This window comes from Cetorhinus maximus, chromosome 38, assembly GCF_964194155.1.
Source record: "Cetorhinus maximus chromosome 38, sCetMax3.hap1.1, whole genome shotgun sequence".
NCBI lineage: Eukaryota > Metazoa > Chordata > Chondrichthyes > Lamniformes > Cetorhinidae > Cetorhinus > Cetorhinus maximus.
In genome coordinates this window covers 4,102,114-4,217,717 of record NC_135916.1, presented here as the reverse complement: position 1 = coordinate 4,217,717, position 115,604 = coordinate 4,102,114, and the positions used below count along the sequence as shown (strand labels likewise).

At 47.4% G+C, this 115,604-nt stretch overlaps 2 protein-coding genes and 1 non-coding gene across 3 annotated transcripts in view; 2 read left to right on the top strand and 1 right to left on the bottom strand.

Moving 5' to 3' along the window:
* Positions 1-38,744: 38,744 nt before the first annotated feature.
* Positions 38,745-50,190, top strand: LOC144672532 (alpha-1B-glycoprotein-like). The gene is made up of 6 exons (XM_078534369.1): positions 38,745-39,141; positions 40,070-40,093; positions 40,625-40,924; positions 41,965-42,264; positions 44,691-44,990; positions 50,034-50,190. The coding sequence occupies exons 1-6, from the start codon at positions 39,078-39,080 to the stop codon at positions 50,123-50,125; spliced, it is 1,080 nt and encodes a 359-aa protein (XP_078390495.1). The 5' UTR covers positions 38,745-39,077; the 3' UTR covers positions 50,126-50,190.
* A 12,808-nt stretch (positions 50,191-62,998) lies between these two features.
* Positions 62,999-74,864, top strand: LOC144672408 (immunoglobulin superfamily member 1-like). Its single transcript, XM_078534253.1, has 6 exons — positions 62,999-63,115; positions 64,188-64,211; positions 65,657-65,956; positions 67,022-67,321; positions 69,709-70,008; positions 74,773-74,864. Exons 1-6 carry the CDS (start codon positions 63,052-63,054, stop codon positions 74,862-74,864), a joined length of 1,080 nt encoding a protein of 359 aa, XP_078390379.1. The 5' UTR covers positions 62,999-63,051.
* A 40,718-nt stretch (positions 74,865-115,582) lies between these two features.
* trnaa-cgc (transfer RNA alanine (anticodon CGC)) overlaps positions 115,583-115,604 on the bottom strand; it is a 72-nt gene continuing 50 nt past the window's right edge. Inside the window, exon 1 of the tRNA in view lies at positions 115,583-115,604. This exon is cut by the window's right edge and continues 50 nt beyond it. This is a non-coding gene — a tRNA (tRNA-Ala).

Below are 115,604 nucleotides of genomic sequence, written 5' to 3'. Positions count from 1 at the left end.
ACCAATAGGCCAGGCACGCTGGCATAGAAAGACAGAACAGATATAAAGGATACAATGGCCTCCTCTGTCCTTACAGCAAATGTGGGGACTCTGAATGGGGCATTCAAATACATTTTGAAATCATTATAACATTCATTGGAACATTGGTCTGTGACCATCTGGAAAACTGGATTGCTGCCTCGCCATCCTCGGCACAGAAATGAAATGGGATAAGGTGTCAAAAAGCACATTTTTCATTGCGTTATCGCTCTGGCAACTGCTAGAATGCATGCCTGCATTGCAGCTATCAATGCTTTAACACGATGGGTTACAGCAATCAAACTCATTTCCATTAAATCAATTGAACAGTATGGGCATTATTTATTCAATGTCAGGATTTCAGAGAGAAATGTCAATACTTACAGTTAGACACGCTCGGCTGAACTGCAAACTCCACTGAAATGAGAGAATATGAATTTATTAAATGAAGACCTATACCTTCCCTTTACCCTGGAATCAGAGAATAATACAATGCAGTACAGAGAAGGCCCTTCCTCCCATTGTACACTTTGCAGCTTGTTTGTAGAGCTTTGCAACTAATCCCACTTCCTGCTATTCCTAATATACATGTATTCTGCCCTCCGCACAGGCAATTGTCCAATCATCTTTCAAAGGTTCATAATTCCATTGGAAACAATTTCTCCTTATCCAATCCGTCAAAAACAATCATAATTTTGAACATCATCAAATCTCGCCTCATACTTTTTTCTGCTCTCAGTAGAACAAGCCTAGCATTTCTACTCTACCCACGCAACTGCAGCGTGGGACTGGAATGGACAGACAGGCAATAGGTCCAGAGCCTTCAGGAGTGAATCTTGGAACATAGGGCGGTATAAAGTTGGAACTATCTTCTGTCATATGCGAGGACAATGCTTTAATTATTTACAAATTTAAATATGATTTGATATGGATCAGAGGCTACATGTGGGACTTATTTTTTTAACGTTCGTTCATGGAATGAGGACATCATTGGCTGGAAAATTATTTAGGATCTAATTATGCTTGAAAACTTTTAAGAAATAAACACATTGTTGGGTGCCTGGGCTCAGGTCAGATTTTCTTCCCGATTTGACAACAACTGCATGGTCATTGCAAATTATTTATTAAATAGCAGCACCACTGCCAGCAGGGTGATTTGAACCCTTGTTTCCGAACACAACAACCAGAATCACGGATCAAGTAATTACACCAACGCTTCCACCTGACTTTTGCTATGATCTAATTAAATTATGTCACAAGCTTTAAGTGCTGAATGGCCTAATCATTTTCCTATATCCTGTTCAGTTTCCTTTGCCTGTATTTTCGATGCCGAACATGTCACCTTCTGGCACAGCTGAAATTGTAGTGACGTTGAAATTTTAGTTAACAGTGAAGGCCACAGAAGGAAATTTGAAGAGACATGGCGGCCTGGTGAAATGCAGGTGAGATTTCATTAAGAGAAGTGTGAGTTGCTGCATTACAGACGACACAGGAGAAAAGACAAGCTGAATAAAATTGTGAAAGTATTCCAAAGTGTGCAGGAATGGAGTTCACATACTCCAATGTTCTAAGATAGCGGAAACAGGTTGGAAGCAGTTCAGAGAAGGATTACCAGACTGATACCAGGAAAGGTTGGGCAATCCATGCATTTAACCGATGGATTTCAGAAGAGTTAGAAAGACTTGATTGAAACATATAAGATTCTGAGGACTCTCGAAAGCATGGATGTGGAGAGGATGATTCCCCTTGTGAGAGAATGAAGGACTAGGGGTCACAGTTTAAAAATAAGAGTTCGCCCATTTAAAACGGAGGTTAGGCGATTTTTTTTCTTCTGAGTGGATCGAGAGTCTTTGGAACTCTCTCAGCAAAAAAAAAACTTGCAGGAATTGTAGTTCGAAACATAAGCGCAAAAATAACAAAAGGAGGAAGTGATTCTCAAAAAATACATAAATCATCGGCTAGGTCTCATCTGGGATATTTTCTCCAATCCTGGCATAAACTTTAGGGAGGATGTCAAAGAAGTGTGGAAAGTACATTGGACACATTGATTCCAGGAATGAACGGGCATCAGTTATGTGGAGAGATAGGAAAAGATGGGATCGCTCTGCTAATTGCGTGAAATTCAATAACGGAACACATAGACTCAGGCACACGGACTGAGGCAGACACACAGACTGGTACAGAACAGAGAAGGCTATGAGGACACATCACAGAATGATAGAATCACACAGTGCAGAAGCGGCCCTTCGGCCCATCGACTCTGCACCGACACGTGAGAAACACATGCTGGATGTTTCAAAATCGTCAGCGGGTTTGATCGGTTAAATAAGGAGAAATTGTATCCACTGGCGAGAGGGTCGGTATCAGATGCCCCAGATTTCGAACGATTTGAAAATAAAGCAAAGGGGGATCTGGGGGAACATGGTGCTGTCTGCGTATGTTGACAAGCGGCATTGGAGGGTTGAGGGGTGTGCTATGAGGTTCTGATTCCTCTGGCATTCCGATCCCACTCAGGTTGGCTTTGGAGAAGGACGCAAGATCAAGGAGAACAATGTCTTCAGATTCAGTTCTTTCTCTATCTCTCAATTCTCATTATTTGCCATTTACATTCAAGATTCAGCTGTCACACGGAGCAGCTGAGCTCACAGTGAAGAGACAGTGCGCCAGGGCCTCGAGAATCTTAAAATTTTCTCTGCGGTTAATTGAACTTTGTATAACCTTCTCTGCCTGTGTATCAGACACGCTGTGTCTGTGTGCCTGTCTCACTTTGTGCGTATGCGTCTCTCTCTATGTCTGTTTCTGTGTGTCTTTCTCTGCCTGTGAGAGTTTATCTCTCCGTATGTCTGTTGTTGAATGTCTCTCTATGTTTATTTGTCTCTGTCTATGTGAAAGGCTCTAACTGCGTGTCTGTCTCTACACGTGCCTCTATACCTGTTTGTATGCCTGTATGTTTATCGTTGTATCTGAATCTGTGTGACTAAATTTGTGTATGTGCCTGACTCTGTGTATGTACCTATCCCTGTCCACGTGTTGTCTCCGTCTGAACCTCTGTCCCTGTCTGCCAGCACCGGTATGGAATGAATTAATGCATTACCAGTAGCCTCTGAAATTTAAAAAAAAAACTTGGGAAGGTACATGATAAAATTTGAGCAGAAATAGCAGCTGCTGCAATGTGTTTTTTTCTGGACGTTATTCTCCGCCGCTATACAGATCTCTATCTCAATGATGTGACCAACTCCAGCCGACTAAAGAAGAAGGTACCGTCTGAATAAGAGGAGCCGAGTAATGTTTCAATTCACGTTAACAAGAGTAGTTTACTGACTGTCACAGGCATCGCATTTTGCATATCAACGAAATGGATAGTGAAAGAAAATTATATATCATTAGATTAAACATTTGGAAATGTAACTGTCTGAATTTTACGCAAATTATGAGTTTTTATAACAGAAACATGTGGTTTTACAGCAGAAACACATCATCTCAGACACAAAGCAATTTAACCCTTGACAGTAGAAACAATGGATCACGGACGAACACGTCTTGAAACACATTGAATGAAAATAAATTGTAAGAAAGTTTACTAAATTCTTTGAGCAGATTAAATAATTTATTCTGTGATAAAACAACACCAGTGTTGCAGATAAACAGATTGGATCATCCTGCACTCACTTATTGAAACAATTTAATGCAAGGTACTTCAAATACATATCAGTTATTAAACATTCCGCAAAGCAGCTCAGACAAATTACATTATGCCAACGAGTTGAGGATTCGAGCGCCATATCATAGTCTATTCACAGGCAGAATAAAAAACTTCATTAAGTATGTGAAAAGGAAGATAACAGCCAAAGTGAGAATTCGTCCCTGAGAGAGGGAGACTGGCGATTTAATGAAGGGAATCAAGTGTCTGACTGACTTTTGAATAAGCTTTGCTTAAATCTGTATTTACTGTGGATGACACAGAAATATCTAAACAATGATAGAACATCAAGGAAGTCTAAATTAAATCAAACCCGATCATTGGAGAAAAAGCTGGTGCAGCAAAAGACTGACAAGGCTTCGGCAATCTTGTGGCTTGCATCCTTGGGTCTTCAAACAAGGAGCAGCTGCAATATATATATTTTTAATTGGTTCATGGTATGCGGAAGTCGCGGGTTCGTCCAGAATTCGTTTTTTTTTGTAAAAATATACTTTATTCATAAAAATCTTCAATCACATTCAAAACCATTTCAAAAACAACATTACAAGGGTACAATCCAGGTTAAACTTTTACAAAATGTATCACCAGGTGCATCAGTACAAACAATATTACAGTCATTTACAGCCTTTCATTTTGATCTGTACAGCCCGAGGGGCTCTAAACAGTTCCCAGTCTCTCGGTGCGCTGTGGTAGAAAGGTCTTAGACAGCGACCCTTCCCCATTGCGCCTTTGCGGCAGCTGCCCCAAGCTTTAGTGCGTCCCTCAGCACGTAGTCCTGGACTTTGGATTGTGCCAGTCCGCAACAATCGGTCGGGGACAACTCTTTGTGCTGGAAGACCAACAAGTTTCGGGCAGACCAAAGCGCGTCTTTCACCGAGTTGATGATCCTCCAGCTGCAGTTGATGTTTGTCTCGGTGTGTGTCCCTGGGAACAGCCCGTAGAGCACAGAGTCCTGTGTCACAGAACTGCTCGGGATGAACCTCGACAGCAACCACTGCATCTCTCTCCAGACTTTCCTTGCAAAGGCACAATCCACAAGGAGGTGAACAACGGTCTCTTCCCCACCACAGCCACCTCGAGGGCATCGTGCAGAGGGGGTGAGACTCCTGGCGTGTAGGAAGGATCTGACGGGGAGGGCCTTTCTCACCACCAGTCAAGCTACGTCTTGGTGCTTGTTGGAAAGTTCTGGCGATGAGGCATTCTGCCAAATGACTTTGACAGTCTGCTCGGGGAACCATCCCACAGGGTCCACCCTCTCCTTATCCCTCAGGGCCTCTAGGACGCTACGCGCTGACCACTGCCTGATGGACTTGCGGTCAAAGGTGTTTTTCTGCATAAATTTTTCCACCAGGGACAGGTGGTACGGCACGGTCCAACTACTTGGAGCGTTCCGCGGCAGCGTGGCCAGACCCATCCTTCGCAACACCGGGGACAGGTAGAACCTCAGCACGTAGTGACACTTGGTGTTTGCGTACTGAGGGTCTACGCACCGCTTGATGCAGCCACACACAAAGGTGGCCATCAGTATGAGGGCGATGTTGGGCACGTTTTTTCCCCCTTTATCTAGAGGCTTGTACATCGCGTCCCTGCAGACACGATCCATTTTCGACCTCCAGATAAAGCGGAAGATGGCTCGAGTGATCGCCATCGCGCAGGAGTGTGGAATGGGCCAGACCTGCGCCACGTACAGCAACAGCGAGAGTACCTCACACCTGATGACCAGGTTCTTACCCGCAATGGAGAGGGAGCGTCGCTCCCACATGCCCAGTTTCCTTTTCACCATAGCCACTCGCTCCTTCCAGTTTCTAACGCATGCCCCGGTCCCTCCGAACCATATCCCCAGCACCTTCAGGCCGTCAGCCCTGACAGTGAAGGGGACAAAGGATCGGTCAGCCCAGTTCCCAAAGAACATGGCCTCGCTCTTCCCACGATTTACCTTGGCTCCCGAGGCCAGTTCGAACTGGTCGCAGACGTGCATCAGTCTGCGCACCGACAGCGGATCCGAGCAGAAGACGGCGACGTCGTCCATGTACAGGGAGGCTTTTACCTGAGTGCCTCCACTGCCTGGGATCGTCACTCCTCTTATGCCCGGATCCTTCCTGATGGACTCGGCAAAGGGTTCTATGCAGCACACAAAAAGGACAGGCGAGAGAGGGCAGCCCTGCCTGACTCCAGATTTAATCGGAAAGCTATCTGTTTCCCACCCATTGATTGAGACTGCGCTACTGATGTTAGTGTAGAGCAGTTGGATCCAATTTCGAATTCCCTCCCCAAAGCCCATTTTGGAGAGCACATCCCCCATGTAGGTGTGCGATATTCTGTCAAAGGCCTTCTCCTGATCCAAGCTGATGAGGCAGGTATCCACACCCCTGTCCTGTACATAGGCAATCGTATCCCTGAGCAGCGCCAGGCTGTCAGAGATCTTCCTGCCTGGCACAGAGCAGGTCTGGTCAGGGTGAATCACCAATTCCAGAGCGGATTTGACCCGGTTGGCGATGACCTTGGACAGAATCTTATAGTCCATATTCAACAGTGAAATGGGTCGCCAATTTCTAATTTCCTCCCTTTCCCCCTTGTGCTTGTAGATGAGGGTGATGATGCCTTTCCTCATGGATTCTGACATGCTGCCGGCCAGGAGCATACTCTCGTACACTTCTAGCAGGTCTGGGCCGATCAAGTCCCACAGAGCCGAATACAACTCCGCCGGCAGGCCGTCGCTTCCGGGGGTTTTACTCTTCTCGAAGGACTCGAGGGCCTTAGTCAGTTCGTCAGGAGTTAGCGGTTTGTCTAGGCTCTCCCGCGTACTGTGGTCTAGGACCTCCGTGATAGAGGACAGGAAGGACTGGGAGGCCGTGCTGTCCGTGGGCTTCACGTCATACAGTCCGGCATAAAAGGATTTGCTGATCCTCAGAATGTCGGACCGTGATGACTTTACTGAGCCGTCTTCTTCCTTCAGGCTGCTGATCACAGAGCGCTCTCTGTGTACCTTTTGGAAGAAGAAACGTGAGCACGTCTCATCCTGCTCCACGGAGCGGACTCTGGAACGGAAGATGATCTTGGAGGCCTCCGAGGCAAAGTGCGAGGCTTGCTGGCCCTTCACCTCTTGGAGCTCCTCCTTGACATCCGTTGCCCATCCCCAATTGCACTTGAGCAGATGGTAGTGAGCTGCCCCCTTGAACCGCTGTAATTCATGTGGCAGCGGTCCACCCACAGTACTGTAAGGAGGGAGTTCCAGGATTTTGACCCCATGACAGTGAAGGATGCACTGCTTGGAATCTTGCAAAATTCCCTAGATTCTGACATGTAACAGCTGCTTGGATAATTGGGAATGTATTTTCTAGAAAGGAGGAAGACAGTAAGCAGGGAACTGCAGACCAGTTACCTAACATCTGACACTGAGAAGTGAGTTCACAAAAACGAAGCATTCAAGGGGCAGGAGAATTTGAAGAATCAGTGAAAGAATTTAAAAAAAACTGAATGGTTATGTAGTTGTTAAAAAAAAAATCAAAGAGAAGAAACGAAATAGAAGATTTTCAAGAACATAATTGAATCAGCGGTTAGGCCGCAGCTGAGTTATGGTAGCCATATTCAAGCAAACCACTTTAGAAAGGATTTCCGGGCCATTTAAAAGTTTATAAAGGAGCTTTATTACAAAATTGTAATAAAGATGAGGGTCTTCGGTTTTACAATCCCAATCCGGAGGTTTGGAGTGTGGGTCGTCCGCAGGGAGTGTGTGACGGATGTTTTAACATGGAGAGTTCTCTCTATCTCTCCATGATCGATTAACGGCCGTTTACCTTCAGGCCACATCGTTCCCGTGGATACCCCACAGTATAAAGACCGGCAAGTGTGAGGGAAATGAAACAATGAGTGAGGGCCTGGTCAAAAATGTTTCTCTGTGGATAAGCGTGTGCAATTGTCTCAGTGTCTGTTACTGTTTCTGACTGGGTGCTTGTCTCGCTCTGTGCATCTGACTCAGTCTGTGTGTCTGTCTTTCTCAGTGTCCCTGTCTGTGTGTCTGCCTCTGCCTGTGTATCTGCATCAGTCCGTGTGTGTCTCTCACTCTGGTCATCTCCATTTCTCTGTCTCTTTATCTGTGTGTCTGCCTCAAATCGTGTATCTTTCTCTTTTTCTCTGGCTATCTCCGTCTGTTTCACAGTCTCTATCTTTGTGTCTGTCTCTGTCTGTGTATCTGTCTCTGTCTGTGTAGTGGCTTCGGTCTGTATGCCTATTTCTGTATGTGTGAATGTCTCCGTGTACGTCTGTGTCTGTTCATTTGTGCCACTGTCTGTGTGTCTGTCTCTGTCTGTGTGCCTGTTCCTGTCTGTGTCTCTGTGCCTCTGTCTGTGTGCCTGTATATCTCCGTGTGTCTGTCAGTGCGTTTGTCGGTGTTTGTCTTTGTGTCTTTGTCTGCGTCTGTCTGCCCCAGTCATTGTTCCTATGTGCCTGCCTGTGTTGTTGTCTCTGTCTGTGTGCCTGCCTGTGTGGTTGTCTCTGCCTGTGTGCCTGCCTGTGTTGTTGTCTCTGTCTGGGTGCCTGGCTGAGTGCATACCTCTTTCAGTGTGCCTTTCACGGTTCGTGCGGCTCTCGCTGACTATTACTCTGTCTCTGCCTATGTTCCTGTTACTTTTTGTGTGTCTGCGACTGGGTTCGTTTGGAACTGTTTGTGTTTCTGTCACTACTTGTTTGCCTGTCACTATGTGTGTTCCTGTTACTGACTATGTGCGTGTCTCTGTCTGTGTAATCAAGGTCTGAACCTCTGTCTCCGTCAGTGTGCCTGAAACTGTCGATGCATCTTTTTTGACTGTGTGCCAGTCACTGTCTTTGCCTCTGTTATTGCCTCTGTTTCTGATTCTGTCTCTGTCTATGCTTGTGTGTCACTGACTGTCTATGCTTGTGTGTCACTGACTGTGTGCCTCTCTCTGGCTTTGTGCTGTCTCTGTCTGTGTGCCAGTCTTTGATTGCGTGTCTGTCACTATCTGTGTGTCTGTCCATGTCTGTCTGCCTGAGTCTTTGTGAAACATTATGGAATATCTTGCTGCACTGACAGCGGACTTTTATATTGGAAGAAATGAACGTAACACAATAAATGTTTAGCATAAACGGCAACTGTTGCAATATGTGAACTGAAGTACATTAGACACCGCTCTCTTTGCAGGTCTATATCTCAGCCTCAAGGATGTGACCAAGTCAAGACACTGAAGGATAACAAGAGCAGGTTACTAACCGTCACATACATGAAACTTGCTGCGTGAACGTAATAGAGAGTGGAAGGAAATCAAATTTCAATAGGCAGTGTTTGATAATGTACGTGGCTGAGCCTCAGAGTGACAGCAAGTGTTTGCAACGGAAAACATGGTTTCAGATCAGAAACACATCATCTCAGACAAATAGCAATTTAACACTTGACTGGAAATGCAGTGGATCAGAGATAGACGTGCTCAAACACATTGAAGGAAAATACATTGTGAAAATCGATATTAAATACTTTGATTTATTCTTTGATAAAAGGCCACCAAATTTAGTGCAGTTACATACTGAATCTCCGTCCACTCATTTATTCATGTAATTACACTAAAGCCACTTCCAATACCAATAAGTTACCACCCAATCCACACAATGTCTTTGAATCTCATAATACAGAGACACATCACATCATTCCAACGGACTGAGGATTAACGTCCCCTTAAGCTGTATAAAACAGACAGAAAAAAGGGCTTCAAATGTATTTTTAAAAAGAGAAATTTTAAATATACAAAGGGAGAATTGGTCACTTAGATGGGTAGGCTGTAAAATTACTAATTGAAAATAAGGAAATGGCAAATATTTTGAACACATATTTTAAAATCTGTATTCGCAGTAGAAGGCAAAAAAAATGGCATGGAAGAAAATCAAGAGGGAGGAAGCTAGAACAAACACGATTACTGGAGAATAAGTACAGGTGGCACCGATGGAACTAAAGACCGACAAGGCTCCTGGAATTGATGGCCTGCACCCTGGGCTCTTAAAAGCGGGGACAGCTGTGATAATGGATACATTGGTTGCAATCCTCTAATCTTCCCTTGATTCTGGAAAGTTCCCATCTGCTTGGAAAATGGCAAATGTAATGTCCGTATTCTAGAAAGTGTAAAACAAGAAATATCAGGGAACCTTGGAGAAAAATATCTGAATTAATTATTAAGAAAGTGGTAGCAGGGCGTTTAGAAAATGTTACGATAATCAGGAGGAGTCAGCATGATGTTTTTTAAGGGGAATGGTGTTTTGCAAATGTAGATGCTCTTTGAGGAAGAAACAAGCAGACTGGACAAATGGGAAACTGTAGACCCTGTGTATTTGGATTTGTAAACCAAATTCGCTACATAAACAAAAGTGGCACAAAATAAGAGCTCGTGGTCTCCTGAGTGAGATATGGCCAAGGGTAGAGGATTGGCATTTACCAACCATAGGAATGCTTGACTATCGGACCGGAGCTGCACTGTAACCCAGTCTGTAAGAATGCAAAGGTAGGCAGGAAAGCACGCTGTGAGGATGATGCAGTGAGCCTGCAAAGCATAAAAGCAGCTGAGTGACTGGTCATCAATTATATCATTTGGAGAAGACCTGGGAAAATGTGAACTTTTCCTCCTAGAGGACAAAAAATGGAAAAACACAGAATAATGATTACAATGGGGAAAGACTGCAAATGACCTGGCAGAGAGGGATCTGTGTGTTCTAGTACATCAATCACAGAGGATTATAATGAATGTACAAAACGACCGATGAAAGAATTTGAAATATGGTCAGTTTTGGGCAAAAGAGATTGACTTGAAATGTAGCGAATCTCGCTGCAATTGTACAGAGCATTCGTGAGGCCACAACAAGAGTATTGTCTACAATCTGGTTCTCCGAACGTAAGGAAGCGTCTACTTGCATAGGAGCAGCTCACACAACTTCCCTTGATAGCTGGGCCGAGGAGAATTCCTTCAGCAAAAGCTGAGTAGATTGGGCCTATTATCAATCGCGCTTAGAAACATGGGGGATGATCACATGGAAGCATACAAGGCACTGCGTGTTTTACAGCTGAGGTACTAGCAAAATGTTCATCTATATGGGGACTGAGAGCTAGGGGGCACAGTTTACAAAGAAAGATTCTCCCAGTTAAACGTAGTCGACGAGGAATTTGTTTCCCCTGGATTTATCTTCATCAGGGAGCAGTAGAGGCTTGGGCAATTAATATATTCAAGCCTGTGATCTCCAAGGACGTCAAGGTGTATGGGAGAAGGCAAAGAAAAGGACTGAAGACCATAATTTGATCAGCTATTTTCTCACTGAATGGTGGAGGAAGCTCGAGGCTGAATGCACTATTCCTGCTCCTATTTATATTGAGCTATTGATCTATTGGCCTTACATTCGGGTTTAAAAATGCATGGAATGGTTAACGTTGTGAGAGGGACAAAGGAATTGTGCCGCAAAATATTTCCAGATGAACTTTACAAAGATGCATATGTACTTCGATAGTACTAATTTGTATCTTTGCAACAATAAAATTGGAGTATTGGACTGTACTTGACAGCACTTAAATATCCAGAAACGAAAAGATGGGCCTCATGCCCTTCTCTAGTATAGAGTTTACATGATTGAAATCATATTTGGTTTTTTGGGTCTCCATTTGAAAATACGATCAACAACCAATGGCAATCACCAATGTATCACCTTTGGCCCAATGACAGAGCTCAATTGAAATAAGTTTAACAATCCACAAAAGATCCATTTACTAACCAAATCAAAGTTTCAGTGAAAGTAAAAGGGGAGCAGCTGGGTGGTGTGTGTGAGCAAACACTGAGCATCTTTGCAGATCGCCACATGCATCCAGACCAAGAAACACCATGTGAATTCCAGCGGCAGAGCTCCAATATTGAAGAGATTGAGGCGTTGACAGTGGAATTGAAACAATGGAATATGGTGATTGAGAGGGGAATTCTGAACACAAAAATAGACTGAAGCACTATTGGTCATGAGCCTCCACCCATCCTGCAGATCTCTGTCTCAGTGATGTGCTCAGCCCCAGCAGACTGAATGAGGAAGCAGAGTTAATTCAAGTTTCCAAATGGAAACGCTGTCTGAGTTATTCACTGGAAGCCTTTAGTTGTACAGGCAGTAAAAACACCGGCTCATTATTCATCCAGAGTATATTCAAACAAGCTGAAAACTGGGAACATGACTGAAAAATTATCAAACATTCTGAAAGTGCTCAGTATTCAAGATGATAGTAATAACACTGAGGCGTTAGAGCGGAAGGGAGCGGTTTCAACTTGGAGGTGCTTCAGTTCAAAGAATCAGGAACTTAGTCACTGTCGGTGACGACACTGAGTTTAAAGTAACAGAATAGCTCAAAATAAATTTATCAGAATATTCCCTACTTGTGATCAATTGTTTTCCTCGAATTTAACTTTCCAAACAATCCGATGATGCTCATTGCTGAATGAACCCCGCCCACGCTGAATTACCCACCACGTTATCTGAACCAGATTGAAAGCAGAAATTGTTTTGATCACTTGGCCAGGGGACAATAGTGGTGGCACAGGCCTACAGGCCTTTCGAACGTTTTCTAACTCTTTGATCCTCACGCTCCTTCCGCGCATTCCCACTTTACATCACGGAGCAAATATCACAGAATAATCAGCAGCTGTGTCATAACACCTGTCCGATGTTCCGTTTCTGTGGCTTTGGAGCACTGAGCTGATTGGTAGTCACATAAGACATCCAGGGCTAACCAGGCTAACGACTGACTCCCTTTTCCAAAGGATAAATTCACTATTCTCCAAGTCATGTCACAGAGCCGCCAGCATCTCGCTATAAATCTGAAAGATCAGAATGTACTTCAACATGTGCAATGTGAAATTGAGGGGATATCTCTTGAACCAGGGAGTGGACAGAATAGGGAACATGGCACATCATGGAGCAGTTCAGGCCAACAGAATTGATCCCATTTAAGGGAAACTTGTTTGGAAACATGTGGGAGAAAAACATTACGAGGAAGTGTGAGAAAGTTGGAAAACCAGGGTGGGAGGAGGATTAAAGCAAAATACTGCGGATGCTGGAAATCTGAAACAAAAACAGGAAATTCTGGAAAAACTCAGCAGGCCTGTGGAGTGAAAAACAGAGTTAAAGTTTCACGTCCGTATGAATCTTCTTCAGAGCAGATGGGTGAGTGGAAGAGGATGGTGTGGAGTATCATGAACAACATACCGCTGTCGAGCTGAATGGTTTGTTTATCTGCTGTAAATGCAAATTATTTCAATGGATGTTAGGGGTGAAGCGACAGAAAACTGGAAACCTCTGTGTTCGGCATTGGAGTCCTTCACATCTGCTCAAGTGAAATTTAACCCTCACAGCAAGAACAGTACATCAGAGTGAGGTGCCTGTTTGAACACACTGAATAGAAACATATGGTGAACATATTTTGAGATGAATTCAGACTTAAATATAATTAATCCGTTCTAAGAGTGCCACCTTTCTGAGGTCAACAGCAGCAGCTGCTGATTCTCAGGCATTCATTATCATCAAAACTGATTTCAAGTCTGTTAAATACAGACACGTATTCAATATTTTACAAGCATCTTCCAGCATCCCAATGTCTGGATGCATTTGGGGACATCGCACTAATACAATTGGTTAAATTGAAGGGTAATGTCAGGCACAATGCAGTTCTGTGAAGGCATGAACGTACCAGAGTCGACTGGAAAGGCATTATTTCAGCTGGTTTAACCTCCGAGAGGCAGTGGAGATTGCCAGCTGTTCACTGAGAATTAAGGCATGGAAGGGTGTCACTGCCAAACTAACCCCACGATGGACATGTGTTTGAGGACAGGGGAGTCATATTCTCGGGCCTGAGCATCAGGTTTAAGGTAGGAGAGAACCCCCAGGAGGCTAAAAGTGGGGACCAAGGGAACAGTGGAATGCCGCAGGTGCGACTGAACGGATGGCATTAACGCATGAAGTGGAAACGCATTGTTATAATCTTTTGCTGTGTGTTAATCATTTTAATTAATTAATTTCTCTAACACCACCACAGATAGGGTCGTAAAATTAGAGACCTCTCTGCAGACCTCCAATGTTGTGCGGAGCCAAGGTGGATTTATGAAAGAGAAATCATGTTTGACAAAATTGCTAGAGATTATTAAGTGGTGTAAATTGAAGGATTGATAAAGGGTGTGGGTGTGTTGCATCTGAATTTTCACACGGCTTTTGACAAGGCCCAAAACAAGATATTCCGGACAAAAAGCAGTGCGAATGGCATGGATTGAGAAACGTTTTCAGATAGAAAATAGAAAGTAGAAATGAACGGGTCATTCCAGCTACTCACGCAGTGGTTTGTGGGGGAGTGGGGGCGGTGTATTGTCACTGGACTAGTAACCCACAAACCCAGGATAATGATCTGTGGACTCTGGTTCCATTCCCACCATGGCAAATTGTGAAATTTGAATTCAATGTAAATCTGGAGTTAGAAGTCTAATGATGACAATGAAACCATGTCGTAAAAATACACCTGGTACACTAATGTCATTCAGGGACGGAAATCTGTCGTCCTCACCTGGTCCAGCCTACATGAGACTCCAGAGCCGTAATGGTGTAATTGACTCTTAAATGCCCTCTGAACAAGGCCAAATGAGGATCAGCCATAAATGCTGGCCGAGCAGGAAACGAATATTAAAATGGCTTGCCACAGGTTTCATTGCCTGCGCCCCTCCCCCCTAAGCTGGGGTGGGTGGCTGGCTCTTTTGGACATGGATAAGGAGGAATTTATTCACCTAGAAGAGGGTGACTCTTTGTAATTCTCTACCCCAGACGGCTGAGGAGGTTCATTCATTGAGCATCTTTAAACAGACATCGATAGTTTGACTGGTTCAGAAGATGCAACATTTACGTAGATAGTGCACGAAAATGGCGGTGGGGTAGAGGATCAGCCATAAACTAATTGAAAGGCAGGGCAGCTTACTGGCCTCTTCCTGCTTCCATTATCCTTTGAAATTCAGATAAGCCATTCATGAGTGGGTCTTTGAAAGACCAATCAAATTATTCACTCTTAGACGTTATTTCCAGAAGATACGTAGTTTACAAAACGAATTTTAAAAAATCACATACATTTTGGGACTGAGTGAACCCTTGATGGAAGGACGCTTGAAAACAGCTGGGTGGAATATATGCTCATATATGGAGCTTCTTTTGAAATCACCAAACAGAATTCCCACTGCACGTGCTGGAGTTCCATTCTGGAATGGATGAGCTGTTGATGGTGGCATTTTGGGTTTTTAAAGATGGAGATTGAGAGATAGATTCTAAGGAGAGGAGAAAGCTGAAGTCCAGTTTTCTTTGAGCGACACTAGTCTCCGCTCATTCTGCAGATCCATATCTCAGTGTTATGCTCCTACGTAGCTGGGTGAAAGAGGAAGTGGAGTTAATCGAAAGACTCAGACCTGAAGGCTGACTGAATAATCAACTAGAGATACCAACAACATGCACACGCTGCAGAATATCACAAAACACCCAGAATTCGATGACAAGAAGGGAACGAGATAGAAAAATCAGCAAACATGCTGAAAATGATCAGAGTTACAGGGGATAGTAACAGCACTTAGCATCATAGAGGAAGTCAATGGTTTCAACTCGAGGGAGCTTCAGTACAAAGAAAGAGGAAATGAGCTACTGGCAGTAAGGTCAGTGACTCAGAAGCAAACGGATCTCTCAAAATAAATGTATTACAATGCTTCCAGCTGATGGAAAATATTCTCCCCCTCAGTTTGTTCTCATCGTCCCGAGGACGCTGATTCACAAATGCAAACCCGCGCCTACTCAAACTACTCCTCCAGCCTTCTGTGTATTGTTGTCTCCAGACACAGAGTGGGTTGTTTGACCTGAAGTCAGTGGTGACACTGGCGGAACTTCACATTCCTACAGCGCATGCTCGCTCCCCTGCTTGGAGGTTAAGTGGTTGTGTCACGACATTTGGCTTCCATCAGTTGCCTCGGAGCTCTGGGTTGATTGGTCGCGCCAGCATCTCCTCTCGATGGAAATCGGGCAACTGAGCAGAACAGTGCATGAGAACCATGGACGTGCATAACCAAATTGAATTAAAATATACTGCAAGAGTCCTCCAGCTATGACACCAATCGACGCTCATAACAGTTAATTACTATTAGGCCACAACATTGAAGCAGAATCAATAGAATTTCATCTCGTTCACTAGACATGTGCCATCAGTTGAAATATTTAATTATCCCCCTCATGGCCTCCTAAGCTATAAAGAAGGATGAACAATTCGGGTAAAAAATGAATAGAGAATGGAGTTTCCAAGCACACCACCCTTCAGTTTTGCAAACGGAAGGTTGGACATGAGGAGATTCAGAGATTAACTCTGAGCATCAAGGGAGCTGGAACACAGTTTGAGGACATTAACGTCCATTCACAGTGCAGATCTAGATTTCATTGAAATGTTGAACCGCAGCAGACTGAAAGGGGAAGTGGAGTGAACAGAAGTTCTGAAAATCCCACTCAGCCTGAATCATGCTTCTGCTTTAGGTGCGCTAACATCACAGAGTAATGGAAAAGTTCCGGAGTCCACCAACATTTATACAGATAGAAGTAGCAAAAGAAGGCATTTCTTTCCGAAATGGTAAAACTGATAAAGAAAACTTTACATTGAAAATTTAATAAAAATAGATCTTGAAGTTTTCAAGTGGCGGAGCTGTGACTATTTCTTTTGACAGTTTATTCCATTGTGGGATTGCCCCTGGGATGAAAGATGTCTGAAACACCGCCTTTGAAATACATCCCCTTTGCTGTTTAATTTTAAGATGTGTGTTCTGCAGCAATGTAGAGGTGTCCGGGCTTTAGTCTCAAAGTCAACCACAAATATCACAAAGCGCCTCAAATTCAGTTTCAGTGTTGAAAAGGAATCAGAAAAGTGGAAAATGCTCAGCGATGCAGCAACAGTACCATCAACAAAGGCTGTATAGCCGAAGAAGGTATTTTTAACTTGGAGAAGTGCAGGTTCAAAGAAAGCGGGACATGCTGTCCCCTTGGGCGCGGTTAGGATGGGGAGCGGCGGGGTGTGCTCACTGACTTTAACGACATCCCTTCCCCCATTTGACTCTCTATGTCTCCTGAAGGTGATCACTCCCAACAGGCGATATACGTGGGCCGCCCTGCAGGAACCCACAGCATTAGGTGCTCATGTTTCAGTGCAGACACAGAATGGGTCTGAGGCAGAGCTTCACCGTCGAACTGCGCATGCGCGCATCCAAGCAGAACAGCAGGAGGAAGGATAATGGAGTGAATATTGACCGAGATCCTGTAAGTGAATCCGGGGAAATTGTGCCCAATGGTAGGGTCAGTATGTCCCCTTGTTGGAGATGTCTAACACAGCGAAAAGTGAATGTTGAACCTTGGATATTGCTTTAACGTGTAGAAGAGGATTTTGACATATTACATGACAGAAGGAGGCCATTCCCCCATCCTACTTATTCTGGCTTTCTTAAACAGTTGTCCAAATTCCCCCACATATCCGAACTTCATGTCCGTAATTAATCACTTCTGTTTAAATACTTTCTCAATGCTCTGGTCGAATCTGCTTTCCCCATTCCTACAGTTAGACCATTCCAGATCAATCTAACCCTAAAAGTGAGAATGTCTCTGCTAATTTCCCCTCACCCAGAAGTTTTAACTCATTCATTGATAATTACAGACCTGTTTGCGAAAGGATATAGTTTCTCCCTGTGCTCTCTATCAAATGTCAATAGATTTATGAATACACCTGTCAGTTTCCTCCCTAAACTTCAGTGTCCTAAAACGAGGGGAGAACAGAAAAAAAAACACATTTCTCTAGTCTCCCAAATTCACTGAAGCATTTCATTTCTGGTAACAATCACCGTTTCTCCAATACGGATAGGATTATATTCAATTTAATTCAAGGCCATTGGGGATCATTCAAGTTAACCGGCTGAAGTAGTGACCGGACACAATCCGACACAAACAGCAGTGTTAGTGTTTGGTTTCTTCATCATGTCCCCTCCCTTAACCGAAAGAGGAAACTTTGCCTTCAACACAGTTCTAGGGCAAGTGCCTCTCTGCCTTGACTTTCGGTGGTATGGAATTGTTTGGTGTGTGAGCTCGGCCGCTAGTTTCCAGTCAAACAGGCTGATTACAGAAATTATAAAACAGGACGCTGACAGTATCCTCAGCGGACATCCACTTATCGACGCTTGGAAACGGGGCCAGGAGGTCATCCTCAGCAGCAGACACGCTCCCTGCTCTCTGCTCTGATCTAAATCGCTCACATCTCCCGAAAAGTAAAAACAAATTCACGCCTACAACGTTCCTCACGGTGAATTCAACACAGTCAATTTCTGCTCCGGTAATCAAACCTGATACAATGCACACCAATCCAGTTGTTGCTTTAATTATCTCAGCTACGAGAGATCGGACACCTCAGGTCTCAGTCCCACTCTCCCTGCGCTAGTTACCTACTCAGCCACCATACAGACCAGAAACCCAGTACAGCCAATGCAAGACTGCTTGAAGACTCACCAAAGAGCATTAACGAAATGCCTATCTCCATGTTCCAGTCCGAGCCGCTTCGAGAGATGAGGGTTGGAAAGAACGGCGGCTGCCTCCCTTCACCCAAGGCTCAGAAGTTCAAACCAGGAAGCGTTGCATGAAAGAGGAAGCAGAGGCTGGGAGGTAGTGAAGTGGTCACCACAGTTAAAGCAACAGCTATGAGTTTTGTACAACATGTAGTGAGATATGGATGCGATCGCTCCATAATAGAAAATGTTAACCTTTGTAAGTTAAACAATGATCACTTGTTTAATAGCCCACAATAGCCTATAAAGCACGAAGAACAACCTGAAATATTTTTGTCGTTGGGAGTTTTTGTCATTCATCATGGTCAGGTAATCTAATTCTGGGGGTGGGGGATGGGGGTGTGTTGGGGGGTGCGGGGCGGGGGGGGGTGGGGGCGCGCGGGTGTGGGGTTGGATCGTTCTTCACTTCCATCTCCCGGCGTCTATTTAAAACACTCCAGAGTCAACCTCATGACTTCCACAATAAAAACATAACAAATAAAAACAAAACAGAGCGCCTCAGCAGGAACTTCAAATGAGCAGCCCCTGTCGTTTTGTGCAGCAAGTGAACACGGTGGTGTTTTTTGTGACGGAGAATTGGAGCTGTATTACAGTTGGTAATCATTAACTTGAGGTCTCCCCCATCTTGCTCCAAGACTCTCTCATCCATCAGCAGAAATGGAGGCGACAGCAATATTCCTGACGTTAAGCTGCGGCGTCCTTGCTCTCCTCAGCAGAACAGCACTGAACTGAATCCTTCCCGCCTGAAAGACTTCTTTTCGCTTCTCTCAGGTTTTAGGATTCCGACCCGAAATTTACAAAAAAGAATGTGATTATACTAAAAAGGGCCAGTTACCAATTTAAACCCTCCCCTCCTCTTTTCTAATTTTCCTACACAGCGCCCTGCTATTTGAGCTTTAGGACGCATAATAATAGGACAGAGTGGGTGCACAACACCAACATATGATCAGTTTGAGATGAATGCAGGTTTCACTGATTGACCAGATCACCTTTCTCTCTCTCTCTATCTCTCTCTCTCTCTCTCTCTCCTCCTCTCTCTGTCTTTCTCTCTCTCCCTTACTCACTCTTTCTCTCTGTTTAGAGCAGTTTTCAGGAAATCGAATATTTCTGTATCTTACATACTCTATGATTCTGCCGCACTTGTTTTGTTGAAAGCAAATCCTCACAATCCGAAGTTCGTCGGAAACGCACTGTTGTCATTTTATTTTTTTCGAATCTGAACCCTGAGCGATTCGCTTGTTGGCTCATAACTAATTGTGCCTATAAAACCTGAAGAACTTCGAAGAAGACAGGTCTGTTTTTGAACGCTCTCAAAGTTTTGCTTTCAGATTTATGGTCAAGTCTGTACACCCTGCGCAAGTCTCAACCATAAGCGACAATTCTGTTTTCCATAGGTTATCCTGAAACACGCAGTGTAATGTATTGGCACATTTACAGATTTGATCTAAACCGATGAAGTTACTTTCGTAGCAGCTGAATGACTGTGTGGTTAAATATCTGCACAGACCTGTTCCTCTGTCTGATTTCTCCCTCCAAACCCATGCTGTCAATATTTGAGCACGCCCCACCCCAACGCCACCCATTTGATGAAAGAGTTAATTTTCCTTTTGATATTGATGGCTGACCTCTATCAATAGGAGTTGTTGCTTGAATTATATCAGACTCCGTATTGGGAGAAGTGGATCGATTCAGTAAATGTGACTGTATTGACAGTCAGTGATGGGGGGCAGTGCCTGTCACGCTTGAAACCGATTAATTCGATCAAATGAACTTCCAGCTGTTCTAGATGGTTGGAAAGCATTTCGGGTCATGTTGCAGAGAGATGTGAGAGTGAATGATGAACATGCTCATTTAGTGGGAACGGTACTGACGCGTAAAATTTCAGGTCCCGTCACAGGTGGAAATTATAACTAGTTTCCTCAATATGAATAAAGTTAAATATATATCTGGTAAGATCGCTGTAGGCCAATTTAATTACCTGCTGCAGGAAATTTACCTACCTGCAGAGGGGCAAGTTGAATGAAATTTATTCTAAAGTGATTGCACCCAGGGATGCGGTTCTAATACAAAGGAGAATAAGGGATTTGATATCGAAGGACCTCTGGACTCTGCAACAACTGTACAGCTTATGATTTACTGTCAAGTTGTAATGATGATTGCACTGTAGGTATTACAGCAACATGCGTGTACCCAGTAAGATCACATCAAGAGCAATCAATCAGTGCTACCAAATTAGTTAAGGAGAGTCTCTTTGGAGTTCATGCAACACGAGAAGCTGCTGTGCCAGCATCTTTGTGGAAATTGAAGTCTCATGTGTAATAATGAAGGAACGGTTCAGCATTCCCCACCTCCCGGGGGTGGGGAGAGCGAGACGCTGTCATCTTGTCAATGGGGGTTGGAACAGGACACAGAGTGAGACTGCGACGTCACACTGGACTTAACCCAGCCCCCGGATAGACTGTGACGTCAACCACCAATGATCACCAGATTTCCCCCAGTTACAGAGCCCTTCAGCTGCTGACTGTCCCTTCACTCCCTACCGCCAACCACAGCACCTGTAGTGACTGCTCATCTACAGCTAGTGATTACAGTCTCATTCTTTCAGAGCTTCTGTCAAGAGTTGAACGATCAAATAAATGGCCATTCGGATGTGCCATTCCCTCCTGATACTGAACATTTCATTTGTTTGCAGGAAATTAAAGATGGATTTGTGAATATGCCAAGCCCGTTTAATAGACATATTAACAATTTCTGTTCCTCGCCACTCAACTGCTATAGCCAGTGACAGAAATTTGCTCACTGAGGATGTTAGCAGCCATCTCCTAATGGAAATTCCATGCTGACACTAATATTGCTGTGACTTCTTCTGCCAGTAACCTGGAATGACCCAATGTTTCTCTTTGTGTCAATTTGCAGGGAGGACAGCTGACTGTCATCTTTATAAAAGTGGAATGTTTTATCCCGATATGCTTCAGTCACGGTGCAGGTAATGGTGGCCGAGTCTCCCATTAAATACACCCCTGTCGGTTGATCAAGAGATACAATTGGTTTTGCCAGTGGATCTGTCTTAAAATGTATATTCAAAGCAATTGTAAATGGAAGAGTTAGATAGAATTTTGACTGACAAGGGAGTGAAGAGTGATGGGGAGGGGTAGGAATGTGGAGTTAAGGATGCAATCAGATTATCTATGACCTTTTCGAATGACAGAACATTATCGAGGGACCGAATAGCCTACTCCTAAACTAATTCCTTGTGTTTTTATATTCTGGTGATTGGGATTCGGCCAAACAATACACATCCCGCAAGGATCCCTTCCCATTGAAGTGAAAAAAAGCTTGTGCGGGGAGTGGTGGGGGCGGGGTGGCGAGGGGGTGCCGGTGCGGGGGGTGGGGTGGTGGGGGGATTGTGGTGTTTGGTAGAGGTGGGGGGGTGGGGTACTTATCGCTCAGGTCGTAAACTCCTCAATTTTTCGGAATCTCCTGTTTCCCTGTCTTTGCTGGCGAGCCCCTTCTTGTTAGTACGAGAAACAGCTTCCCTCTGTGCTAATAGCTTCACTGGGAAAAGGAACCGTGAGCAGACAGTCACTGCCCTTTAACATTGAGGTCTGCTCCACATTAGCATCTGTTCACAAGACCAAGCCCGCTGCTGAGTTTTTGCCTCTTTCTGCCCCCTTCATCTGCTGATAGAATTTCGTGAATTTTTATCTGATGTTAAGACGATTGCTGAATTTCTGACCAATTGCACGATTCCTTTCATCATCAGCGTCAGAGAGACACCAGCCATGCCCAGAGTGAGGAGAGCACCCTCTACGCAGCGGTGAAGCTGTAGAAAAATCGCAGAGCTCCTGGGCCCTCAGCGAGAAGCCCAGTGCCGATCTGCCCAATGACCATGAACGTGTCATCCGGTTCCACCATTACGCAAGGAAACTCTGGATTTACAGGTAGTTTTAACGAGAAGTCCAAGCTACTGGTGAAGTTCTACCCCAAAATATAATCTCCACACATTCACCCTCCCCCAGTACATGAATAAATTGATAAGGAGGGAGATGGAAAGTGAAAATTTAACTCTCCACAGGTTGGAGAAACTTTCCTGGAATGAAAGTGATCCAATGCCACCATCTGCTGGCGGATCACGGATACTGCAGGCGCTGCTCTTTGCCAGTCTCAGAGAGGTTCAGTCACTGGCTGGCTGGGTCTGGGCACAGGCTGATGGGGTGTGAACTCTGCAAAGGGAGTGAAATTTGCAGCGGATGCTCGGCTGGTGCATTCGCCCCTTTAGCAGCAGACACTGCCCATGAGCTCTGCTCCTTTTTCCCCATTGGAGATATTGTCTGGAGATGGAATTTTGGGGATTATTAGAGACTGCAATGTGGACGTTTGGTGCAGATTTCAAACACTGCTCCCAGTGTTAGGCTAACGTTGCTGAGTCTCTAAATCCATTGTAAGACATTTTAATTGTTTAACCACCACGCCCGCACCTCCCCAACTCCCTCGCTCCACCGACACACACTGCATCTTGTTAAAGATTTCCAATGTCTACATTCCCAGGATAATTTTCTCCATTTCTCACACTGATTCTTTACCCCAGGAACAAGCATTAGAAACACCCACACTTAATGCGGCAGAATTGAATTTTTACACCTTTACCGCCTTTATTCACCCTGTGTCTGTGCCGGACCAGGAGAGCCGATTAATACAGACCTTGCCCATTTTGCGGCTCCTGTCCTATGAACCTGTGGATTACAGCGATACAGCCCGACGGGCAGAATCGAAATACAAATGCCCCACCTTCACTGTTGACACCACCACCCCCCCACCCCCCCAAACATTTGACCCCGCCAGTTCTAACCTCACCCAAAGTCTCCAGCAGAATTGTCAGCGAGAGTCTCCGTTTCCAAAACCCGGCGTTGACTCTGGTGAAACAGGTGATTCTTCCCAACCGCACAATAAACAAACAGAGTCTCAATGATTCCCCTTATTATTTTTGGTGCAGTTGAAGCCCCAAATATTATCCCCACACCTTAGCCCCTCCCCCCGCCCACACAAGTAAATGTTTTATTAAAATCCCAAATAGAATCTCCACAAATTCATACCCCCCCGCCCAGTAAATTAATAAATTGATAATGGGGGAGATGGGAAGTGAGAGTTTAACTCTCCACAAGTTGGAGGAACTTTCCTGATTTGAAAGTGATCCAATGCCACCATCTGCTGGCGGCTCACGGATACTGCAGGCGCTGCGCTTTGCCAGTCTCAGAGAGGTTCAGTCACTGGCTGGGCTCGGTCTGGGCACAGGCTGATGGGGCGGGAATGCAGCAAAGGGAATTGGAATTTGCAGTCGCCGATCAACTGGCGCATTCGCCATTTAGCAGCGGGAAGTGCCCATGAGCTCTGTTCCTTTCCCCATTGGAGATATTGTCTGGAGATGGTGTTTGGGGGATTATTCCAGGCTGCAATGTGGGCGTTTGGTGCAGGTTCCAGACACTGCTCCCAGTGTCAGGATAACTTTGCTGTGCTCTGTAAATCCCTGCAAGACATTGTCAATGTTTAAAATCAAACACTTCATCTTGCTTATGGTTTCTAATGAAAACGTTCGCAGGATAATTTTCAACATTTCTCACGCCGACTCCTTATCACAGGAACAAACATTGGAAACACCCACATTTTATGGGACGGAATTTAATTTTTACATCTTTACCGCCTTTATTCACCCTGTGTCTGTTCCGGACCAGGAGAGAAGATTTATACAGAACTTTCCCAATTTGCAGCTCTTGTCCTGCGAATCTCTGGGTTACAGTGATACAGCCAGACGGGCAGAGTCGAAATACAAATGCCCCACCTCCACTATTGCACCAACCCCACCCCCCCCCCCCCACCACCACCCCCCCCCCCCCACCCCCACCCCCCACCACCCCCCCTCCCCCGCCACAACCTATTTGCCCCGCCTGTTCTAAACCTCATCCAAAGTCTCCAACAGAATTGTCAGCGAGAGTCTCACTTTCTAAAACACGGCGTCGACTCTGGTGAAACAGGTGAATCTTCCCCTCCCCAGAATTAACACAAAGCGTCTCACTGATAACAACAATACTTTTGGAGCTGCAAATTTCTATCCCGTTTCAGCGTTCACACCCCATCAGCCTGTGCCCAGACCAGCCACCCAGTGACTGAAACCTCTCTGAGACTGGCAAAGAGCAGCGCCTGCAGTAGCTGTGATCCTCCTGCAGATGGTGGCATTGGATCACTTTCATCTCAGGAAAGCATCTCCAAACTCTGGTGAGTTCAACTTTCACTTTCCATCTCCCCCATTATCAATTTATTCATTTACTGGGGAGAGGGTAAATGGGTGGAGATTATATTTGAGGCTTCACTACAACATTTACTGGGGTGGGGGATGAATGTATGGAGATTACATTTGGGGCTTTAATACAACATTTACTGGGTGGGGCCGAATGTGTGGGGATTACATTAGGGGCTTTAACAGCTCCAAAGATAATGGAGGCACCATTGAGACTCTGTGTGTTTATTGTGCGGTGGGGAAGATTCACCTTTCACCAGAGTCGAGAGTGTGTATGTGAGAGAGAGAGAGAACATGTGAGAGAGAGAGAGTGTGGAAGAAAGAGGTGTGTGTGGGAGAGAGATGGAGCATGTGTGAGAGAGAGAGTGTGTATGTGAGAGAGAGTGTGTGTGGGAGCGAGAGAGCATGTGAGAGAGAGAGGGTGTGTGAGAGGGAGAGAGCTTGTGAGAGAGCGTGTATGGAAGAGAGAGCGTGTGTGAGAGAGAGTGTGTGAGAGAGATGTGTGTGGAAGAGAGAGGTGTGTGTGGGAGAGAGACAGCTTGTGTGGGAGAGAGTGTGTGAAAGAGAGAGTATGTGTGAGAGAGAGGGAGTGTGTGTGAGAGAGGAAGAGTGTGTTTGAGAGAGGTAGAGTGTGTGCTTAGAGAGAGAGCATGTGTGGGAGAGAGTATATGTGTGACAGAGAGAGTATGTGGGGAGTGTGTGTGTCTGTGTGAGAGACTGTGTATGGGAGACAGTGCGTGTCTGTGAGAGAGAGAGTGTATGTGTGAGAGAGAGACTGTGTGTGTGAGAGAGAACGTGTGTGTGTCTATGGAAGAGAGTGTGCATGGGAGAGGGTTTGTGTGAGAGAGAGTGTGCTTGAGAGATTGTGTGCATGGGAGTGCGTTTGTGTGAGCCAAAATTTGATGTGAAGCTGAAGGGAAAAATATTTCCAGAGTTACAGGGAAAGGGCTGATGAGTGAGACCAGTGAAATCTTTCTTGCAGATGGTCGACAGCAGCTCGATGGGCTGAATGGCCTCCTTCTCTGTTGTAAATTTCTGTGATACACAAACAGGTTAACTTTTCAGTCTTGAATAAGCTTTATTCTTTCCTCCATTGTGGGTTCCAGCACTTTCACATCACAATTTAGGGAAGGGATCTCCCTCCATTGAAAAGTTGGAGAAGGGATCTCCCTCCATTTTAATGATGGAGAGGGAATATCCCTCCATTTTAATGATGGAGACAGGATCTCTCTCACTCTCACCCATCACTTTTTCTTTTACGCGATAGCCTCTCTATCTCTCTCCCTCTCTCTCTCACTCCAACTCTCTGAGGGAGGGATTTGAAAAGAAGGATGAGAATTGTAGGGGCTGGAGGAGGTTACAGAGATAGGGAGGGAGGGGGGTGAGGAGGGGGGTGAGGGGGAGTGGGTCCCATTTCCCTCTCACTCCTTCCAGCCCTGTCTGTGAGGTTTGGGCTGAGCTGTGGAGGGAGAGGAATGTTCTGTTAGACTGGGGCCTGTTCCTGTCCCTGAGCTTTAATGCAGCCTCTGTGACTAGGCCCAATTCAAGGCCTAATTTCAGGCCCCTCGGGAGGGGCTGTGCATTGTCTGAACTCCCCAATAAGGCCTGTGTTTTAGGCCATGAATGTGACGGTGAAACAAAATGTGCAGCAGCCACTTGAATTCATTTGATTTGAGGCTGTGATTGTGTGTTTTCTTGCTGTCTCTCTCTCTCTCTCTCCCCCATCTTTCTTTTTCGATTGTGAGTTATCAGGGAGGGAGAGAAAGAAAACTGGGAGAGGGAGGGAAACAGGGAGAAAGAGAGGCAGGGAGGGAAGAGACAAGGATCTGGGGGTCTCCGGCGTGCAGTCACTGCCCAATTCCCAGCCTCTGGAGAAAAGACCCTCACTCCCAGCCTCCCAGAATGTTTTATTAGTGTCTAGAAACTGTATCACTGAGGGCCAATCTGTGCCATTTTGTGTTAAGATGTTTCCTAGCCTTGCCTTTTCCATCAATTCTCAACCCTAAAATACTTTGACCTGACTGTGAGCACGTTGCAGTGTGTGGGATCTTTCTGTGCGCAAACACCGAACAGGGTTCCCTAAATGACCAGCAGGGAGCACACTTTGAAAATTAATTCAGCAACTGGTGAAGCAGGCCGGAGGGGCCTGAAGTGAAACTTGTTCACGTGAGGCTGTTTCCCAGAATAACGCTGCTGTTTTAGACACTGCGATGAATTGAGGCTTTAACGAAATGTCTGGGAACCATTTTGAATTGAGTTTATTGAGGTCCTGACTGTGGTTTTCTCTCTCTCTCTCTTTGCCTCTCCAGATTCTGGCATGTGAGAAACAGAGATGGAGGGAGGGAGAAAGGTGGGAAAGAGGAGAGATTGAGGGAGCTGTTGAGTGGCGAGGTAACAGATGGTGGGAGGGGCTGATTATGAGGGAGAGAGAGTGAGAGAGACGGGATATTGGGTTTGTCCATTCCATGTCCCTTGTGGAGCTGTTTGTGGGATCCTGCTGTGCGCTACAATTGTAAACATTGACTGCTTGACTTTCCAATGTTTCTGTGGGCCTCAAATTAAATTTCTAAATGTGAGGCTGCGTAAAGGCCTGTAATTTTTATATTTTTTATTTATTGTTATATTTCCTGTGTTGAAGGCCAGATGATGAATTGGACTGGAGGGGGAGAGGGTGTTGAATTTCACTCACGGAATTCTCTGGATTTTTGATATATTTTGCAAAACAATCAGTTCCCAACCAACACCCCCCTGCCCAGTTTTAAAGAGGGAGATTCACCTTTTCTGGGGGTTGTGGGGCGAGGGACACCTGGCTAACATCGCCTTGCTTGTGGGATCTTGCTGTGCCTATCTGACCTGCAGCCTGTCCTGCACTGCATTGTGGCTGCCCTCCCCGAATTCAGTTTACTGATGGGCTGATTGAGGATTGCTCCCACTGCCCCCCTCACGTTTCTCTCAGTAAATCATCGATAAATATAAAACACGGCCGCAGTGCATCATTATTTAAAATGGTCAGACAGAAACTTTTCAGATGCACTTGAATCCAGATTGACCCTGAGGTAGAGAGAAGGAACAGAGATAGCAACAGATTATCGAGCGTTAGAGAGAGGGAAGGATGAGCAGAGATAGAGAGGGGTTTAGACAGGTACAGGGAGAGGGGGAGAGAGACAGAGAAAGAGGGAGGGAGAGAGGTGACAGTGTTAGAAGTGGAAAGTGCAATGTGAATATTTTGTGTCCAATCAGCAGCAGCCCTGGAGTGAGCAGGTAGAGGGGGTGGGGGGCAGTGAATGGGAGAGGGACGGAAGGGGGAATGATCAGTGTTTGTGTGGTTTTCACAATGAGGCAGTAAAACAGCTGGAGCTGGCAGGTTAAACACAGAGGGAGAGACACAGGCTCTGGGAGTTGGGGGACAGGGGAGGCACTGGGGGGTCTCCAGTGTTTAGTCACAGCCCAGCCTCTGAGAGTAAAGGCCCCACGCCCCCCACATCCCCACCTTTTGATTGAGATTGTGGCTGTGAGTGAGTCAGTGAGATTCCTGGGATCTTGCTGTGTCTTTTTTTATTCAAAATTCTTTGCTTTATTTTTAATCAATATCCATTTCTCTCTCTCTCTCTCTCCCCGAAAGAGAATTAATTTGGAAGCTGCAGCTTTGACGATGCAGAGAGAGAATCAATTCTCCGCGAGGAGTCCTCGGACAAGAGCTATAACCGGAGAGAAAACTAATAAGAAATGTACCTGTGTCTTTGTCACTCATTCTCACACCCAGAGGAAGGACGTGTGGAATTTTCACACTGACGACTGGGGTCAGTGGGGGCCGGGGGGTGGGGAATGGGGGTGTTACTCAGGGGGATCCAGGTTGAGACACGGTGCTCCAGAGAGTCCAATATAATCCCAGCGAGTTCAATCCCTCCACATCTTCCTGCGACTCTATCTCTGCTCCTCCCTCCATGTTCCTCACTGTTTCCCCACATCTTTCTTTCCATCCCCATCTCTCCGTGTCCTTTGTATCTCGGCCCCTCTGAATTGTGACAAGTTTCCCGTTTTATCTCTTCCTACAACTCTCTCTGTATCTTTCTCTCTGAAACTTTGTCACTCTGTTCTTTCCAATCTCCCTCCCCACCCCCCCACCACCCCCACCCACCCCTCATACTCCACCTCAGCTCCTCTATTTCTCTCGGATCCCCCTGTTTTCCATCTCTCCCAAATGTTATTCCCATTAAGTTGTGGAAACAGGGGGAGGGATGTGTAAAGAGAGCAGCCATTGCCAAGCACCCAGTTGGCACCATGACACCGAGTCTAATTCCAGCCCAGCGCCATCTCTCCCTCTCGATGTCTCTGCTCCCTCACTGGGGGTGGGGTGGGGAGGGGATAGAGAGGCCATTAAAATACAGGGGACTGCTCGGGGGAAGGGTAATTAGAAAGAGAGAGGGGGAATTAGATACATGGGGGGGAGGGGAATTGGAGAGATGGAGGAAGTTAGACAGAGAGGGGAATTAGATACATGGCAGGAGGAATTGGAGAGAGAGGGGGGAATTAGACAGAGAGAGAGAATTAGAGGGGGGAAGTTATAGAGAGAGGGGGAATTAGAGAGAGGGGGGATTAGACAGAGGGGGAATTAGGGAGAAACGGAGGAATTAGACAGGGGAATTAGACAGAAAGGGAAAAATTACAGAGAAAGTGAGCATTACAGAGAGGGGAGATTAGAGAGCAGGAGGATTAGACAGAGAGGGGTAATTGGAGAGAGAGGGGAAATGAGAGAGAGAGGGGCAGTTAGACATGGGAAATTAGATAGAGGTGTAATTAGAGACAGAGGGGACTTAGATAGAGGGGGACTGAGAGAGAGAGAGGGGGCGTGGAGAGACAGAGGGGGGGATTAGAGAGAGGGGGAGTGTTAGAGGGAGAGGGGGGACTTAGAGGGAGAGGGGGGACTTAGAGGGAGAGTGAGAGAGTGGATAATTGGGGAGAGGAGGTGATAAGAGAGAGAGAAAGAGGGGGGAAATTTGACAGAGAGAGAGGAATTAGATGGGGGGGGGGTGAAATCAGGCAGAGTAGACTGGGAGAATTAGACAGAGGGTAATTACAGAGAAAGGGGGAATTGACAGAAAGGAGGCAGTTAGAGAGGGAGGGGTTATTAGACAGAGAGGGGGAAATGTAGGGAGGGGTTAGAGAGATAGGGATCAGAGTGAGACAGAGGGGCAACTAGAAAGAGAGAGGAGGAGAAGAGACAGAGAGGGGGGAGATAGACTGAGGGGGGCAAATCAACAGAGAGAGGAGGGGGAAGAGACAGAGACGGGAGATGGACTTGGGGGGAGATAGACAGGGAGAGAGACAGAGGAAGAGGAGAGAGAGGGGGGAGTTAGAAAGAGAGAGGGGGTGTTAGACAGAGAAGGGGGAGTTAGACAGTGAGAGGCATAGTTAGACAGAGAGAGGGGGAGTTAGAGAGACGGGGAGTTAGGCAGAGAGAGGGGGGAGTTAGACAGAGAGAGGGGGAGTTAGACAGAGAGAGGGGGAGTTAGACAGAGAGAGGGGGAGTTAGACAGAGAGAGGGGAAGTTAAACAAAGACAAGGGGGTGTTAGAAAGAGAGAGGGGGAGTTAGACAGAGAGAGGTGGTGTTAGACAGAGAGAGGGAGGAGTTAGACAGAGAGAGGGGGAATTGGACAGAGAGTGGGGGAATTTAACTGAGAGGGGGAGTTAGACAGAGAGAGGGGGAATTAGACAGAGAGAGGGGGAGTTAGACAGAGAGAGGGGGAATTTGGCAGAGGGGGAATTAGACTGAGAGGGGGTATTTGACAGAGAGAGGGGGAGTTAGACAGAGAGAGAGGGAGTTAGACAGAGAGAGGGGGAATTAGGCAAAGGGGGAATTAGACTGAGAGGGGGTATTTGACAGAGAGGGGGAGTTAGACAGAGAGAGAGGGGGTTAGACAGAGAGAGGGAGGAATTAGACAGAGAGAGGGGGAGTTAGAAAGAGAGAGAGGGAGTTAGACAGAGAGAGGTTGAGATAGACAGAGAGGAGGGGGAATTAGACTGAGAGGGGGACTTAGACTGAGAGGGGGAATTAGACTGAGAGGTGGGCGTAAGATAGAGGCAGTAATTAGAGAGAGGGGGAATCAGTGGGGGAGGAATTAAAGGTTGGATTTTTGAGAGGAGGTCGGAGTCAGACAGTGAGAGAAGGGCCAAAAGGCAAAAAGACAGAGAGTGGAGGGGGATGAGGTAGAGTGGGCAGAGACAGACTGAGGGGGGAGATAGACAGAGAGAAAAGGGCAGGAGAGAGACGGGGCAATTAGACAAGGAGAGAGTTGGGGTGTTAGTCAGTGAGAAACGAGGGGTGTTAGGCAGAGAGGAGAGGTAGGGTCAGACAGCGGGAGGTGTGACGGAGACAGATAGAGAGGAAAATTTATTGGTGGGGGAGGAAATTTCGCGGCGGGAGTCCAAAATATGCAAGTTGCTGGGGATATTGCAGGGTAAGTGTTGGGTGATTTGCCGGGGGAAGGTGGAGGGGAGGGGGGGTGGGGGGTGGTGTGTGGCTGTGGGGGGGGCGGTTTAATTGGCAGGCAGCGTAATTTGTGGTGAAACACATTTTTTTTTGGGGGTAGAGAAATTTTGCAGGAGGAAAAAATCTGCAGGGGGTGAGGGGAGGGAAGGGGGGGAAATTTGGCGGGGAGAAAAAATTGCTGTAGTGTGGCAGAATTTGATTGGGGAAAAGATTTTCAGGGGAAAAATTTGGCAGGGGCATAATTTGCATGGGGGAAATTGCGGCAGTAAAACAGAGGGGGACTAATTTGCGGGGGGCGGTGGGGCAGAAATATTGCAGTGGGATACTTTGCAGAGGGGGACAATTTGCACGGGTAAAAATTTGTGGGGGGTAAAATTTGTGGGGAGGACCATATTTCCGGGGGGGAAATTTGCGGGGGGAATATTTGCGGGAAAATATTTGCAGGGGTGGGGAAAGAGACAAGCAAGCGTGAGAGAAAAACGAGACAGGGAAAGAGACAAGAGAAAAGAGAGAGCCTGAGACAGCTTAGAGAGACATCGGGAAAAAGGGACAGAGGGAAAAGACAGGGGCAAAAGAGAGGGGGGTAACAGAGTGGGGAAAGAGAGTGGAGAAAGAGAGGGGGGGGAAAGACAGAGTGGGAAAAGAGAGAGCGAGAAACATCTAGAGATACAAAGTGATAGAAAACGAGACTCAGAGAAACAGTCAGAAAGATGAGAAAATGTGAGGGTGATATAGACTCAGAGAGGGGTATAGAGAATCAGACAGGCAGAGAGAGCGAGGTAGAGAGAGAGGGCCAGAAAGAGAGAGGCATAGAGAGGGAGAGAGACAAAGACAGAGAAAGAAAGACATACAGAGAAAGAGAGAGAGAGAGACACAGAGAATGGCAGAGAAATAGGCAGGGAGAGGGAGTGATACAAAGACAGAGCGAGAGAGACAGAGATAGAGAGATAGACAGGGAAAGACAGAGAGAGTTTTGCAGAGAGAGAGACAGAGAAGGAGAGTGAAAGGCAGAGAAAGATAAGGAGATAAATTAAAGTGTTTCATACTCACCAATCCGCAGTTCCGACTTCCCTTGATGGACTCTCACTCCTTCCATCTCCTCTCCCATGGTGGGGAGAGAGAACCTGGACCTGGGGGTTTGGGCTGGGTGGGGGGATTAAAACACCACAGCTGGGACTTGGTTCAGGCAAGATACACACGCTCAAACACACACAGAGACACAGACACACTAAGGCAGATAGATATCCTAACCTCACACAGACACTGTTACTCATCCAATGCCGCATGGCCAAGATTTAGAGCAATGGCTGATCCAGACCTTTTATATCTCCATGTCTGTCACTCAAACACTCCACCTCCCAAATCTCCCCCATCCAACCAGCTTTCATTTCTCCACACCTGAGACACACCTACCCAGGTGTGGCAGAGCCCACCAGGAATCTTTCTGTGTGACTCGGGGCAGGGGGGTGGGGTTGGAATCCACCAGGCAAATGGTTTAACCCAGGGTAATCTCTCTGAACATCTCTCCCTTCCCCCTGCCCAGCCTCCACACTCCAGGAACAATGGAGCTGAGACAAATGCAATGCGAAATTTAGCAGATGGCAGCTCAGGATCATTCCATCCACACCTTTTTCCTAATGGACTAAACCAGGTAAAGATTGCCAGCAACCGCTGGTTTATATTACATTGCATAAGGTTCAAACCTCATCACTTTCTTCCAATAGTGTTTGTTACTCACTACATTTCCAATTACACTTCATCTTTACCAGACATCCCCTGTGTCCATTGGACACCCTGAGTGCAGCTCTTTCTAGTTCAAACCTTATCGGTGCCAATGAGACTGCAGCAGATTTAATGTATCAGGTCAGGCACCTGAGATCTGAGCTGGCAGGAGTTTGGACACTGAAAACATTGAACACAAGGAGCTGGGGAAGGTGGGGGAGGGGAACGAATTAAAGAGGAGCTTCCCTGTGATCAAATGGTGTGATGTCCCTTCATGAAGCTGCTGTGGATCAAGCTGCGCTGGTTTCTGCCCAGGCTCATCCCCAAGGGCTCTGTGCTATTTGCGCTGTACCCAGGTGAAAACACACACACACACACACACACACACACAGACCCACACACACACACACAGATACACACATAAACGCACACACATAGAGATACACACACACACACACACACAGATACACACATAAACACACACACACACAGACACACAGAGACACACACACACACAAACATACACTGAGAGAATTATCCACTCCTGTCCTGTACCATAACAGGGCTGGAAACTGTTCAATTAGCTTTCCAAAGAATTCACTTTATTGAGGAAATCTGTGAGGGTACATTACATGACTTCCACGTTGACATAAAGTGCATTGCAATTCACTCTCTCTCTATTCACTGTGTGGGGCACTCTGAGGAACTTCAATACAATTGCACATTGGCTAGATTTACAATTCTCATTTCATATCAAACATTCTCTGAAGCCTTGTGTTACAGAGACCAGACTGACAACACTGCACAACTATATCCCAGATCTCCTGCAGGATTTGCCGTGTGTTCACCGAGTGACAGCTATACTCATTTCCCAGCTTTGAAGAGAGTGACTTCTGAGTTTCATTTCTGCATTGGTTTTCTCACCTCCCCAACTCCCACTCCAACCAAGCTGTGTGCTCACAGCTCAGATCTGTGAGAGCCAATGAAAATGTAGTGAAACAACTTCGCTGGCCTCTGTGCCAACAATCAAGAGCACTAATCTCGATCCTTTGGGATCTCACTTTGTCTTTCAGATTAAACAGGGAGCTGCAGACACAACAGCTCATTCCAGGATGCATTGGAGCCCGTTAGCATTTAGAAGATATTTAGACATGATTGCAGGCTTTCTTGCAGTTGGGATCTTGCTCCATTCTGTCCACTCGGGGTGTTCGATATCAGAGTTTCTCACATGGATATCAAGCTGTGTTTCATTCCTGAATTGAAATGTTAAATCTGGTGATTTCACACAATGGCTTAAACATGCTGACAGCAATGGGCTGCCTTTCACTGACTTCATTCACTGCAATATTACAGACTGAACCGTTAGACAATGAGTGATTCCATTCATCAGACACTTACAGCATTTAAAATATAAAGTTGGAGATCATTGGTAAAGTCCACAACAGGAGCAGCGGATTCCATAGGTACAGTTTAACAAATCATTTTCAAAAATAATCAGGTTAACAAGGGCAGGACACAACAAATGAGACACTGATGCAAATTTCCCCAGGTATAGAGTTAAAGCGCAGAGATATTATATCAATCTGCAATGTAGCTCTTTTTTACACACTCATCTTTACTATTCCATACCTCTGCTGGATGCTCTCAGAATTACACACACACCTTTACTGATCTACCCCCTGCTGGATGCTCTCAGAATTACTCACACACCTTTACTGATCTACCCCCTGCTGGATATTCTCGGCGTTACACACACAAAAACCTTTACTGATCTCCCCCCTGCTGGATGCTCTCAGAATTACACACACACCTTTACTGATCTACCCCCTGCTGGATGCTCTCAGAATTACACACACACACCTTTGCTGGTCTACCCCCTGCTGAATATTCTCAGAATTACACTCACACCTTTACTGATCTACCCCCTGCTGGATATTCTCGGAGTTACACTCACACACCTTTACTGATCTACCCCCTGCTGGATATTCTCGGAGCTACACACACAAAAACCTTTACTGATCTATCCCCGTGCTGGATATTCTCGGAGTTACACACACAAAAACCTTTACTGATCTATCCCCCTGCTGGATGCTCTCACACTTAAACACACACACACACAATCCTTAACTGTTCTACCCTCTGCTGGTTATTCTCAGAATTAAACACACACATTTGATGATCTTCCCCCCGCTAGGTGGTCTCAGAATTACACACATACATAACTTTGCACGGGCATTTTTTTATACTTTGGCTGGATGTCAGTAACTCAAGGATCCTTCCCAAAAATAGTCCATGATCTCTGGATGATGATCCGCAATTGAGGACTGTTCATTCTGTCTTTGCGTATGAAGCGTGGCGCGCGAGTGGAAGGGAGGATTTGTATATTTTCTATATCTCAGAGATATGCAGAGATGACAATAATTTATAATCATGAAGTAACTTTATTATTAGTTTTTTCTAAATTCTTCAGAATGTCTCCTCTGTGCTCCAACTCAGTCTCTCTGAGTTTCCGGAATGTCTGATTGTTTTGCTCTGAGTCAACACAGAGGCTAAATAAATCAATCAAGATCAGTTAACAGACTCACATAGTCAAACACAGAAGAATTGAACTGGACAGGAGGGGCATGGGTGAGGCAGCTGATGGAATTGTCTCAATCTTAGTGACAAAATAGTCAACGCGAACATCGCCATTGCTGCTGAAGCTGAAGGTGGAGGTGACAAAGGAGAGCTATTTAAGAAGGTTTGTTAGATTTGGGAAATGACGCCGTGGGTCACCTTTGAATTCCAGGATGATCATGGGACAGTGAGCGGATTGAGGAGTCGAGAGGAGAACCGATATTATTTTGACTCAAGGCCAGGCATATGTGACGGTGAATGGATGAAACAAATGCCCGCCATATGCTCTCAGGAAACTGTCCATTGCAGTGAAGTGGAAATGGGATCTGTACCAGGGGAGAGTCCCAGAATTGATGAAGCAATGGCGTTCCTGCAGGGCAGGGAATCTGATTGGGGTACTTTACACAGGAGGAGAGATTAAGGGTGGATAAGGGGGCGGTGAACTCGAAGGGGAGAGAGCACGGTGAATTGAGATGGAGTCACAGAAGACGAGGAGTCACTTATTGCCGAGGTTGAGCGAGGATAACAGTGAAAACATCGTGCTGAGGATTTTTCGATGGTACTTCGGTGCACGGCAGAGGAGGGCTTTTGTGAATGTGAGCCCCTCGCGAACAGAGATGGTCTCAGAAGGAGTAAGTGCGAGTGAAGTGAAAGGACACAGGAAGATCTAAGTGCCAGACTGGCGCTATGGTAGTCTGGACAGGCTGGAAGGATTGGAGAGACAGCTTTGGGGGCGGGGTGGAGGAGACTGGGGTGGGAGACTTCATTCACGGCACCATCAATCTTTACCCAGGTTTCCATTTAGGCCGTGGTGTGCATGTCATCATTCACAATAAACTCAAGGCTCCCAAGGGCCTTTCAGTTGCTCAGTCGCTGAAACAGTTGTGGATATATTATTCACTCGATCAACTTGGTCTAGACAACCTCCAGATTTTAAACGGCTCCCCGGACAGTTCTGTCAACCTTTTCTCCTGCACAGAGAACAATCCTATCTTCTGCAATCTACCCACATGACTGAACTCCCTCACCCCAGTCAGCCTTCCCGTAAATGGCATTTGCCGCCGATCTCAATCTAGAATTGGATTCACTGTTCCAGTTGATGTGTTGACCTCTCTGGAGAAACCTCCAAACTTCCTGTGTTTTTCCAGCTTTGATCGGAAATAATATGTCGAGGCCTGGAATATCGAGGGGTAATATAGCGACACCCTGAGAGATTTGTGTCCCATTTCACTGCAGACAGACGCAGGAGGGTGCACACTGTCTGGGTGCAAGCCTCAATTAAACAACAGCAGCGTGGGCTCTGGAAATGCGAATTGTTCTGGTTGGAATCTAATGCATTATTGAGTCATCCCATTGCTTTCCTTCCCTGCTACGAATTTTGATTTATCCACCCATGAAGTAAGGCGAACCGAGTGACGCCGTTTATGAGAATGTTGATACTGGTGTATTCAACATTTGCAATGGGGAGATGACGGGGGTCGAACATAGGACCGCATACATGCGACGGAAACGTTCTAACACTGAGCTGCATGACCTTTAACCACAATTAGCTCAGCGAACAAAGTGGGTCATGAGGCCATTTTTGCCCCCGAGGCCGCTCTATCGTTAAATTACACACTTGTAAACTTACTTCATTTACCTGCCCATGTCCCATTTTGTAACTTTGTCACATTCATGCCATGCACGATCCTGATGTGCTCCCTTTTCACACAGTGACACGGACAGTATCCCAGTTGGATAGATTGAAACATGAAGGTTCAGCACTGATGGACACCGATGTGCGAGCAGGCAGCAGGTTGATTGGAGAAGAAATGGAGATTGGAGATGTGGGCAGCGGGCTCCAAGAACGGAGGTTTGGCGAGATTTTATTTTTAAGAAGTGAATTGGTGGATGCAGTTCGAAGGAGAGGGCCGTGTTAGGAAATTAAGATATTTTAAGTAAGTTATATCTGTATTTGTAGGTGTTAGGCATGGGTTTTTAGCTTGAATTGTTAATTTTGGTTTTCATTTATGCATCTTCCTGTAAAAGAAAGTTCTGGTTTCACTTCCAAAGTTGCTTACATTTGAGGATTTTACCACTGTTGTAGCTAATGTAAATATAGAAGAGGACAAGAATCGGGTTGTTTAATTGAGTTGGGGGCTTTAATTTATGATTGCAACAGCGGTGATGTTCAAAGGATCCATTAACAACAAGGCGTAATATACATCTCCACACATTCACCCCGCCCCCAGTAAATGTTGTATTAAAATCCCAAATATAATCTCCACACATTCACCCCGCCCCCAGTAAATGTTGTATTAAAAGCCCAAATATCATCTCCACACATTCACCCCGCCCCCAGTAAATGTTGTATTAAAATCCCAAATATAATCTCCACACATTCACCCCGCCCCCAGTAAATGTTGTATTAAAAGCCCAAATATCATCTCCACACATTCACCCCGCCCCCAGTAAATGTTTTATTAAAATCCCAAATATCATCTCCACACATTCACCCCGCCCCCAGTAAATGTTGTATTAAATTCCAAATATCATCTCCACACATTCACCCTGCCCCCAGTAAATGTTGTATTAAAATCCCAAAAATCATCTTCACACATTCACCCCCCTCCCCTAGTAAATGTTGTATTAAAATCCCAAATATCATCTCCACACATTCACCCCGCCCCCAGTAAATGTTGTATTAAATTCCAAATATCATCTCCACACATTCACCCTGCCCCCAGTAAATGTTGTATTAAAATCCCAAAAATCATCTTCACACATTCACCCCCCTCCCCTAGTAAATGTTGTATTAAAATCCCAAAAATCATCTTCACACATTCACCCCCCTCCCCTAGTAAATGTTGTATTAAAATCCCAAATATCATCTCCACACATTCACCCCGCCCTCAGTAAATGTTGTATTAAATTCCAAATATCATCTCCACACATTCACTCCGCCCCCAGTAAATGTTGTATTAAAATCCCAAATATCATCTCCACACATTCACCCCGCCCCCAGTAAATGAATAACTTTGCTGTGCTTTGAAAATCCTCTGCAAGACCTTGTCAATGTTTAACCCCCCCACAACCCCCTCCCCCACACACACACACATAAAAGGTTTCTAATGAACACATTCCCAGGATAATTTTCTCAATTTCTCAGACCGATTCGTTATCCCAGGAACAACGCTAGAAACAAACATCATTTATTGCGGTGGGGCGGGTGGCGGGGGATTTAATTTTTTACATCTTTCCAATCTTTTCTTCGCCCTGTGTGTGTGCCCGGCCCGGGAGGAGGTGATTGAGACAGAGCAGGACCCCCGCTGTGTGGCGAGTTCGGAGGGGTCTGACTGGAACGGCGGTGACGGCTGATTTGTACCTAAGAAGATGCGGCAGTTCCTCTGAAAAAACAGAACGGCTTCTCCCGGGCACTCTCCGCACACACTGATTCTCTTAGCAAGGCCACTCGGCTTTATAAAAAAGTTACAGAATATCACTTAAACCCGCCACCTCACATCCAGGGACACTCAACCCTCCATCGTCACAAGGTCTTTGGCAGTTTCACATTTAGCTCCGGCTTTCTCTCTCTCTCTCTCCAGTCAGAGGAGCAGCAAGAAGATCATCGCTTCCCAATGTCTGTCTCTGGGACCAAACCCTTTCTCCAGGAGGCAGTGGTCTCCATTCTGCTGCTGATGGGTAAGTGCAGCCCCTTCCTTTTTAAAATTGGTTAGCAGCCACATGAGGGATTTTATTTTAAACCACACCAGCCCCCCCATCTCTCCCTCTCTAAAACTCGAAATGAGGAAGTTTCAAACTGGGTTTCTGCTCCAAACTCACAAACTCTTTTCTGAAGCGTTAAGAATTGAGGCCGGACATTCTCAGGCTATTGTTTCTCACCCCAATGCTCCGCTCCTCAAAACTTTCAACTCCAAATCTTTCCTTTTAGCTCAGCGATGGCTCTGATTCCCCTGTCCTGCACATCGAATTTAAAACAATTTCCTTCAGATTAAACCCCATCAGTGTCTCTGTAACCCCCTCCATCCCCTACAATCCTCATTCTCCTGTCCAAATCCCTCCCTCAACCTCCCCCCCTCCACATCTCTGTAACCCCCTCCATCCCCTACAGTCCTCATCCTCCTGTTCACATCCCTCCCTCAACCTCCCCCTCTCCACATCTCTGTAATCCCCTCCATCCCCTACAGTCCTCATCCTCCTGTTCACATCACTCCCTCACCCTCCCCCTCTCCACATCTCTGTAACCTCCTCCATCCCCTACAGTCCTCATCCTCCTGTTCACATCCCTCTCTGACCCCCACTGTCATGCCGTATTCCCCTACCCTCCCTGTCTTATTTATCCCATTCCCCTTTCCAATATTCCGATCAGATCTTCTTCCTCTTTTCAGTCAAATGGTTCCAGCTCACAAAATTCGAACTGCATCAAAATGAAATGTTCTCCCCCCGCCCCACCGCCGCAATGATCTGCTCCTGTATTAATTTCACCAGTTTTAATATGCAATCGCTGCCCTGTGATTTCACAGCAATACCTATGCAGCAACATTTCCAGTACAACCGACTAACCGATGTCTTTACTGATCTGCTTCCATTTCCATGCGGTGCATTGCAGCGGTGTCGCTTGGAGCTCAGCGCGGTGAGTAATTCAATGAGTCTAAGGCTCTCCTGTATATGTTTACAACCAGTTCAACGAGGTGTCAGCTGTGGCTCAGTTCATAGCGCCCTCGCCTTTGAATCAGAAAGTTGTGGGTTCAAGTCCCACTCCCGGAAACCAGGAACTGTGAATGTACTCGAAAGAGTTACAGTCAGTGCAGAATGTGGACAATTCCCACTGGCCAATCACAAACAGTGATATCTGATGGGACACCTCATCAAATGGCTTTTGGGAATCAAAGTACCCCCCACATGGCCCCTTTATCCTCATGAGGAAATTAGTGATGGGCAATCGATGCTGGCCCAACCAGCGACGCCCACACCCCATGAACAAATTAAACAATTAAATAAGGATAACACCCCACCTGGTTTATTTCCAGCTGGGCGGCGGGCACAACATTGTCTGGCGGGCGTTAATGAGTGTGTGGGATGCAGGGGAGCGGATTCATTGTGGAGCAGCAATAAAAATGTTTGTATCAAACCTGCCGTGTGTGATATATTGTTTATTCTTCAGCTTCCTTACCCAAACCCATCCTGTCTCTGGTTCCGCCATCGAGTGTTATTCTACCGGGAGAAGAATTTTCTCTCGTCTGCTATTTCCCTCTCAACGGCTGCAATGTTGAACTGTACAAGGGTTTCAAAGACAGAGTCTTGACGGCGAATGAAGTGAACTATACCGCCGCCTTCAAGGTCGCTGCAGCTTTACCATCGAAAGGGCAGAACTCCTATGCCTGCAAATACCAAAAATTCTTCCAGAGGAACATGACCTGGGCATATTCGCCATTCAGCGACCCGCTGCAGTTCAATGTAGCAGGTAAGGGAAACTCAACAAGACCCTGACTGAGAGGGAGAAACACTGAAAGTCGCTTATTTTTAATTGGTTTATGGGATGTGGGCATCTCCGGCTCGGCCAGCATTTATTGCCCATCCCTAATTGCCCTTGTTCAAGGGCATTTAAGAGTCTAAATCGGGATCTAGAGTCACATGGAGGGCAGAGCAGACAAGGGGGGCAGATTTACTTCCCTAAAGGACATTAGTGAACCCAGATGTGTTTTTACCAGAATCTTTTCATAGTCATCGCTAGATTTTTGATTCCGGATGGTGGCAGGATTGGAACCCAAGTACCTAGAGCATTACCCTCGGTCTTTGGATTATTAGTCTATCGACAATACCACTGCACATTTCCCTCCCCCTGAGCAAGGGGAGCTCAGTTCCTCTAATTCATCACCTCACGCGGGAGAAACAGACCCATACTGTTCATGTGACCGTAGGAACAGCTGGAATGTAGCACCGCAGGTGTGACGGGTCATTTAATGCGTGAATCGCTATGTGAACCTGGGGGCGCCTTCGCCAAAGAGTGGAAAGCAAGAGCCGAAATATTAGCGTGCAGCCCATGGCAGCCGAATAGCACAAATTTGGAACCCGCCACCTCTCAAAGTTGGAATTTTTCGCACGGCTTTGAGTTGCTCAGTCAGTTGGGCTCTGAGCTGAAGTCAGGACTGATCGACGTGAGCCCAGGGACCGCCCCGAGCTTCCTTTCCCAATGTTGTCCTTATATTCCCAAAATGCGCTGGCAGGAAACGATCTTGGGTCGGAAGATGTAGAATCCGTATCGGTGGAGGTAAGTTATAAGAAGCGGAAGAATACAACAATGCTTGCCATCATCATCACTGGTACATTCTCCATAACAGCGCTAACTTGCCAGCCGATCAGCACTTTCTTCACATGCGGTAGAAATTGTTGTTTTGTCCAGCATATTATATTGATATTCTTGCAAAGTGTCCTGATGAAAAGCTCTGACGTGTCTCTTTTTTCAGCCATACTTGTTTGCTCCTTGCGCCCCATTTCTTACAGATGAGCTTCCAAAGCCCTCAGTCTCCGTGGAGCCGGCCTCCGGGGTGCTCTCGGTGGGGGATCAGGTTCACATTAACTGCACCACCAGCTACCCAAGCCGCCTCTCCCGCTTGTACAGGGAACGTGACGGGAGTATCATCGACACCCACAACACCTCAGACTCCGTGCGGACCTCCACCTTCACCATCAGGGAGCTGGAGCCAATGGATGGCGGAGCGTACAGCTGCAAGGCGGTGAAGACGGTGCTAGGGAGAGATTACGGGTCCCCGCGTAGCGACTTGGTGGAGTTCAATGTGACCGGTAAGCCATGTGTTATTCAATGTATCTTTGTCGCATAAAAAGGCAAAATTAGTGGCTCTTTACTGAAATGCACGCAGTTTTCAGAACATAATAAATGAATTAATGGCACGAGTAGAGGTTAATGGGTATGATCTTACAGCCATTACAGAGATGCAGTTACAAGGAGGTCAAAGCTGGGAACTATATATTCAGGGGGATGGGACTTTTCGAAAGGACATGCAGGGAGGAAAGGGTGGTGGGGTATCTTTGTTATTACAAGATGGAATAAGTGCGATAATAAGACATGATCTTGGACGGGAAGATGTTGAATCCATATCGGTGGAGGTAATTAGTAACAAGGGGAAGAAGACAACAATACTTTGCAGTTAACTGTCACTCATCATCAATGGTGCATACTCGATGGCAGCACTACTTGCCAGACAATCAGCATTCTCTTGTGGCGTAAATTTTAGTTTATTTCCCCCTTATGTTGATATTCTTGCCAAGTGCCCTGATGAATGGCAGACAAAAAGCTTCGACATGTCCCCTTTTCAGCCATAATTGAGTTTCCAATGTTGTGAATCTGACGAAAGGCTGGTGCCTGAATCAGTCACCAGTCTGAACTCAGGAAATCATGTCTTTGGTTTTGCATTCCAAGACTCCACAATACTCTTTTTAGCGCCCAGGGACACAGGGGCGAGTGTCCTATCGTCATTCGCCCTCCACCTAACATAATTCTGGGGCAACACGGGATGGGGCACTTGACTAGTCAACAACATGTAATTAGGTAAGAGGAGCTGGCAAGCCTAGGGGAAACGCCAGGAGGTGCTGGTCCACAGCCTCGGTCTATTTGCTTGATAAAATGATATAGATGCCCGAGGGGCTTGCAAAGGAACTTCACCAGGCTGATTCCAAGGCTAACAGGGGCTGCCCTGTGAGGAACGACCCAGTAAAATAGGGCCGGGGGTGAGGCTTCCCGGTTGAAGCATCACAAAATTCTCAGAGGGGTGTGACGGGGTTGATGCCAACAAGTTCTGGCCGGCATCGTTCCGGCCCACATCCCCCCACCCCACTCCCTCCCCCCCGCCCCGCCCCCCTGCTTCCCCGGGCTGCGGAGTGGAGAAAAAGGGCGGGAGGGGCCGTGGTCGGCCTGCTCCATCTTATGCTATTCGGCAGCTGGGGGCTGCATGCTCCTGTCCCTGCTGATACCATGTAGCCATTGATCATTCCACGCCCAAATTGACATGGTGTCCAAACATAAGACGAACCCTTAGATCTCTGGTGACTCCCTGCAGCTGCTATCTTAGTTCCATAAACAGCTTTTCCCTCACCAGAGTTAGTAGGATGATTATCTGTGTGCTGCTTCACTTAAGGAAGTGCGTAGTGTCAAGATGTTTGCTCGTTAATGACTTTGCCATGTTACGGTCGGAAGGAAGGTTAGTCTCTGTATCAATCGCCTCCGTTGTCTCAGTCAGGGTCAAATCCAGTCTCTGGCTGGCCATTCTGAAGAGTTGCCTTTCCTTGCTGTTTGGTCTCCTTATTTAAGGAAGGATGTAAATCCATTGGAGGCGGTTCAGAGGAGGTTTACTACATTGATACCTGGAATGAGTGGGTTGTCTTATGAGGAAAGGCTGGATAGACTGGCCTTGTTGGAGTTTAGAAGAGTGAGGGGTGATTTGATTAAAACATACAAGATCCTGAACGGCCTGGACAAAGTGGACGTGGAAAGGATGTTTCCTCTTGTGGGTGAGTCCAGAACGAGGGGAAACTGTTTTCAAATTAGGTTTCACCCTTTTAGGACCGAGATGTGGAGATATTTTTTCTCCCACAGTGGATAGAACGAATTTGGAACTCTCCGCCTCAGAAGGTGGTGGAGGCGGGGTCATTTAATATTTTTACGGAGGAGGTAGATAGGTTCTTGTTCGCTAGGGAATCAATGATTATCAGGGGTAGGTGGGAATGTGGAAATCGAAACACAAGAAGATCAACCATGATCTCATTTAATGGTGGATTATGGAGCTTCAGCCCAAGATTAAATACATCTAACGCTGACACTGCAGCACTCCCACAGTACTGGCATCGGGAGGACTGTCTGCCTGGATTCTGGAGGTCAAATCCGAGATTATATACATCTACCTCCGACAGAGCAGCACTCCCTCAGTACTGGAACCGGGGGCAGTGTCGGCCTGGATTGTGGAGCTCAAATCCTAGAGCAGGTGTTTGCCCCTTACCGTGTAGAAGCCTTTCTGTTTTGACACCGGGTAATTTTTGATCTGAATTATCGAGTTGAGGTGCCTGCAGACAATACTGAGTACCAGGAGGTAGTGACAAAATAACCCCACGCCGACCCACACTCCCGGCCTTTCTCCTGGTGCATCAATACCTGACTCAGTCAGTCTCCCAGGGTGTGCTGTAGACTATTCATGTATGCGCCTGTTTAATTTCAGAGGTGCTCCCCAGGGCCACCATTTCTGTCGAGCCGCCTTCTGGCGAGGTCAGCACTGGGAGGCCAGTTCGCCTGACCTGCACAGGCGCCATTCTGAACTCCGGTGGCCAATTCTACTTGTACCGCGATAGAGAAACGAGGGGAACAATACCTGTACCCGGCTCTGTGCCGTCGGCCTCGTTCATCGTCAATGACTTGATCAGTGCCGGGAAATGGAGCTTCAACTGTGGCTATGCCAGGATAGTAAAGCAGACGGTATATTACTCAGCCCACAGCGAAGCGGTGCAGGTAACTGTGACAGGTGAGTGACATTTAATTGCCCCCTGAGGCGACAGCCGAAATCGCAATGTCAGTTCACGCATCTATGCTGGCAATACCCAGCTCTCTCCCCGCCACCTCTATGCACAATTCCATCATCTCTCAATTGTCACAATCTTTGTCGGACTTCCAGTGCCGAATGAGCATAGACATCCTCTTATTGAATGTTGCATTTCTTGAAAGCTCTGTCTTCGATCGCCATTCCGAAATTAAGTCCAAAGCCGGTGAATCAGCCCCTCTCCCTCCCAACTGTTCAGACACTGGAACAGAATGGTCAATTACTCGGTGTCATGTTTGACATAGAGATGAGATTTTAAACACATTTCCTCTCATTCGTTCATGGGATTGGGGCATCACAGGCGGGACCCAGTATTTAATGCTTCTCCCTAATTGCCCCATGAGAAGGTGGTGATGAGCTGCCTTCTTGAACCACAGCAGTGTAGAACACCGGGCTGTTCTGGAGCGAGTCCAGGGGTTTTGATCCTCGTGGGTCACCATTGACCAGAAACTGAACTGGACCAGCCATATATATACTGTAGCCACAAAAGCAGGTCAGAGGCTGGGAATCCTGCCAAGAGTAAATCACCTCCTGACTCCCCAAAGCCTGCCCACAATCTACAAGGCAGAATTCAGAAGTGTGATGAAGTACTCTGCACTTTCCTCCATGAGTAGAGCTCCCACAACACTCAGGAAGATCGACACCGTCCAGGACAAAGCAGCCTCGCTTGATCGGCTCCCCATCCACAGACATTCACTCCCTCCACCACCGAAGCACAGTGACAGCAGTGTGTACAATCTACAAGATGCTCTGCAGCAACTCGCCAAGGCTCTTTAAAGGGCACATTCCAAAACCACGACCACCACCATCTAGACAGACAACGACAGCAGAAACATGGAAACACCACTAACTGGAGGTTCCCCTCCAAGCCACTCACCATCCTGACTTAGAAATATATCGCTGTTCCTTCACTGTCTCTGGGTGAAAATCCTGGAACTCCCTCCCGAACAGCACTGTGGGTGTAGCTGCGCCACAGGCACTGCAGCGGCTGAAGAAAGCAGCTCATCACCACTTTCTCAAGGACAACGAAGGATGGGCAATAAATTCTGGCCCAGCCAGCGAAGCCCACATCCCGTGAATGATTATAAAATAGAAAAATCCTGCTACAGTGAACGGATGATGATGTAGTTCCCAGGGAGGATAGTGTGTGGCTTGGAGAACAACTTGCAGATGGTGGTGTTGCAATGCGTCTGCTAATCATTTGCCGAGGCAAAAAGCCAGTGCGAATGCTGCCCATTTCCACCTCTATAACATCGCTCGATTCCCACTGTCTCAGCTCATCTGAACCTGAAACACTCATCTGAGCATTGTTGTTGCCTCTAGAATTGATCCTTTCAGCACGATTGCGGTTAGACTCCCATCTTCTATTCCTTGTAGCCCTAAGCTTATCCAATATGCCTGGTGCTCCATGTCCTCACACGCACTGAGTCCCGCTCCTGTATCCCCGCTTTGTGCTCACTGTCCTAAATTGCCGCCTGCTCCATCAACGCCACAACCTTAAAATGATAATCCTTCCCTTCAAATGCCTCAACCTGACCCTGAGCCCTCCCGCAGGAACCTCCAATACGGACTCCCCTTTACAGGTCTCTACATGGGCTCCCAACACATCCCTAATTCCAATGCTCAATTCTCAATCCTCATCCTCCCGTTCAAATCCATACATGACACATCGGCCCATCCCTGTCTACAACACGCCTCCACCGTCACTGCAATCCTTCAATATGCAGTGTGCAGTTTTGGTCTCCTTATTGAAGGAAGGGCATTGGAGGCGTTTCAGAGGAATTTTCCTAGATTTCCACCTGAAATGAATGGGTTGTCTCATGACAAATGTTGGACAGACTGGGCTTGTTTGCACTGGATTTTAGAACAGTGAGAGGTGATTTGTTGGATTTGTGCAAGATCCTGAACGGCCTTGGCAAGGTGGGCGTGGAAGGGATATTTCCTCTTAAGGGTGAGTCCTGAATTAGGGTGCACTGTTTTAAAATCAGGGCTCACCCTTCTCGGACAGAGATGAGGAGGATTTTTTTTCTCACAGAGCGCTGTGTGACTTTCGCACTCTCTGCCTCAGAAGACTGTGGAGGCGGGGTCATTGAACATTGTTAAGGCGGAAGTAGATAGACTATTATCAGGTAAGGGAATCAGAGGTTATCGGGGCCTCGATTGGGAACTGGAAATCGAAACACAAGATAAGCCATGATCTTATTGAATGGCGGAACAGATTGAGGGGCCGACTCGTCTAATCCCGATCCTATTTCTTATTTTCTGTTATTGAATCCCGGCCTCTTGAAATCCCTTGAGCACCATTGGCGGCCGCGCCATAAGCCCGGGAGCCCTGCGCTCTGGAAATCACACTCTAAACCTTTCTTTCTCTATTCACTACCTCCCCTCAAACCAGCGTGCAACACCTTACCCTGCGCACCACATCCCCACAATCTCTCTCCTTTAAGATTTTCTTCCAAAATCATCCCTTTGACCAATACCAACCTGCTTTGAACAAGTTTAGAGAGGGAGTGAGGGGGCGAGGCACTATGCAGGTACTATACAGTAGGACGCGAGATGTGTTTGGAGGACGTTGGAGAGATTGGGAGGGGTCGAGGGGCCATTGAGAGATTTGAACAGGTGTTTGAGAACTGTAGGAGCTGGGGGTGGTTACAGCAATAGGGAGGGAGTTGGCGAGGGACAATACAGGGATTTGGAGAGGAGGAGGAGAATTGTAGGGGCTGGAGGAGGTTACAGAGATAGTTATGGAGGGGGCGAGAGAGATTTGAACAGGAGTAAGAGAATTTTAGGTGCTGGAGGAAGTTCCATAGATCGGGAGGGAGGGGACGAGGAAGGGATTTGAACAAGAGTATGAGAATTGCAGTGGATAGAGGAAGTTACAGAGATAGGGAGGGAGTGAGTGAAGGAGGCATTTGAACAGAAAGATGAGATTTGAAGGGGTTGGAGGAGGCCACAGAGATGGGGAGGAGGACGAGAAGTCATGTAGATATTGGACCTAGAATACTGTGTTCAGTATTGGTCTCCTTATTTAAGAAAGAATGCAAATGCAATAGATTCAGAGGAGGTTTACCAGACTAATGCCAGGTATCGGCGGGTTGTCTAATGAAGAAAGGCTGGACAGGTTAGGCTTGTATCCACTGGAGTTTAGAAGATTATGAGTCGATTGGATTGAAAACTTTAAGATCCTGAGGGGTATTGACAGGGTGGATGTGGAGAGGATGTTTCCTCTTGTGGGAGAATCTAAGACTAGGTGTCATTATTTAAAATGTAGGGTGGCCCATTGAAGACAGAGATTAGACTAACTTTGTATCATCGTGAGGCTTTGAAAATCTCTTCCTGAAAAGGCGGTGGAAGCAGTGCGTTTGAATATTTTTAAGTTGGAGCTAGATAGATTTTTGGCAGCTATTGTGGTGAAAGGTTATCGGTGGTAGGCGGGAGGTGACAATCAAGTCAGCCATGATTTTATTGAATGGCAGAGCGGGCCCGAGGGGCCAAGGGGCCGAATCCTGCTTTTTATTCGAATGTCCGAATGTGGGATGAGAATTGTAGGGGCTGGAGGAGGTTACAGAGATAAGGAGGGAGGGGCCAGGTAAGGATTAGAACAGGAGGGTGAGAACTGTAGGGGCCGGAGACGGTTACAGAGATAGGGAGGGGGCGGTGTGCTTTGCTGATATTTGGACATGAGGATGAGCATTACAGGGACTGGAGGAGGTTACAGAGATAGTGAGGGATTTGAACAGGAGGACGAGAATTGCAGGGGCTGGAGGAGGTTACAGAGATAGGGAGGGAGGGGGTGAGGGAGATATTTGAGCAGGAGGACGAGAATTGTAGGGGCTGGAGGAGGATACAGAGATAGGGAGGGAGGGGGTGAGGGACGGATTTGAACAGGAGGACGAGAATTGTAGGGGCTGGAGGAGGATACAGAGATAGGGAGGGAGGGGGTGAGGGAGGGATTTGAACAGCATGAGAATTGTAGGGGCTGGAGGAGGTTACAGTGATAGGGAGGGAGGGTCTAAGGGAGGGAGATGAACAGGAGGATGAGAATTTTAGTGGCTGGGGGAGGTTACAGTGATAAGAAGGGAGCGGGACGAAGGGCAATTGTCGCATTTGAACATGAGGATGAGAATTGTAGGGGCTGAAGGAGCTTACAGAGATAAGGAGGGAGGGGCGAGGGGCCAGGTAGGGATTAGAAGAGGAGGAAGAGAATTGTAGGGGTGAAGGAGGTTACAGAGATAAGGAGGGAGGGGCGTGGGATCAGGTAGGGATTAGAAAAGGAGGATGAGAATTGTAGGGGCTGGAAAATGTTACAGAGATAGGGAAAGAAGGGGCGAGGGGCTATGATGGTACTTGATCATGAGATTGAGAATGATTGGGGCTGGAGTAGTTTACAGATATAGGGAGGGGGAGGGTGTGAATGCCATGGATCGATTTGAAATGGAGGGTCAGAATTGGAGGGGTTGAGGGGTATTACAGAGATAGGGACGGAAGGCGCTTAGACCATAGAAGGCTTTGAACAAGGGAGTGAGAATTTTAGGGGCTGGAGGAGGGTACAGAAATAGGCAGGGAGGGAGCGTGGGGCCATGGAGGGAATAGAACATGAGAGTGAGAATTGCAGGTTTTGGAGTAGGTTACAGAAATAGAAAGGGAATAAGTAAGGGGCCATGGAGGGATTTGAATCGGAGAATGAGAATTGTAGGGGCTGGGGAATGTTTCAGAGATAGGGAAAGATGGGGCGAGGGGCTATGATGGTGTTTGAACTTGCGGATGCGAATTATAGGGGTTGGAGGAGGCTACCGAGATAGGTGGACTTTTAATTGGGGCATTGAGCGATTTGGAGCGGGGTGTAAGAATTGTATTATGTGGTGCAGGTTGCAGACATATGGAGGGGACAATGGGGTCAAGGAGCCGCTACTCGTCTTTGCAAAGGTGTTTAAGAATAACAGATTAATATTCTCCCTTCTCTTCTAGATTTTAATGGAACATGCGATTCATTCCCAAACGTTTTCTGTCTCGTTGCTATTGTCCTGCTTGGGATGATGTCTATCCTGGGTGTAGAGTGAAATCCAGCCAAGGGAAATAAATGCTGTAGCTGTGTGGTTTATCACTCGAGCATTTCATATTTGAATAAAAGCAATTTTGAATCTATCTCAGTGTCTATATCATGATATCAACACGTACAAATTTTCCATTAGCAAATATCAGCAATATGACTGAAGGTTCCCCGATGCTAAACCCCAAGTGCAGCATTACACTCCGCTTTCTGTCACGAAGGATGTAACATGCACACAATCTCCTCCCTCAATGTGAGAGGGGCTCTTATAAAGGTGCTAAAATATATTCAGTTTGGGAGGAGATTGTGTCAGTGTGCTAATGCCACTGAAGCAGTCCACACCCAAATGCAGCAAGACCTGGTCAATATCCCGGCTTGGGCTGTCAAGTGGCAAGTAGCATTCTAACCACACAAGTATCAGGCAGTGAACATCTCTGACAAGCGAGAATCCAGCCTTCGCCCCTTGACATTCAATGACATTACCAGCAGTGAATCCTACACTGCTAACATCCTGGGGGTGAACATTGACCGGAAACTGAAGTGGACTAGCCATATAAATACTGTGGCTACAAAACCATTTCAGGATCTAGGAATCCTGCGTCGAGTAACTCATCTCTTGACTCCACAAAGCCTGTTAACACTCTACCAGACACGATTCAGGAATGTGAGGGAATATCCCCCACTATCCTGGATCAGTGCAGCTCCCTCAACACACAAGAAGCTCGAAACCATCCAGGATAAAGCTGCCCCGCTTGATTGCCATGTCATTTCCCATCCTCAAACATTCACTCCCTCCGCCACCGACGTACAGCAGCAGCTGTATGTACCATCTACAAGATGCATTGCAGGATTTCACCAAGTCTGCTTCGACAGCACCTTCCAAAACCACGACCACTAACATATAGCAGGAAGCGGAAAAAAGATACTTGGGAACACCACCACCTGGAAGTTCCCCTTCAAGCCTCGCACCATCCTGAATTGGAAATACATCAGACGTTCCTTCACGTTCACTGGGTCAAAACCCTGGAACCTCCTCCCTAACAGCACTGCGGGTGTACCCACACCACATCGACTGCAGGGGATCAAGAAGGCAGATCAACAGTAGCTTCTCAAGGGCAACTAGCGATGGACAATAACAGCCCACACCCCTGAACAAATGGAAAATAAAGGATTCCTGAGTTCCAAGGGAATGGGGCCCTGGGGAATGAGGGAAAATCCCACCATGAGGGGGGATGGAATTTAACTTCAAATAATAAATCTGGAATTGAAAGCAGAACTGTCCCATCAATTGCCATGAGTAGCCCAGCCGCTTCACTGATGTCCTTTAGAGGGGGAAATCTACCTCATAGATTCATAGGCGTTTACAACACTGAAGGAGGCCATTTTGCCCATTGTGTCCGCGCTGGTCAACAAACATCTGTCCACACTAATCCCCCTTTCCAGCGCTTGGCCCATAACCTTGGGAGCCATGGCAACGCAAGTGAATATCTAAATACTTCTTAAATGTTGCAAGAGTTTTTGACACAACCAACCTTTCAGGCAGAGAGTTTGCGACGGTCTGATTGTGCGTGGAGGTGAGTGAGATAGAGTGAGTGTGTTTGGGGAGAGTGCGGGAGATGGAGTGTGTGTGTGGGTGTGTATGTGTGAGGGACTGATTATTTTTGCGGGAGGTGTTTCCGAGGAAGTGAGCATGCCTAGGGGGGAGTGCGAGGGGTTGAGTATGTTTGGGGGTGATTGCGAGGGACTGAGTGTGTGTCGGAGGCGAGTGCAAGGTACTGAATGTGTGGGGGGAGTGCGAGAGACTGAGTGTGTGTGGGGGTAGTGCGAGGGTCTGAATATGTGTGGGGTTGAGTGCGAGTGACGGAGTATGTGTGGGAGGGTATGCGAGAGGCTGAGTATGTGTGGGTGGAGAGCGAGTGACTGAGTATGTTTGGGAGGGTATGCGAGAGGCTGAGAATGTGTGGGGGGAGTGTGAGTGACTGAGCATGTGTGGAAGGGATTGCGAGAGGCTGAGTATGTGTGGGGAGAGTGCAAGGCGTTGAAAATGTGTGGGAGTGATTGGGAGGTACTGAGTGTGTGTGCTGGTGAGTGGATGCGGCTGAGTGTGTGACGGGGTTGAATGCGAGGGACTGAGTGTGTGGTGGGGGAGTGCGAGAGTCTGAATCTGTGTGGGGGGAATGCAAGAGTCTGAGTGTGTATGGGGGGAGTGCGAGGGACGGAGCATGTGTGGGGTGGAAGTGCGAGAGTCTGAGTATGTGTGGGGAGTTCCAAGGATGAGTGTGCGGTGGGGGGAGTGCGAGAGACTGAGTGTGTGTCGAGAGAGTGCGAGGCGTTGAATATGTATGGGAGTAATTGCGAGGTACTGAGTGTGTGTGCTGGTGAGTGGAAGCGGCTGAGTGTGTCGGGGGTGAATAAGAGGGACTGAGTGTGTGGTGGTGGGAGTGCGAGAGTCTGAGTCTTTGTGGGGGGAATGCAAGAGTCTGAGTGTGTGTGGGGGGAATGCGAGAGACTGAGTGTGTGTGAGGGGAGTGCGAGAGACTGAGTGTGTGGTGGGGGGAGTGCGAGAGACTGAGTGTGTGTGGGGGGAGTGCGAGGGATGGAGTTTGTGTGTGGGGGGGGGGAGTGTGCGAGGGACTGAGTGTGTGTGCTGGTGAGTGCAAGCGGCTGAGTTTGTGCCGTGGGTGAATGCGAGTGACTGAGTTTGCATGCGTTGGTGGGAGTGCGAGAGACTGAGTGTGTGTGGGGGGGGGGAATGCAAGAGTCTGAGTGTGTGTGGGGGGAGTGCGAGTGACTGCGTATGTGTGGGGTGGGAGTGCGAGAGACCGAGTGTGTGTATGGGGAGTTCGAGAGACTGAGTGTGTGTGAGGAGAAGTGCGAGAGGCTGAGTGTTTGTTGGGGGAGTGCGAGGGGCTGAGTGTTTGTTGGGGGAGTGCGAGGGGCTGAGTGTTTGTTGGGGGAGTGCGAGGGGCTGAGTGTTTGTTGGAGGAGTGCGAGGGGCTGAGTATCTGTGTGTTGTGTGTGTGTGGTGGGAGTTGGAGGGCGACAAACTGACAGTTTGTGGCGGGGGGTGAGAGTGCAATTTTGCCTTTCGCCCACTCTGAGTTTTCTCACTCACTGACAGCATCTCACACCAACACACTCACACACCCACACACACTCACACACAGTTAGACCCACACACACCCACACACAGACACATACACACACACAACCACAAACACACCAACCCACACACAAACATATTCAAACACACCCACAAACACACACACTCACACACAGTTACACACACACACTTACACACATCCACACACATCCGCACACACACACCCACACACACTCACACACAGTTACACACACACACACTTACACACACCCATACACAACACACAACCACACACACACACCCACACACAGACACATACACACACACAACCACAAACACACCCACCCACACACAGATATATTCACACACACCCACAAACACACACACTCACACACAGTTACACACGCACACACACATCCACACATCCACACACATCAACACACACACACACACAGAGACACATACGCCCACAAACACACACACACACACACGCAAACACACACAGACACCCACACACAGACACATACACACACACTCACAAACGCACCCACACACACACAGACACATTCACACACACCCACAAGCACACACACTCACACACGCAAACACTCACACTCACATTCACAAGTACAAACGCTCAGACACACACAATCACGCACACAATTCCCTCCATGGCTCCTTACCTCCCTCCTCTCCTATCTCTGTAACCTCCTCCAGCCCCGACAATTCTCATCCTCCTGTTCAAATCCCTTTCCCCCTCACATCTCCCTCCTATCTCTGTCACCCCTTCCAACCCCTACACTTCTCGTCCACCTGTTCAAAGTCCTGCTTGGCCCCTGGCTCACTCCCTCCCAATATATTTAACCTCCTCCAGCCCCTACGTTTCCCAACCTCCTCATGAAATACTTCTCCAGCCTTCACACTCACCCCTGTACCCTCTCTTCTTTACGCTCATTTTACACTCTTTTTATCCTTCGGCCCGTCTCTCCTGTGCCCTTTCTCTGAATCTGGCCTTTCATCAGTTTCTCCCTTGCGTTTTCCAATACCTCACTGAATATGAAATGTTTATCAGCTTTCACTTTTTAAGCACTTGTTACTTAAAATTGCAACTCCACTTCTGACAGGACATTGAATATACAAATAACCATCTGCCTATAAAAATATAAATTCCTAAGAAATATCCTTGATCATTGACTAAAATTGTGACACTGTAATTGACAATTTGAGTGCCAGGCGGCGGATAATGAACGACGCTGTCCTTTGCTATGTTAAAGTTCCGGTGTTGCAATTTTTCTGCAACTCTGCAGTTACTGGGAAAAAATCAGTTACTGGAAACTTACAACAGGATCCCCGTGGTTGGTTGCAATCAGTAACTGTCATTTTCATCATCCAAGTTAGAGCATAAGAAATAGCGACAGGAAGAGCTATTCAACATTTTCATGGTTGATCACACTGTAGCCTCCAGTTCATTTTCCTCTTTATAATTCAGAGCCCCTTATAGATCAATGCTCTGTCCAAGTGACCCTTGAGTAAATTCAATATCCGGCCTCCACTTCTCTCTGTGGAAGAGAATCCCAAAGATAAACTACCCTCCATAGAGCCATGGTGTCACAGTCATAGAGTGATGCAGCACAGAAACAGACGCTTCGGCCCATCGTGTCTGTGCCAGCCATCAAAGCATACTAAAACTCGTTTATTCTCTCCACAGATGCTGTTGGACCTGCTGAGTTTTTGCAGCTTTTTCTGCATCTGTTTCTATCTATTCTAATCGTACTAGCCCTGTATGCTATGGCGTTTCAAGTGCTCATCGATATACTTCTGAATGTTTGTGAGGTTTCCTGCCTCTTACTGCCCCTCTCACAGTATGCTCCACGTTACAACCGCCCTCTGGGTGAAGAAAAATTCCTCAAATTCCCTCTAAACCTCCTGCTCTTACCTTCAAGCGATGCCCCTTGGTTATTGACACCTCCGCTATGGGGAGAAGTTTCTTCCTGTCTACCCCATATGCGCCCCTCATATTTTGTGTATGCCCCCCTCAACCTTCTCTACTCTACAGAAAACAACCCTAGCCTGTACAGCCTCCCCTCGTAGCTGAAACCTTCCAGCCCAGGCAACACCCTGGTGAATCTCCTCTGCACCCTCTCTAGTGCAATCACATCCCTCCCATAGTGCGGCGAACAGGAGAAGGGATTTCTCCCCATCCCCGTCCTGACCTGTATTCCCACATGAGGAGAAACAGCCTCTTAGCATGTAGCCTGTCAAGCCCGCTCGTTTTTTAAAATTTGTTTCAATATGACCGCCTATCTATTTTTCCCCTAAACTCCAAGGAGTTTAGGCCGAACTTGTTCACGTCTTCCTCATAAGACAAATCGCTCTGTGCCAGGAATCATCTCATTGAATCTTCCCTGAGCTATTTCTAAGCTAATTGTATCCCTCTTGAAATAGAGAGCACAGGACCTGCACTCTGGGTGTCATTGGGATAATGTCCATTTCCTTGAAGCAAGACAACAGAAATTTTAATCCCCGCCCGCCAGGCCACAAATAGAGGCCCCGTGCAATTGGCCTTGGCAATGACTTGCCGTCCCTGCAGGCTAACATTCTGCACCACGCAGACAGGGACATCCTGTTCTTTCTGTACTGCAGCATGCTGTAGTACACTCTGTAGAAGTCCAAATGCAGCACCTCCCACATGCCTTCAGGCAACTCTCCAAACTATTCTTAAAGCGGGCATTCTCGATACTTCTTTCACTTCACTATCTTTACACAGAGCTCCTCCGTGTAAAGAAAACAAAGGTATTCCTGTCTTCAGCCCCAAGTAACTCATGTTTAATTTGATTTTAATCATGCATTATATACTTATTACCTTATAATACCTTGTCATTCCAGAGCAGCGTTTGAAGCAACCTGTTTCTGCCCATCAACCTCAGTTCTCAAACATTTTAAATGCCTCTGTAAAAAGATTCTGTGTTATATTACTCTGATGAGCAAATAAAAAACACCACATTTTCCATGTTGGGCCTTTATTCTGCGGAGTTTCGCATAATGAGATGTGATATCACTCAAGCATGTGAGATTCTGAGGGGGATGACGGAGCAGAGACTGAGAGAATGTTTCTGCTGGTCGGGAAAACGAAGCACGGGGACACAGTCTCAGGAGAAAGGGCCGGACTTAGGACTGAGATGAGAAGCAATTACTTCACTCAAAGGGTTGTCACGCTTTGGAATTCTGTGCCCTGGAGGATTGTGTATGTTCCATTGTTGATTATATTTCTGCTGAAATAGGCCTATTCTTGCTCTCTTAAACAATAAAAGGATTGTTTTTTTTATTCATTAGCGGCATGTGTGTGTCGCTGGCAAGGCAAGCATTTATTGCCCATCCCCAATTGCCCTTCAGGAGGTGGTGGTGAGCAGCCTCCTTGATCCGCTGCATTTAACGTGGGGAGGCGGTGGCAAAGTGGTATTGTCACTGGACTAGTATTCCAGAGACCCGTCATGCTCAGGGGACCTGAGATGGGTGAAACTTGAAATCAATAAAAACCTGGAATTAAATTGGCCACAAATCCATTGTCAATTGTCAGAAAATGTCACTGGTGTCCTTTCTGGAAGGGAACCTGCCGGCCTCACCTGGTCTGCTTTGGCCTACATGCGTGGACCCACAGGAATGTGGTTGACACTTTAATGCCCACAGAACAAGCTAAATTAGGGATGGGCAATCCCAGCTGGCATAGCCAGCGGCGAAGCTTCAAATGAATGAATTAGAATAAATGCAGTGTCGGTACATCCACGGCGCTGTTAGGGAGGGAGATCCAGGATTTTGTCCGTTGGTGTAGGTACACCCACAGTGCTGTTAGGGAGGGAGATCCAGGATTTTGTCCGTTGGTGTAGGTACACCCACGGTGCTGTTAGGGAGGGAGTTCCAGGATTTTGTCCGTTGGTGTAGGTACACCCACAGTGCTGTTAGGGAGGGAGTTCCAGGATTTTGTCCGTTGGTGTAGATATACCAACAGTGCTGTTAGGGAGGGAGATCCAGGATTGTGTCCCTGTGGTGTAGGTACACCCACAGTGCTGTTAGGGAGGGAGTTCCAGGATTTTTTCCCGGTGGTGTAGGTACACCCATAGTGCGGTTAGGGAGGGAGATCCAGGATTTTGTCCTTGTGGTGTAGGTACACCCACAGTGCTGTTTGGGAGGGAGTTCCAGGATTTTGTCCGTTGTTGTAGATACACAAACAGTGTTGTTAGGGAGGGAGTTCCAGGATTTTGTAAGACTGGTGTCGGTACACCCACAGTGCTGTTAGATAGGAAGTTACAGGATTTTGACCCAGCGACAGTGAAGGAAGAACAATTTGCTTCACTAAAGCAGGGATGGACGGGTTGTCATTTGGTGAAAGACTGGACATGTTAATCTTGCATTCACTGGAATTTGGAAGAGGAGATTTGATTGAAACCTTTAAGACCACGAGGAGCCTTGGTAGGGTGAATATGGGAAAAACTAGAACTAGGGGTTAATGTTTAAAAATAGAGTCGTCGCTGATGTAAGACATATGAGGAGGAATATTTTCCGTCTGGGTAGTGAGTCTTTGGAACTCAGTTTCTCGAAAGGCAATGGAAGCAGAGACTTTGAATCTATTTATGGCAGAGCTGGATAGATTCTCGAGAAACAAGGGGGTGAAATGTTTACGGAGGGAGGTAGGAATGTGGGGTTGAGGTCGCCATTATGTCAGCCATTATCTGTTTGAATGACGGGGCAGCCCCGAGGGGAGAGCGGCATAGTAACCTCCAAATTCTTATGTTGGTGTGCATTTCCAAGTCAGGAAGATGAGAGGGTTGGAGGGGAAGTTCCAAGTGGTGGGGTTCCCAAGCATCGCTACCGTTGTCCTTCATGCTGGTCGAGGTCACGGGTTTGTAAGGTGCTGTCTAAGGTACCTTGAAGTGTTGCTACAATGCTTCTTGTAGATAGTACACACTGTTGCCACTGTCCGTCGGTGGTGGAGAGAATGAACGTTTGCGGATGGGGTTCCAAGCAAGCGGGGCTGCATTGTCCTGAACGGTGTCGAACTTCCTGAGTGTTGTTGGAGCTGCACTCATCCAGGCAAGCGCAGAGTCTCCCATCAAACTCCTGACTTGTGCCTTGTAGATGGTGGACTGGCTTTGGGGAGTCAGGAGGTGAGTTCCTCGCCACAGGAACTGGAAGCAAAATGCACTTGAAGTCCAACACCTTCAATGACCTGTTTTCCCATCCTTAACCTGTATATTATTGCGGAGAGCAGATTGTATCCTCGATTAAACATGAAAACATTTTAAATCTAAAGCAATAGCAAATTATGATGGATAGTCAAAGCTGAAATGTTCAGTGAGGCCAATTGCAATATCATGCTGCAGATTGTGGGTGTAACTGGGCAGATGGTCTCTGATTCTATCCCACTCCCTATTCCACGTGTGCACATGTTGGGAGCCTGCTGGGAAAGAGTTTGATGCAAATGCTATGTTTCAGGCTGCAGTTCTACTCTATTAAGGAATGAGAAAATCAGCGGAGAGTGGGATTAATTTTAAATTAAGACTCCAAGCGTAATTGTCAAGGAGCATTGGTTTAATACTGGCCTCGAAAATTGAAGGCAATGTAGAGTAGTGTTCAACAAGATACAAAAATAAAATCCTTTGAAACTTCCGTCAGTTGAGTTAGGTTAAAACGAGCCGAACTAGAGTAATGATGTTGAAATCAGGTTTTATGCTACGTCTGATATCTTTTGCTCTGTGAACTCAGTGAAGGGTGAGTTCAGGCGAGGATTAAGTAGATATCCGACCCCATCTGATCTATGCGCCGCTGGACGGATTGGCTTAACATTGCCATGCGAACTGTAATAAAGGTTTTAGGTTATACCAATGAATCACACTGAGACAGGATCCCTTCGCACAGAGACTGTATAATTGCATCTCACTGAGAGAGGAGCCCATTGACACAGAGGTTATATCAATGTATCTCACTGAGAGAGGAGACCTACACACAGATAATCTATCATTGCATCTCACTGCGAGGGTTGTCCCTTCACACCGAGACTGTATCAGTGTATCTCACTGAGAGAGGAGTCCCTTCACAAAGAGACTGTATCAGTGTATCTCACTGACGGAGGAGTCCCTCACATAGAGACTTTATAAGTGTCATCACAATGAGAGGGGTGTCCCTTCACACATATACTGTATCTGTGGACCTCACTGAGAGAGGAGTCCCTTCACACAAAGACTGTGTCTGTGGACCTCACTGAGAGAGGAGTTCCTCACAGAGAAACTGTATCAGTGTATCTCACTAGGAGGGGAATCCCCTCACACAGTGACTGTATCAGTGTATCTTATTGAGTTAGCAGTCCCCTCACACAGAGACTGTACCAGTGTATCTCACTGAGGGGGGAGTTCCCTCATACAGAGACGGAATCAGTAAATCTCATTGAGAGAGGAGACCCTTCATGCAGACAATGCATCACTGTACTTCACTGAGAGAATAGTCATTCACACAGAGATTTTATTAGTGTACCTCACTGAGAGGAGTCCCTCGCAGAGAGACTGTATCACAGTATCTCACTAAGAGAGGGGTCTCTTCACACAGAGACTTATCAGTGTATCTCACTGAGGGCGGAGTGCCCTCACACAGAGGATGCATCACCCGATCTCACTGAGGGAGGAGTCCCTCACACAGAGATTATATCAGTATAATCACGCTGAGAGAGTTGTCCCCTCATACAGATACTGTTTCAGTGTTTCTCACTGAGAGGAGTCCCTCCCGCAGAGAATGTATTCAGTGTATCTCACCGAGAGAGGAGTCCCTTCAGAAAGTGAATTTATCACTGTATCTCACTGACGGAGGAGTCCCTCGCACAGAGACTTTATTAGTGTCATCACACTGAGTGAGATGTCCCTTCACACATAGACTGTATCATTGGATCTCACTGAGAGAGGAGTTCCTCACAGTGAGATTGTATCGGTGTATCTCACTGGGAGGCGAGGCCCCTCACACAGTGACTGCATCAGTGTATCTTACTGAGATAGGAGTCCCCTCACACAGAGACTGTACCAGTATATCTCACTGAGGGAGGAGTCCCCTCACACAGAGACTGTCTTAATTTATCTTACTGAGACAGATGTCCCTTGACACAGATATATATCAATGTATCTTGTTGAGAGAGGAACTCTTCACACAGAGACCGTTTCAGTGCAACTCAACGCGAGAGTAGTGCCTTCACACAGAGACTGTATCAATGACTCTCACTGAGAGAGGTGTCCCTTCACACAGAAACTGTATCACTCTATCTTTCTGAGGGTGGAGTCCCCTCACACAGAGGCTGCAAACATTAATCTCATTGAGAGACGAGTCCCTTCAGACAGGGACTGTATCATTGCATCTCACTGAGATAGGATTCCCTCACAGAGAGACTGTATCAGTGTAATCACTCTGCGAGATGTGGACCCTCACACAGATAATCTATCAGTGTACCTCACTGAGAGTGGTGTCCCTTCACACAGAGACTGTATCAGTGCATCTCACTGAGAGGAGATTCCATTTCAAGATCTTGTATGCAATGCAGAAGCACAATACCCAGTTCAAACGTCACACAGCACACCTTCCAGAAGCAGTTGATTTATGTAATCCTCCCTGGACCAACTCTTTGCTGGAGATCCCTCATTCCAGCTCCGTACAACTTCAAAACCATGTCCCACCCTCAGAAGCTCGTCATTTTATTTTATGTTGTCCATAAATTCCATTCTAAACTGACTCCTGAATCCTCTTCCACCTCTCGGGCTGTCCATCTAGATCCAAACATCCCGCTGAGTAGAACACTGATCACATCTCTTTTCTGAGAATGTTGTGAATTAAATGAAATCAATCTCCTCCGTCACTGGCGACACAGCCCCTAGAATAAATTTAATAAATAGTCTTTATTTTATCAATCACACCCTAATCCCTAAAACCTCAAATGCTTCTACATTTGCAAGTTCCAACAATACTCAGGTTGCTGTTCGATTCCATGCATGGCCCCTAACCCCCTCCCCATCTGTGTAATCTCTTCCACCTCGTAGAAGTGGCATCCTCCTCTTCATATACCCCCTTGGCCCCTCGAACCGCTCCCACCCTATCGCTGTAAGCTGGTCCAGCCCCTGCAATTCCCTATTGAAACCACTCCTTCGACCCCTCCCTCCCAATGTCTATAACCAACTCCAGCCTCTGCAAATCTCATCCTCCTGTGCATTATCCCTCCATGGCCCCTCGCTCTCCCTCACTCTCTATCTCTGTAACGAACTCCAGGCCCTACAATTCGCGCCTACTTGTCCAAATCCCTCCCTCGCCCACTCCCTCACTATCTCTGTAACCTCATCCAACTCTGTAACCTCCTTCAAACCCTCCTGTTCAAATCCCACCATGTCCCCACGCATCCCATCCATCTCTATCTCATCCCTCCCGGACAATTCTCATTCTTCTGTTCAAATTACTCCATGGCTTCTCACTACCTCCCTCCCGATCTTTGTAAACTCTTCCGGCCCATACAATTCTCAACACCCTGTTCAATTCCCTCCCTCTCCCCCTCTCTCCATATTCAGAGACATTCTGCACAGTTACAATCGCAAACTGCAGCATAATATTGCAATTGGCCTCACTGAACATTTCAGCTTTGACAATCCATCATAATTTGATAATGCTTTAGATATAAAATGTTTTCATGTTTAATCGAGGAAACAGTCTGATCTCCGCAATAATATACAGTTTAAGGGTGGGAAAACAGGTCATTGAAGGTGTTGGACTTCAAGTGCATTTTGCTTCCAGTTCCTGTGGCGAGTAACTCGCCTCCTGACTCCCCAAAGCCAGTCCACCATCTACGAGGCACGACTGTTGTAGCTAAGGTAAATATACAAGAGGACAAGAATCGGGTTGTTTAATTGAGTTGGGGGCTTTAATTGATAATTGCAACAGCGGTGATGTTCAAAGGATCCATTAACAACAAGGCGTAATATAAATCTCCACACATTCAACCCACCAGTAACTGTTGTATTAAAAGCCCAAATATAATCTCCACAGATTCACCCCGCCCCCAGTTAATGTTGCCTGTAAAACCCCGAATATATTCTCCACGATTTCACCCTCCTCCTCCCCACCCACCGCCACCCCCCCCACCACCACCGCCCCCCACCAGTAAACGTTTTATTAAAGCACCAAATATAATCCTCACACATTCAACCCACGGTCCCCAAGAAAAATAAAATATCTGCTGTGCCTTGAAAATCCTCTGCAAGACATTGCCACTGTTTAGCCCCGCCCAAACACACATTGCTGAAGGTTTCTCATGAACACATTCTCAGTATAATTTTCTCCATTTCTCACACCGAATCTTTATACCAGGAACAAACGCTGGAAACACCAATATTTGATGTGAGGGGTGGGTGGGGAGGATTTACTTTTTTACATCATTACCACGTTTTATTTGCCCTGCGTCTGTGCCCGGCCCGGCCCGGGAGGGCGTTATTGAGACAGAGCAGGACCCCCGCTGCTGGCGAGGTCGGAGGGGTCTGACTGGAGCGGCGGTAACATCTGATTTGTCCCTAAGAAGATGTGGCAGTTCTTCTGAAAAACAGAACGGCTTCTCCCGGGCACTCTCCGCACACACTGATTCTCTTAGCAAGGCCACTCGGCTTTATAAAAAAGTTACAGAATATCACTTAAACCCGCCACCTCACATCCAGGGACACTCAACCCTCCATCGTCACAAGGTCTTTGGCAGTCTCACATTTAGCACCGGCTCTCTCTCTCTCTCTCTCCAGTCAGAGGAGCAGCAAGAAGATCATCTCTTCCCAATGTCTGTCTCTGGGACCAAACCCATTCTCCAGGAGGCAGTGGTCTCCATTCTGCTGCTGATGGGTAAGTGCAGCCCCTTCCTTTTTAAAATTGGTTAGCAGCCACATGAGGGATTTTAGTTTAAACCACACCAGCCCCCCCATCTATCCCTCTCTAAAACTCGAAATGAGGAAGTTCTCAAACTAGGTTTCTGCTCCAAACTCACAAACTCTTTTCTGAAGCGAGTGGAATTGAGGCCGAACATTCTCAGTATATTGTTTCTCACCCCAATGCTCCGCTCCTCAAAACTTTCAACTCCAAATCTTTCCTTTTAGCTCGGCGATAGCTCTGATTCCCCTGACCTGCACATCGAATTTAAAACAATTTCCTTCAGATTAAACCCCATCAGTATCTCTGTAACCCCCTCCATCACCTACAATCCTCCTCCTCCTGTTCCAATCCCTCCCTCACCCCCTCGCTCCCTATCTCTGTAACCCCCTCCATCCCCTACAATCCTCATTCCCCTGTTCACATCCCTCCCTCACCCTCCCCCTCTACACATCTCTGTAACACCCTCCATCCCCTACAGCCCTCATCCTCCTGTTCAAATTCCTCCCTCACCCCCTCCCTCCCTTTCTCTGTAACCCCCTCCAGTCCCTAAAATCCTCATCCTCCTGTTCAAACCCCTCCATCACCCCCTCCCTCCCCATGTCTGTAACCTCCTCCTGCCCTTATAATCCTAATCCTCCTGTACAAATCCCTCCCTCACCCCCACCCTCCCTATCTCTGTATCCTCCTCCAGCCCCTACAGTCCTCATCCTCCTGTTCATATCCCTTTCTCACCCCCACTGTCATGCCGTATTCCCCTCTGCCTCCCTTTATTATTTATCCCACTGCCCTTTCCAATGTTCCCATCGGATCTTCTTCCTGCTTTCAGGCAACTGGTTCCACCTAAAAAAATTTGCATCTGAATCAAAATGAAATGTTCCCCCCGCCCCCACCCCCACCGATCTGTTCCTGTAGAAATTTCAGCAGTTATAATTTGCAATTTCTGCCCTGTGATTTTACAGCAATGCCTGTGCAGCAACGTTTCCAGTGCAACCTACTAACCAATGTCTTTACTGATCTGCTTCCATTTCCATGCGGTGCATTGCAGTGGTGTCGCTTGGAGCTCAGCGCGGTGAGTAATTCAATGAGTCTAAGGCTCTCCTGTGTATGTTCACATTCAGTGCAGAATGCGGCCAATTCCCACTGGCCAATCACAAACAGCAATATCTGATAGGACACCTCATCAAATGGCTTTTGGGAATTAAAGTTCCCCCCACATGGCCCCTTTATCCAACTTGCGAGTTACTACACCAAAAAATCCTCTTGTATGTTGGTAAAACATGATTTCCCCTTTAAAAAGCCATGGGAGCTCTTCCTGATCAAGTGTGAATTTCTAAGTAACCTGCTATATCAGCCATAAATGCCCCCCAACAGACTGATGTGTTCGTGGAACTGCGGGAGGGATAGGATTGGGTACAGGCTGCACAATTACCCCTCCAACTGCACAATTATAATAGAATCGATATCATTAAACATTTTGTATTCATGTTTGCAACGTCGTCAGATAGTTTATTGTTTAACATTTACAATAATTAGCAAATATTTTCGATGTAAAGTGTGTTTATGTTTAGTTAACAAGCGTCATGTCCTATGCAATTTGGTGCAACTAGAGGGTGGGGAATCAGGCGACTCGACAACATTAAACATGGATTCGTGACTAGAGGGCGGAGTTGAAGTACTAATACGTAAATGAGAAATAGGAGCAGGAATAGAGCACATAGCACACCGTCCATAAACATTCACGCCCTCCACCACCAACACACAGTAGCAGCAGTGTGTACCATCTACAAGATTCACTGCAGCAACACACCAAGGCTCTTTCGACAGCACCCTAGAAACCCAAGGCCGCTACCATTTTGAAGGACAAAGGCAGCAGACGCAGGGAACACCACCACCTGGAAGTTCCCTTCCAAGACACTCTTCATCCTGACTTCAAAATATATCGCTATTCCTTCACTGTCGCTGGATCAAAATCCTAGAACACCCTTCCTAACAGCACTGTGGCTGTACCTACCCCAATGTTCAATATCCTGGAAATCTCTCCCTATTTGTGCCGTGGGGGTACCTACACCACAGGGGCAAAATCCTGGAACTTCCTCCCTAACAGCGTGGTGGGTCTGCCTAGACCACACGGACATAATGCTGGGACTGTCTGCCTAACAACGCCATGGGTGTACCTGCATCACAGGGCCAAAATCCTGGAACTTCCTCCCTAACAGCACTATGGTTGTATCTACACCACAGGGACTGTAGCGTTTCAAGAAGGCAGCCCGCCACCACCTCCTCATGAGTAAATTAGGGATGGCCCAACCAGCGACGCCCACACCCCATGAACAAATGAAACAATTAAATAAGGATAACACCCAACCTGGGTTATGTCCTGCTAGGTGGCGGCCTCAACATTGTCCGGCGGGCGTAAATGAGTGTGTGGGACGCAGGGGAGCGGGTTCATTGTGGAGCACCAATAAGAATGATTGTATCAAACCTGCCGTGACTGATATATTGTTTATTCATCAGCTTCCTTACCCAAACCCATCCTGTCTCTGGATCCGCCATCGAGTGTTATTCTACTGGGAGAAGATTATACACTCGTCTGTCATTTCCCTCTCACCCGCTGCAATGTTGAACTGTACAAGGGTTTCAAAGACAGAGTCTCGGCCGCGAACGAAGTGGACTATACCGCCGCCTTCAAGGTCACTGCAGCATTACCATCGAAAGGGAAGAACTCCTACACCTGCAAATACCAAAAATTCTACGAGAGGAACCTGACCTGGGCCTATTCGCCAATCAGCGACCCGGTGCAGTTCAATGTAGCAGGTAAGGGAGACTCAACAACACCCTGACTGAGAGGGAGAAACTTTGAGAATCGCTTATTTTTAATTAGATTATTGGGTGTGGTCATCGCCGGCTCGGCCAGCATTTATCACCCATCCCTAATTGCCCTTGTTCAGCGGGCATTTAAGAGTCTAAATCGGGATCCAGACTCACATGGAGGGCGGAGCAGACAAGGGCGACAGATTTACTTCACTAAAGGACATTAGTGAACCCAGATGTGATTTTACGAGAATTTTCTCACGGTCATCGCTGGACTTTTGATTCGAGATGGTGGCCGAATTGGAACCCAAGCCCTAAGAGTATTACCCTGGGTCTTTGGATTATTTGTCTATCGACAATACCACTACTCCATTCCCTCGCAATGAGCAGGGGAACCTCAGTTCCTCTAATTCATCACCTCACGCCGGAGAAAGAGACGCAAGCTGTTTATGTGACCATAAGAAGAGCTGGCATGTAGCACCGCAGGTGTGACGCGTCATTTAATGCGTGAATCGCTATGTCAACTTGGGGTTGCCATAGCCAAAGAGTGGAAAGCAAGAGCTGAAATATTAGCGTGCAGCCCATAGCAGCCGATTAGCACAAATTTTGAGCCCGCAAACTCTAAAAGTTGGAATTTTTCGCCCGGCTTTGAGTTGCGCAGTCAGTTGGGCTCTGAGCTCAAGTCTGGACTGATCGACGTGAGCCCAGAACCGGGTCCCATTGCCGCTTCGCGCTTCGTTTCACAATGTTGTCCTTATTTTCACAAAAAGCGCTAGAAATAAATGATCTTGGGTCGGAAGATGTCAAATCCTTGTCGGTGGAGATAAGTTATAAGAAGGGGTAGAATACAACAATGCTAGCCAGCTAACTGTCAGTCATCATCAGTGGTACATTCTCCATGGCAGTGCAAACCTGCCAGCTGATCAGCACTCTCTTCGCATGCGGTAGAAATTGTTGTTTTGTCCAGCATCTTATATTGATATTCTTGCAAAGTGTCCTGATGAAAAGCTCCGACGTGTCTCTTTTTTCAGCCATACTTGTTTGCTCCTTGCGCCCCATTTCTTACAGATGAGCTTCCAAAGCCCTCAGTCTCCGTGGAGCCGGCCTCCGGGGTGCTCTCGGTGGGGGATCAGGTTCACATTAACTGCACCACCTGCTACCCAAGCCGCCTCTCCCGCTTGTACAGGGAACGTGACGGGCTTATCATCGACACGCAAAACACCTCAGAGTCCGTGCGGACCGTCATCTTCACCATCAAGGAGCTGGAGCCAATGGATGGCGGAGCGTACAGCTGCAACGTGGTGAAGACGGTGCTAGGGAAAGTTTACGTGTCCCCGCGTAGCGACTTCGTGGAGTTCAATGTGACCGGTGAGCCTTGTGTTATTCAATGTATCTTTGACGCATAAAAAGGCAAAATTAGTGGCTCTTTACTTAAATGCACGCAGCAGTCAGAAGCTAATAAATGAATTATTGGCACGAGTAGAAGTTAATGGGTATGATCTTATAGCCATTACAGAGGCTATTACAAGGAGGTCAAAGCTGGGAAATATATATTCAGGGGTATAAGGCTTTTTGAAAGGACAGGCAGGGAGGAAAGGGTGGTGGGGTAGCTTTGTTAGTGTGAAATGGAATAAGTGCCAAACGAGAAATGATCTTGGATCGGAAGTTGTTGAATCCATATTGGTAGAGGTAATTAGTAACAATGGGAAGTAGACAACAATGCTTGGCAGTTAAGTGTCACTCATCATCAATGGTACATTCTCCAAGGCAGCGCTACTTGCCAGCCAATCAGCACTCTCTTCCCATGCGGCAGAAAACTCGGTTTCCACGCCTGAATCAGTCACCAGTCTGAACTCAGGAAGTGACAAATCATGTCTTTGGCATTGCATTCCAAGAAACGACAATACTCTTTTTAGCGCCCAGGGACACAGGGGCGAGGGTCCTATCATCATTCACCCTCCACCTAACATAATTCTGGGGCAACACGGGATGGGGCACTTGACTAGTCAACAACATGTAATTAGGTAAGAGGAGCTGGCAAGCCTAGGGGAAACGCCAGGAGGTGCTGGTCCACAGCCTCGGTCTACTTGCTTGATAAAATGATATAGATGCCCGAGGGGTTTGCAAAGGAACTTCACCAGGCTGATTCCAAGGCTGACACGGGCTGCCCTGTGAGGAACACCCAGTAAAATAGGGCCGGGGGTCAGGCTTCCCGGTTGAAGCATCACAAAATTCTCAGAGGAGTGTAACGGGGTTTGATGCCAACAGGTTCTGGCCGGCATCCTTCCGCCCCACCCCACTCTCCCCCGCCCCCCGCATCCACTGGCTACAGAGTGGAGAGCAAGAGCGGGAGGGGACGTGGTGGTTCTGCTCCATCTTTATGCTTTTCGGCAGCTGGGGGCTGCACGCTCCTGTCCCTGCTGTTACCATGTAGCCATTGATCATTCCACTCCCATTTGACATTGTGATAGCAGATAAGACGAGCCCTTAGTCCTTTGCCGACTCCCTGCAGTTGCCATCTTAGGTCCCTAAACAGCTTTTCCAGCACCGGAGTGAGTAGGACGATGATCTGTGCGCTGCCTCACTTAAGGAAGTGCGTGGTGTCAAGATGTTCACTTCTTACTGAGTTTCCAATGTTGCGGTCAGAAGGAAGTTTCGTCTCTGAATCAATCGCCTCCGTTGTCTCAGTCAGGGTCAAATCCTGTCTCTGGCTGGCCATTCTGAAGAGTTGCCTTTCCCTGCTCTTTGGGCTCCTTAGATAAGGAAGGATGTAAATGCATTGCAGTCGTTTCAAGGGAGGTTTACTACATTGATACCTGGAATGAGTGGGTTGTCTTATGAGGAAAGGCTGGACAGACTGGCCTTGTTGGTGTTTAGAAGAGTGAGGGGTGATTTGATTGAAATATACAAGATCCTGAACGGTCAGGACAAAGTGGAGGTGGAAAGGATGTTTCCTCTTGTGGGTGAGTCCGGAACGAGGGGGCACTGTTTTCAAATTAGGCGTCGCCCTTTTAGGACAGAGATGTGGAGATTTTTTCTCTCTCAGTGGATGATGCGAATTTGGAACTCTCCGCCTCAGAAGGTGGTGGAGGCGGGGTCATTGAATATTGTAAAGCGGAGGTAGATAGGTTCTTGTTCGGCAAGGGAATCAAAGACTATCGGGGATACGTGGGAATGTGAAAATCGAAACACTGGAAGATCAACCATGATCTCATTTAACGGTGGATTAAGGAGCACAAGTCCAAGAGTAAATACATCTCCCTCGGACAGTGCAGCACTCCCTCAGTACTGGCACCGTGTGAGTGTCGGCCTGGATTATGGAGCTCAAATCCTAGAGTATATACATCTCCCTCTGACAGTGCAGCACTCCCTCAGTACTGGCACCGGGAGGAGTATCTGCCTGGTTTATCGAGCTCAAAAAAGAGACGATATCCATTTACCCCCGACAGTGCAGCAATCACTCTGTACTGGCAGCGGGGGCAGTGTCGGACTGGATTGTGGAGCTGAAATCCTTTAGCATATGCATTTACTCCTTCCCGTGCAGAAGCCTTTCTGTTTTGACGGAGGGGTGTTTTGATCTGAATTAGCGAGTTGAGGTGCCTGCAGACAATGCTGAGTCCCAGGTGATAGTTGCAAAATAACCCCACGCCGACCCACACTGCAGGCCTTTCTCCTGGTGCATCAATACCTGACTCAGTCAGTCTCCCAGTGTGTGCTGTGGACTATTCCTATTTAGTGCGCCTATTTAATTTCAGATGAGCTGCCCAGGGCCACAATTTCTGTCCAGCCGCCTTTTGGTGTGGTCAGCAGTGGGACGCTCATTCGACTGACCTGCACAGGCGCCATTCTGAACTCCGGTGGCCTATTCTACTTCTACCGCGATGGTGAAACGAGGGGAACAATACATGTATCCGGCTCTGTGCCGTCGGCATCGTTCATCGTCAATGACTTGATCAGTGCCGGGAAATGGAGCTTCAACTGCGGCTATTCCAGGAGAGTGAGGCAGACGGCATATTACTCACCCCCCAGCGAAGCGGTGCAGGTAACTGTGACAGGTGAGTGACATTTAATAAACCCCGGAGGGGCCAGTCGAAATCACAATGTCAGTTTACGCATCTATGCTGGCAATATCCAGCTCTCTCCCCACCACCTCTATGCACAATTCCATCATCTCTCAATTGTCACAATCTTTCTCGGACTTTCAGTGCTGAATGAGCATAGACATCCTCTTATTGAATGTGGCATAACTTGAAAGCTTTGTCTTCGATCGCCATTCCGAACTTAAGTCCAAAGCCGGTGACTCAGTCGCTCTCCCTCCCAATTGTTCAGACACTGGAACAGAATGGTCAACTCCTCGGTGTCATGTTTGACCCAGGGACGAGATTTCAAACACATTTCCTCTCATTCGTTCATGGGTTTGGTGCATCTCTGGCTGGGCCGAGCATTCAATGCTTCTCCTGAATTGGCCATTTAGAAGGTGGTGATGAGCTGCCTTCTTGAACCGCAGCAGTGTAGAACACCGGGCTGTTCTGGAGGGAGTCCAGGGGTTTTGAGCCTGGTGGGTCACCATTGACCAGAGACTGAACTGGACCAGCCATATATATCATGTAGCAACAAGAGCAGGTCAGAGGCTGGGGATCCCGCAACGAGTAACTCACCTCCTGACTCCCCAAAGCCTGTGTCCAATCTAAAATGCACAATTCAGGAGTCTGATGGCATACTCTGCACTTGCCTGGATTAGTGCAGCTCCCACAACACTCAGGAAGCTCGACATCGTCCAGGATAAAGCAGCCCCGCTTTATTGGCACCCCATCCACAAACATTCTCTCCCCCCATCACTGAAGAAGATTGGCAGCAGTGCGTACCATCTATAAGATGCTATGCAGCAGCTCGCCAAGGTTCTTTAAAGGGCACATTCCAAAACCACGACCACCACCATCTAGAAGGACAACGATAATAGAAACATGGGAACAGCACCAACTGGATGTTTCCTTCCAAGGCACGCATCATCCTGGTTTGGAAATAAATAGCTGCTCCTTCACTGTCACTGGGTGAAAATCCTGGAACTCCCTCCAGAAGAGCACTGTGGGTTCACCTGCGCCACAGGAACGGCAGCGGCTCAAGAAGGCAGCTCATCACCAATTTCTCAAGAACAACTAGGGATGGGCAATAAATGCTGGCACAGCCAGTGAAGCCCACATCCCGTGAATGATTATAAATTAGAAAAATCCTGCTACAGTGAACGAATGATGATGTCCTTCCCAGGAAGGATAGTGTGTGACTTGGACAGGAACTTGCAGATGGTGGTGTTGCAATGCGTCTGCTAATCATTTGCCGAGACATAACGCCAGTGCGAATGCTGCCAATTTCCACCTCTATAACATCACTCGATTCCCACTGTCTTAGCTCATCTGAACCTGAAACAATCATCTATGCATTGTTGTTGCCTCTGGAATTGATAATTCCAGCACGATTGTATTTGGACTCCAATCATCTACCCCCTGTAGCCCCAAGCTGTTCCAATATGCCTGCCGCCCTACGTCCTCACACGCACTGAGTCCCGCTGCTGTCTTCACACTCTGAGCTCACTGTCCTAAATTGCCGCCCGCAACGGCGCAACCTTGAAATGATAATCCTTCTTTTCAAATGCCTCAACCTGACCCTGAACCCTCCCGCAGGAACCTAAAATACGAACTCCCCTTTACATGTCTCTACATGGGCTCTCGACACATCCCTATGTCCAAGGCTCACTTCTTAATCCTCGTCCTCCCGTACAAATCCATACAAGACACCTCGGCCCATCCCTTCTCCATCACCCCTCCACGGTCACTATAATCCTTCAATATGCACTGTGCAGCTTTGTTCTCCTTATTGTAGGAAGGACATTGGACGTGTCTCAGAGTAATTTTCCTAGATTTCCACCTGAAATGGGTGGGTTGTCTCCTGAGGAAATGTTGGATAGACTGGCCTTGTTTGCACTGGAGATTAGAACAGTGAGAGGTGATTCGTTGGAAGCGTACAAGGTCCTGAACGGCCTTGGCAAGGTGGGCGTGGAAGGGATATTTCCTCTTATGGGTGAGTCCTGCATTAGGCTGCACTATTTTAAGATCAGGGCTCACCCTTCCAGGACAGAGATGAGAAGTATACTTTTCTCTCAGAGGGCTGTGCGACTTTGGAACTCTATGCGTCTGAAGACGGTGGAGGTGGTGTCATTTAATAGTTTGAAGGCAGAAGTAGATAGACTCTTGTCAGGCTAAGGAATAAGAGATTATCGGAGAGGCGATGGGGATGTGGAAATTGAAACACAAGAAGATCAGCCATCATCTTATTGAATGGCGGAACAAGTTGAAACATCTACTCCGTTCCTATTTCCCATGTTCCGTTATTCAATCCTGGCCTCTTGAAAATCCCAGGAGTTTCATCACTGCAGCATTAGCAGCCAAGCCATAAGACCGGGGGCCCTCTGCTCTTGAATTCACTCTCTAAACCTCTCTTTCTCTATTCACTACCCCCACACACACCAGCGTGCATCCACTCAACCTACGCCCTACATCCCCACAATATCTCTTCTCCTTTAAGATTCTCCTCCAAAAACATCTCTTTGACCAAAACCAACCTGCTTTGAACAAGGTTAGAGAGAGAGTGAGGGTTGAAGCGCTATGCAGGGAATATACAGTAGGACGAGATATGTATTTGGAGGAGGTTGGAGAGATTGGGAGGGGGCGAGGGTCCATTGAGAGACATGAACAGGAGGTTGAGCACTTTAGGAGCTGGGGGTGGTTACAGGGATAGGGAGGGAGTGAGTGAGGGGCCATGCAGTGCTTTGAACAGGAGGATGAGAATTGTAGCGGCTGGAGGACGTTACAGAGATAGGGAGGGAGGGACCGTGAGAGAGATTAGAATAGGAGGATGAGAATTGGAGGGGCTGGGGGAAGTTGCATACATCGGGAAGGAGGGGGCGAGGAAGGGATTTGAACAAGATGATGAGAATTGTAGTGGATAGAGGAAGTTACAGAGATAGGGAGCGAGGGTGTGAGGGGGGATTTGAACAGGAAGATGAGAATTGTCGGGGTTAGAGGAGACTACAGCGATAGGGAGGAGGACGAGGGGCCATGTAGGTATTGGACCTGGAATACTGTGTGGAGTATTGGTCTCCTTATTTAAGAAAGAATGAAAATGCAATAGATTCAGAGGATGTTTACCAGTCTAATGCCAGGTATCGGCGGGTTGTCTTATGAAGAAAGGCTGGACAGGTTAGGCTTATATCCACTGGAGTTTAGAAGAGTAAGAGCCGATTGGATTGAAATCTTTAGGATCCTGAGGGGACTTGAGAGGGTGGATGTGGAGAGGATGTTTCCTCTTGAGGGAGAATCTAAAACTAGGTGTCACTGTTTAAAAATATGGGGTGGCCCATTGAAGACAGAGATTAGTCGAATATTTTATCTGAGCATCGTGAGACTTTGGAAATCTCTTCCTCAAAAGGCGGTAGAAGCAAAGCGTTTGAATATTTTAAATTTGGAGCTGGATAGATTCTTGGAACCTAATGGGGTGAAAAGTTATCGGAAGTAGGCGGGAGGTGACAATCAAGTCAGCCATAATTTTATTGAATGGCAGAAAAGGCCCGAGGGGCCAAGGGGCCTACTCCTGCTCCATATTCGAATGTCCGTATGAAGGATGAGAATTTTAGAGGCTGGAGGAGGTTACAGGGATGGGGAGGGAGGGGCCAGTTAGGGATTAGAACAGGAGGATGAGAATTGTTGGGGCTGGAGAAGGTTACAGAGATAAGGAGGGATGGGGCGATGTGCTATGCTGATATTTGAACATGAGGATGAGAATTACACGGGCTGGATGAGGTTACATAGAGAGTGAGGGTGGGGCATAGGGATTTGAACAGGATGAGAATTGTAGGGGTAGGAGCAGGTTACAGAGATATAGAGGGAGGGGCTGATGGAGGGATTTGAACAGGAGGATGAGAATTTTATTGGCTGACGGAGGTTACAGAGATAAAAAGGGAGGGAGGCGAAGGGTAATTGTCGCATTTGAACATGAGTATGAGAATTTTAGTGTCTGAAAGAGGTTACTGAGTTAAGGAGCGAGGGGGCGAGGGACCTGGAAGGGATTAGGACAAGAGGATGATCATTGTAGGGGCTGGAGAATGTTACAGAGATAGGGAGGGAGGGGGCGAGGGGCTATGATGATATTTGATCATGAGCATGAGAATGATAGGGGCTGGAGGACCTTACACATCGAGGGAGGGAGGGGGTAGGAGTGCCATGGAGCGATTTGAACTGGAGGGTGTGAATTGGACGGGTTGGAGGAAACTACAGAGATAGGGAGAGAGGGAGCAAAGGCCATAGAAGAATTGGAACAAGGGAGTGAGAATTTTAGGGGCTGGAGAAGGATACAGAGATAGGAAGGGAGGGTGCGATGGGCCATGGAGGGTTTTGAAAAGATGAGTGAGAATTGCAGGTTTTGGAGTAGGTTACAGAAATAGAGAGGCATTGAGTAAGGGGCTATGGAGGGATTTGAATAGGAGATTGAGAATTGTCGGGGCCGGGAATGTTTCAGAGATATGTAATAGAAGGCGAGGGGTTATGATGGTGTTTGAATATAGGGATGATAATTATGAGGGCTGGAGGAGGCTACAGATTTAGGTGGGCTTGTGATGGGGCATTGAGAGATTTTGAGCGGGGTTCAAGAATTGTATTATGTGGTGCAGGTTGCAAACATATGGAGGGGACAATGGGGTCAAGGAGCCGCTACTCGTCTTTTCCAAATTGTGTGAGAATTACAGATTAATATTCTCCCCTCTCTTCTAGATTTTAATGGAACATCCGATTCATTCCCAAACGTTTTATGTGTCGGCGCTATTGTCCTGCTTTGGATTATATCTATCCTGGGAACAGAGTGAAATGCAGTAAAAATAAATAATTGCTGCAAATATGTGGTTTATCACTCGACATTTCATTTTGAATAAAAGCAATTTGGAATCTATCTCACTGTCTACATCATGATATCAATGTGTAGTAATTTTCCATGAGCAAATATCAACAATGTGACTGAAGGTTCCCCAAAGCTAAACCCCAAGTGTAGCATTATACTCCGCTTTCAGTCACAAAGGATGTAACATGCAACCAATCTCCTCACTCATTGTGCGAGGGGCTCTTATAAAGGCGCTAAAGAATATTCAGTTGGGGAGTAGATTGTGTCAGAGTGCTAATGAAGCAGTCCATACCCAAATGCAGAAATACCTGGACAATATCCCGGCTTCGGCTGACAAGTGGCAAGTAGCATTCTTCCCAAACAAGTATCAGGTAGTGTACATCTCCGACAAGCGAGAAACCAGTCTTTGTCCCTTGACATTCAATGACATTACCAGTAGTGAATCGTGCACTATCAACGTCCTGGGTGTTAACATTGACCGGAAACAGTATTGGAATAGCCATATAAATACTCTGGCTATAAGAACAGGTCAGAGTCTAGGAATCCTGCGACGAGTAACTCACCCCCTGACCCCCAAATCCTGTCCACCCTCTACCAGACACAATTCAGGAGTGTGATGGAATACTTCCCACTATCCTGGATGAGTGCAGCTCCCACAACGCACAAGAAGCTCGACACCATCGTGGACAAAGCAGCCCCAATTTATTGGCATGCTATTTCCCATCAAAAACCATTCACTCCTTTCGCCACCGACGCACAGTAGCAGCAGTGTGTGCCATCAACAAGATGCAGTGCAGGATTTCACCAACACCTTCCAAAACCACGATCACTACTATCTAGCAGTAAGAGGGCAGCAGATACATTGGAACAGCATCATCTGGAAGTTCCCCTCCAAGCCACTCACCATCCCGACTTGGAAATACATCAGCCGTTCCCTCACTTTCACTGGGTCAAAATCCAGGAACCTCCTCCCTAACAGCACTGTGGGTGTACCAAAACCACATGGACTGCAGCATTTCAAGAAAGCAGCTCAACAGCACCTTCTCAAGGACAACAAGGCATGGACAATAAATGCTGGCATAGCCAGCGAAGCTCACACCCATGCACGAATAAAAAAAAAGGATTCCTGAGGTCCAAGGGAATGGGGCTCTGGGGAATGGGGGAAAATCCCACCATGAGGGGGGATGGAATTTAACTTCAAATAATAAATCTCGAATTGAAAGCAGAACTGTCCAATCGATTGCCATGAGTAGCCCACCTACTTCACTGATGTCCTTTGGAGAGGGAAATCTGCCCCATAGACTTATAGACGTTTACAATACAGAGAAAGGCCATTCTGCCCATTGTGTCCGCGCTAGCCAACAAAGATCGGACCACATTAATCCCACTTTCCAGCGCTTGGTCCAAAGCCTTGGGAGCCATGGCAATGCAAGTGAATATCTAAATACTTCTTAAACGTTGCGAGAGTTTCTGACTCAACCGCCCTTTCAGGCAGCGAGTTGCAGATTCCCACCACCCATCCTTGTCTAGTCCACCTACATGCGACTCCAGACTGGCTGACTCTTAACCGCTCTCCGTCACGGCCTAAAAAGCCAATAAGTTCAGGGCCATTCAGGGATGGGCAGTGAACGTTGAATTGTCAGCGACGCCCACAACCCATGAAAGATATCCGACAACGGAAGTAATGGCAAGAGACACGCAGTCAGATATGTCCCCTTTAAATCAGCTTCTTCAACATGCATCCCCTGGGACGTCTGCGTACCCCCAAAGCCCCTCCATGTGGCCCCTGGAGGCACTTTTCAAAATTCAGAAAAACAGATGATTTTGAATGGAAGATGTTGCATGGAACTGTTCCTCCAATCAGAGACTGTTTGTCTCCCGCGTTTGAGGCGCCTCTGTGTGTGTGTGTGTGTGTGTGTGTGGGGGGAGGGGGGGGGGGGTGGGCGGGAGTGGTGCGAGAGACTGAGGGGCTGGCGGTTTGCGATAGGCTGAGTGTTTGAGGGAGGGGTGATAAAATAGGTGTGTGGGGGTAGTGCGAGAGATTGAGGGTGTGAGGCGGGGCTGCCAGAGGCTGAGCATGTGTGGGGATTTGCGAGGGACAGAGTATGTTTGGGTGGGAGTGCGACGGACTGAGGTTTTGAGGTGGATGGAGAGGGTTAGTGTATGTGGTAGGGGTGGGGGGGGGGGTGTGCGAGAGACTGGAGGTGTGCAGTGAGTGCAAAAAACTGACTGTGTGGGTGTGTATGGGGGACTGAGGGCGTACGGCGGCGTGTGAGAGGCTGAGTATATGTGTGGGGGAGTGCGAGGGACTGAGTATGTGTGGGGTGAGTGCGAGGGACCGAGTGTGTTTGGGGGTGAGTGTGAGGGAATGAGTATGTGTTGGTTGAGTTTGATGGACCGAGTGTGTGTGGGGGTGAGTGTGAGGGACTGAGTATGTGTCGAGGTGAATGCGAGGGACTGAGTATTTTAGGGGTGAGTGTGAGAGACTGAATGTGTGTGGGTGTGTGTGCGAGTTACTGATTACGTTAGGGCGGAGTGGGAGGGATTCATTTTGTGTGGGTGGTGGAGTGTGTGGGAGTGTGTATGTGTGTGGAGGGGGAGTGCGAGTGGTTGAGCATGTGTCGGGGTGATTGCAGGGTCTGAGTGTGTGTGATGGTGAGTGCGAGAGAGTGATAATGTTAGGGGGATAGTGTGAGGCACAGAGTGTTTGTGGGGTGATTGGGAGGGAGTGAGTTTGAGTTGGCGAGTGCGATGGTCTGAGTGTGTTGCGTGAGTGCCAGGGCGTGAGTGTGTTGGGGGGAGTGCGAGCGGCTGAGTATGTGGTGGTGGGAGGCGGGGGGCGGGGTGTGCGGGAGACTGAGTATTGTAGGTGTGAGTGACAGAGTCTGATTTTCTGTGGGTGACTGTGAGCGACTCACTGTGTGTGGGGGAATATGAAAGAATGGTCATGTGTGGGGAAGTGCGATAGACAGAGTGTGTGTGTGGGGGGGTGTTTGAGAGTGACTGAGTATGTGTGGGAGGGAGCGTGAGAGACTGAGTATATGTGAGGGAAGTGCGGGGGACTCAGTGTGCATGGAGGTGAGTGCGAGAGACTGGGTTTGTGTGTGGGGGGTGATTGTGAGTGATTGAGTATGTGTGGGAGGGAGGGCAGGAGAATTAAGTATATGTAAGGGAAGTGCGTGGGAATGAGTGTGCGTGGAGGTGAGTGCGAGAGACTGCGTGTGTTTGGGGAGAATGCAAGAACCTGAGTGTTTGTGGGTGTGTGTGCAAGGGACGGATTATGTTAGTGGGGATGTGCGATGTACTGATTATGTGTGAGGAGAAGTGTGAAGGTCTGAGTATGTATGGGAGGGAATGTGAGAGGCTGACTTTGTGTGGGGAGAGTGCGAGGAAGAGAGTGTGTGTGGGTGATTGCGAGTGTCTGAGCATGTGTAGGGAGGGATTGTGTGTGACTGAGTATGTGTGAGGGGAGTGCGAGGGACTGATTGTTTGTGGATGTGAGTGTGAGAGACTGAGAATGTGTGAGGAGAGTGCCAGGAGCTGTGTGTGTGAGGGGGTGACTACGATGGACTGAGAGGGTTTGTGGAGAGTGTGAGAGGTTGAGTATTTGTGGGAGTGTGTGCAAGAGACTGATTATGATGAGGGGTACGCGCGATGGAATGATTATGTGTCGGGGGAGTGAGAGGGACAGAGTATGTGTTGGGGAGGGGGGTGCGAGGGACCGATTATTTGTGGGGTGAGTGTGCGGGACAGTGTATGTTTGGGGGGAGTGGGAGGGACTGAGTGTGTGAGGTGGTGAGAGTGAGGGACTGGGTCTGTGTCGGTGGTGAGTGTGAGAGACTGAGTGTGTTTGGGAGTGAGTGTGATGTAATGAGTGTGTGTAGGGGAGTGCAAGAGACTGAGTGTGTTGTTGGGGGAGTGCGGGAGGCTGCATATGTGTGGGAGGAAGTGCGAGAGACTGATTAAGTGTGGGGGGAGTGTGAGGGACAGTGTATGTGTGGGGGGGAGTGCGAGGGTTAGAGTTTGTGTGGGGGAGGTTGTGAGGGACTGAGTGTGTATGGTGGTGAGAGCAAGGGACTGGGTCTGTATCGGTGGTGAGTGTGAGAGACTGAGTGTGTGTCGGGGTGAGTGCGATAGTATTAGTATGAGAGTGGGAGAGTGCAAGAGGCTGAATATGTGTGGGAGAGAGTGTGAGAGACTGAGTGTGTGTCGGGGTGAGTGCGATAGTATTAGTATGAGAGTGGGAGAGTGCAAGAGGCTGAATATGTGTGGGAGGGAGTGTGAGAGACTGAGTGTGTGTTGGGGTGAGTGCGATAGTATTAGTATGTGTGTGAGGGAGTGCAAGAGACTGAATATGTATGGGAGGGAGTGTGAGAGACTGATTATGTGTGGGGTGATTGCGAGGGACTGAGTGTGTGCGGTGGTGGGAACAAGGGGCTGGGTGTGTGTGGTGGTGAGAGCAAGGGACTGGGTGTGTGTCGGGGAGAGTGCGAGAGACTTTGTGTGTTTGGGTGTGTGTGCGAAGCCTGATCATATTAGGGTGAGTGCGAGGTTCTGAGCTTGTGTGGGGGAATGCAAGGAGCTGAGTATGTGTGGGGGGCGTATCCGACTGGTTTGGTATGTGTGGGGGTGATTGCGAGGGACTGAGTATATGTAGGGGGAGTGGGAGGGATTGAGTGTTTGAGGAGCTGAGTGCAAGAAACTGAGTGTTTGTGGGGGTTAGTTCGAGGGACTGAGTATGTGGGGGTGGAGTGCGAGAGACTGAGCCTGTTTGGGTGTATGCGTGAGACTGAGTATGTGTGGAGCGAGTGTGCAGGTCTGAGCGTGTGTGCGGTTGATTGTGACTGACTGAGTATGAGTGGGAGGGAATACGAGAGAGTGAGTATGTGTGGGGGAGTGCGAGGGCCTGATTGTGTGTGGATGTGAGTGCGTGACTGTGTGTATATGGCGGAGAATGCGAGAGACTGAGTATGTGTGGGGGTGATTGTGAGGGACTGCGTAAGCTTGTGCGGTGTGCGAGAGACTGAGTCTGTGTCGGGGTGCATGCGGTGGAATGAGTGTGTGCGTGGGGTAATACGAGAGACTGAGTGTGTGTGTGGTGGAGTGCAAGGGACAGAATTTGTATGGGGGTTGTTGCGAATGACTGAGTGTGTGTGGGTGGAGTGTGAGCGAATGAGTATATGTGGGGATAAGTTCAAGAGACTAAGTGTGTGTTGGGAGGGAGTGCGAGACACTTAGTGTGTGTGGGAGCGAGTGTGAAAGACTAAGCGGGTATGGGGGGTGAGCATGAAGAATTGAGTGTCTGTGTGTTTGTGTGTCAGTGTGTGTGTGCGTGTGTAGTGGCGGGCGCGGCAGGGGGAGCGAGTGCGAGAATCTGACTGAGTTTGTTGCGGGGCAAGGGAGATCAATTCTGCCTTGCGCGCAGTCTGAGGTTTCTTACTCACTCTCAGCATCTCACACTGACACACACACAGGCACACAAACTTACACACAGCCACACACACACACACTCGCACACAAATACACACACACACACATACGCTCACAAAGACACGCACACTCAAACACACACACACGCAAACACACACGCTCACGTTCACAAATACGCTCACATTCAGGCACACACAAGCAGACACACAAATCCCTGCATGACCACTCACCTCCCTCCTTCGCTATCTCTGTAACCTTCGCCAGCCGCTACAATTCTCATCCTCCTGTTCAAATCTCTCCCTCACACCCTCCATCCCTATCTTTGTAACCTCCTCCAGCCCCTACAATTCTAAACCTCCTGTTCAAATCCCTCCCTCACCCCCTCCCTCCCTATCTCTGTAACCTCCTCCAGCCCCTACAATTCTCAACCTCCTGTTCAAATCCCTCCCTCACCCCCTCCCTCCCTATCTCTGTAACCTCCTCCAGCCGCTACAATTCTCAACCTCCAGTTCAAATCTCTCTCTCACCCCCTCCCTCCCTATCTCTGTAACCTCCTCCAGCCCCGACAATTCTCATCCTCCTGTTCAATACCCTGTTTGCCCCTCCTTTCCTATCTCTTTAACCTCCTCCCGCCCCTACATTTCCCAACCCCCTCATGAAATGCCTCTCCAGCCTTCAACACTCAACTCTGTAACCTCTTTTTTTAATGCCCATTTTACACTCCTTTTATCTTTCGGCCTATCTCTCCTGTCCCCTTTCTCTGAATGTGGCCTGTCACTAGTTTGTCTCTTGCGTTTTCCAATACCTCACTGAAACTGAAATGCTTATCCGTTTTCCCTTTTCAAGGGAAAATGTACATAAACTTTGCGATTCCGCTTCTGGCAGGACATTGAAAATACAAATAACCATCCGCCTATAAAAATATGAAATCCTAAAAATATCCTTGATCATTGATTTAAATTGTTAGTTTGTAATTTAAAATGTGAGGGACCAGAACAACTGCCAGGCGGCGGATATTGAGCCACGCTGTCCTTTGCTGTGTTGAAATTCCGATGTTGCAATTTTTCTGCAACTCTGCAGTTGCTGGGACAAAAAACAATTACCGAAAACTTACAACATGATCCCGGTGGTTCCTTGTAATCAGTAATTGTCATTTTATTTTTATCATCCACGTCAGAACATGAGAAAGAGCGAGAGGACGAGCCTTTCAACAAGGTCATAGTTGATCACATTGCGGACTCTCGTCCACTTTCCTCTCTATACTTCATGGCCCCTTGCACATCAGTGAGTATTGAGTAAATTCAATAGCCCAGCCTCCACCTCTCTCTGCGTAAGAGAATTCCAAAGATTAACCAAATCGTATAGAGGCATAATGTCATAGCCATAGTGCGATGCAGCACAGAAACAGGCCCTTCGGCGCATCGTGTCTGTGCCAGCCACCAAGCACCTATCTATTCCAAAACTCTGTTTTCTTATTCCCAACAAATGCTGTTGGACCTGCTGAGTTTTTGCTGCATTTTCTGCTATTGTTCCTAACTATTGTAATCCTACTATCCAGCACTAGGGCCGAAACCCTGTATTCTATGGTGTTTCAGATCCTCATCTAAATACTTCTTAAATGTTGTGAGGGTTCCTGCCTCTACCAACCCCGAGGCAGTGTGGTCCAGATTCCAACCGCCCTCTGGCTGATATAAATTTCCTCAATTTCACTCTAGCCATCCTGCCCCTTATCTTAAATATATGCCACCTGATTATTCACAACTCTGCTAAGGGGGCAAGTTTATTTCTATCTACCCCATAGGTGCCCCTCATAATTTTGAATATCTCTACCATGGGGATTTCTTGTTTCAACGAAAGTAGAATTTCCCGGTAACCCCACTCCCCTCCCGTTCCCTCCCCAGAGTGTAGGCCATGTGCTCTTTATTTCAAGAGGGACGCACTTACTTCAGAAACAGCTGTTTCTGCCCATCAACATCAGTTCTCAAACACATTAAATGCCTCTGTGAAACCATTAATTGTTAAATTATTCTGATTAGCGAAATAAAACCCACCAAATTGTCCATGTCATATTTCACGTTTCTTCATTTTAGGTAACCTTCTGGTGAATATGAGCTCCCTCTCTTTCTCTCGCTCGCTCTGTCTTGCTCCCTCTCTCTGCCTCGCTCTCTCTCACTTTCTAATCTTTCTTTCTCTCTCTTTCTTATCTCTCTCTCTGTCCCTGCCTCTCTCTCTTTCTCATCTCTCTCTCTCTCTGTCTCGCTCTCTCTCTCTGACTCTTTGTCTGCCTCTCTCTTTCTCAACTTTGTCTATGTCTGTTTCTCTCTCTCTGTCTCCCTCTCTCTCTTTCTCATCTCCCTCCGCCTCACTATGTCTCTTGAACACTCGCTATCTTTGTCTCGCTGTCGCTCCCCCCCTGTGGCCTCAAGAATATTTCTACATTATGAAGGCAAAAATTGTTCAAAGTTCCCCACCCGTGCCATTGTTAAAAATTATATTACCTGTTCCATTATACGCCAACATTTCTGCCCCATATATCCAACATTCTATGTCAACAATTTGTGGTGTTGACGTTAGATTGCTGTTATCCTGAAGCCCCAGATTCTCCTGCTCTCCAACATCCATCAGCTTTCACTCCGTCCCAGCCGCTGAGAGGCATTACAATGTAGAAAGGTCTGGGGAAATTTAACAGACAGAGGCTCACTTATTTAGAAGGGAAAGGCCGAGGGCTCGCCTGATAGAGAACTTAGGTTAATAAAACATATGATAAGGTCTTAGGCAAGTAGATGTTTCCACTTGTAGGTAATACCGGGTCATAAATACATGTCAGTCACTAATAAATCCAGACGGGGAAGTCATGAGGAAACCAGAGAGTGGGGGGAATATGGAACTCACTGCCACAGGTTGTGGTTGAGTGGAATGGATTCAACCTATTTAAAGTGAAACCAGATAAGAGCATTTATTTTTCCATTCAGGTGATGTGGGCATCGCCAACTAGCCCCATCCCTAATTGCCCCCTCAGTAGGGGCTGGTGAGCTGCTTTCTGGAACAGCTGCAGTCCATGTGGTAAAGGTACACCCACAGCGCTGTTAGGGAGGAAGTACCAGGATTTTGTCTGAGTGGTGTAGGTGCACCCACAGTGATGTTAGGGAGGAAGTTCCCGGATTTTGTCCGTGTAGTAAAGGTGCACCCACAGTGCTGTTCGGGAAGAAGTTCCAAGATTTTTTCCATGTGGCGGAGGTGCACCCACAGCGGTGTTAGGGAGGGAGTTCCAGGGTTTTGGCAGAGGGACAGTGAAGGACCGGCTGATATATTTGCAATTCTGGATGGCGAGTGGCTTGTAAGGAAACGCCCAGGTGGTGATCGTCCCATCTATTAGCTGCCCTTGTCATTCTAGATGGTGTTGGTCGTGGGTTTGGAAGGTGCTGTCTAAGGAGCCTTGGTGATTTTTTGCAGTGCATATTGTAGATGGTAAACAATCCTGCTACAGTGCGTTGGTGGTGGATGGTGTGAATGTTTGTGGATAGGGTGCTTATCAAACGGAGCTGTTTTGTCCTGGGCGGTGTCGAGCTTCTTGAGTGTTGTGGGAGCTGCACGCATCCAGGCAAGTGGACAATATTCCATCACACTCCTATCTTTGTGCACTGTAGATTGTGGACCGGCTTTGGGGAGTTAGGAGGTGAATTACTAGCCGCATGATTCCCGGCCTCCGACCTCCTCTTGTAGTCACTGTATTTATGTGGCTAGTCCAGCTGAGTTTGTGGTCAATGGTAACCCCCAGGATGTTGATGGTGGGGTATTCAGTGATGGTAATGCCATTGAATGTCAATGGAGAAAGGAATAGCAGAGCATGCTGATGGAGTTAGATGAATGAGCTAGGGATGAGTCTCACAAGTGGCCTATGAATAAAAATCATCACTGTCGATTTGGCTGGATTAGAATGATAGATGCTGAGAGCTCATTTGGCCTTGTGAACACGCTCTGAGGATTTTGGAACACGATTTCCTGCAGCCTTTCTACAGTCAGATCCTGGATTATGTGTCCTCTTGATGAACCAGATCTTACTTTAGTCCCATGTCCCTTCGATTCCTCGTCCAACTGGACAAAGGTGTTCCCTGAATCATCTCTCTCTTAATCTATCTTTCTCTTTCTCTTTATGTTGTGTTTCTGGGTGTGTGTGTGTGTGTGTGTATATTTCTGTGTTCATCTATTACTCTGTGTCTGTCACTGTCTCTCTGCATCTGTCTCTGTCTGTGTTTCTCTCTCTCCCTGTCTGTCTCCCCCTCTCTCTTTCTCTCTGTCTCAATAGTTCAATCTTTCTCCTTTTTTTCTCTCTGTCACCTTCTCTCTCTGCGTGTGTGTGTATTTGTGTATGTGAGTGTGTGTGTGTATATTTACATTTGTGCTTTTATCTATTGCTCTGTCTGTCTTTCTGCCCCTGCCTTTCTCTCTCTGTCTGCTTGCCTCGCTCCATGTTTCTCTCTGTCTTTCTCATCTCTCTCTTTGCTCCAAACGCCATCTCATCTCTGTCTATCTCTTTCTGCACTAGCTCTGTCGCGCTTTCTGTCACTATGCCTCGCTTTCTCTCCCTGACACTCTCTCTTTTATTCTTTCTCTCTCATCTCTCTCCCTCTTTCTCATTGTGCTGTCTGTCTTGCTCGTGCTCTCTGTCTCGCTCTCTCACCCCCTCTTTTGCCTCAAGAATATTTCTACATTATGAAGGCTTAAAGTGTTCAAAGTTCTCTTTCCCTGCTATTTCCAAAGACGGTAACATCTGTTCCCTTATACGTCAACATTTCTACCCCGTACATCCTGCGCTATGTGCCAACTATTAATTTATAGCTGGACTGATCCCGAGGGGTTGACGTTAGATTGCTGTCATCCTGAAGCCCCAGATTCCCCTGTTGTCCCACATCAGTCAGCTGTCACTCCGTCCCAGCTGCTGAGAGGCATTCCAATGTGGAAATATCAGGAGAGATTTAACAGGCTGGGACTCTTTTCTCTCGGAGGGCTCACCCGAAAGCGGACTGAACTTAATAAAACATTTGGTAAGGCCTTAGAGAAGAATGAGTTTCCAATTGTAGGTAATATCGGGGCATGAATACGTGCCAGTCACTAATAAACCCAAATGGGGAAATCATGAGGAAACCAGAGACTGGGGAGAATATGGAACTCACTGCCATAAGTAGTGGTTGAGGTGAATGGATTCAAATTATTTAAAGGGAAGCCAGATAAACACGTTTTTTTTTTATTTCTCCATGTGATGTGGGTATCGCTCGTGGGCCAGTATTCATTGCCCATCCATAATTGTCCATTGAGAAGGTTGTCATGAGCCGTCTCCTAAAACGAATGCAATCCGTGTGGTTAAGGGCACCCACAGTGCTGTTAGGGAGAGGGTACCTCGACTTTGACACAGCGACAGTGAAGGCACGGCAGATGTATTTCCAAGTAATTGTGGTGAATGACATGGAGGGGCACTTGCAGGTGGTGAAGTTCCCATTTACCTGATGCCCTTATCCTTCTAGGTGGCATTGGTCGTGGGATTGGAAGGTGCTCTCTAAGGAGACTTGGTGATATGATGCAGTGCATTTGTAGATGGTATACACTGCTGCTTATGTGCGTGATGGTGGAGGGAGTGAATGTTTGTGGAAGGGGTGCCAGTTAAACGAGGCTGCTTTGTGCTGGATGGTGTCGTGCTTCTTGCGTGTTGGGGGAACGGCAAGGGGGGAGTATTTCGTCAAACTCCTGAACATGCCGTGAACATGGTGGGCACGCATTGTGGAGTCAAAAGGTGGATTATTCGCCACAGGATTCCCAGCCACTGACCTGCTTTTGTAGCCTTAGCACTTATATGGCTAGTGCTGGTCAATGATAAACCATAGGATATTGATAGTGGGGGGATTCAGCAACGGTAAGGCAATTGAATGTCAATGTAGAAAGGAATATCAGGATATGCAGATGGAGTTAGATGGAAGAGATAAGGAGAGTCTCACAATTGTCCTGTGAATGAAACCCATCACTGTCGATCTGTCTGGAGTGAAATGATAGATGATGCTCGGAGCTCATTTGGTCTCGTCAGCGTCCTCTGAGGGGTGTGGGGCTGAGTCATTTTCTTGCACCCTTTCTACATTTAGAAACTCACTTACATGTTATGTTGTTGAACGAGAACTTATCTTATTCCCTGCCCCTTCCATTACTCGTCCAACTGGTCATAGAAGTTCTCTGAAACATCTCTCGCTCTCTCTCTCTCTCGCTCTCTGGTTCAATTTCTCTTTCTGTTTCTCCTCCTATTCTCTCTGTTAGTCTTGCCTGTGTATGTGGCGTTCTCTGTTTATCTATTAATCTGCCCCTGTCACTCTGTCTCTTCAACTGTCTCTGTCTGTCTCTCCCCCTATCTCTTTCTATCTGTCTCAATATTTCTCCTTTTATGTCTCTGTCAGTTTCTCTATCTGTGTTTATGGGTGTGTGTGTGTGTGTATGAGTGTTTGTCTCTGTTTATGTTTGTACTTTTGTCGATTACTCTGTCTCTGACTTTTTCTCTCTCTCTGTCTGCTTATATCTGTCCTATTCTCTCAAAAGCCCTCTCCACCTCTTTCTCTCTGCCTGTCTCTCTATCTCTCTGTCTCTCTCAGCCTCTCTGAAAACACCCTCCACCGTTTCTCCCTCCCTCTCTCTCTATGCCTCTCTCTGCCTCTATCTCTCTCTCTCTGTCTATCTCGCTCTCTGTCTCCTACGTCCTCATTTCTTAATGACATGTTGCATTTTCCCCTTTCAGACCTTCATTCCACTTCCTGTTTATTTTATAAAAACTCTCACATATTCTCCCTCTGCCGTGAGGTCTGGCAGCACATTCCATATCCGAACAACTAGTTGACATTCTGAAGCCTCCTGTTGTGTCTTTTCGTTGCCTCTTGACACACAGGCCAGCCAGTGAGGTGGCAATTCCAACGCCTTGGCAGATTTTTGGATCTGACTTGTCCTGGGTAGTCTTTATCTTCAACACTAGCAGTTACAGACGCTGATCCCATGAGTTTGACCTGTTCCACATCGTCTCATCCCCTCTTGCAACGAGTATTCTCCCCACCGACCCCCTGAATTATCATGAAGCAGTACCTAATACAGGAGGTCACATCACAGTGTGAAATAACCTTCAAGTAGACAGGGTACATTTCGAATATGAAGCGGGGAATGCCAGCAGCCAGTGAAACAGCCTACCTGGTGACACAAGCAAAACACTGCAGAACTTGGCAAGCTGGAAACAAAACAAGAGAAAATGCTTGAAAATGAACCTGAGCAGGTCTGGCAGCCTCCATTTGGAGAGAAACAGAGTTAACGGTTCGAGTTCATAAGGGTCTTTTTCAGAGCTGAAGTGAAGTGATTAATTTTTAATGTATAAGTGGGGGTGGGGCAGGTGAAGTTGGATGGAAGGTCAGCGATATGTAGGGACAAAGGAGAACATAATAAATAGGAGCAGGAGTAGGCCATTCTGCCCCTCAGGCCTGCCCCACCATTCAATAAGATCATGGCTGATCTGCCCCAGGCCTCAACATCTCCTTTGAGCCAACTCATTATAACCCTCAACTCCCCGATATTTCAAACATCTATCTACCTCCTTTTTAAATAGTTTCAGTGATCTAGCCTCCACAACTCTCTGGGGTAGAGAATTCAAGACATTCACTGCGCTCTGAGAGAAGAAATTCCCTTGCATCAGTTTTAAATGAGTGCCCCCTTATTTTGTAACTATGTCCCCTAGTTCGAGATTCCCCCACTAGTGGAATCATCCTCTTACCATATGCCCGTCAAGCCCCCTCAGATTCTCGTATGTTTCAATAAGACCACCCCTCATTCTTCTAAACTCTAATGAATAAAGACCGAACCCGTTGAGTCGCTCTTGATAAATCAACCACTTCACCCCAGGAATTAGCCTAGCGAATGCCTTTTGAACTGCTTCCAATGCTAGTATATCCTTTCTTAAATACGGGAAGCAATTCTGTACACAATACTCCAGATTCACCCTTACCAACATCATGTACAGTTTAACAAGACTTCCCTATTTTTTTTTAAATTCAACCCCAAGCAATGCAGAACAAGATTCCATTTGCCTCCTTAATATTTTGCTTGACAAAAGAGATTGTGAAAGAGGCCTAGAACAAAAAGGGAAATGGCTAATAAAGATGTGCCAATAGTGGCATAAAGGATAAGAAAGCAGAAAGTGAAAATAACAAATAGAGGGTAGCATTGTCCTACAGAAACAACATGGATCAACATGGTGATTATGTGAACTGCTGTTTTGGGATCTTGCTGTGTACGCCATTGCCTTGCACATTTTATGCGTAAACGAATGTCGAGCAAAACAAATTTGAGCTAGGACTACACTCCTCTCGAATTAATGCCTGGGAGATTGTACCCCCTTCTCCATGAATAGATCTCTGTTCAATGTTGCACTTGAAAGATGGAGGAGTTCAATATTCTAACTGATCCCGTAACTGACCTGTTTCCATTTCCACTTGATCCATTCCAGTAGCTTCACTGGGAAGTCAAAGCAGCGAGCAACACAAAGTCTCTACGGCTCTAACAGCAGTTGACTTCACTGCAGAATAAGGCCAATTACTGACAAGTGATGAATTACAAACATGGGCGAACAGAGAACATTGGATTCTCGGCAAATTATATTGGGTAATTTCGCACAGTGAAGGCGCAGCAGATTGTCAACTGCATCAACCGTCGAGGACAAAGCAGCCCCGCTTGATTGGCACCCCATCCACAAACATTCACTCCCTCCACCGCCGACGCACAGTAGCAACAGTGTGTACCATCTAAAAGATGCATTGCAGCAACACACCAAAGCTCCTTAGGCAGCACCTTCCAAACCCACGGCCACGACCATCTTGAAGGATAAGGGCAGCAGACACATGGGAACAACACCAACTTGAAGTTTCCCTCCAAGCCACTCAACATCCTGACTTGGAAAAGGTTCGGCCATTCCTTCACTGTCACTGGGTCAATATCTTGGGACTCCCTCACTAACAGTGTCATGGGCAAACCTACACTACATGGCCTGCAGCGGCTGAAGAAGGCAGCTCAGCGTCACCTTCTCAAGGGGCAATTGGTGATGGACAATGAACCCTGGATTAGCCAGCGATACATACATCACATGAATGAACTTTTAAACATGTGTTTACCACGTTTCCCTTTCAATACATTGAATCGATTCAACTCAACCACTGCCTTTTGCAGTGAGTTCCATATTCTCCCTACTCTCTGGTTTCCTCATGAATTCCCCGTGTAGATTTATTCATGACTGATGCGTATTCGTGACCCGTTATTACCTACAATTGGAAACACTTTCTTCCCTAAGGCCTTAGCAAATGCGTTATTAATCTATGACGTCTATCAGGTTAGACCTCGGCCTTCCCCTGCTCGAGAAAAGAGCCCCAGTCTTTTAAATCTCCCCTGATATTTCCACATTGGAATGCCTCTCAGCGGCTGGGACGAAGTGAAATCTGACTGATGTTGGAGAACAGGAGAATTTGGGTCTTCAGGATAACATAAATCTAACGTCAACTGCTTGAAATGGATCAGTCCAACTAAAAATAAATAGTTTACTTACAGGGCAGAATGTACGGGGTAGAAATGTTGACATATAATGGGACAGATGATATCATCTTTTGCAATGGAATTGATGGAGAACTTTGAACACTTTTAGCCTTCATACTCTAGAAATATTCTTGAGGCAGAGAGAGAGTGAGAAAGAGAGAGAGATCGAGCAAGTCAGAGTGTGCAATGAGAAAGAGGGAGATAGATGAGAAAGATAGAGAGAGAAAGAGAGAAATACATGGAGGTAGAGAGAGACAGAGGGAGAGAGCAAGCCAGAGAGACAGAGAACCAGAAAGAGAGAGAGAAGAGAGAGAGGAGAAAGATGAGATAGAGAGAGAGGGGAAAAGAGAGAGAGATGGGGAGGGGTTGCGAGAGGGGGAGAGAGACAGGCAGACTTCTCATTTATTGATTCAACTAATTGAATCTCAATTTTTCAGTAAAAGTAACTTGCAAATGTTGACTTTAATTTGATATGGTCACACACGGAACGCAGAAAGCTAGGATCCAGATTCATCAAGCAAATAAGAAGGCAAATATCAATATGGCCTTTTACACAAATGAATCAAAATTCAGGAAATGGGGTAGAGGGTGTTGCACGCAACAGTCCCCTATAATCGAAGAATGTGTCGATTCACGGACTCCCAAGATACGTGCCCTTTTTGGGTTCTTGTGGAGTCCGTGGATTACGTTTACATAGGGTGTTGAAGGCTGCACTCCCTTTTCCGTTACTTAAAAAACATTTTACTACTGTTTGGCTCGCACTTCAGCCCCATTCTCCTGATCTAAGGGCGTGCGGTGTGGAGAGGGGCCGGGAGGGTGGAGGACCTTCTCTTGAGCCCACTCCTGTGCCTGGCCAAGTTAGCCATTAACAGGTCCAGGCAGCGTGCGATCGAGTGGGTTGTCCGACCCGACTGACTGCCCCTCTTCCGCGGCTATGTTCTCGGCCGGGTGTCCCTGGAGAGGGAGCACGCGGTGTCTGCTGGCACTGTCGAGACCTTGCGTGCCCATTGGGCACCACGCGGACTGGTGTGCTTCATCGACCGTCTTAACCACATTTCGGTTTCATGTTTGTAAGTTTTCTTTAAACTCTGTTTTTGGTTTTGCAGTGACCCTAACTTGGGGGCTGCTTTTATTTTTATCCCTCATTTGCTAATTTAGTTTATTTGTTTGACTATATAAGAGTTAAGCAAAAAAAAAGTCTTGCTACTAATGCACAGGAATTTTGCGAGACCATATCCAGAATATTGTGAGGAATCGTACGGACATATTGGGCTGAAGGGCATATTTTTGTGCTGTGTAACATTAACCCTGTTTCTCTCTCCACAGATGCTGTTGGACCTAGTGAGCTTCTTTACCAGCATTTTCTGTTTTTATTTCAGATTTCCAGCAGCGTCAGTATTTTGCTTTCGTTCAATTTATGGCGTGCATTTATGGTCTCCGAATTTAAGGAAGGATATGCTTCACATATCCTCTGGAAGAGATACTAATGCATGTAATGTCATTGGAATTTTTTTAAACAAAGTTTATGTCCGTGTCTTTTTGTGTGTGTGTTAATTGGATTAATGCCAGCTAGCCAGGGTGCTTTGGTGTATCGTAGTTTTGAGATGAAAACAGTAAGTAGAGCGTACATTTGCATTTTGTTGAATAGAGCATTCAAAAGTGTGAGTGAAATCTTGCCTAGAAAGGAATCACTAATCAATGTTTATATTATTAATATAATTGGTATTATGAAAGCGGTTCAAACGGCCTGGTGATACAATGCAAATTTACATTAAAAGGGGAATGCTGGTCATAAGAGTTTTGTGTGTGCAGGTCAGAGGCAATATAAGTCTAAGCATATAAGCCTACTACTATCTGCAAAGGAACCAAATTGAAACAAACCTCATCTTGAATTCGCTGGTGAAAATTCTTTGCCTGGTGTTTGGTTAAATGTATTGGTTGTTGTTGCCTTAGTGGGGATTAACTTGGGAATTTGTTCCTTTTAAGATGATAGTAATTTGTAGCCATGTGTATGCATTAAAATCGTTGCAAATTAATAAATGTTTCATTTAGATTGATATAAGCCCCTCAACCGCACTGCCCCTCACCCGCACAGCCCCTCACCCGCACAGACCTTCACCAGCGCACAGCCCCTCACCCGCACAGCCCTTAACCTGCGCACTGCCCCTCACCCGCATAGCCCCTCACCCGCACAGCCCCTCACCCGCACATCCCTTAACCTGCGCACAGCCCCTCACCCGCATAGCCCTTAACCTGCGCACTACCCCTCACCCGCACAGCCCCTCACCCGCACAGCCCCCTCACCCACACAGCGCTTAACCTGCGCACTACCCCTCACCCGCACAGCCCCTCACCCGCACAGCCCCTCACCCGCACATCCCTTAACCTGCGCACAGCCCCTCACCCGCATAGCCCTTAACCTGCGCACTACCCCTCACCCGCACTGCCCCTCACCCGCACAGCCCCTCACCCGCACAGCCCTTAACCTGCGCACTACCCCTCACCCGCACAGCCCCTCACCCGCACAGCCCCTCACCCGCACAGCCCTTAACCTGCGCACTACCCCTCACCCGCACAGCCCCTCACCCGCACAGCCCCTCACCCGCACATCCCTTAACCTGCGCACTACCCCTCACCCGCACAGCCCCTCACCCGCACAGCCCCTCACCCGCACAGCCCTTAACCTGCGCACTAGCCCTCACCCGCACAGCCCCTCACCCGCACAGCCCCTCACCCGCACAGCCCTTAACCTGCGCACTAGCCCTCACCCGCACAGCCCCTCACCCGCACAGCCCCTCACCCGCACAGCCCTTAACCTGCGCACTACCCCTCACCCGCACAGCCCCTCACCCGCACAGCCCCTCACCCGCACAGCCCCTCACCCGCACAGCCCTTAACCTGCGCACAGCCCCTCACCCACATAGCCCTTAACCTGCGCACTACCCCTCACCCGCACAGCCCCTCACCCGCACAGCCCCTCACCCGCACAGCCCTTAACCTGCGCACTACCCCTCACCCGCACAGCCCCTCACCCGCACAGCCCCTCACCCGCACAGCCCCTCACCCGCACAGCCCTTAACCTGCGCACAGCCCCTCACCCGCACAGCCCCTCACCCGCACAGCCCCTCACCCGCACAGCCCCTCACCCGCACAGCCCTTAACCTGCACACAGCCCCTCACCCGCACAGCTCCTCACCCGCACAGCCCCTCACCCGCACAGCCCCTCACCTGCACAGCCCCTCACCCGCACAGCCCCTCACCCGCACAGCCCCTCACCTGCACAGCCCCTCACCCGCACAGCCCCTCACCCGCACAGCCCCTCACCCGCACAGCCCCTCACCCGCACAAACACCACCCTGCACAGCTCATTTCTTGTCCGCCCCTCACCCATGACCCGTCCCTCACCCGCGCACAGACCATCAGCGGCACATCCCCTCACCCCCACAGCCACACACCCGAAAAAGCCTCTCACATGATCAGCCAACTCCCACGCACAGCGCCTCAGGCGCACACACCGCAGCCCACACAAGCCCCATTCCTGCACACAGCCCCTCACCTGCACAGCCCCTCACCTGCACAGCCCCTCACCTGCACAGCCCCTCACCTGCACAGCCCCTCACCTGCACAACCCTTCACCTGCACAGCCCCTCACCTGCACAACCCCTCACCCGCACAGCCCCTCACCTGCACAGCCCCTCACCTGCACAGCCCCTCACCTGCACAGCCCCTCACCTGCACAACCCCACCCCTGCGCAAAGCCCCTCACCCGCACACCCCCTTAGAAATGAACAGCTCCTCATCCATACATCCACCTCACCCGCACACAGCTCATAACCCGCACAGCCCCCTCAGCTGCACAGACCCTTCCCATGCACAGCAACCTCAGGCACCAACAGCCAAGTACATGCGCAGCCCCTCACCTGCACACAGCCTATAACCTGCCCAGCCCCTTCAACCACACGGGCCCCTCATACGCACATCACCCTCGCATGCACATTGTTTCTGTATATTTATCTGTTCCTGTCTCCTCCTGTGTGCCTGTGAATGTCTGTGACTCTGTCCCACTCTGTGTATCTCTCACTGTCTGTGTGCCTGTTTATTTCGATCTGTCTGTCACTTCCTCTCTGTCATTCACTGTTTTCTGCTTATCTCCGTCTGTGTGCATGTCACTCTGTCTGCGCCTGTCACTGCCTGTGTGTCTGTCACTGTCCGTGTGCCTGTTGATGTATGTTTGTCTATCCCTGTCTGTCTGTCTGTTACTGTCAATATTGCTTTCACGCTGTGTGTGGCTGTCACTTTCTGTGTGCCTCTCAGTGTTGGTGGCCTGCCTCTGCCTGTTCCTGTCTCTGCCTGTGCCTCTGTCTCCATGTGTGTGTCTGTTTCTGTCTGCATCTTTTTTTGTCTGTGCCTGTCTCTGACCGTTTTTCTGTCAATGTCAGTATGTATGTCACTGCCTGTGTGTCTGCTAATTTCTGTGCGTCTGTCTCTGCCTGTGCGTCTGTCTCTGCCTGTGCGTCTGTTTCTGGCTGTGAACCTAGGTCTTTCACTGATTCTGTCTTTGCCTGTGTGTCTTTCGCTGTCTTTGAGCGTGTGCCTGTCGCTGTGTGCTTATGAGTCTGTGTGTGTGTGTGTTCATGTGGCAATCTCTCTGTGTGCTTTTAAGTTTATCTCTCTGTCTCTCTGTGTCTGTGTCTGTATCTGTCTGTGAGAGTGTATTTTCCTTGTGTCTGTGTGTGTTGGAATACCTTTCCATATTTGCTTGCCTCTGCCTGTATGACTGTCGCTATCTGCGTGTCTGTCTCTGCCTGTGCCTCTGTCCCTGTATGCTTGTCAGTGTGGATGTTGTTGTACCTGACTCAATGTGGTTATATTTGCCTATGTGCCTGAATCTGTGTATGTGCCTGTCTCTGCCTGAGTGTCTGTCTCTGTCTGCGACCACCATTATGGAACGATTTCAAGCATTAACAGTAGCCTTTGAATTTGAAAACAAGCCCTTAAGTTTTCATGACGAAATTTGCACAGAAACAGTTCCTCAAATGAGGCCATATAAATAGAGCTTAAAAACGAAAAGAGGGCAATCAGTTTTCTGGCCGTTTACTATAGGTCTCCAAGCAGCCAGGGGGAGAGAGAGGAGCAGTTATTCAAACAAACCTCAGAGAATTGTAAACAAAATATAGGGTAATAATTGTAGCAGATTTCAACTTACCAAGTATAAACTGGGATAGTCTTAGTGTGAAAGGTTTAGAGGGGGCAGAATTCTTAAAGTGCATCGAGGGAAGCCTTTTGACCCAGCAAGTAGAAAGCACTACAAGAGAAGGGGTGGCACTGTATCTAATGTTAAATAATGAGGCCGGGCAAGTGGTAGAAGAGGCAGTGGGCCATCATTCCGGGGACAATGACCATAACTCAGAAACATTTAATATGGTTATCAAGGAGACAAAGGTGGGTCGTAAATACAGCTCCTGAATTTGGGGAATGTCTATTTCAACATGATAAGGCAGGAATTGAGCATCAACTTGTATAAAAGTCTCCATCACACCAATGGGAGTCATTCACAAAGGACATAGTGAGATTTCAGGGCCATCATGTTCCCGTAAGATGAAGGATAGGACCAACAAATTCATGGTACCCTGCATGTCAAGGGGACAGAAATCATTTGGTAGCCCTAGACGATTGTAGAAAGTGTAGACGGGTACTTTTAAAAAAACGGAACTAGGAAAGCCAAGAGTGGATATGAAAAAGCACTAGCGGGCAAGGTAATGGAAAATGCCAAGACATTTAAAATGAAAAATATTTTAAGGGCAAGAGGAAAGATTCGGGCCAATTAGTGATAAGAGGGGGAATCTGTACATGGAGCCGAAGGACGCAGGTGAGGTTTTAAATTGCAACTTTCCAAATGTGTTCACTGTGGAGGAGGGAAATGTAAGTGTGGAGATCATGGTTTGGGACCGTGATATATTTGAACAAATAATCATTGAAATGGAGGAGCTATTAACGGGTTTAACGTTCGTTGAATTGTATAAATCCCCAGGCCAAGATAAGATATACGTCAGGCTGCTATGTCAGGCAAGAGGCAAGATTGCAGGGACTCTGACAGTAATTTTCAAATTCTCTCAGGCCACAGGGAGGTTTGGAGGACAGCGAATGTGGTATCATTATTCAGAAAGGATGGCCGGGAAAAGGCAGATAATTACATGCCAGAGAGTCTCATATCATTTATAGGGAAAGTTTTAAGAGAAAGAATCTGAGGGACAGTATTAAACTCCACTTGGAGAGGCAGCTATTAATCAGGGATATTCAGCATGCCTTTGTCAGAGGGAGATAATGCCTAACAAATATCATTGATTTTTTTGCGGAGATGACACTTTGTCTAGATGATGGTAGTGCAGTTTTTGTCGTTTACTTGGACTTCAGTGAGTCTTTTGACCAGTTCGCGCCTGAGAGATTTGTCCAGAAATTGGCAGCCCATGGAATCCAGAGCAAGTTGGCAAATTGGATCCAAAATTGGCTTAGTGACCGGTTATGGGCTACTTGCCTTAATTAGCAGAGGCAGAGAACATGAGAGCAGGGAGGTTATGTTGGATATGTATAAAACGCTACTTAGCTCACAGCAGTAGTACTGTGTGCACTGCTTGCTGCCACACTATTGGAAGGATGTGATTGCACTGGAGATGGTGCAGAAGAGGTTCACCAGGATGTTACCTGGGCTGGAGCATTTCAGCTATGAAGAGAGGCTGGATAGGCTAGAGTGATTTTTCTTAGAGCAGAGAAGGCTGAGGGGAGTGGGGCATTATAGAAGTATAGAAAATTATCACGGGTTTAGATAGAATAGGTGGGAAGAAGACTTTCACCTTAGTGGACGTGTCAGTAACCAGGGGGCACAGATTTATGGCAAGGGACAGGCGGTTTAGAGGGGATTTGACGAAAGAAATACACCCAAAGAGTTGTTGGAATCTGGAAAAAAAACAATCTGACAGGATTTTAGAGGCAGGGAACATCACAATATTTAATAAGTATTAATATGAGCACTGGAAACGTCATAGCAAACAGGGCTACGGACCAAGTGCTGCAAAATGGGATTATAGTAGATGTGTGCATGATGGCCGGAATGGACATGATTAGCTGAAAGGCCTTTTTCTGCGCTGTATAACTGTCTGACTGTATTAGCTAAAACAAATACAAGTAAAGAATAATAATAACACCCACATATATCATCTCTCTCTCACACGCACACACATACGCATGTGCATGTGGGCACAGTCACACAGATATTTAACCTCACACACACACAAAAACGCACACATTCTCTCTCATTCACACACACACACACACACGCCCAGGCACACACACACATATATTTCCTCTCTCAAACACAAACACAGACACACACAGATATATTACTTCTCATGTTCCGGCACACACACAGTCACACTCGCAGATACATTCCCCCTCACACACACATTCTCCCTCTCACTCACTCACTCGCATACAGAGAGACACATCCTCACACAGTGACACTCACACACAGATATATTCTCTCTTTAACACACTCACTCATATCTATTCTTTCTCACCGGCGCACACATTCACTCTCTTATAGACACCAATGCTCTCTCTCTCTCTTTCTGTCTCTCTCTGTCACACACACACAGACACACACATGCACAAACAGACACATGTGGGCACGCTCACACAGATATATTCTCACAAACACGCAAGAGTTTTTCTGAGAGCACATCTTGAATATGGTGGAGAGTTTTCATCCCTGGAGCTAAGGAAGGATAACAGATATGTGACATGTGGGAATCAATTGAATAAAATGATGATGGGGGAGATGGAAAGTGAAAGTTTAACTCTCCACATGTTGGAGAAACTTTCCTGAGATGAAAGTGATCCAATGCCACCATCTGCTGGCGGCCCCTGGCTACTGCAGGCGCTGCTCTTTGCCAACCTCAGAGGTTCAGTCACTGGGTGGCTGGGTATGGACACTGGCTGATGGGGTGTGAATGCTGTAAAGGGATAGAAATTTGCAGCTGGGACTCAGCTGGGGCTCGGCAGTTCCATTTTCCCCTTTAGCAGCGGTCTAACACTGGTTTGGCCTCTGTGGAAAATTGTGTACAGTTCTGGGTGCCACACTTTAGGAAGGATGTGAACATGTTGGGGAGGGTGCAGAAAAGGTTTACAAGAATGGTTCTCATGGAACCTTTCCAGAATCTAGTGAGTTTTGGAAAATTAACCCCAGCGCATCGACTACCTCATTAGCCACATTTTTTAGACCCCAGGAATCAGTCCATCAGGACCCGGAGACTTGTCAGCCCACAGCTCCATCAGTCTGCTCAGGAACGTTTCCCTAGTGATTTTCCCATTAATTCCAATGGTTTTTAACTGGGATAAAGAGTCGGATGCACCAGCCGAGCGCCGGCTGCTAATTCCACGTCCATTGCAGCGTTCATACCCCATCAGCCTGTGCCCAGACCCAGCCAGCCAGTGACTGAACCTCTCTGAGACTGGCAAAGAGCAGCGCCTGCAGTAGCCGTGACCCGCCAGCAGATGGTGGGATTGGATCACTTTCGTCGCAGGAAAGTTTCTCCAACCTTTTTAGAGTTAAACTTTCACTTTCCATCTCCCCCATTATCAATTTATTCATTTATTGGGGGAGGGTGAATGCGTGGAGATTATATTCGGTGCTTTAAAAGTTCTAAGGATAATCGTGGTATCATTGAGAGTCTGTGTGTTTATTTTGTGCTGGAGACGATTCACCTGTTTCACGTGAGTCGACCCCAGATTTCGAAAGGGAGACTCTCGCTGACAATTCTGTTACAGATTTTGGGTGAGGTTTAGAACTGGCGCGGTAAATGGGTAAAGGGGGGAGGAAGTCAAGAGTGGAGGTGGAGTGTTTGCATTTCGACTCTGCTGGTCTGGCTGTATCGCCATAACCCACAGGGACCAGAGCCGCAAAATGGGAAACGTCTGTATAAATTTTCTCTCCTGGTCCGGCACCGACAAAGGGTGTTCCTGGAATAAAGAGTCAGATGCGCCATCCGAGCGGTCGCTGCAAATTTAATTCCCTTTGCAGCGTTCACACCCCATCAGCCTGTGCCCTGATCCACCCACCCAGTGACTTGACCCTCTCTGAGACTGGAGAAGAGCAACGCCTGCAATAGCCGTGAGCGCCAGCAGATGGTAGCATTGGATCACTTCCACCTCAGAAGATGTTTTCCAACAATTGGCGGCTGATATCCTATTATCAATTTATTCATTTATTCGGGTTTGGGAGGGGGTCGCTGGGGGTTGGTGGTGAATGTGTGGAGATTACCTTTGAGTTTTGAGTCTTTAAGAAAACATTTACTGGGAGGGGGGTGAGTGTTTGGTGATTATATTTGCAGCTTTAATAAAACATTTACTGGAGGGAGGTGAATGTTTGGAAAATATATTTCAGCTTTTAATACACCATAGAGACCCCTCGAGCCTGCTCCATCAGTCCCTATTCAGCCTTCAGTGTCCCTCTGGATATTTCACCTCTGGATTCACACAACACACTCAGCGAAGTCTATTATATGATGAGAAGCAGCAAACACTGTTACACTCAGTACACACGGTATCTTAATTCTGCATCGTTTCAATATCTAGTCAGGTAAGTGTCATCTCACAGGGGCTACATTTCACTAAGTCAACATTCTCACCCAACACGAAAGCAATTGACAAAGCAGCAGCATGAGCTATGTTGTGTACAGCTCCTCACTTCCCATGTTCTTCAGTTGAATCACTTGGCAGTTATGAAATATAATGGAGGCATCATTGAGACTGTGTGTGTTTATTCTGCGGTGGGGAAGATTCACCTGTTTCACCAGGTTCGACACCAGTTTTCGAAAGGGAGACTCTCGCTGTTCGTGACTTTGGGTGAGGTTTAGAACTGGCGGGGAAAATGGGAGGGTTGGGCGGGGGTGGGGGCGGGGTGGTGGTGGGGGTGTGGGGGGTGGTCAAGAGTAGAGGCGGAAATATGGAGTTTCACTCTGCCGGTCACTGTAACCCACAGGTTCACAGGACAAGAGCTGCAAAATGGGAAATGTCTGTATAAATCGTCTCTCCTGGTCCGGCACAGACACAGGGTGAATAATGGTGGTAAAGATGTAAAAATTAAATTCCACCCCATTTAATGTGGGTGTTTTGAATGTTTGTTCCTGGGATAAAGAGTCGGATGCAGCAGCCGAGCGACCGCTTCAAATTTCAATCCCCTTTACAGCGAGGGAGGAGAATTCCGAGATGTCGCTCTCAGCTTTCCTGCACGAATGTTCACCCTTTCCTTTTGTAGCCAGCATTATGTGTAAATCGCGAGTTGTGAGCGCGTCCCTGCCCTCGGAAGTCGCTCTGCAATGTGTCGACATCAGGGATCATCACTGGGCTGCCGCTCTGTATCCCCATGGGAATGGGAAACACGTGATCACCTGTGGGAAATTTTTCAGTTTCTCCATAAACACAGGAAGCTGCTGTTTAAGAGTTTTCTGTTATTGAAGGAATGGGCTTTAAATTCAGGCAGAGTCGAGCTAATAGATGGATATACGTTTACCTGGCTTACAATTGTAAAAAAAAAACACTCTACATGATCGTTATAATAATTGCACATGGACATTTTTTTGATGTATGCTTTATATATTGTTTTTGCTTAGCAGAGACATGAATAATTATTCACAGTTGTTTATTATTTACATGACTAATTATAGTTTCCCCCGCAGTGACAAATAAAACCCTTCCAGATGCTCAACATTACATGTTGCATGTTTACATGGTGGCCATTGGTGAAGTTGGTCTCCTGTTTTCTAACACTTGGTGGAAAAGCGTGATGTGCTTTCCCAAACAATCTGTTGTGTCAATGTTCTGATAAACGCCGTCACGCAGATCGTCTCGCTTCAAGGTTGGAGCAAACACAAGTCATAACAGGATAGAAAACCAATGGAATGAGTCAATCCCTCAGTGGATTGGAACCGAAACCGTTCACATTTTCAGAGTAAAGATGCTTTGGTTAAACTTGAGAAAGCCGTTGAGGTTTACACCCAGGCTGTGTCCACCTTCCTGCGTCTGCCTGGGGTCAAATCCAACACACCACTCTCAGAGTGTCCGGATATTACCCCTCGATCTGCCCGGTCTCGACATACGACTACCGGTCAGAGCTGGAAAACACTGGGAACATGCAGATTCCCCCAGACAGGTGAGTAAGTTAATTGGATCACTGAATGCAATTCAGGCTTTAGGGAGGCGGCAGGTACCATTCACAGGAAGACTGACCGGGATGAGGGGCTTCAGTCATGTGGGTGGATTTAGAAGGTGGGATTGTTCCCCGTGGGAGAAAGGGGTTGACAGGATATGTGACAGAGCGATTCAGGATCTTGAGGGAGCCAAGGCTGTGTCGATAGTGTGAATAAAATATTCCGCACTATTCCAGCGGCTGAATGACTGAGAGGCCCTTGAGGACTTAATGTTTATTGTGAATGATGAGATTCACAGCACGGCCTTAATGGGATCCTGGTTACACGTTGCTGGTGCCTAACCCGTGAATCAAGTCCCCAACCCAACCACCTAACACTCATCCGACGTCCCACCCACCCCCCTCCCCCACCCCCGGCATCCCCACCCACCTCTCCCACCACCCCTGGCACCACAACCCCCTCCCCCCCACCCCCGGCACCCCCACCCACCTCTCCCCCCACCCCCGACACCCCCACCCCCCTTCCCCACCCCCGGCACCCCCACCCACCTCTCCCACCACCCCCGCTACCCCCACCCCCCTCCCCCACCCCCGGGAACCCCACCCACCTCTCCCCCCACCCCTGGCACCCCAACCCACCTCTCCCACCACCCCCGCTACCCCCACCCCCCTTCCCCACCCCCGGGAACCCCACCCACCTCTCCCACCACCCCCGCTACCCCCACCCCCCTCCCCCACCCCCGGGAACCCCACCCACCTCTCCAACCACCCCCGCTACCCCCACCCCCCTCCCCCACCCCCGGGAACCCCACCCACCTCTCCCCCGACCCCAGGCTCCCCCACCCACGTCTCCCCCCACCCCCGACACCCCCACCCCCCTTCCCCACCCCCGGCACCCCCACCCACCTCTCCCACCACCCCCGCTACCCCCACCCCCCTCCCCCACCCCCGGGAACCCCACCCACCTCTCCCCCCACCCCTGGCACCCCAACCCACCTCTCCCACCACCCCCGCTACCCCCACCCCCCTCCCCCACCCCCGGGAACCCCACCCACCTCTCCCCCCACCCCTGGCACCCCAACCGCCTCCCCCCACCCCCGGAACACCCACCCACCTCTCCCCCCAACCCAGGCACCCCCACCCACCTCTCCCCCCACCCACAGCATCGGCACACAGCCCCGGAACCCCCACCCACCTCTCCCCCCACCCCCTCCCCCCAACCCCTGCACCCCCACCCACCTCTCCACCCACCCCCGGCACCCCCACCCACCTCTCCTCCCACCCCCGGCACCCCCACCACCTCTCCCCCCACCCCCGGCACCCCCACCCCCCTCCCCCACCCCCTGCACCCCCAACCACCTCTCCCCCCGACCACCGGCACCCCCACCCACCTCTCCCCCCACCCCCGGCACCCCCACCCACCTCTACCCCCAACCCCGGCACCCCCACCCACCTCTCCCCACACCCCCGGCACCCCACTCCCCTCCCCCACCCCCGCCACCCCCACCCAGCTCTCCCCCCACGCCGTCTCGTTATTCCTTCCAGCTAGTCCAAACTATCGTAGCGCCAGCCAGGCACTTAGAGTCCTATCACACCCTGGTATCTCATCTCAATCCTCCCGCACTTTCTCCTACTGAGAACTTCTCTGTTTTACTCTCCTCCTCCCGCGTTCAAAACTGCCCTCCTCTGCTGTAAACCGATTGACAATCGAAAAATAATCACCATGAAGCCTTCGCTGTTTTCCACACTCACCCTGGGCAAAAACTGACTTCTCGTCACAGTGACTCCATTCACTCCATCTCAATTCCTCCTGCTACCCAACTTTCCCCTCCCCACCCCCAAATTTCACCGCCTTCTTATCTCCCCTTAATCTCTCCCTCTGTGTAAAGTACCCAAGTCAGATCCCTGGCCTGCAGGACCACCATTACTCACTCACTCTCAGGCCTCTCTCCTGTTGCAGTTCCCACCACCACTTCAGAACAATGGACAGTGAACTGAAATAATATGCAGGACATGTGTTTCACCCATTCACCGCCACTTCTTCCTGGCCTTGAGACAAAACAATGTTGGTTCTCCTCTCCCCTCTACAAACCGCTCACTAACCCATTGTCATTCTTGAAATCAAAGATTGTCTGCAGTTCTCTCTCCTGGAATTGTACACACTGTCTCAGGTTTCGGCTCCTCGAAGTTGAAACCCTTTGAAATAATTTGCTCAGGTGCACAGGTTCACAGTGCCTGGGGATCTGGAGTATGGGATCCAACTCTGTTTCCTGCGCATTAGGCAGAGGGAGGTGTCAAGCTGTAGGAATGGGTGCAGGAAGCATTTAGAATGCTCGTCCCAGAAATGAGGGATTTCAGTTACGCAGGAAAATTGGAGAATTTGGGTTTGCCCTCCCGCTTTGAGAAACTCACCTTGTCTCATTTAACATCAAGTAATTGGTCAAGCAAATGAAATGTTCTCATTTCTAGCCAGGGAACTGAATACCAAGTAGAGAGGTCATGCTTCATTTTAACAGGTCCTTGATGAGACCACATCTGGAGTACTGAATACAGGACTGGCCACCTTATTTAAGGAAGATATAAATGATTTGGCAGCAGTTCAGATAGGTTTTACCAGACTAAGAGCAGGAATGGGCGGGTATTTTTCTGAGGAATTTTTGGACAAACTAGGCTTGTATCCGCTGGAGTTTAGTAAAGTAAGAGGAAACTTGATTGAAACATGTCAGGTCCTGAGGGGTCTAGACGGGGTGAATGTTGAGAGGATATTTCCTCTCTTCAAACGAAGGGGTCGCCCATTTAAGACAATGATGAGGATAAATGTTTTTTTTTTCTCTCTGAGGGTCGTGAGCCTTTGGAACTCTCTTCCTCAGAAGTCGGTGGAGACAGAGACTTTGAATATTTTTAAGGAAGAGGTGGATATTTTCTTGATTAGCAAGCGGGTGAAATATTATCGGGGGTCGGCGGGAATGTGGGGTTGATGTTACAAACAGAGTAGATCTTATTGAATTGCGGTGTAGCTGGAGAGGCCGAATAGGCAATTACTGCTCCTAATTGGTAACCCTAATTACCTGGGGGGCTTTGGAAGAAGAGCAGCTCATTCGGCCCTCGAGTCTGTTCCACTATTCCATTAAATAAGGCTGAACTGATTTGGGTCTCAGCACCACTTTCGAAGGGCGGAGAGGAGTGTATGTCCCCCTGGCCTTGGTGAGGGTGGGGATGTGTGTGCCAAATGCCCTGGGGGTGAGAGAGGAGCCTAGGCATGAGCCCCAGCTCCCTGCAAGGTAACCACAGAATGACCGAGCGGCTGAATGGCCTACTCCTGCTCCTGTGTTCATGTTCCGGTATGTTTTATTTTTCTTACCAAACTGTAATGGGGCGGCTGCATCTCTGCTGGAGTCCATTCGCCTGTTGTATGCCCACTCTGCCAGTTTATTGCTATATTGTGGATAGTGTTCAGGTCCAAATCAGTGCGGACCCTCCCTCCGGTGTCGTGTCAGTAAAGAAACATTTTAAAAAGAACAACCAGGTCTAAATCGTTAATATAAATGCTGGTTTTTGAGATGATCCGGATGGAACCTCATTTCCCTATCCCAGTGACAGGAGTAAAACCAGGACCAGGTCATTTGTCAAATTATAATATATTTAATGAGAAACTGAAAGCGCGGGTTTGCTTTACAATCAGACTGGGATAAAATTAAACAGCTACTGAAGCATATTAAACAACTATAACAGTGAAAATAAACGCTTTCCCAGCAGCAAACATCATTAAAATCCCCATCTGAAGTGGAAACGGATTTTGCATTTAGTTTCTGGGCTTTAAGGATTTCCCTGCCTTAGCGCAGAGAGGGAAATCTGGCGGAGGAAGGGACCAATCCGACAGCTGTAAAAGGACAGGTCACCATCGGTACCAGTGGAAGGGAATCAGTCCCATTCCATAAGCGTCGTCTGATCCATCTCTCCGCATCTTCCTTCTGGCACCCGGCTCAGGCGGGGCTTCCCGCCCAGGGACAGAGATTCAAATCTCTCTCCTTTTCTATGAAGGTCATCAGAGCGATATCTCCTTTCTAGTGGGGTGAGGCCAGGGGGGAATATAACAGGAAAGCAATGGGAATGGTGTCCGTGTATCTCTCTCATCCATTTTAAATCCCCCACAATCTGGGGGATCCGGTCTTTAATGTGCCGGGTTAATGAGCAGCTTCATCTTACCAGAAGCTCCGCGCCTATTAACCTAGCGCATGGTGGGTGCCGTAAACCTTCGCTAAATTCGGCTTCTCCCTCCCCTCTCCCACTCGGCTGAATAGCGGAGTGTTCACATTCTCTGGAGGAGGGGTTTGGGCAAGTTGCAATTTGCCCCTGAGCGGTGCGGGATCAGCGGAACAGTCCAAATTCTGTCAAAGAGTTTGGGATAGCAAAAGGCGTCGACGTTAAGCGTCAGGTCAGCAGATACATCGTCAGATTCCAACTGGAGAATCTGTGTTCAGTCCTGGTGACCACACCTCGGGATGGAGACACTGCCCTTGAAGCGGGTGCACCACAGTTGATTCCTCGCTCAGGGTGTTAAATGATGAGCATAGACTCGGTTAAAGTTCCCTTGAGGATCTAAAGTTGATGAGCCATCAGTTTGAGATGGTTGCAATGTTAAACCAATTTCATAAATTAGATCGGTTACCCAGGCAGCAGATTATACATATTCAAAGAGAGCTAGGTAGTTATGGAAAATATCAGGGATTTCCAATTTGGAATTGAGTGCTTCTTTCTAGTTATGCAGGGGCTATCAAAGATTATGAAGAAAAGAGAGTAAATTAATAGCTGCAGAACAGCCATTATATCATTCACTAACAACAAGCCAGAGAGTTTCAATGGCCTCCTCCAATTTGCTATGTTCCAATATGTTAGTTCAGATGGCACATAAAGTAAACTCAACACCAGGAGTGGTGTAGCTCTTCACTAGTAACTTGCAGTCATCAGGAAAACTCTGTAAACAAAGAGTTTCCGTGCATAATATTGAAATAGGCGACAGGTTCATGGTCATTGGGCTGATCGGCACTGGGCTTCTCGCTGAATGCCCGGGAGTCCTGGAATTGTTCTACAGCTTCACCTCTGCGTAGAGGGTGCTCTCCTCACTCTGGGCTTGGCCGGTGTCTCGCTGACGCTGACAATGAAATGAATGGTGCAGTGGGTCAGAAATTCAAGCAGCCGCCTTAAATTCTCATAAATGTTCAGGAAATTCTGTCAGCGGATGAAGCGTGGCAGGAACATGCAAGCAAACTCAACAGCGGGGCTGGTCCTGTAAACAGTTCCTAATGGTGAACAGACCTCAATGCTAAAGGGTATTGACGGTCTGTTCACTGTTACCTTTGCCAGTGAAGCTATTAGCATAGAAGTAACTCTTTTCGAACTAACAAAACGGGACTCGCCATCAATGGTATGGAAACAGGAGATTCCGAAGAAGTGAGGAATTTTCTATGTAAACGCAAGCGTTACGTGACCATCATCCAAAGTTCCACTGGCTTCAAAGGGGACGGGAATCCAGCGGATATACATTTGTCGCCCGGATTCTGATCACCAGAAGAATATATCAAAACAAGGAATAGGATCTTAAGTTGGCCATGCAACACCTCGATCCCGCTCCGCCATTGGGCAAGGTCATGGCTGATCTGATTTGGTCCTTAACTCCAGTTTCCTGCCCCCACCGCTCTCCATAGCCATTGACTCCCTTGTCAATCAAAGTTCTTACTAACTGAGCCTTCAATATATCAATGAAGCAACCACCACTGCTCTCTGCGGGAGATAATTCCAAATACAAAAAACGCTCTGAGAGAAGAGGTTCCTCCTGATCTACGGTTTAAATGGGGGACCCTTTATTTTTAAACCCTGCCCCCTCCTCAGGTCGAGTTTCATACAGGAGCTGAATAATATGCTGAGTATCCACCGTTCTCTACCCCTTAGAATCTTATAGGTTTCAATTTGTTCATCTCTCATTGTCTGAAGCTAAATGTGCAAATTGACATCCTTCCATCATCTGATAACATCCTCATTTCAGGGATCAGCCAACTGAACCTTCTATGAAGTGCTCCCAATGCAACAACGTCCCATCTTAAGAAAGGAGAACTACACAATCATCGCCTCACCAATGTCCTCTATAGCTACCATTTCACCCCGAGGTAATTTTTACAGTGTTTATCAACAAATCATCTAAACATGTGTGGAAAGAATTGGATAAAATAATGTCCAGTGTAGGACATTGTAATTTCACAGTTGTTCAGTCTGGGAAATAGAAATATGCCTTGTTTGAATAATAATGTTTATAGTATTGCACGCACAAACCAAAAATGTAACAGAAACTGCAGTATAGTGCCAATATCCGGTTCAGTCATTCGTCATTTATATGAAGGACATATGTGACTACGTGGGACGTAGTATTAGTAAGTTTGCGGATGACGCAAAGATTGGCCGTTTGGTTAACAGTGAGGTTGAGTGTCTTGGGCAACGGGAAGATAGAGACGGGATGGTTAAATGGGCAGATAAGTGGCAGATGTAATTTAACCCTGAAAAGTGTGAGGTGATGCACTTTGGAAGGATTAATTTGACAAGGGAGTATTCAATGAACGGCATGACACTAGGAAGTTCTGAGGAGCAAAGGGACATTGGCGTTTGTGTCCATAGTTCTCTTATGGCGGAGGGGCATGTGAGTGAGGTGGTGAAAAAGTCCTATGGGAAACTTGCCTTTAACAAGCGAGGCACAAATTACAAAAGTAGAGGGGTCATGTTGGAGTTGCATAGAACCTTTTTGATGCCACACCTGGCATACAGTGTGCAGTTCTGCTCACCATTTTAGGAATGACGTTACTGCACTGTAGAGGGTGCAGATGAGATTCACCAGGATGTTGCCTGGGATGAAGCATTTTAGTTATGAAGAGAGGTTGCATAGGCCTGGGTTATTTTCGTTGGAGCAGAGGAGACTGAGGGGCGACCTGATAGAGGCGTAAATGATTATGAGGTGCATGTGCAGGTTGGATAGGGAGTAGCTGTTCCCCTGAAGGGTCACCCACAAGGGGACATCATTTCAAGGTGACGGGCAGGAGGTTCAGGGTGGATGTGAGGTAAAGCTTTTTTTACCCAGAGGGTGGTGAAGGTATGGAATGCGCTGCCTGGGAGGGTGGTGGAGGCCGGTTGCCTCACAGCCTTTAAAAAGTACCTGGATGAGCACTTGGCACGTCATAACATTCAAGACTATGGGCCAAGTGCTGGCAAATGGGGGTTAGACAGGTAGGTCAGGTCTTTCTCACGTGGCGATGCAGATTCTATGGGCGAAGGGCCTCTCCTGCACTGTGCGATTCTCTGATTCTGTGATTCGGGGTGCATTAACATGTGCAGATGCAATAACGTCATCTAAACTTTCAATTCACTTCATGCACTGCAGAGGGAGCAATTCCTCATTTCAGTTTCGAAGTTTCATGTGCTACTTAGGTTTGTCTGTTCAATTCACTGAGACAAAAATTGACCCAATTGGATTCCCTTACCCGCATGCATTTCGGTGGAAATTTTAAACGTGCTAAAATCGTGATCGGAAGAACATTTCTACGAATCATGATTTACGAACGAACAAGAGGGTTATGATATGAAAAATGAGAAATGGGGACTCAGTGGGTAAAAGCAGGGAAAATGTTGCTCACATCCGTCCACGAGTCTGAGTGGGCAAAATAAAGAGGAGAGCATCAGAGAATATACAAATCACCCCCTCACCCGCACACACCCACACACTCTCACCCCCAAGCGCCGCCCTAACCCCCACTCACCCACCTGAACCACCCACACTACCCCCTTCTCACACACAGACACACACCCGTTATTGCAACTTACATCTTCTCTCTTCGGATTTGTTTGTTGGATAAGAACAGCGTCTAAATAAAACAACAGCATTTTAAAAAGAAGATATTGTTTTTTTAAGGACTGACAATATTCCTTCCTTTCACTGATGCGTTTGATGTCAATGGTAGCTCTGTTTTCCCGAGGATGCGTCTTTAACTTACCCTCCGTGCCAAGAAGTAGAGGCAGCTAACCTTCAACCAGCACAAAGAGGCCTTTGACTGCTCGTCAGGGACCGAAGACGCTTCTAATATTTGTCTTTCATTCCCATTATCTTCTTTAATACAGGACATGGATTGAGCAAGGTTTTCCCCGGGAATGGGGAGCAGATTTGCACTGTGTGGCTCGTTATGGTTACCAATATCACGAACGCAAACTTGGTGTGACAAGTCGCGAATGGATATTTGTTCCCAATGTCGCCTTAACTGTATCACTTTGCATATTTGATAACCATTTCATAACCATAGCTGTTTTTTTTTATCGTCTTACGAATTTATGCCACGGACGAGTTGGTCCTGAAATATCAACTTAGATGTTTTGAATAATATATTGACCGTATTCGCTCCTCACAGCGCAGGAGTTCTCCAGTTTCTCTCAGACTTTTCTACCATTCTCTTCCCATTGTAGCAACTTTTTGGCACTGCCTGCCCACCTTTACAATGGAAACTGTCAACATAGAATTTGTCTAGCGCTATCCCACCACTGGCCACTCTGTAGCACGTTAACCTGCACTGTACAGGAAGGTCTATGAACGGAAAGATGTGGGCCTCACCCATCCCTATGTTTTTGCTTCTAGAGTTATCAAGTGGTTTGATCTTTAACTGTACATACAGCATGAACAAGTGGATCACAGTACAAATATGACAAAATTAGATTAACATTAACTAGATCCACATATCCGTCACATTCAAGCCAGCCTTTCTTCATCTAAACACTCAAAATACATATAATGGCATAAGATCATGTTCCAGTAGGTTGACTTAACATTTCTTAGGATATGCAAAGCACAGTTTGGCCATTCGGCCCAACCAGACTATGGCAGCTTTTATGCCTGGAGGTATCTCCTCAGGCCATTGCGCAGGAAGGAAGAGATGAATTTTCCTTGGGCTAGGGATGGGGTGGGAGGGTTTAGGGGGTGCCTAGAACAAGGAGTCATGCTCTCAGTATACGGATTGGTCATTTAGGATAGAGGAGAAAACCCCTCACTAAGAGGATGGTGAACATGTGGAATTATCTACCACAGATGGCTGTGGAGCCAGGTAACAGAAAATATGTAAGAAACCAATAGGTTTATAGACGCGAAAGTCGTCAAGAAGTATGGGGTGCGAGTATGAGTATGGCGTTGAGATAAAGCATCAGCCTTGGCCATATTGAAGGGCAGAGCATGCACAAAGGGCCCAACGTCCTACTCCTGAAACTATTTTCTTAGTTTCTATGTTTAATGTTAATCAATAAGTGCAAACCTCGCTTATACCTCATATCTCACCTAGCCTCCCCTCACACACTTTGAAATTTTTGGGGCGGCCAGTCCCAGCATTTCTCAGCAAACTTTCCGAGATGAATTCCCACTCCCGGGCTTCAGGACAAAAATGAATACTGACATTCCAATGAAGTTCCTGGGGTGGGGGGGGCTGCACTGCAGGTTAGGACTCAAAGCCAGGCACTATCTGTTGGCCTCTTGGGTGAAAAAAGCTCGCGGAACGGTGTTCCGAAGAAGAGTCTGGAAGTGATTCCTCGCCTCGTGGGCAACGCTTACTCCACCAGCAACATCACCGAAACAAAATAACAGATCTTTATCAATGTTCTGTTGGTGGCAATCTGATTTGCGCATAATGGCGGCTGTTTTTACTGCATTAGAAAACTTCAACTATCATTTCCTTGTTTGCTGTGGTAATGATAACTTTAAAGAATGTAGTTACTGTAGCTTTAAGGCTTATTGTGTTGCACAGTGTCATGTGACAGTGTAAACGAATCAACTTTAAACGTGGGGAACTTTAGAGTGGGAGTTATTGATCACGTCGTGGAGCTTGATGGAAACATGTAGCTGCTGTTGCAGCTTGTAAATAAATGTCGATGTTTCTGAGGAGATACTTCTCTGGAAAATCAATGGCTTGGCACTTGAAAAGTGCTTTGAAGACGCTATTGGTTCAATAATTTTTTATATAAATGCAAATGCTTCTCCGTTTATCTTTCAACTTAGAATATTCAGAATACAATATTAGTTTACTTGCGGGCTGTCATTTTCATTGCCTCTGGTTTTGCTCTAGCCCACAACTAGAAACATTCTCCTATTTTTCAAAGAACCCAATGAGCTAAACCCTCAACATCCCATTTACATTAGCGACGAGACCCAGCGAATGCTAAACCCCTGCTGAAAGTTAAACCATCCATGGTAACACTTGTAAATGTTTTAGACCCACTCAAGCTTCTCTGTCGATTTCTTGTTCTACGCTGACCAACGTTGTTCTCAGGGCTAATTCGTGGATCCACGTTTTGACACACATTCCGCTTAACCTTATCGCTTTTCAATTCAATTCAATTCAATTAAGTAGGCAATTACATGAGTGGAGAGAGGAAGTCAGAGACCGACAGGTGATTAAGGATATGGAAACAGGCAAATCAAAAGAGCAACAATGGACCATACCAGGTAATTATGACAGGTGATACATGCGCACTTGTAGATATGAGAACGGGAAGTAAATGGAGGCATTACACACAGTTAAAGATATATGACAATTGACCAAGCGGTAACCCAGAGAACGGGAGCCGATGTTAATGTCTCCAAAGATCTACGATCCTGGTCGTGGGCCTATCAGTACTGGCAACAAGGTCGGGGATCATCACTGCTCATCCCACACCGCAGGAGGAACTTTGGTACAGCATGCACAGTGCCGAATGCGACGAAACGGGGAATGATAAATGTAACAGTAGAAGAACAAGTGCTTTCAAATTGTAGTACGGGTTTGCTTCAGATCCAGCATGGGATGTCCGCCCAAAAGAGCCACTGCCCAGCCACCTCCCACCTCTACTTTCACAGTCTGAGTAGAGATAATTGAAGCCCCTCAAACCACACTGACTGACCCATCTTGTCCGACTATGCATCCAGGACCAGCGAATGGTTTGGTACTGGTTAATCAGAAGTTTTGTATGATAATGTACACCATGATCTGGTACCAGTAGTCTTGAATGTATCCAGTGTCGTTCTGCCCCAATGGTGCTCAACCCATACCGAAGCACCCTATAAGGCTCTGACGCGCCAATTGATGACTGAAGCAGTTCAGTTCAGTGGCGAGATACGATCAGGCTTGGGAGGGAACCGCGTTAAGCGCAGCCTGATAAATGATGCTGCTACGATATTCAACATTGTTGGACATCATTGGTTAATCCAATGTCAGGCTACCGTGCTCGAAAGTCATGCGGAGACTATCAATAAATTAATTGAAATAGGCAAAAATATTTCAGACAAAGTGAGCAGAAATGATGTTTGCAACACCTATGGATCTTGGGCACTGGAACAAGCAAGAGAAAACTTAAGACAGACTAAAGAAGGAGTAGTCCCTTCATGGGTAACTAATGGGCATCTATTGAATCTCTCACGACACAGGTATCATGACTTGACCGGTTTCCAGCTCAGGGGTTTAACACGTGTATGTAGAATGAATGTTGAATGTATAGTGAATAGTTATATGCTAATAGGCATTGTATTAGTAATACCTGTCATACCTATGTCAATGACATAACCCAGGCAAGATGCCCACACTGACTGCTGGTACGGGACACCAACCATGGGGCCCATTTGTACACCTACAAATGGACTTTATACAAATGCCTAAATGTATGGAATATAATTATGTTTTAGTTCAAGTATGTTTGTTCTCGAGATGGGTGGAGGCGTATCCCACCTGACGAAATGATGCTGTTGTTGTTGTAAAATTGTTGTTCATTTTACTGCTAAAGTGATAAAGGAACTGTTGAAGGCCTTACAATGCAACCATCACCTTTCCTGCCCATACCACTCCCAGTCTACTGGGGCGGTGGAAAGACAAAATGGTATTCTGAAAAACAAACTAAATTATGTGAAGAAACTGGTTTGAAATGGGTTGAAGCTCTACCCTTGGCGCTCATGGCTATGCACTCTCACCCTAACCGTACCACCTCCCTCTCTCCTTATGAAGTTGTAATGGGATGTCCTATGCGCCTCCCAGTGACCCCACCCTTGTCTGCTAGGGAAATGGACATCCACGCTATGGATGAGGGAATGATTACATACTGTATAGTGCTCACTAATTCTCTCAAGAGCTTGAATATACAGGTAGTAGAAGCTCAGAAAAAGCCCACCATTGAAGACTGCCATCAATACCAGCCCGGGGACCTAGTCCTAGTAAAGACCTTCAGGAGAATAAACTGTTTGGAACCTCGATGGGAAGGGCCTTTACAAGTCCTGCTCACCACCCATATGGCCGTAAAGGTTGAAGGACGCCCTTGTGGATCCACGCATCGCACGTCAAGCGGACGCTGACCTCGGACAGAAGTGCTTGTGCAAGAACTTTAACTGAGCCGTCAGAATACTGACTCTGATTTGGATCCTGTCCTGCGTGGTCCTTGCGGGGAGTGGAATACCAATTCTGCGGTTCAATGAATGCAGGGCGTAGCCTCGCAAGTTAATCGGACTAAATGTTGGATTTGTACTCATTTTCCTCTATGCAAGACAGCAGCTGAATTGCATGAGAGGGTGGAAAGGACCCTACCTTGTGCTGCTAACAACTCGAACGGCCCTGAAGTTTAAAGGGAAGGATCTGTTTTAGCCATGTCTATAGTCTCTCATGTTTATCTCAATCAACAAAAACAAGTTCTGTTTTGCTCATGCCTATCGTCTCACATGTTTTTACTCAATGAACAACAACAGGTTCTGTTTTTGTCATCTGAAGCGAGTTTACCATGTATGTGTGTGTAACGGTGAGAAACTGCGCACGGCTGCATTCGAAAGATGAAATGGAGATGCCGGGGGTCGAACCCGGGACTTCAGACATGCGAAGCATCCGCTCTACCACTGAGCTACATCCCCAGATCCCCGAAATTTTTCCGTGCCTGTTCTACTTTTAGTTCTCTCTATGGAGACCACGCTCGATTTATCCGCCCCTGTCACATTTTGTGGAGATATTTTTTGATCGTTGTCACAGTCAGACGTCATTTCATCTACGACTATGATCTTATCCCTTGCCATGTGACAGGGGCTGAATCCCTATTGGAAAGACTGAAACCAAGGCCTCGATACGATTTCCCCACTCCCGATACAATCACCCCAAACTCGAGACAATCATCCCAAACTCGATAGAATCATCCCAAACTCGATACAATCACCCCAATCTAGATATATTCACCATAATCTCGATACAATCGCCTCAATCTCGGTAAAATCGCAACAATCTCGATACAATTACCCCCAATCTCGAAACAGTCACCCCACTTTCGATACAATGACCCCAATCGCGATTCGACCACCCCAAATCTCAATAGCATCGCTCACAATCTTGGTACAATCACACCAATCGCGATACAATCACCCAAATATCGATTCAATCACCCAAATTTCGTTTCAATCGCCCCAATCTCGAATCAATCAACCCCAATCCCGATACAATCATCCCTAATAAGCTCTTTGAAGTCAAATCCTCTCTACACCTCAAACACTGGGAATTGTTTCCCCCCATCGCCTCTGCCTAGACCCCTCATGCTTCTGAACGCGTCTATCAAACCTCCTCTCAACATTCACTCTTCGAAGGCTAAAAGCCCCGGACTCTGCACTGCGTCCACGGAACTGAAGTCACTTGTCTCTGGAGTGCCTCTGGTTATAACCTCAGTGTAAACATTTCTGACACCTTCGCATTCTTCGGGAAGAGTGCCTTCCAGAATTGGTCTCCATACTCCGTTTGAGTTACTCGCTGAGCTGGAGGGATCCACAGTCACACAGATACCGTGTAGCTGAGGACCTGCACTCTACTGAATGAGTGCTTGAACTCTGAATGTGTATCGTTAGACACCAAGCAGACAAAAGACTGATTGTTCAAGGTGTATGGTGTGGCTGTGGGACCTCATGTTTGTCTCAATGAACAACCGCAGGTTCTGCTTTGGCCATGTCTATAGTCTCTCATGTTTATCTCAGTGAACAACAACACGTTCTGTTTTGGCCATCTCTATAGTCTCACATGTTTGTCTCAATGAAGAACAACAGCAGGATCTGTTTTGGCCCTGCCGATAGTCTCCCGTGTTTTCCTCAATGAACAACAACTGGTTCTGTTTTGGTGATGTCGTTAGTCTCTGCCACTTCTCTCAATGAACAACAGCAGGATCCGTTTTGGCCATGTTGAAAGTCTCTTATGTTTGCCTCAATCAACAACAACACGTTCTGCTTTGGTCATGCTATTGTCTTTCTCAATGAGCAACAACAGGTTCTGTTTTGGTCAAGTCTCCAGTCTCTACTGTTTCTCTCAATGAACAACAAGAGGATCTGTTTTTGTCATCTGAAGCGAATTTACCATGTCTGTGTGTCAAGGTGAGAAACTGTGCATGGCTGCATTCAGAAGTTAAAACGGGGATGCCGGGGACCGAACC

Bases quoted from the DNA above. Each gene is read 5' to 3' on its own strand.
- LOC144672532 (XM_078534369.1), top strand. From the start codon at position 39,078: ATGTCTGTCTCTGGGACCAAACCCTTTCTCCAGGAGGCAGTGGTCTCC. The intron at 40,925-41,964 runs GTAAGGGAAACT...CATTTCTTACAG, and splicing joins GCTGCAGTTCAATGTAGCAG to ATGAGCTTCCAAAGCCCTCA. The intron at 42,265-44,690 runs GTAAGCCATGTG...GTTTAATTTCAG, and splicing joins GGTGGAGTTCAATGTGACCG to AGGTGCTCCCCAGGGCCACC.
- LOC144672408 (XM_078534253.1), top strand. From the start codon at position 63,052: ATGTCTGTCTCTGGGACCAAACCCATTCTCCAGGAGGCAGTGGTCTCC. The intron at 63,116-64,187 runs GTAAGTGCAGCC...GGTGCATTGCAG, and splicing joins CTCCATTCTGCTGCTGATGG to TGGTGTCGCTTGGAGCTCAG. The intron at 64,212-65,656 runs GTGAGTAATTCA...TTTATTCATCAG, and splicing joins GTCGCTTGGAGCTCAGCGCG to CTTCCTTACCCAAACCCATC.